The sequence below is a fragment of the Pinus tabuliformis genome, chromosome J (genome assembly GCF_031772625.1).
Source record: "Pinus tabuliformis cultivar Carrire ecotype Pingquan chromosome J, CPIR1, whole genome shotgun sequence".
Taxonomy (NCBI): domain Eukaryota; kingdom Viridiplantae; phylum Streptophyta; class Pinopsida; order Pinales; family Pinaceae; genus Pinus; species Pinus tabuliformis.
Genome location: NC_142295.1, coordinates 287108097 through 287252275, shown reverse-complemented (window position 1 = coordinate 287252275; position 144179 = coordinate 287108097). Strand labels below are relative to the sequence as shown.

The following is a 144179-nucleotide window of genomic DNA, read 5'->3' as shown; positions in this document are numbered from 1 at the left end:
GGAAAGCATTGGAATATTCAATACATATTATGCCATGGATAGCTTGATATTATGGAAATTTCCATAGAAATTTATGGTTCCTCCATTTGAAACCATCACTTGACACTCTAGTGTTAGATATAGGAAGCAAGTCAATTCCTTGGCTATCTTAGAATGAATAAAAATATGGGTACTACCAGAATCAATCAACACTATTACCTTTTTCTTCTTGATATTTCCTTCTATCTTGAGAGTTTGAGGAGTGGTAATTCTTGCCAGTGCATTAAAATATATGGTCATATTCATTTCTTCTTTCTTTGGGGTTGGTTCTTGGTGTATGTCCTCTTCTTTTTGATGTTTATTGTTCCTTTTCTTCCTCCTCTTCACAACCTATGTAAAATAATTTCTTCCTAGCACACTTATGACCTTTAGTGTATTTTCTATAACAACTGTAACAAAGCCCTTTTTCTCTTTTTTATTCCAATTGTTGTGGTGTCAGCCTTGTAGGTTGCTGAAGGCTAGGAGAAACAACACTTCCATATTTATAGTTGTGAATGGTAGGATTCCATGTTGCCATATTTTTGCTTTCAATTTTTCTTGCCAACCTGAATGCCTTCTCCAATGAATTAGGTTCCCAAAGGTGAACCTTATGTTGGATGTTATCCTTTAAAGTCCCTATGAAGACATGAATCCTATGCTACTCTAGAATATCATTTACCCTTATATTCAATTTTTGGAAGTCCTCAATGTGCTCCACCATTGAACCCTTTTGTTTGAGATTTATCAATTAGCTAAAGAAGGTGTTTCTCTCTGTATCCTCATAATGTGCTATCATTTCCTCCACCAAATTTAACGAAGTGACAATTTTCTTATGATAGCAAAGCCATCCATACCATACAAACTGATTAGGTTCTAAAATTTTCAATGCATACCTTTTGTGTGTTTTGCACATTATGGAGATTGAAATATTGCTCCATCTATAGTATCCATGTTACGGGATCCTTGCCATCAAACTTCCTCATATCAATCTTTGGAATGTGGCGGGTCTTCTATCCAACATTAGAGTCTATGAAATCATGATTAACATTTCTTTTGTTCTCATCATGAGTTTCCTCTACTACCTTTTCGACATTAGGAAGCATTTCTTGTAGCAACTTTGTCAAATCTTTCTTCAAATATTCCATGTTTCCTTTCAGTTTTTCTTTTATATCATCGATATTAGCTTCCATGCCATTCTTCAAACCATCCATATTAGCTTCTGTTACTTTTTGTGAGAGCGAAATTTGTTGTACTTGGTCTCGTAATTTTGATATGTCATGTTGCATTTGTTCCTCTTCTTCATGTGTCATAGTAGAGATTTCAAGTTGCTTACTAGGTGTTTCAATTTTATTTCTTTAGTGAATCAATTAATGATAATTATGCTTCACTATTCCCTTTGAATCACTTCAAACTATTTTTTCAAACACAACTTATGAAAATTTAAAAAACTACACCTTTTTTTTCACTTTGTAGGAGCTCGATATTGAATATGTTGTATCTCTGAAATTTCAGATCTCCAAGGTCTAAAATTTGGTCATGTGGTATCCCTGTAAGTCCAATTTCTAACCCACAAGTCAAACCAAGAGTGGAGGATTCAGGAGAGAGTTATGCCCAATCTCCCATGATGACTTGATTATAGACTGGTTCAGTAGAGTGAACTTGTACAGTGTGCCATGTGTCACTTTTTTTACCTTCGACCTTGAAATTTTTTCACGACAAACTACATTCTGTGAAATTTCAACCACTTTTTACATAATTCAAATATGATGCCTGAAACGAAAGTTATGATGATTTTCTCTAGGTCACCTGTTTGAGACGAAATTTTGGAGCCTGCAAAAACCCTAACTTCCCCAGATCATATCTCTGAACATATAGCAAACCAAGATCTGAAATTTTTACACGAATTTCACCAAGATTTCGGCTCCGTGTGGTAAAAATTTAAGCTACTAAAGCCTTCTTGCATAGAGAGGTGAAGCAAGAAAATCCATTGGGGTACTGTCCAGGCTCGCTGGTAGCAAAACAATGTTTGTGTTCCTGAAGTGACTCTATTGGGGTACTGTCCAAGCCTACTGGCACCAGAGAAACACTAGAGATTAAAAAAAAGACTCTAACAATTATTGTACTTGTGTATCTATATACTCCTCATCCCCAATTGAAACAATTTAGTTTGACTAGCTTGGTTAAGTGTGCCACAGATGAAGAGAATGGTAGGCACTATATTTTTAATGCAAGCTAAGTGAAGAAGCTACAGTGATCAATGAAATGAAGAATACTTCCTAAAGAGTTAGACCTGTTTTGCATGAGACAAGACCCATACAAAGAGATTGAGTTCTACCAGTGTGTCGTCACGTGTTGTAGCTGCTACAACCACCCTCCGAAAATTTTCCCATGCTTTGATTTTGGAGACTTCCTTTTGTCCACAGGAGCTTATCTTATACTGTAATCAAGTATTCATGGTATTTAAAGACTTTTTATGTTGTGCTTGTGACTCTTTTTTTTACCTTGATTTGAACTTTTGTAGCCACAAGAAACCTTTTGACTTGACCTTGCAGAATTGTTGGGCTTGCCTCTAGAAACTGCGAAATCTTGGAAGGCATGTCAGCCTTGCCTCTAGAAACTGTGTAATCCTTCTTCACGTCCTAGCCTTGAGCTTGAGAACTACACAGTTTTGGATGGCAAACCAACCTTGATGATGGAAACTGTGCAAATCATCCCTTGAGCTCCGAAACTGTGTAATTCACTGAGTCAAGTAGTTGCCCAGTCCTCGGGAATAGTGTAATCCTTCTTGGGAGTGTTCATGCAAAGTTTTCTGAAAAAGAAGAAAAGAAAAAATCATCCCTAGAAAGTAGGGATTCACTAATTAGTTTTCGAAGGCGGTACACTTACTATTTTAGAAGCTTTCCGCTAAGTGTTGCTTTTTCCTTGATTTTAAGAATGTGCATCATAAACCTCAATTAGTTTAGATCTATATAATTGATACCCCTAGAGATCATTTTTACGTTCAATCTTGGAGCTCTAGCATTCCCAAGGAGATCAAGGAGCCTTTGGCAGAGTTCACGATGCTTTTTTGGGTGAGTTTTTCTTTTGTCACCTTTTGTCACTTTTTTCGTCGCTTGGCTTCTGTGAGTGTTTTTTTTCTTTCTTAACTTCATGGTTTCTGGAATTTTAATGTATATTAGCTTGTTCAAGTGTTGATTCAGTCTTTCATTTGCCTTTCTCAAGTGTCGCATTAGTTTTCTTGTTTTTTCATGTTGGTGGTCATTATTGCATCAACTCTTCTTGCATGTTTGTTTTTCCTTTTGCATGTTGATATTCCACAATTATTTTTAATTGATTTATATATCCTTAGTCATATTTTCAATTTAACATGCACCATCACTCAGATCTGCTTGTTTCCCACAATCTCACCGGGCATATCTGCTCATCCCTTGCCCAATTTTCACCTTGTCTAGCTAGGCATTGCGCAAGTCTAAGACTTAAGCTATCCATTTCGCCTCTAATTTTGCACAATGTGTAGTATACGATGACCCAACTAAGTATTGCGAGTTCTATGGCTCAATATTTTCCCCTTGGCCACTGAGACTCTGCAATGTGCAGTCTCTCCCACAGTCTGCCCAGGATGGACTGTGCATTGCGCAATATCTAGCCTCAACCTACATCACTAGCTGTTGAGACTACACAATGTGAAGTCACCTCAGCCATTATCCCTCCCTTCACTTCCATAATTGTGAAATTTTGCTAGTCAATACATGTGGTTGTGCCTGATCTTGCTTTGTAAGTTGATTTGTTGAAGCTAATCTATTGTCAGCCATGAGTTTTTTTCCTCCCACAGGTATTGTAGGTGTTGAGAACTTCTCTTCATTAGTCATTATTATCATGTCATCCAAGATAACTACTTCAAAGGATACCATAGAGAGCAACATTGGGGAGGCAGTTGAGAGTGCGCTAATTTACTTTCCAGTATACTCAGGCACTCAACTATTTGTAAAGAAGGAACTAGATATCACATGGCAAAAGGTGAATGGAATTTTCTCAACAAGAGCCTTCAAAGTAGATTTGGAAGACCGAAAAGTGTATATTAATATCCAAAAGTCGGGGTTACACATGGTTGCATGCAGGTACCCAACATTTCCATGTGCAGATTTTATCAGCTGGAGACTGTCTCACACAAATCCAAAGACTATGACTCTTGGCAGTGTCAGTGGAAGGATGCTTGCTTCTTTTCTAGTAGCAGACTATCATCTCATGTACCACTTACTTGAGCCAGAATCACTCATGGATTCATACTTCTATGCGAAGATCAACCACTTGAGAACCAAGGAGATTGTTAAAGGCTAGGTGAAAGAGCCAACGAAGTTCCGACAGACACCCACCAACAAATACAAGATAAAATCTCTTAGGAGGGTCTATCCACTGTTGATCATCCTATGTTGTAGAATATATGGTCAACAAAGCACCGAGACCTTTTCGAAAGGGTGACATTTCTTATTAGACCAGGTTATGAATGAAGGTAAACCATTCAACTGGTCAAATTTGTTGGCTCAATAACTGCGGATCCATGTGTATAACCCCCTTAATCCTCCTAAGGGTGGACAAGATATATTTTATATGTCTGCATATCTACTGGATGCAATTTTCACTCACAATTCATTCCCTAGCATGAATTGGACTTGGACACCGCGGGAGCCTACCGTGTATGTTTATTGCAAGATTCTTTCAGAGTGCAACCACAAAGGAGTAATGGAGAAGCTAAGTGATCGCTTCCTCATTTCATTGTACAAGATTATCTTTGAGGAAGAGCGAGGAAGAGCCACCTTGCAAGTCACATGGGGCAATGGAAGCAATATCACAGATAGAAGATTGGTTTGCCTCACCAATTGGCACTATCCTTAAGTTATTCGGTAGACAAAAGTCTCCACATACTTTACGAGCTATATCACTGATAAGTTACGCATGTAAGAAGTTTCATATCATCTCTCCACAGGGTTGCTAGCATTGTTGCATAGGAAGAAGAAAGCACCTTGGCCAACTCTTCATATGCAGATCAGATTGTATGAGATCAATAATTTGAAAGTTGCAAATATCGAAGGGAAAGAAATAGAGAAATTTTCATTCGATACTCGAGACTTCAATCCATACGATCCAAGGAGTATTTGCAAATACCACTGTGCGAGGATCCATTTTCAGTGACTAAGCAGGAATTTTCACTAGTCGGAGGAGGATGGATGGAGGAATTATTACAATTCCTCCAAGTCCCACGAACCAATCAGTTTGATAGGAAATTCATAAGTTGCTCCGCAGTATGTAGGCACTCCAGAGGCATCACTAGTAGAAGTGCGCAACCCAGTGCGCGAGAAGGGAAATATGAAGGTTGTGCACAGTCTAGGGGGAGAATGAAGGCGCAAGATGAAAGCATATCCAACCATTATGAAAGTTGCTTTAGCAACAAAAAATAAGAGGAAACAGAAGGTGCAGGAAGCAGAGAGGAAGAAGAGGGAAGAATAGGTGCAGAAGATGAAAGAAGAATAAGAGAAGCAGAAGCAAGAAGAAGAAGAAAGGTGAAGAGAGGAGGCAATAGTGGAAGAAACAACACAGAGACAAGCTAAAGAGCTAGAATAGAACTAACAATAAGAGGAGGAGAACAAATAGATGTAGGAAAAAGAGCTCGCTCTGGAGACAGAAGAGCTTATTGAAATTCAAGACATCGAGGAACTAGAGCCGCAGAATCAAGATGTTTCCCTGATGCCAAGTACACAACATGTCACCATTCAATCTCTTCGTCCTCCAACAGAGCAAGATCCAAGTGAGGAAGAGGAAATTGTTCCTCTTGATGATGATCTAGGTTTGGATACATATAATCTATCATATGACAATCTACAAAAAAATATTGTATAAACCCGGAAGAGACATTTTACAGATGAACTTGCATCTTCTACATTTATTATTGAAAGGGTAATTATGGCAAACACCAAGAGGAATCCCAATGTCATTTCTGCAACCAACTTGGCCTTTTCAAGTTCCGCAATGTCAAACATTGAGTATTTTATGGCCGAGAACAAGAAATTGGCAAAGAAATTACAGACTGTTAGACAAGAGGTTGAACAACTCCGAGCAACGGCTCAAAACATAGCTTTTTCATAGGTCCACTTGGAGGAACTAAAGGCAGTGATACTTGGTGAAGTATCGATACTAGGAGAGACCGTGCAAAATCTTTAAGAGGAGCTTGTTACCATGCATAAGGAAATTTTCCACTTGCATGACTTGCAACAACAGTGTAAATATTTTGTCAAAACTCTCAGGAATGTGCAAACTACCATTGTTGTCGTGCATGAATGGTCAATGCGATAGAAAAGGGCACCACTTGAATTGGGAAAGAAGACAAAGCAAGAGGCAGAGCTGGATAAAGCAAAGATTCATATCCTCATCCATAATAACAAACAACTCACCTCGTTTATTGGTAACATTCAGGCCTCATATGCATAGTTATACAATAGCTTGGACTCCTTAGTGAAGGCCCACAGGATCCCATCAGTTGGTTCACTTACAGATATCAAGCGTGGGAACTAGGTCAAGTAGGAGATAGATGAATACTTGGAACAATTGAGACAACTAACCATCAAGAAAGATCTTGAAGTAAACAGACAAAATATGCACAAGTACATTGGTGGACCTATCCAAATCAACACAATGTCACTCCTACTCAAGAAGGAAATGAAAACTAGTTCCAAGTCAGTGTACCCAGAAGCCATGAAGGCTAGAGTTCGCTTCCATCCTAATGCCATAATACAATTTGGGGATATCATTGTGTAGTACAGAGCTTGACACCATTATGTGGTCGAGAAACATCAAGTGGAAGTTGTTGAGTTAGAGTTTCCTGAAACTCAAGAATGATATGTTTTGTCTTATTAGGTTGTCTGGTTGGCTCTATCCAATTTTGTCTTATGTGGGTACAAGTGTAAATTGCAATATTATTTTGTAATTTGTAAGTGGAATTCCAAGTGTCAATATTGGAATGTGAAGAGTCATGATGTAATGTAATGAGTCATTTTGTAAAGAAGTTGAAGATTCATGAGGGAAGTCCAAAAGTCACAAAGGGGAGTTGAAGAGTCACCCCGTCTTGTTATAAATACATCCTCATAACTCATGTAAAGGGATTTTGGGAGCTAAGATTTTGGCTAGGCTTAGGCTTAGAATAAGGAGTTTGGGAGTTTTTGAGAGCCTTGGCTTCTCCATAGCATAGAAGGAGTATATTTCTTTGGAGGATCAAGTGATGTTGACTTCACATTCCACTACCGGGGCTAGTGGTCCATCAATGGTGTATGTATGATTGGAACTTTCACTTAATAAAAGCTCAGAGCCGACACATTTTCATGCATATGTTGTGGATATAATAGGACTATTCTTGTTTTGTTTGCAATTTATGTTATTTAACTTATCCTCATGCTTATGTACTATTTCATTTTCATTGGTATGAATCTCATTGAATGCGTGTTATAGTTAATTCCATCACTATTAACTTGTGAACTATTTCACATATTAGCTTGTGATGTCATTTATGCTTGTATGTTCCTTTCAAGTTGCATATTATTACAGGCTTCTAAGGGGCTCCCTCATTTTCCCTTTCGTGTGTTAGAATCTGCATGCATCGCACTTTACTTTCCGGAGGGTCACACACTTGTTTTCACCAAGGTCACTATAGATCACTCTATGCATTATTGCAGCCAAGGCACATCCGATTAAAACCCACTGCATCGGAAACCGAGTCGTATTCCAGATGTGACTCCTACACCAAAGAATGTGAAGACTAATTAGAACTTCATATCGAGGAGATCCCATGAATGTTGGAGGGTCCAACACCATCAAGAAGTGAATTTTTTAATGTTTAAACATATCAAGAAGCTCAACATAAACCTTGGGAATATTTTTGTAAAAACAATTCGAACACCAAATCAAAAGACAAGAGTGATTATATGAGTAATAAGCATTGGAAAGTTTATTCCTTTAATATTGTTAATAAAAACCTACTTGATAGCCATGTCTAGGAAAATCTACGATCTTGGATATTGAATATCTTGTAACTATTATTTCCGTAGACATTTAATTGACCAAGCATTCAATAGCCAAGCATAAAGTATCCCATATAGACACTTGTTAGCTTTCGAAACATAGTACCCAATATTGTTGGAGACTAAACATAACACAAAGAAAGCAACTTACAAAGCGATGAAGTAAGGAAGGAAGAGCCTAGGAACTCAACAAGTTCAAATTCAATAAATGTCTTAGTGAGTTACACTTGAAGAAAGGCCCACTACGCTATTGAAATTATGAAGAAGCGCTATTTTACAAGAAATCGATGTTTTGGAGCTCAACCATGCTAGAAATTAAAATTTTGGTAACACACGACAATCCAAAACTTTATGAGAAATGATGTTAGAAGTTTTTTAAAGGCCAACTATTAAAATTCCTAATGTTGTCCCCCATTATCTTATAGGACTAGACTCTCATGGAAGAGGCATTTGAAAACTTTGGGAAGCCATTCCCAAAAAAAATTTGATAGAACACTCCCAACATGAAAAGGAAAGAAGTGACGTAGTGAGGGAGGAACTTGAGGTTACACTCAAAATTATTTTTAAATAATGTATACATATTTCTTCCTTAATATTGAATGTAGCAAATAACAAGATAGATGGAACTTTTGAGAAACTACCCATCGAGAACCAAAATGGTGTATATTATGTAGGATTCTAATGAGCACCTATACAAAAATCTAGGTAAGTGTGTGGATTTTGATGTCCAATCAACACACCACGTAATGAGTGTTTGTTGCATATAAAATAATCTCAAGAGTATAAATGGGTAGATATTTCACCATTTTTATCTTTTATGTTTGTATTTATGTTTATCCACTTATAGATTTAATGATTGAATTACCATTAAGTGATCGTAGGAAATTAATGGAGCACCCATCATAGAAGAAGAGAATTCTTCATGTGGGAAACAAGAGTGATCCGTTGTTTAAAGAAAGATAACTATAGTGACCCACATGAGTTTTGTTACCTAAAGCAACAATAACATATGTAGAAGAAGGGGGGAAATGCCATACTACATATACACATATGTCTTGGTAACATGTAGATATAATCATGTTTAGTAAAAAAATTCAAAAAGGGATGGGCTCCTTTACGTAAAAAGAACTCAAAGACTTAGTTCAACTATGGAATTTACATGAATGAGTCCATCCCTGATGTAAAAATAATTATTAACTTAGCACATCTAGTTGCATCATATATCATATAATAAATAAATTATAATAAGATCAACTAAGATTCAACTAGGATCTTAAATGATTGTATAAGTATTTCCAATCCAAAATATTTATAGGGAGTACCCACAAAAAGGAACCATCTAGATAACTAACCATAAATGGGACTAGATAAATTAGAAAATGGATTGATACAAATAATTGTGAATGGTATATTGCCAAATATCTAATAAAGGATTTTGTGCATTCTCAATAGAGCATGTAGAAATCTTATCCAAAACATATAGAATGAAGTATTTCAGTATATGTCATATCTTACAACATTTATCTCCTAAACAATTACAACAGAAAATGACAAATTGTGGTTTGGGCTAAAAAATTACCTAATAATCTCAATTCTCATATGGTAGTGTTCAAAGAAGGGAGCATGTGTATTCTTATATAGCTTGGATTCTAATGAATTGTTTTCACTTATTTTTCATTGATGTTGTGATAGCTCCTTTAGTCTAATACCCTCCTCTAGACATTGTAATATCAACGCAAATAAAAATGTACAAGGATGAGATGGGACACGAATTTCAGAGCTTGGGGAGGGAGATAGCTTGGGATCAACAGAAAATCAAGTTAATTACATGCAAGCATTCTCAAATGGATAGGTTAAGTGAATGAACAATAAGAACAAGGAAAACATACATACCTACATTTACAAGCAATAAAAAACAAGAAAATTAATACATGGCCATATTGTCGAGGAAAAACTCATGGCATAACGTATGTAAGGGTGAGTTGGCCACTCCCTGTGACAAGAAAATAATGGACAGAAAAAACAATCGACCGGACCATGGGAGACAGGGACGAAGGTGGCATGATCCCTTAACTATCATGGATATTCCACTGGACAGTTCGTCACAACAGATTTGATGATATTATATTAAAAATTATGAATTTCTACACTATTACAATTTTATTAAATTTCTAAATCTATAAATTTAACTGTAATTAGTGCATGCATGTAAATGAAAATTATGCATAAAAGTAGAGAATGTAAAAATAAGCTCACGCACACAAATAAGACACAAGATATGCTATGGGAAACCCTTTTGGGAGAAAACCTAGCTGGAAGGTGAGGTTGCTTTACTCTTTTTCTCCATCTGGAAAATAAGGTTGCAGGTACAAAGAAATAATGCATATGTCCCATGGGTTGCTACAATGCATAGATCCTCTCTATTTTCTCTACCTCCTATCTCTCCTAGATATATTTGTTTAGCTATGGAACAAAGTGCTCTTGAAAGAATGGAATTCCTCTTCCTCCTAGTGGCCCGGTTATAACACAACTTGATAGCCTACCAGTGGTTAATTTGACTACATCAACTCTTAATTAGAGTTACAATATAGACTCTTCTAGAGTATTTTACATCAAAATCACATGGCTATCATGTTTTGCATGAATAATGTGGGTGACGCAGCATGCTCCTGAATTATAGGTGTGAAAACAGGAAGGTCAACTTCTGAGTGGCATAACTTTTGCATACGGACTCTGATTGGCACACTTCTTGCCTCGTTGGAAAGATATATGTGTGTATAATAGATTTAAAAGGTTTTTCATCAAAGAAAAAAAGTTTTACACCCAAAAAATGTCGTTTGATTCCTCAAAACACTCCCGAAAGGTTTCAGACCTCATTTTTCCAAACTGGGTCCCGCCAGTAAAAACGGTCCTGTGAGTTGAATCCTCCACTTTTTCCACTCTGAATGCATCAATATGGATGAAAAACAATATAATTATCCAATATGGATCACACCTCCCCATTTTTGGAGGCCTGTGGTCCCCAAAAGCTTCTACTAAATGAGGTGAGGAATATTTTCCTCCACCTTCTCTCTGGTGTATCATTTACCTTTGCCTAGAAGTTGTCCCTTCAACCCAATCTACCAAAGGTCATGTTTCCCCTATCTTATAGTTATGTACCTCTTCTACAAAACTGTATCTTCTATGAACTCTACCTGAGCATCAGATGCCAAATCCTCCATCGAAGGTAGGGCATGTTCCTCTTCCTGATCTAGCGTGGAAGGTTCATAGAGTTTCAAATTCTCCACATTCATAGCTGAGTAAATGCACATATATGGTGGTAAAATAATTCGATAGGAATTATTACCCACCTTTTCTAGAATCTCAAAGGGATTGTATCTCAGAGCCTTGATTTTCTTACTAGGCCACTACAGCCTCTCCTTGTTCAACTGTAGCCATACTCTGTCTCCCACCTTGAGTGATTTCTCTGTTTTGTGTTGATCATGCCTGGCCTTATACTTCTCCTACGACCTTTCCAGTGTTTCTTGTACCTATATATGGATCTACCTTATCTTCTCTATAAATTTTCCATCCCTCAAAGTATCTCATGCAAGATCTTCCCTCACTCCTCCTTGATGTCAATATGCAATATCCAATGGTGAAGGTGGAAAATATCAAAAACAAGTTTCAAATGGGGACTTTCCTGTAGAAGTGTGGACTACACTATTGTAAGAATGTTGTAAATATTTCAAATTTTCATCGTAGGTCTTCGAATGCTTCTGGTTGTATCCCTTGAGAAGTTGTACCAAAGTCCTGTTTACTACTTCTATTTTCCCATCTATCTGTGGATGGAATGTTTTAGAACTCTTCAACTTTATGTCCATATTCTCCCACAATGTATTGCAAAATTCACTGAGAAATCTTGTATCCCTATCTAAAATGATGCTCCTTAGTATCCCAAAGTGCACCTAGACCTGTCCAAAGAACAAGTTTGTTGTTTCTTTCCTGCTGATGGTATTTTTACAGGGCATCAAAAAACACATCTTGGTGAACCTGTAAACTACCACAAACATGTAGTCTTGTCCCTTCCTGGTTGTTGGTAAACCTCCCACAAAGTCCATGGAAATTATTTCCCAAGGATGAGTAGGTACAAGTAAGGGATGATATATACCTAGTTTCTTGTTGCTATGCTTGCTAGTACAACAAATCATGCATCTTCTTATGAACCTATCTACTTGCTCTTTCATCTTTGGAGAATACACATACCTATGCAAGTTAGCCACGGTCTTCCCTAAACCAAAGTGCCCTGTAACCTTGGAGGTGTGATCCTCTTTAATCAGTTGCAATCGCTCACCTTTAGGAACACATAACTTATCCAGCCTGTAGAGTAAACCATACGGAAGATGGTAGTCAATGGTGTTGTCACCCTCGTGCACAATAATCTAACTTTGCAACTACTGATACACCTCCTTGAAGTCCTCATCTTCTAAATATGCCTTTATGTATGCATCATGGTTGAATGTGTCCATGTGCATAAGAGTCCCCAAAGTTGTGATCTTTGATCTGGGTGGACTTGAAAGCATGTCGTCCACTTGTTTGTGTTGTCCTTCTTATATTTGATCACCAAATGAAACTATTGTAAAAACCCCATCCACTTGTCATGCTTGGTCTATTGTAGCTTACTTTGGGCCTGCAAATATTATAATGATTGGTGATCTATGTGAATTACTATCTCCTTTACCATCAGATAATGTTTCCACTTCTTCACAACTTGAACCATGGAATAAATCTCCTTGCTATAGGTAGGGTAGTTAAGAAATTCACCATGAAATACTTCATAATGGTAGCATACATACCTTCCTTCCTACATCAAGACAACTCCCATATCATACCCACTCGTATTTGTCTCCACTTCAATGGGTTGCTGCAAGTTTGGTAATGCTAGAATTGGTGTTGGGCTCATCTTCTTCTTTAGCTACTTGAAAGCCTTCTGTTGAACTTTTCCCCACTAGAAAATCTTGCCACTTGTTGTTATGGCACAGAGCGGTGCTGCTACTGCTGAAAATGAGTCGGTGAATTTCCTCAAGTACTGTGCTACCCCAATGAAACTCCTTACCTTAGAAACACTAGTAGGCACTGACCATTTCATGATGGCCTCTATCTTGGAAGGATTTATATTCAAATCTCCTCCACTGATCACATACCCGAGATACACCAAAGATTGTTGAGCAAACTCACACTTCTTGATATTTTCTAGTAGTTAGTGCTTCTTAAATGTTTCCAGCACCTATGTTAAATGTGAAATATGCTCCTCCCAGGTAGCACTATATGCCTGTATATCATCAAAATAGTCAATAACAAATGAATCTATAAAAGGGCATAGTACATCATTCATTAATCTCATAAACATAGTTGGTGCATTACATAGGCCAAACAGAATAACTAACCACTCATACAAACCTTGCCTAGTTTTGAAGGCGTTCTTCCATGTATATTCTTCTTTGACTCAAACCTGGTGATATCCAAACTTCAAGTCTAGATTGGTGAAGTATTTTTCTTGTTGCAGATGATCCAACATATCATCTATTTTGGGTAGAGGGTACCAGTTCTTGAGCATGATTTTATTCAATGCACTGTAATCTATACACATCCACCAAGACCCGTCTTTATTTGGCACAATGATGATGGGTGACCCACGGTGATGTACTTGGTCGAATGACACCCTGTTCGAGCAACTTCTTCTATTGTTTCTTTACCTCACTTTCTTCTATAATAGATTGCCTGTACAACCCAGTATTTAGCATTGGGGAGTCCAGATATATATGAATCTCATTTTCCACTTCTCTCTTAGGTGGTAACCCTTTAGGATCTCGAAACACATCCCTGTATGCTAGTAACAACTCCTCTAATTGTTGTTTTTGTTTCTTAGTACACCCCTCCAGGGATGCCTTTCCTCTTATTAAATCCTCTCGAGATTGAATTTCTCTTAAAAATAATTAAACATACTTCTTGCTAGAACTGATCAATTTCTTGGCTTGGTTGGCACTTACCAATGAAATTTTCAACTTGCCTCTATGCATGTTGATGATGAATCATTTTCCATCCTTGATGAGACGGTATTGATTGGCTCTCCTCGTGAATATTGCATCTTGCATTTACATGTATGGACTCCCAAACACGACTCCACATACATTAAGGGGAACCACGTATAGGTCTACTTCATCAATATAATCATCACTGATAGCTAATCTAATTTTGCATTATTTTTTTACCTTCAGCTCTGCATCCTTATTTACCCATCCCGGTAGATATGGGTTTGGACGATCACAAACTTCCAACCTCAACTTCTTGAACAACTCTACTGCAATGAGATTCACCTTTGATCCCGAGTCAAACAAGGCATCAATATTTTCCTTCTTGAATTGTATCTTTATATGGAAGAGTTTTGTCATTTCTTTCTCTTCCTATTGTCGAAGGTAGCTCAGATTCACCTCCTTCTACACTGACATATAGATGATCTTCTCATCCACATCTAAGTTGTTTTCAACTTGCTTACTCGAATCCTTGGCCATGAGATTCTTTTTCTTATTATCTTTCTTCTTGTTCTTCGGGTTGAGCTCTGGATGCAACTTCCATCACTTCTCCTCTATATGGCCATCAATCTTGCAGTGGTTACTGTGATATTTACACTGGTGTGCTATGGCTACCATATTTTTATCTCTTCCCCCTTTTTGCTTCTTCTTCCCATCTAGAAGTGTCTTGTTACTCCTTCTTCTTCCCATCTTTAGAAACATCTTGTTACTACTTCTTCTTCAATCCACTTGATTGTGCTCTCTTCAGGCCTATGTTCTCCAGGTATTGTGCCTATACACAAGCCTCATCCACAGATTTGGGCTTGAACAACATCACTTGGTCACGCAGATGGCAGTGTAGACCCCCCCAAATACTTGAGGAGTACATCTGGGTTATTTGGAGAGATACCCAACATTATAGTCATCTTTCTGAATTTCGTGATGTACTCCTACATGCTTTGACCTAGCTTTTGCCTAAAATAATGCCACCGATCCATTGGTCCTCCACGTATCCTATGGGATAAAACTGACTTAATGAGGGTTTTGAAATCTTCCCACTTAGTCATTGGAGGTTCTCCTTCTAACCTCTTGGTTTCCGCGTGTCTCTCCCATCAAGTTAGTGCATGGCCCTCCAATTTTAGTCGCGCAAATGAGATTTTTTGTCCTTCTTCAATTTGATGGACACTGAAATAAAATTCTAATTGCTGAAACAAATGGTCTAGCTTTAGAGAACTGATCTCATCATGCTATGGCTTGACATCGACTTTTACTTCCATTTTAAAAGGGGATTGTGATTGGTTCATGACACTCGAACTGGGTTGAAAATTTTCGGGTTCTTTCTTCGACTGGTTCTCTATTTCTCCCAGATATTCTGATTTGTCCTCTGCATTCGAACCCCCATCTTCTCCAAATATTTTTAGCTTGTTATTCAATGGCAGCATGAGGAAATTTACATTGCAGTTGATATATGAAACTTGTTGTTCCAACCGCGTAAACCTCACCTCTGTTGGATCACAACGGTCGCTTACAGATTCGTAGCCCATGATTAGGGTTTTACGATTTTCGGCCCCACCAATCTAGATCCCTACAATCTCCACAAAATAACCAAAGGAACCTGGATTTGTTACCAATATGATTTGTAACCTTCCATGGATATTCCATTGGACATTTCGTCACAAAAGATATGATAATATTATATTGAAAATTCCGAATTTCTACACTATTAAAGTTTTATTAAATTTCTTGATCTATAAATTTAACTGTAATTAGTGCATCCATGTAATGGAAATTATGCAGAAAAGTAAAGAATGAAAAAATAATCTCACACACACATAAGACACAAAATATTCTCTGGGAAACCCTTTCAGGAAAAAACCCTACTGGAAGGTGAGTTCGCTTCTCTATCTTTCTCTATCTGGAAAATAAGGTTGCAGGTACAAAGAAGTAATGCTTGTGACATGTGTGCTGCTATAATGCACAAATTATATCTATGTGCTCTACCTCGTATCTCTCCTAGATATCTTTGCTCAGCTATGGAATAAAATTCTCTTGAAAGAATGGAATGACTCTTCCTCCTTGTGGCCTAGCTATAACACAACATAAAAACCTACTAGTGGTTAAGTTTGACTACATAAACTCTTAACTAGAATTACAATATAGACTCTTCTAGAGTATTTTACATTACAAACACATGGATAAACCCTTTTTCATGAATAATGGGGGCTGGCGTGACATCGTCTCGAATTATAGGTGTGAAAATAGGAAGGTCAACTTTTGAGTGGCATAAATTTTGTGTATAGTCTCTGATTGATGCGCTTCTTGCCCCTTTGGAAATATATTTGTGTGTAGAATATAATGAAAAAGTGCTGCACTAAATAAGAAAAATTTTGCCCCCAAAAAATATCATTTGATTCCTCAAAATGCTCCTAAAAGGTTTCAGACCCCGTTTTGCCAAACTGGGTCCCATTGGTAAAAATGGTCCTTTGAGTTGATTCCTCTAGTTTTTCCACTTTGAATGCATTAATATGGATGGAAAATAATATAATGATCCAATTTGGATCATGGCACTACTATGGACAAGGAAATTTTGGACTGACATGGAATAATAGATCGTGGAGACACCACATAGAAGAATAAGACCACAAAAGGATAATACGAGGAGTCTGTGAAGAAGTGAAGGGGGTCACAAGACATGACCAGGATATAAGAGGAGTTTGTGCAAAGGGGAACATAGATATTCTCTCTTCGAAAGTAACTATAGAAGAGATATTTAAGGGAGGCACAGGTAGAGATTCATCAAGTTCATGAGAATATCATTGATTCACAAAATTGAAGGCAAGGGTCAAGAACAAAAGTAATAACCCTCAAATGATGAGAGTAGTGTATATGAGCTATTGACGTGAACAACGATATGAAGATATTCCTCAGACAACTGAGAGCATAATTTTAGTGTTCTCTAGACTCTTGAATGGGATTAGAGGCACTGGGAATCAAGTGTTGGTTGTTGGGTGGAGAAGAAGAAATATCTGGATTCCTAGTGGTGACAAGTGAAAAATCCTTATAGCACTATCCCTTAAGCTTTGAAGTTTGGCTTGAGGGTGATAACTACAAGTAAATTTGGTTTTAGCTTGTCTATGGTTGGGAGGAAAATCAGAGTCCCCATCTTGGTTTCCAGATTCAACATTCGAAGATAAGTGTTCCTCTTACCTTGTATGCCATTGAATGCTATGATTTTTACTTGTTATTTAGATGTAAAGAAGTAGTGATACATGTTCCTATGTGGTGAATTTGAGGAGTATATAAGCTCTTATTTGTTGATGTAATAGTACTTTCAGGATCCTTTGCTTTGAAATATTTCTTGTGTGCTTATAATGTTGATACATGATCTTGTTAATAACAAAGATTGCTACTTCACAAGTATTTATCATGGTTAGATTTTGAATGAAACCAATGGTTGCAACATTGATGTCAAATATGCATGAACAATGTTTTTTTGTTGGACTCTTGATGGTTGTCAGAGAATGCAAGTCATGATGATTATTGGGCCTATAAGTGTTACACTATTACGTTCCTTATGTAATGAAATAATTGGTTGTAGATTCTGGTGTTGAAAATTTGATTATGGCAATAACTTAATACTGGTTGCACTTACATGAAAATAAGGAAATATCTGAATATGTTGGGAATACGAGTATATTCATATTTAAAGAGTAGTTGTGCATTGTAGTAAGAATTACTTAATAAACCTTGAATGTTTCACAACTTCTGACCTAAAGTTGTATATCAGCATATGTGGACTACAAATGTTTTTTTACCTGGGTGTTAGAAAAAAATGGTCCTTATATGTGTGTAAGGTAAAAAACCAAGCCCAAGAATGAAAATTACAAAGCCTATATAGTGGAGTAAATGTCCACAAATTTATATGTGAATAAATGAAATTTCAAATGTAGTTGTGCAAGCCACACATTATGACCATGCACATTTGGTAATGGATAGTAACACTGTAGTCCTTTATTTTTGTCTTAGTGTGTCTAGTTTTATTTTCACAATATTTGGTTTCCACGGAGTGCTTGCAGCTAGAAGATCATCAATTTTTCTAGTAGAACCTTCATTTGAGTGGACAATTCTTGAAATAGTCAGGTTGTTTAAACTTAAAACATTTTTAAATCTAAGACCTATAGGTTGTAATAATGGATGATATTGAATATGATGTAGGTGTACGTTCATGGACATTGTAGGATCTCAACCTGAGATTAAAAACTAAATCAATGGGTGATTTTGGCTATGAATCAATTTTCATTGATAATGTTGTTTTTCATCATGTGGTCATAGTATGAATTAATGAATGGTTTTTATTGTGGTGTATATGGTAGGAACAATAAATAAATTTATGTCATTAGAAATGGATATGGCATATATGCCATGCAATTGCATGTTGTCATTATTGGATCTTAGGTTGTGTATTTTAGTTTGAGGTATGCTTAAGGAGTTGCATGTGTATTGTCAAAATTCCAGCTAGATCAAGAAAGACCCTAGGTATCCTATTGATCCAGGTGGATGTTGGTGGCCACCCACCTATCCCACTTGGACCCCCATGACTATCTCTTTTAGTTTTTAAGTTTCCGTAATTGTAGCACAATTTACTATTTTTAGCAGTTTTCAGGTCCTGAACTTCCGAAGTCGTTTTGAGGCCCTAAACGATATTTTTTGGGAAATCTGGGAGTACCGTGGGTCCATGGATTGATGTTTTTCTTCCCAAAGTTGTAGTGCTCGGATAGATCTTTCTAACGAGCTATTGTACGCATCAAACGAAGATCGAGTGCCAAAGTTACGACCCCCGAAAGTTGATGTACCAACTTACCCAAAATAGGCCCACAATTTGGCGTTTCATCTTCTAGGGTTAGGTTTTGGGATGTTGAGGGTTTTCCATTGTTTCTCAACAATAAATAGGCCTTTGAGCCTCATTGTAACAGAATTCAGAGGGATGTAGCCGCCACATCTCTTCGTAGAGATAAGTTACCATCACCCTAGCTGGTTTATTTCCATTTCTGTTTGTAAGCATATTTCAGTATTTTACATTAATGAAATGAAGTATTATTTCCACTACATCTCTGTGTTTATGGTTATATCTATAATTTGTTGCGTTCCTATTTAAATCTGGATCAGTGGTATCAGAGCGGTCTAATTTTTCTCTGTTTTTCTTTGCATGTCCCCAACGAGGTCGGGATATAAGGAGTTAGGGCTTGAACTGGTCAAACCTTTGCAAGACCAGTCTTGCAAATCCCGATGGCCTCCCATGGCAGATGAAAAGAAAGATGAGGGGGTAGGAGATCCTATCAAAATATTGCTTGAAGAAGCCCTCGAGCGAAAAATGAACGCGATGATGGACAACTTTGCCCAGATCCTTCAGCGGCTACCCAGAGGTGACGCATCGGCTTCTAGCAGCTACTCTGGAAACGCCACGCCCTTTAAGGTACAAGTTAATTTTGAAATCCCCATAATTGAGGGTTAGATAGACGTATATGCCATAGATAAATGGTTAAATCTGCTAGAGGGTTATTTTTCTGTTCATGAATTTTCGAGTCGGGAAAATGTTGTTTTCCCTCTTCTCAAAGCAGCTCCCCGCGTCAAGGACTGGTGGGAAACCTATTGCGAGCAGAAGGATGAAAGTACAGACTCACTGTTCTCAGCCACACCCACTTGAAATTCCTTACGGGATTCCATCAAGGAGCAGTACTACCCTGCCAAAAGCTATGAGGACAAATACATAAAGTGGCCCATGTTGCGGCAGGGATGAGACCAAGATGTGCCAGAGTTCAAAAACATTTTTCATACCCTTCACACACAATTGGGTATCAAGGATTCTGAGCTACATTTCGTACTCAAATACTGTGACTGCCTACATAGATACATCTAGGAAGAGATGGAGTTCCTGAACATCTCCTCGCTCGGCACGGTGTACCGATACACTGTCAAAATCGAGCAAAAGTTCAAACAGAAGAAGAGAGACTTTGGATCTGCGAATCCGAAGACTAAAGTACAAAGCCAAGGCGAGGTGACCCAAGACAACCGTCAAAGCCACAAGAAAATAAAAACACCACGAAGTCGAAGAAGGACATAGGAAAGTGGTGTGAGTTCCATAAGAGCCCCACTCACAACACAAGTGTGTGTTAGACCAAGCAGTCGCTGGTGGCAGAGTTGAAGGCTTCAGAATTAGATGCATGTTCCGATCTTGAGTTAGAACCCGACAAGGGGAATGGAAAAGGGAAGTAGATCATTGATGTAGAGCCCAACGCCACTATTGCCACCACCAAGATCCATAATAATGAGTCCGAAGATCCAGAGGAGGGGGAGTGTCTTTTCCACTCACAGATGTGGGTGAAGGGTTCACCGCTGCAATTTATTGTTGACAGTGGGAGCCAAAAGAACCTCATTTCAGTAGAGGTTGTGAAGTGGTTGGGCCTACCAACTACACCACACCTGCAGCCATATAGTATCAGGTGGCTTCACCAAGGACAAGATCTCTGAGTTCGCCAGTAGTGCTGTCTTCCTTACAACATCAAACTCTTCACAAACAAGGTATTGTGTGATGTTACACCTTTGGATGTTTGTGATGTATTATTAGGCCAACCATACTTGTGGAGGCAACATGCTGTGTATGAGTCAAGGCCTTGTGCTGTCATTATTTCTTTGAATAATTCATTATATAGGATATCGGAGATAGCCCCACCTACTTCCACCTCTTTGATCACTGCTAAGAAAGGCAGCAAGCTCATCTCCCAAACTAGGAAATTCATTTTCTATCTGGTTTGCTCCCAAAGTAAGGGGAAGATCATCACCACATCCATGACCCCCATGAAGGGTTCCTCCATGTAGCAGCAGAAACAAAGGGATACGGTCATGACAGAACACAGGAATAACTTCTCCTCACCCACAAGGGTACCATACAAGCTTCAGGTGGGCAACAAAGTCTAGTTGCATCTGTAGAAAGAACACCTTACAAGAGCCCATCAAAAGCTCAGACCACTCTGACATGGTCCTTACACCAGGACCAAGGCTACGGGAAATAATGTTTTGGAGTATAGCATTCCCCCATTCCTTCGATTGCACTAAGTGTTCAATGTGTACTGCCCTCAACCATGCTTCCCACCATTACTGGACACCTCCGAGATTGCAGAACAACTCACGAGGGACCAAGTTCAGTAGATGGAGGAACTCAATGCAATGGGGACCATTTGTTGGGTCCCTATAATACTAGTGATTACCCCATTACTATTGTAGTTATACCCCTTATTTATATTGTTGTGCCCCTATTACCCCCATATTGTTATTTCTGTGCCCCATAGAATCCCTCTATTGTTATTTTTGTGGCTTTATATTATTATTGTTAGGTCGGCTGGATTATATTGTGACTCCTTAGACTCCTATATATAGAAAGGAGGTTTTGTCATTTGAATCATCCAAGAATTGTTCATTTATGTAATGTAAAGGAGGTTGCCCCCTCGAAGAGGCTGAAATCTAAGGCATTGATCTATCTTTTCTATCTTTTCTTGAGCTGTTTTCATAACATTTGGTATCAGAGCTACTCAAGCATTGAGGACAACACTTTTTTGAAGGAGAGGGGCATGTTGGGTCCCTATAATACTAGTGATTACCCCATTACTATTGTAGTTATGCCCCTTATTTATATTGTTGTGCCCCTATTACCCCCATATTGTTATTTCTGTGCACCATAGAATCCCTCTATTGTTATTTTTGTGGCTTTATATTATTATTGTTAGGTCGGCTGGATTATATTGTGACTCCTTAGACTCCTATATATAGAAAGGAGGTTTTGTCATTTGAATCATCCAAGAATTGTTCATTTATGTAATGTAAAGGAGGTTTCCCCCTCGAAGAGGCTGAAATCTCATGTCGCAAAATTTCAGAACTGAATGATCCGAAATTACAGAGATACATCAGATTCAATATCAGGCTTCTACAAAGTGAAAAAAGGTGTGTAGTTTTTTTTTTTAAATTTTTGCATAAGCTTGGTTTGAAGGAATTCAAAGGGCATAGTAAAGCATTATTATCGATAACTGATGCCCCGAGGAAAGAAAATGCAAACACCTAGTAAGGAACCTGAAAGCTCTAGCATGACTCATGAAGAAGAGGAAGAAATGCTACATGATATATCAAAATTACAAGAACAAGTGCAACTAATGTCACGCTCACAAAAGCTAACAGAAGCTAAGATAAATGGCGTGGAATCTAAGATAAAGGGCATGGAAGCTAAGATGGATGATTCGAACACAGATTTGAAGAGAGACATGGCAGATTTGAAGACAGACATGGACGAATTGAAGATAAATATGAATAAGTTGCTACAAGAAATGGGCACTAAGGATGAAAGGGTACTAAAGGAAACTCATGATGAGAATAAAAGAAATGTTAATCATGATTCCATAGATGCTAATGTTGGATCGAAGACTCACCATATTCCAAAAATCGATATGAGGAAGTTTGATGGCAAGGATCCTGCCACATGGATATTACAGATGGAGCAATTCTTCGATCTCAATAATGTGCAAAACACACAAAAGGTACGTATGGCAACTGTATATTTGGAACCAAATCAGTTTGTATGGTATCAATGGCTTTGCTCTCGTAAACAATTTATCACTTGGGCAATTTTTACGGAAGAATTGATAGCACATTATGAGGATACAAAAAGCAACACTTTTTTTAGCCAATTGATAAGTCTCAAACAAAAGGGTTCAGTAATGGAGCACATTGAGGAGTTCCAAAAATTGAACATAAGGGTAAAAGATATTCCAGAGGAGCATAGGATTGATGTGTTCATAGGGTCTTTAAAGGATAATATCCAACATGATGTTCGCCTTTGGGAACCTGATTCATTAGAGAAGGCATTCAGGTTAGCAAGAAAAATGGAAAGCAAAATTATGGCAACCAGGAAGCATACCACTCACAACTATAAAGATGGAAGTGTTGTTGCCCCTAGTCTTCCACAACCTATAAGGTTGACACCACAACAATTGGAAGAAAAAAGAGCAAAAGGGCTTTGTTACAGTTGTGATAGCAAATACACTAAAGGTCATAAGTGTGCTGAGAAGAAATTATTCTACATAGATTGTGAAGAGGAAGAAGAAAAGGAGCAAGAAAGGTCAAAAGAAGAGGATATACTCCAGGAACAAAGCCTAGATGAAGAACAAATAAATCCGACCATATCTTGTAATGCATTGGCGGGAATTACCACTCCTCAAACCATCAAGATAGAAGGACAAATCAAGAAGAAAAAGGTAATAGTGTTGATTGATTCAGGAAGCACCCACAATTTTATTCATTGTAGGGTAGCAAAAGAATTGAATTGCTTCCTATATCCAGCACCAGAGTGTCAAGTGATGATTGCAAATGGAGGAACAATAAATTGCTCTGGAAAGTGCCATAATATCAAGCTATCCATGGGAGAATATGTATTGACTAGCCCAATGCTTTCCATTCCAATGGGAGGTGCTGATGTTGTACTAGGAGTCCAATGGCTACAATCCTTGGGTACAATAGCTTTTAATTTTCAAGAACTTTTCATCAAATTTTCTACGGAAGGAAAGGAAGTTGAATTAAGGGGTATTGCAGGGAAACCAGGAAAGATAATCAGCTCTAATGGTATGACAAAGCTTCTAAAAAAGGAGCAAAGAGGTGTAATTGCACAATTATGTTCGCTAGATGTTTCCACATCGGAATCATCTATTTCTCCAGATCTCCAAAAAGTCCTGGACAATCATTCCAAGGTATTTGAGACTCCCAAAGGTCTCCCACCTATGCGTGATCATGATCATGCTATTCATCTGATTCCAGGAAGTGTTCCTCCAAACATCAGGCCGTACAGATATCCCTATGTCCAAAAAAGTGAAATTGAACGTATGGTTGCAGAAATGCTAGAGGCTGGTATAATTCAACCGAGTCAAAGTTCTTTCTCTGCTCCAGTAGTATTGGTGCACAAGAAGGATGGATCATGGCGCATGTGTCCGGATTATAGGGAGCTCAACAAGCTCACTATTAAAGATAAGTTCCCCATTCCTGTCATTGATGAATTACTGGATGAATTGCATGGATCAATTTACTTCACCAAGTTGGATCTTCGTTCAGGATATCATCAAATCAGAATGAAGATTGAAGACATTCCGAAAACAGCATTTAGAACTCATGAGGGTCATTATGAATTTTTGGTCATGCCTTTTGGCCTTACCAATGCACCTTCAACATTTCAAGGTTTGATGAATTCAATTTTCAAACCATTCCTTAGAAAATTTGTGTTAGTATTTTTTGATGATATACTAATCTACAACAAGTCTTGGAAGGATCATGTTGAACATGTTGACAGGGTGCTACAACTATTGGAGGAGAAACAATTATATGCAAAAAGATCCAAATGTTTCTTTGGAGTCCAGGAGGTGGAATATTTGGGTCATATTGTATCTCATGAAGGAGTTAAGGTAGACCCTAGCAAAATTAAAGCCATTAAGGAATGGAAAATCCCCACATCCATAAAGCATCTGCGAGGATTTCTTGGGTTGACAGGGTATTATCGCAAGTTTGTTAAGAATTATGGGAGAATAGCAGCACCTCTAACAACATTATTGAAGAAAGATGCATTTTCATGGACTCCGGAAGCAACAAAGGCCTTTGAACATCTTAAAGAGGCAATGTGCCAAGCACCGGTCTTAGCTACACCGGACTTCACAAAAACCTTTATTGTGGAATGTGATGCTTCAGGAAATGGAATTGGTGCTGTTCTAATGCAAGATGAAAGACCCATTGCTTTTGAAAGTCGTCCAATCAAGGGAAAGTTTTTAAGCAAAGCTATTTATGAGAAGGAAATGTTGGCAATACTCCATGCACTTAAGAAATGGCGACCCTACCTAATGGGAAGACACTTCAAGGTAAAAACGGATCATGATAGCCTTAAATACTTTTTAGAACAAAGATTATCCTCTGAAGAGCAACAAAAGTGGGTCACAAAGATGTTGGGTTATGACTTTGAAATCATCTACAAAAAAGGGAAGCAAAATGTGGTGGCAGATGCACTCTCAAGAAAGGATGAGGATGTGGAAGCATTGTTGTGCGCCATTTCTATTATCCAACCAGATTGGATAAATGAAGCAAGGGAGGAATGGAAGAATGACGAAGAAGTGTGGGCACTTATTCGAAAGCTACAACAAGATTCCAGTACGTCTGATACATTTAGCTGGAAAAATGATTCGTTATGGTACAAAGATCGCTTATACCTCTGTAAGAATTCCCAGCTAAAACAAAAGATTCTTATGGAATTGCACACTTCTCCCTTAGGAGGGCACTCAGGATTTTTAAAAACTTACCACAGGGTTAAGAAGGAATTTTTTTGGGATGGCCTTAAATCAGATATTCAAAAGTTTGTGGCGGAATGTTTGGTTTGCCAACAAAATAAAGTTGAAACAATTAAGACACCGGGTCTATTACAACCTTTATCCATTCCAAGCCAACGTTGGGAGGAGGTTTCAATGGATTTTATCACAGGTTTACCCAAGTCTGAGGGAAAGAGTGTCATCATGGTGGTAGTTGACAGACTTACCAAGTATGCACACTTTTGTGCATTATCACATCCATTTAAAGCCAGTACAGTTTCTACTGCATTTATGGAAACAATTCAAAAGCTACATGGAAACCCAAAGATTATTGTAAGTGACAGAGATCCCATTTTCACTGGAAATTTTTGGACAGAATTATTTTCTTGTCTTGGTACTCAGTTAGCTCATAGCTCATCTTATCATCCTCAATCTGATGGGAAAACTGAGATAGTAAACAAATGTTTGGAAGGATATCTTCGTTGCTTTGTATCTGATAAACAGACACAATGGGTCAAATGGTTGCCTCTGGCTGAATGGTGGTATAACACTTCCTTCCATACAGCAACAAAAATGACCCCATTTATGGCACTTTATGGGTATCAACCACCATCCATCACATCATATTTAAGAGAAAATTCTAAGGTTCAGGCAGTGGAACATCACATCGAACATCAACAACAAGTCCTCCAACTCTTAAAGGATAACCTCGTGTTGGCACAAAATAGAATGAAACAACAGGCAGATCAACATCGCAGTGAAAGAAGTTTTGATGTAGGTGATTGGGTATTCCTACGGCTACAACCATATAAGCAAATGTCCCTAAAGCAAGCTAAGAAGGATAATAAATTATCACCAAAGTATTATGGTCCGTACAAGGTGTTGCAAAAGATTGGTACTATGGCATACAAATTGGAGCTTTCCATGTTTCATGTTTAAAGAAGGTTATAGGCGACAAGCTCCCAGTTCAAACAATATTGCCAGAACTTGACGAGGAAGGAAAAATTATATTGGAACCGGAAGCAGTCACAGAAACAAGAACTCGACAGCTACGAAATCGATCAATTTCAGAGTATCTTATCAAGTGGAAGAACTTATCCGCTGAAGATTCCACATGGGAGGATGAGAATTTTATGCAGAAGTATCCAGAACTACTCAAGCATTGAGGACAACACTTTTTTGAAGGAGAGGGGCATGTTGGGTCCCTATAATACTAGTGATTACCCCATTACTATTGTAGTTATACCCCTTATTTATATTGTTGTGCCCCTATTACCCCCATATTGTTATTTCTGTGCCCCATAGAATCCCTCTATTGTTATTTTTGTGGCTTTATATTATTATTGTTAGGTCGGCTGGATTATATTGTGACTCCTTAGACTCCTATATATAGAAAGGAGGTTTTGTCATTTGAATCATCCAAGAATTGTTCATTTATGTAATGTAAAGGAGGTTGCCCCCTCGAAGAGGCTGAAATCTAAGGCGTTGATCTATCTTTTCTATCTTTTCTTGAGCTGGTTTCATAACACCATTGCTTCCTAATGGGGGGAGGAATGATCTAGGTGGATGTTGGTAGCCACCCACCTATCCCACTTGGACCCCCATGAATGTCTCTTTCAATTTTTCAGTTTCTGTAATTGTAGCACAATTTACTATTTTTAGCAGTTTTTCGGGTCCTGAACTTCCGGAGCCATTTTGAGGCCTAAACGAATTTTTTTGGGAAATCTGGGAGCAACATGGCCCCATGGACCAGTGACGTTCTTCCCAAAGTTGTAGTGCTCGGATAGATCTTTCTAACGAGCTATTGTACGCATCAAACGAAGATCAGGTGCCAAAGTTACGACCCCGGGAAGTTGATGTACCAACTTACCCTAAACGGGCCCACAATTTGGCGTTTCATCTTCCAGTGTTAGGTTTTGCGTTGTTAAGGGTTTTCCATTGTTTCTCAACAATAAATAGGCCTTCGAGCCTCATTGTACCAGAGTTTAGAGGGGTGTAGCTGCCACATCTCTTCTCAAAGATAAGTTACCATCGCCCTAGCTGGTTTATTTCCATTTCTGTTTGTAAGCATATTTCAGTATTTTACATTAATGAAATGAAGTATTATTTCCACTGCATCTCTGTGTTTATGGTTATCTTTGTAATTTGTTGCATTCCTTTTTAAATCTAGATTAGTGGTATCAGAGCGGTCTATTTTTCTCTGTTTTTCTTTGCATGTCCCCAATCAGGTCGGGATATAAGGAGTTAGGGCTTGAATTGGTCGAACCTTTGCAAGACCAACATCGTAAATCTTGACGGCCTCCCATGGCAGATGAAAATAAAGATGATGGGGTAGGAGATCCTATCAAAATCTTGCTCGAAGAAGCCCTCAAGTGACAAAGGAACGCGATGATGGACATCTTTGCCCAGATCCTTCAGCGGCTACCCAGAGGTGACACATCGGCTTCCAAAAGCTACTCTGTAAATTCCACGCCCTTTAAGGTACAAGTTAATTTTGAAATTCTCATATTCGGGGGTCAGATAGACGCAGATGCTGTATATAAATGGTTAAATCTGCTAGAGCGTTATTTTTCAATTCATGAATTTTTGAGTCGGGAAAATATTATTTTCACTCTTCTCAAAGCAGCCCCCCACATCAAGGACTGGTGGGAAACCTAATGCAAGCAGAAGGATGAAAGTATAAACTCATTGTTCTCAACCGCACCCATTTGGAATTCCTTCAGGGATGCCATCAAGGAGCAGTATTACCCTGTCAAAAGCTATGAGGACAAATACATAAAGTGGACAAGCTACAGTAGGGATGAGACCAAGATGTGCCGGAGTTCACAAACATTTTTCATACCCTTCGTACACAGTTGGGTATCAAGGATTCTGAGCTACATTTGGTACTCAAATACCGCGACTGCCTACATAGATACATCCAGGAAGAGATGGAGTTCTTGAACATCTCCTCACTCGGCACGGTGTACCGATATGCTATCAAAATCGAGCAAAAGTTCAAACAGAAGAAGAGAGACTTTGGATCTACAAATCCGAAGACCAAAGTACAAAGCCAAGGTGGGATGACCCAAGACAACCCGTCAAAGCCACAAGAAAAGAAAAATATCACGAAGTCGAAGAAGGACACAGGAAAGTGGTGTGAGTTCCATAAGATCCCCACTCACAACATAAGTGAGTATCGGACCAGGCAGTCGCTGGTGGCAGTGTTGAAGGCTTCAGAATCAGATGCATGTTCTGACCCTGAGTCAAAACCTAACAAGGGGAATGGCAAAGGGAAGAAGATCATTGATGTGGAGCCTGACACCACTGTTGCCACCGCCAAGATCCAGAAGAATGAGCCCGAAGATCCAGAGGAGGGGGAGCGTCTTTCCCACTCATAGATGTAGGTGAAGGGTTCGCCTCTGCAATTCATTGTTGATAGTGGGAGCCAAAAGAACCTCATTTCAGTAGAGGTCGTGAAGCGGTTGGGCCTACCGACTACACCACACCTGCAGCCGTACAGTATCGGGTGGCTTCACCAAGGACGAGATCTTCGAGTTTGCCAATAGTGCCACCTTCCTTACAACATCAAACCCTTCATAGACGAGGTATTGTGTGATGTTACACCTCTGGATGTTTGTGATGTATTATTAGGCCAACCATACTTGTGGAGGTGATATGTTGTGTATGAGTCAAGGCCTCGCGTTGTCATTATTTCTTTGAATAATTCATTATACAAGATACCGGAGGTAGCCCCACCTACCACCACGTCTTTGATCACTACCAAGAAAGTCAACTTGCTCATCTCCCATACTAGGAAATTCATTCTCTATCTGGTTCACTCGCAAAGTAAGGGGAAGATCGTCACCACATCCATGACCCTCGTGAAGGGTTCCTCCATCCAGCAGCAGCAAAGGGATATGGTCATGACAAAACACAAGAACAACTTATCCTCAACCACATGGGTACCACACAAGCTTCAGGTGGGCAACAAAGTCTGGTTGCATCTGCAAAAAGAACGCCTTACAAGAGCCCATCAGAAGCTCAGACCACTCCGACATGGTCCTTACACCAGTACCAAGGCTACAGGAAACAATGCTTTGGAGCAGAGCATTCCCCCATTCCTTCGATTTCACTGAGTTTTCAATGTGTACTGCCCACAACCATGCTTCCCCCCATTACTGGACACATCCGAGATTGCAGAACAGCTCACCAGGGACAAAGTTCAGCAGATGGAGGAACTCAATGCAATGGGGACCATTACTTCCCAAGGGGGGAGGAATGATCTAGTTGGATGTTGGTGGCCACCCATCTATCCCACTTGGACCCCCATGACTGTCTCTTTCAGTTTTTCAGTTTCCATAATTGTAGCACAATTTACTATTTTTAGCAATTTTCGGGTCCTGAACTTTCGGAGTCGTTTTGAGGCCCTAAATGACGTTTTTTGGAAGTATGGGAGCAACATGGGTCCATAGACCAATGTTTCTCTTCTTGAAGTTGTAGTGCTCGGATACATCTTTCTAACGAGCTATTGTATGCGTCAAATGAAGATCAGGTGCCAAAGTTACGACCCCAGGAAGTTGATGTACCAACTTACCCAAAACGGGCCCACAATTTGGTGTTTCATCTTCTAGGGTTAGGTTTTGGGATGTTAAGGGTTTTCCATTGTTTCTTAACAATAAATAGGCCTTCCAGCCTCATTGTAATAGAGTTCAAAGGGATGTAGCCACCACATCTCTTCTCAGAGATCAGCGACCATCACCCTAGTTGGTTTATTTCCATTTCTGTTTGTAAGCATATTTCAGTATTTTACATTAATGAAATGAAGTATTATTTCCACTGCATCTCTGTGTTTATGGTTATCTCTGTAATTTGTTGCGTTCCTGTTTAAATCCGGATCACCTATGACACTTTCTTGCCTTAAAGGTAAGGGGGATTTAGAGACATTATGGATATTCCATCATGTACCTACAAATTCATGATATAGTGCATGGAGTCACTAGTGAACTACTGCTGGATATGGAACATGGAAAATTGTAAATGGTATTGACCATGGGAGTGGTTCTCTTATAGGAGGTTTTTGATAGTTTAATCTTGTTCCTATTAGTGTGGGTTTGAGTCCATATTAAAATCTTATTTTTCATATGCATATGGTGCTTAAGTTACAAAAAACAGTCCCAGGGGAATTTTAGAGGTCTTTAAACCTGTTTCCCTACGAAAATTATAGGCCTAGTTGTGTGTATATCTATGTATTTATACCATGTTTCATTCAATAATTGGTAAAGAAAATAACTCAAAATTGTACAATATGTTGTTTAGATAATATAACTGTAGTGTTTCCTTCTTGTATCTGCATATTGGGCCCTTCAATCATGGTTGTTACAACTTCATATTGAAATTCCAAATTAGTGCCCCTAGAAAACATTTCTTTGTTTGGTAAAACTCTATGGATCAGGGAGAAATAGTAAAACTTTACGTTTAGGAATCAAGCAAGAAAATTTCAAGTTCAAGAGTTGTTTGTACAATATTCATATTACGGGTAGAAAAATGGGATTGAGAGAATATCAAGTTTGCTAAGAATGTTGAGTGTGTAATATCTTAGCACATAGATAATATTTCTAAATAAAATAAGATATAACTCAGTTAGAGGTATCACAATTTTAAGAATAAGGATTAACTGTAATCATGCAAATTACAGATCGGTCTTGAAGATAGATATTCCAAGCTTTGTAATAACTACTAAAATTTGTCATCCCAAGTACAACAATAGGTCTCAAAAATTTGTGCAAGTTATAGGGTTAAAGTGTGTGCATGGGTCTCATTATACCAGGGAAAATTTTAAGAACCCCCCCTAAATTTATAAATATAATAAATGGGCGAATCTCCATGGTATATAGGAAAAATGGAAGGCGATTTTATCAATAATATAATATGTATATATAATTTTTTGGCGAATCTCTCACCAGGCATGACGAATATTTTACTCAATTATAAAATCTTGTAAGATCTTGGCGAGTCTTTCACTAAATAATAAAACTTTGTAAAGTCCTAGTGAATCTTAGCATAGGCTACATGCTGGTTTAATTCCCCCATTTAAATAGGCTACATTCCAGGTGAATACCATGGGTCAATATCATGTGCCATTTTTATTTTTATTAATTCTAATATTAGGGTTAATAATGGTTCTTTGCATGGTATTAATAACAATCTAGTCCATGGTATTTGTCCCATAGTATTTTGGCCATAGGTTTCACCTAAATATAACCCATTTTTTGAGTGTTTGTAAATATAAGGTGACTTATGGAGTAAATATAAAAAAATGTTTTATTTGTTTACCATACCTCTCGTTTATTTATATTTTTATTAATTTACCATACCTCTTTTACAAATATGGTATTTGGCCCATAGGATTCACTTAAATAAAACCTCTTTCTTGAGCCTTCATAAATAGAACGAGGGTTATGGACTAAATATAAAAAGAGGTTTTATTTATTTACGATACGTCTAGTTTATTTATATTTTTATTTATTTACCATACCGTTTGAGTAAGTATAAAAAGACGTTTTATTTATTTACCATACCTCCACTTTACTTATATTTTTATTTGTTTACACCGTTACATGTATATAAGGTGACTTATGGAGTAAATATAAAAAAATGTTTTATTTATTTACCATACCTCTCATTTATTTATATTTTTATTAATTTACCATAGCTCTTTTATAAATATGGTATTTGGCCCATAGGATTCACTTAAATAAAACCTATTCTTGAAAATGGGCGAATGGATTCACTTAAATAAAACCTATTCTTGAAAATGGGCGAATGGAAGGTTGTAAGTCCTAATTTCAAGGGCTAAATTTACCTTTTTTACCCTCTCCCTTCAAATAAGGTGGGCTATTTGAGGTGATTTCTAAAAATGTACTATGATACAAAATATTCGCCCACTAAAAATTTAAAACCCCTTAATTTCGCCAAAGGGCGAACATTCGCCCCTAAAATTATCCTTGCATTATACAATATAAATATGCCTTGTAATTGTTAAATAATTCCCCATGAATGAGAATCATATGCAAGAAATTTGTAGTTTCTTGGACCATAGAAGAGGGTGTGCATTGTTGTACAATTACACCTCACCGCACTCAATTCTTATAAGTCTCTATACCATTATGGATTTTTGAAGTGAAAAATTTAAGCATCCCATTTGGTTGACCTATAGGATAACACAATAAGGTTTGACTTGCCTGGAAAAGGCATTCTTCATCATGTATTTAAGCCTAAGTAAGGTGGACCTTTGATGGTTTTAAAGTATTATTCATAACCCTTATTTTGGAACAGTCTGGAAGTGTCTATCCAAGTTGCATAATAAAGCTTGATAAAAAGGAAAATCCAACTCTGAGAACATAGGTTGAATATAGGTAATTTCACTTAATTAATCTTATATTCATGGCCAATAAATCATGAGAAAAGGGGACATAGTGGCCACGATAGGTATGGAAGTATCCTCATTCAAGGCCTACAAGTACAACTGTATATTTTTACTTAAGATGGAACATACATTTCAACGATGATGGGCATTGGCATCTAGGACATCCCTCGTGGAATATAGAATGTGTGCATGATTAAGGGCTCATAAATATTCCCTCCATCCTTATTATAGTCCAATTGCATCTGTACAGTCATATATATAAAATGCAACATGAAGTTTCAAGAGATGGTATTCTTGGATGGTATCAAGTTAAGGGAAGCCAATTGGTCAATCCAAGGAATCCTCAAAAAATTGCCTTGATAGGCCTAGTAAAGGAGAGACAATCATCAACTTCTTCCCTGTTTGAAGGCCCATAGTCCATACCATTGACCTATTCTATACCCGCAAAGGGTTGTTGAGGATGCCACAATAGTGAAGTGCCACACCAAGAATAAAATTTGTATAACTAAAATGATGAAGCCTCGTGGCTTGTCAATGTGAAAAGTGAATGCCAGTATACTATTAAATTCTAGTTTAAAAAAAATATATCAAAGTTTTTAGAATCCTATTCTCATAACTGTACTTTTGGAATAGAGTTAGCATAGTATCCACCCCTCCTTATTGGGATAAATAAAGGGGTGTGTTACAGTTGGTATTAGAGCAAGGCTTCGAACACTAGACCTTAGGGTTGAAATAAGCCTTTAGATTTGTATCTATGGAGTCTAGACTTATACTTAATGTCGACATTTTTAAGCTTGTCTCAAGAACATTATGACATGTCAATCAAGTCATTTCAATGTGATTGAAAAAATGATTGTTTTAACAATTGGCATCTCCAATATCCAAATCTACATACACATAGTGAACAATTTTCTCTTGACATTGTGAATTATATCCAAATCTCCAATTAACCATACATAGTTGAACTTGCATATAAACCCTTAAGAAAGGTAGTAATCTCCTCCCACCTTGACCCAAGTTGGATCAATTCATGCCTGCAATACTAAGGTTCTGGACTCTATACAAAAGGATGTTATTGTTGGATTCTTTAACAACATATTTTTTAAAGGAAAAATTCCTTGGGATATTCCTTCCATTTATAGGGATGAAGGGATCTAAGGAAAATTCTTTACTAAGTATTTGATTTTGCGACCTCCAATGACATCTGAGGACGATGAGAGAGGTATTGGGTTCTCTAGAAGGGGTTATGGCATATCTAAACTTGCATGAAAAAAGAAAGCATCCAATTTATTTGTAGCAACACCTATATTATCATAGACAGGTGATAAATATATCGAACATGCGTGAGCAAGACAAGGTAAAAACTGATATTATCACTTCAATCGCTTTTAAACTAACATTTATGTGTGTGTGTGTGTGAGACAACAAACAAGACAATACAAGATAATAAAAGATGAGAAATATTGGTGGCAGTAGGGATTTCCCTGAACTCTCATCTTATTTGATATGAATTGATGTATGCTATGTCCAAGAATACATGGGTAGCAGATTGACAACCAATAACATTGATTTGAGTCCATGGAATAATGAAATTAACATGGAACAAAGGAGGTTTCCATGACCTTGACCCTATTTAGATATGCAAGTGTATGCTATATTCGTGATCATGCTAATGAATTCCATTGTGACTAATGGAATTTGTCAAGAGTCATTCTTGTGGCATAATGACTGCCTTAATTTATTTAACACAAATGTGAATATAATTGACTAACTGAATATATGAAAATCCATGTTTAAGACTAACAGGTTCTAGCTAGAGGCGCTTCTTAGGGAAGAAGGATGGTTTAAATTTATGCAATGTGTGTGTGAATGTCTTGTTGGGATAACATAATGTAGTTATCCAATGAAGGCTCCCGGTTGTGGGAGGGATATTATTGGGAAATAGGTAGCCTGGTTGGATTATGATTTAATATCTTTTGATTACAACTTTCATATTGTGCGTATGTTTACACCATGAGAAGGAAATGTTGAAGATCGAGACATTTATTCTATTAGCTCTATATTGGATCCTTGGTTAAGGGATGAGACACAACACATATAGGTAGGCCACCAAGGATTTGGGGCTATTAGAGCTTGGGAGTTGAGATGATGGGGAAGCCATGTGATGTGTAGATTGTGCCATGTGTATCTATGTGTGTTGTTGTGTTGTGTGTATTATGTATATGTATGTGTGTTGTATTGTACATTTGTGTATATGTGCATGTGTTGTGTAATTATTTTGGGACATGCATGTATGGAACTATTTGGACTCATGTATTTTGTAATGTGGAAGCTATGATGATAACAAATTTGTGATGGTAAATATTGTTCTATCGGAAAAAACTACCAAGATTGGTAGTGGCCACACTTGTAGGGAAGCGAGTGAGAGGGGGACCTTGATTAATTTACATATATATACACCATTGGGTGCTTGCCAAGGTTTGGCAATTGATCCAATGTGTGAAAGTCGAAGAGAAGAAAAGAGAAGAGAAGGCACTGAGTGCTTGGTAATATTGGAAACCAACCCCAAGTGTGTATGAGAAGAGAGAAGGCCCCTAGAAGAAAGGATCAATTTAAAGATAAGTATCAATATTTCATTTGATTACTTGATTTTTTAAAATTATGAACATGATTTTGTTTGATTTATGATGATATTTTGGCTATGAACTAATGAGGTATAATTGAATTTATTGCAATTATTTTATGATGATTCTCATGAAATTTTGTATCCCATAATGTAGAAAAGCATGGAAACTACCCGATTTGGGTGAATAGACTTGGCTATAAGGAAAGTGGCAATAGCATAATAAATCAAATTAATCAACAATACACTGGCTAAAGGGTAAAAAATGAGGCCATTGTGGAACAACGATACCCAATGATGTCCACTAATTTCCATGAAACATGCTATGAGTGATATGGAAATGTTGAGGCAAGGATGTGCCTTAGTTTTGAGACCCTTGTGATGTGAGTAAACTTTTCCAAGGAGTGGATCACCTGATGGATTGAGAAGTAGAGAAGGGGATTACAAAACTTCTAAGGTGAGTGATTACATGAAAGAGGGGAACCAGATCACCTAAGGGACTGGGAAGCAGAGAAGGGGGCATTGGAAAATAAATTGGTTTTAAAGGGTCATAAGCATGGTTGATTGGAATCATAACACGTTGGGGGTGTTATGGGAAGAAATGAACCGAGAACTATTTGTTGAAAGAACAAGGAGCACAAAGGACAATGCCATTGTATGTTGGAGGAAGACAACACCCTAGAAAGAAGTAAAGTTAGCAAGTTGATGTTGTGAGACAAAGGCACCAAGAAGCCGCAAAAGAGCCACAGAAAGTGGTTGATCAAATGGAAATTGTTAATCTTATTTGGTTGTAGAGAAAGCAATTGTGTATGTGAATTGTAGTTGTAAACTGAGCTATAATTACAAATCTCCAAATAATTTTGTGTTTTAAGAATGTTTAGGATTAGAACACCGAGGATGATTTTCCTCCAAGGCGAATGGGTTTGTGACATCTCCTTTAGTCTAATCCCCTCCTCTAGACATTGCAATATTGATGTAAATAAAAATATACAAGGTTGAGATGGGACAAAAATTTTAGAGCTTGGGGATGGAGATAGCTTGAGATCAATATAAAATTAGGTTGATTAGGTGGCAACCATGGGAGGTTGTGATGCATGCTCAATGGGACAGTTTAGGTAAACTAACTAGCAAGAACAATGACATTAGACATACCTCCTTGTAAAAATTTACAAGAAATAAAATACAAGAAAATTAATACATGGCCACATTATTGAGGAGAAAGTCATGGCTAAGCATATGTAGGGGTGAGATGGCCATTCGTTATAACAAGAAAATAACAAATAGAAAAAAATTGACCAGAACATGAGAGATAAGGATGTAGGTGGCACTAGTTTACTGAAAAAATAAAGTTTGGAATGACATGGAATAACATATCGTGGAGACACCACAAAAAATAATAATAACATGAAAGGATAATGTGAGGAGGAGGAGTCTACACAAAAGGGAAGGTGGTCATAGGACGAGACTAGGATATAAGAGGAGTCTACAAAAGATCTATTGAGTGAGGTATGCATAGAGATTCCTCGGGTTCAAGAGAATATCATTGATTGACCAAAAGTGAAGGAAATGGTTAAGAACAGAGGAAGTAATAACCTTCAAAGCCTGAGAGTGGTGTAGATGAGTTGTTGAAGTGAACGACAATAGGAATATCTCCCGTATTCAACGAAGAGTAGAATTTCAACAATATTTAGATTCCTAGTTGGGAGTAGAGGCACTGGCATCATGTTAGTTGTTGGGTGGAGATGAAGAAATCTTTGGATTCCTAGTGATGATAAGTGAAAAATCCTTTGAGCACTATCACTCAAGCTCAGAAGTTTGGATCTAGGGTGACAACTGCAAATAAACTTGGCTGCAACTTGTATATTATTGGGAGGAAAGTCAGAGTCCCCATCTGAGTTGCCAGATTCATCATTAGAAGATAAGTGTTCCTCTTACCTTGTACACCAATGAATGTTGTGATTTTTGTTTGTCATTTGGATGCAAATTCTAGAGATGATACAGGTTCTAGCATGGTCAAATTGAGGTGTATATTAGATCTTATTTGTTGATGCAATAGTACATTCAATTTTTTTTGAAGTAATATCGTGCTTGTGTGCCTATGAGGGTGATACATGCTCTCGCTAATAATGAGGAAAGCTACTTCATAAGTATTTATCATGGTTAGATTTTGAATGAAACCAATGCTTGCAACGTTGAAGTCAAATATGTATGAACAATGCTTATTTCTTGGACTCTTGATGCTTGTTAAAGAATGAGAGTCATGATGATTATTAGGCCTACAAGTGGTGCACTATTACATTCCTTATGCAATGAAATAATTGGTTATAGATTCTCATGCTGAAAAATTGACTATGGTCATAGCTTAATACTGACTGTGCTTACATGACAATGAGGCAACATCCAAAGATCTTGGGAATATGAGTATATTCATATTGAAAGGGAAGTTGTGCATTGTAGTGAGAATTACCTAATAACCCTTGAGTGTTTCACAGCCTATGACCTAAAGTTGTATATCAGCATATGTGGACTGCAAATGTTTTGTAACCTGGGTGTTAAGAAGAAATGAACCTCATATGTGTGTACTGGGTGAAAAAAAAACTCTAGACATAAAAATTACAATGCCTATATTATGGATTTCACCATCATAATGCTAGGTTTTCAAATCCTGTACTGTGGATTTAATGCCCATGAATATATATGTGAATAATTTAAATTTCAATTGTAGTTGTGCATGCCACACAATGTGACAATCCACATCTCATAAGGGATAATAACCTTGAGCCAACATTGTAGTCCTCCACTTTTGTCTCAATGTGTCTAGTTTTATTTCATAATATTTGGCTTCCACAGAGTGCTTGTAGCTAGAAGATCATCGATTTTACTAGGAGAAACCTTCATTTGAGTGGAAAATCCTTGAAATAGTCAAGTTGTTTAAACTTAAAACATTTTGAAATGTAAGTCCTCTAGGCTATAATAATGGATAAGCTTGACTATTATGTAGGTGTAGGTTCATGGAAATTGTAGGATCTTAGCTTGAGATTAGAGATTAAATCAGTGGGTGATTTTGGTTGCGAATCAATTTTAATCAATAATGTTTCTTATCATCATGTGGTCATAGTATGAATTAATGAACGATTTTGACTATGATGTATATTGTAGGAACACTAAATATGGCAATACATTTAGGGCATTAGATAATAGAAATGGATATGGCATAGATGCCATGCAACTACATGCATAATTGGACTCTTAGGCTGTCTATTTTAGTTTGAGGCATGATTAAGGAGTTGCATTTATAATGTCAAAATTCCAGCTAGATTAGGAAAGATCCTAGGTATCTTGTGACACTTTCTTACCTTAAAGGTAAGGGGGATTTATGTTGGATATGTGTTATATTCTTTCCAGGTATTTGAGTGGCACTATTGATTATCATTTTCATGGTTTTTAGGTATTTGTGTGGCACTAGTGATTATGGTTTTCATGGTTTTCAGGTATTTTCATGGCACTAGTGATTATGGTTTGTGCTACTAAGGAAGACTAGGATTGGAAAAAGTTTTGAAAATTCATGGCTTTGTTGATGAAAACTGGGCTAGACATTTGGATCAATGAATATATACAAGTGGATATGTTTTTAACCTATTTGGAGGAGCAGTCAGTTGGATGAGTAAGAGGCAGTCTGTAGTGGCACTTTCAACTATAGAGGTTGAATACATGGCAGCCACTCATGCAAGCAAGGAAGCAGTTTGGTTGCAAATATTGTGTTCAAGTATGGGGTTGGTACAACAAGCTATAAGGATAGACTGTGATAGACAAAGTGAAATTTTCTAGGCTAGGAACCTTGCTCATCATTCGAAGACAAAGCACATTGATGTTCAATATCATTTTGTGAGGGATATGGTTGAGGACAAAAAGGTGTTGTTGGTAAAGGTGGACACTTTGAAGAATGTTGTAGATGCATTGACGAAGTCTATGAGCACTAAGAATTTTTGTTGGTGTAGAGAAAAAATGGGCATTGCAAGGCTAGACCAATGACAAAGCTCTTTCGTGAACCCCTGTGTGGAAAGAAAATAAAAAGTGGTAGAATGTTGGGTATCCGTTATATTATTTCCACGACTAGAAGTAGACGTTGTACGTTGTGTCAAGCGCATCAGGAGGGTCATAGGGGGAGTGATAGCCCCCCATCAAGGAGTTTGCAGAGGGGTGATTTCCCCCTGCATAGTGTCCGACGCAATGACGCATGAATTTTATTTTATGCAGGCCCAAGGATTGGGGGTAGACCCAAATATGGTGGGCAGACCTACCCATGGTTTTGTGCATGGGTTTTTCACATGGTTTTGGGCATGATGGTTTTTTTTCCATGTTATTTTGTAGATCCGGTCAAGGGAACTATGATTATGTTCTAATCTAGGGTTAATGGATTTAATAGGGTTTATGAATGCTTAGACATGTATATATATGTATTGTAACATTGAAAGGAATGTAATGAAAAATCAATCTGATAGTCCCAGTTTTGGGATCTAGGGGAAATATGTGTGTATATTTATTTTATGTTCTCACCATTGTTTATTTTTCTATTTCAAGAATTGTTTTGCAGGTAATTTCTATGCAGGGTTAAAACCCACTATTTAGAGGCATTTCATATATTCCATCATGTGCCTTCAAAATCATGATATAGTGCATGGAGTCACAAATGAAATACCGTTTGATATGTAACAAGGATAATAGTAAATGTTATTGGCCATGGGAGTGGTCCTCTTATAGGACGTTTGTGACACTCTAATCTTGTTCCTAATGGTGTGGGTTTGAATCCATATTCAAATCTTAGTTGTCACATGCATTTGGTGCTTAAGTGACATCTTTAGCACACATTGACTGAAAATAGTCCCAGTGGTATTTTATAGGCCTGTAAACATGTTTCCCTATGAAAATTAAAGGCTTAGTTGCGTGTAAATCCCTATCTTTGTACCATGTTTCATTCAATAATTGGTAAAGGAAACAACTCAAAAGTGTACAATATTTTATTCAGATAATAGAATTGTAGTGTTTCCTTTTTGTATATCTATATTGGGCCCTTCAGATATGGTTGTTACATCCTCATATTGTCATTGCAATCTAGTTCCCATGGAAAACATTTTGTTGCAGGGTAAAACTCTATGGATTGGGAAGAAATAATAAAACTTTATTTTTTGGAATCAAGTAGGAATATTTCAAGATCAACAAGTGTTTGTACAATGTTCATATTACGAGAAGAAAAATGGGATTGAGAGAAGATCATGTTTGCTAAGAATGTTGAGTGTGTAATACCTTAGTGTAGATATAATCTTACTAAATAAAATAAGATATAACTTAGGTCAAAGGTATCACAATTCTAAGAATAAGGATTAACTACAATCATGAAAATTAGAGATCAACCTTGAACAAAGAGCATGGGGATATTCCAAGCCATTGTAATAGCTACTAGAATTTTTCATCCCAAGTACAACAATGGGGCTCAGAACTCTGTGCAAGTTATAAGTGTGAAGTGTGTGTGTGGGTCTCATTATACCATGTAAATTTTCCATGTAATTGTTAAAGAATTCCCCTTGAATGAGAATCATATGTAGGAAACTTGTAGTTTCTTGGACCCTACAAGAGGGTGTGCATTGTTGGACAATTACACCTCACCATACTCAACTATTACGAGTCTTTGTACCATTATGGAGTCTCAAAGAGCGGAATTTAAGCATCTCATTTGGTTGACATATAGGCTAACATAATAAGGTTTTAATTGCCTAGATAAGGCATTCTTCATCATGCATTTGAGCCTGAGTAATGTTGACCCTGGATGGTTTAAACATGGAATTCATAACACCTGTTTTGGAAGAGTCTGGCAGTGTCTATCCAGGTTGCCTATTCAAGCTTGATAAAGAGGCAAATCCAACTCTCATAAATTTTCTTTGAATATAGGTAATTTTAGTTAATTGGTCTTATATTCATGGTCAATAGGCCATGAGAAAAGGGACATAGTGACCATGGTAGGTATGGAAGTGTCCTTATTCAAGGACTACAAGTACAATTGTATTTTTGTACTAAAGTAGGAAGGTGCCTTCCAATGACGATGGCCATTGGCACCTAGGACATCCCTCATGGAGTACATAGTGTGTGCAGGATGAAGGGCTCGTAAATATTTTATTAAACTTGCAACAAGCCAAATGCATAGGTACAATCATATATATATAATTCAACATGAAATTGCAAGAGATGGTATTCTTGGATGGTAACATGTTAAAGGTATTCAACTGGTATGCCCAAGGAATCCTCAAAAACTTGCCTTACCAGGCCCAGTAAAGGAGAGTTAGTCAGCAACTTATCCCTTTTTTGAAGGCATGTGGTCTATACTGCATACCTATTCTATACCCACAAAGGGATGTTGAGGATGCCATAACATTGAAGTGGAATGGCAAGAAGAAAATTTGTATAACTAAAATGATGAAACCCCATGACTTTTTAGTGTGAAAATCGAATGCCAGTATGTTGTTAAATCATAGTTTTTAGTATACCATTCTCATAATTTTACTTTGGGAATCATGTTAGCATAGTAACCACCTCTCTTTATTGGGATAAATAGAGGGGTGTGTTATAAATGCCAGATAAGGGAATGCATATAATCCTTCCATTTTGGGGAGTTTATGGAAAAAAAACATGATATTATTTATATTTCAATAGAATATATAGTAGTAGCTCTCAGATTTAAGGTGTTAGATATAGTATTAGTGCTCAAATTCAAGGTGTTTGGTACTCCAATACCTAGGTCGTTCCCTTTTTTAGGGATTGGTTTTAAGGGTATATTTCTCTTTCATTGTATTTTTTATAGTTTTTTATTCCTTGACCATACTCTAGTGGTATGGAAGAGATATGGTTGCTTTAATATAAATATGTCTAATTTATTTCCTTACTATGTAAAAAATATAGTTTCCTTGAGAGAAATATTTCTATAAGTAATTGTAGTAATTGAAAAATACATTGGCGGAAAGAGAGAGACTACTCTCATGAAATCACAATGGTTACACTTATAGAGAAAGATTCAACGTTGGAATGCTCAAATGATATATAGATATCATTTTAGTGTGATGATTGTATTTCGACTATTCACCCATATGATAGACACCCTTTAGAAGATCAAGCCCTAAATTCATATGAAGAAGTTTCCACTTTTGGAAAGGAATATCAATTCAAGTACCAAATAGAAATTAATGTGCTTCACTATTAGTTTAAAGGTAGTGCAAAAACCTCTTAGGCAAGAATTACAAGATGCTATAACAACCCTAACTTATTTGATTTATTCAATGAATGCAATAATGGAATATAGGTGATATCAAAAGAAGTGATTACTAAAATATATCCAAACCTTGATTAAGAATCAACGTACTTTTTAAGACATGAGTATAATCAACAACTATGTCATTCCAAAAAATACTTGCCATCTTTAATGATATTAACATCATGAACTTAGATCCTTTATTGGCTTCTTCTCGCACAAGGAAGAAAAAACCGATCAATGGTGAAGAAGTGGTGCAAAGTCGACTTGAATTTGCAATAAAGATATGGTAAGCAAAACGAATGAACCTACAAGGATCAATAATGAATGAAAAAAATGTTATAAAAAAAAAAAAAATTGACTAAATTAATACGCTATAAAAATATCATGTTATTGAATATATATTTCTTAAAAAAATAATAAAAAATTTAGTTGAAAATATTAATTATAAATTAATAAATAATTATAAATGAATAATAATAAAAATCAATAAGAAGAAACATACCAAACATTCCTATAAACTTAAATAATCCAAACACAGAGTGATAGATAGGTCAAGGAATTGAAAGAGTCAAGTGAAAATAGTGAGAAAGGAGAATGTCTCTCTATATAATGAATACTTATTTTATTAAGAAATCAAAGTAGTTGTGCAGCTAGTCAATTCCTTAAACTTAATCTATTACCATAAATTGAGAATGTATCCCTCTATAATGAATATTTATTTTATCATGAAATAAAATTAGTTGTGCAACTCGTTAATTCCTTAAACTTAATCTATTACCATAAATTGAGAATATATCCTTATATAATGAATATTTATTTTATCAAGAAATCAAAGTAGTTATGCAACTAATCAATTCCTTAATCTTAATCTATTACCATAAATTAATGCAGAGACAAATCAATAAATAATAAATTATTTAAAAATAAAAATTGCAAAAAATGGAAAGAAAGAAAGGGACAAACCCTTGTCTTAGCTAAAATATCTTCACATACATTTCATTATTTTGTATCTATTGGGTCGAGAACTCTCCTACTAATTATGATAGTGTCACATACCCTAGTAAACAATTTTTTGTTATACCATTGAATATTCTACCGTGTTATTAGAACATAACTAAACCATATATTTTATATGTTTTTGTTTTGTTTACCATGTGATTAATGTTATTGTCAGTATATCCATTTAAACATAATGAAGTCTCGGATAATATGCTCTCAACATTATTAAATTTGGTATTTGGAAAGAAATGTTTGGTTATAATATAGGTCTCTATGTGACATCCAAAATTTATTAACACTGGATTGTATGATTTTATGATTCTGTTTAATCATGTCATGGCTTAAAATTCAAAGTAGAATCCCTTGGTTAACTTAGTTATGTAGTGTAAATAAATGTCAGTGTTCAAAATGTTTGGAAACCAATTTTATTTCCTACCATCTAGTGTTTCTGGCTCTCGGGATCTGGAGTAGATCTATGGTTCTCAACATTTGGCTTCCAAATCAATGACATAGAATGGTTAGGGGAAGTTAGAGCGTAACTAACCTCCTCCCCTAGAGTCATGCAAGGCTTATTTTCCTCTATCCTTCTGGCCTTGACTCTACTCTGCAATTTCGCTAGGGTTTTGTAGTTTTGAGAGAAGCTCTTCCTCCTTACGCCTACTCACTTGGTTACAAGGAAAATTTCATCTTCTGGAAGCCAAGGGGTTTACAGGTTCTTTGGTTAAATACTCATTTTGATGGTTGTCAGGACTAAATTTGTCAAAGCCATGACTCTTCTTCCAAGGTAAATTTTTCAAAGGCTCATTTCATTCATTCATTCGTGCTAACAATTCCTTTCTATACATTTAATAAATCCATTTCAGTATCGGGATCCTTGTAGGATACCATTGGAGTTATTCTGCTGCAACATATATGGTATAGGACAAGGTCATCTTACAAGTGGGTTATATTCCTCTTCAGTGAGCCTCTAATTTTTTTTCTTCACATCCTAGCTAGGTTGTTAACACTGGCAGATTCTGTTAGGGTAGTGATCCAAAATGGATCCAGTTTTGCCTCCAAATCAAAGTCTTCAAATGCATATGAAAGTAGAATCAAGTTGAAGTGCTCGTTGATATGATTCCAACGGTGTGAATGGCGTGTAAATCCGAGTCCAGATGAAGAAGTTAGAGCCAGTTAAAGTTTTGGGAAAATTAGGGCAATAGTTAAAAAAAGTCAAAGGTCAACAGTCAACGGTCAATGCCTACGTCAGCAAGGACATGTGTCAACCCAGGAATGAGCCACGGGTCTTGGATGATGTTAACAGAGGAGGCAACATAGCAGATTGTGATTGGTTGATATGGGCCAATCCGAGGCTGACACGTGGCAGCCCGGATTTTGCCTAATGTTACCTAATTTCCAAAATTTTGGGGATCAGGGAGGATCGAACCCCTGACCTCCCGGAATGACTGATTTTTCACCAGAGGACTGCACCAGAAGGGCTATGGTGGATCTTGTTAACGGAGATGATAATATTATATTTATGGTGTTGCGGGTTTGTTACCGGAAAAAAAGGGCCGACGACCGGGGTCAACCCACGGCCGCCAGACCCTTTAATTTGTTTCAAAGTATTATCCCACATTCACCATAAGACAGAGCTATATATGGTATATAATACCATATGTTCAATGTATAAACCAATGGAGCGGAAATATATATGGCCGAACCATAGTTTATGTGTGTCAATCCATATCAAAATGCCAGAGTGTCGGGTGGGGGTTTCGACCCGCTGACCTCCAACCTTATATACCAATGCCTTCATACCTTCGGGCTAACCAAAATACCATGTGTTCGGGCTTGAAACAGAGTTGAACCAAATTTTTATTAAACTGTTGCAGGTTTCGAGCCAATCAAACCACGAGCATGTAGACCGAGGCTGTTTTTGTCAGTAAAAAGTGGTTTTGCAGAAGGTAGAGGTGGTTTTGCACATTCCAGGGGGTCTGGAGGTCACAGTGGCCAAATATGGTCAAGTTTATACTCGTTTGACTCGAAATTTCGAGCTGAACGCAATGGTGAGGTCCATTTTCTCATTTGAGCTACTGTTTTTGAGCTCATACCTATAAAAGCATTTTGAAGACAAAATAAAGCGGTCAGCACTGGAAGCTAAAGGACCAGGAGACGTAGCCAGGAAGTCTGGTGAACTCCTTTATTAAATTTTGTTGTGTTGATGTGATTGAATGTGTTTTCAATTTTCTTATGTGTTTATGTTATTTGCAATCTTTTTGATCCATTTCACTAAGTAACATAAGCAACTTCACATAAAGTCTATAATACCTTTTTCATTAACGGATCAAGTGGTATCAGAGCTCAAGGTTTTTAAGGTCTGACAAGATTGTGTGAAGATTTGAATGCTTACTAGGTTAAGGCTTGGACGAGGTGAAGGTGAACTTGTTGAGGCAAATCCAGAGATTGGAAGGGTCTTTTCACAAAGAAGGATGGCAGATGAAACCCCACTTGGGTCAGAATCTCAATTCCTGGATAGTTTCATGACGATACGTGCAATGGTGGAAGAGATGTATCGCGAGTTTAAGAAGAAAAAAGATGAAGGCACTTCATCACCTAAAGACCAAGAAGATAAGGGAAAGGGAGAAATGCTTCCTCCACCATCTCCTCCATCATCACCATCATTGTCATCATCATCCTCTTCTTCTCATAAATCTAGTCCTTCTAAGAAGAAAAAGAAGAAATCCTCTTTGATCAAATTAGATGTAAAATTTGATTTGCCAATTTATGATGGAGAACTTAATGCTGAAAAGCTTGATAATTGGATAAGACAAATTGAAGTGTATTGCAGGGTGCAGAAAGTTGTTTCAGAAAGGAAGAAGATCCAGCTTGCTAGCCTTCGACTTGGAGGAACCACACTTGTATGGTGGGAAGGCAAGACACAAGCAAATCTAAAAAATCATGGTAAAATCATTTCGACTTGGAATGAATTTGTTTCTGCCATTAAAAATAAATTTTATCCTTTGGATTATATGCAACAAGAAATGATGAGTTGGCAAACACTATGTCAATTAAAAGGTCAAAGTGTTTAAAGTTATACTCAGGAATTCCGTAAGAGAGCTTTAACATTAGGCATATCATTGGACTCACCAGAGACATTGTTGAAATACATAGGTGGTCTTCATAGTTATTTGAGGCATGCCATACTTATGTTTAATCCAACTAGATTAGATGATGTATCGGTCCAAGCAACTCATCTAGAAGCTATGGGCAAAAATGTAACCCAAGATGTTGGGAAATCATCCAAACCTATTGAAAGCAAGAATAAAGACAAGAAGAAACTTAAATGGAAGGAGAAGAAAACAAACACTGTGAAGAAAGATAAACCTTCATGCACTCATTGTAAGAAGGAAGGACACGATGAGGCACACTGCTGGTCATTTCATCTAGAATTGAAGCCTAAGAATTTTGGGAGTAAAGAGCGGAAGAATGTTGTTGCTATTCAAAAGGACTTGGGATCAGATTCAGGTGACGAGACAACGGTTATAGCTACAAGTATAAAAGGTAAAGATTCTAAAGCATCTACAAGTACTTCTTCGCATTCTGTTGATAATGATAATGATGAGAGGAAAAGAAATGAGCTATTTCACATTAGAGTCATTTCCAAGCATACTAAAATTGATACTTTATTTGATAGTGGGTCACAAGTTAATTTGATTTTTGAAGCAATTGTAAAGAAGTTGGGTCTAGAAACAAAACCTCATAAAAAGCCATATCCATTACATTGGGTGTGTGATAAAACTAAGCTACAAGTTACAAAACAATGTAAACTTCATTTTGCTATTAGGTCAAACTTTGTAGATGAGGTTGAGTTAGACATAGTCCCATTGGACATATGTGGAATTGTATTAGGAAGTCCATACTTGTACGATAGAAATGCTATCTTCTATCGCACTAAAAATAAGTATCAACTCACTAAGGATGGAATTGAATATATTGTAAGGGCTCATAAACTCAAAGATAACTTCTCTCTCATAAATTCAGGACAGATGAAAAGAATTGTAAATTCAAGTAAGCAATTTCTACTTATGATTGTAAAAGCAAACGATATTGATAAATCCGATGCTTTCCAAGGCTGTAATCCTAAACAGAAAGCAGATCTAGTTAAAGTTGTTTCTGATTATGATATTCTGTTTCAAGAGCCTAAAGGGCTTCCACCAAAGCGAGAGATAGAACATGATATTCATTTGCAGCAAGATGCTTCACTACCTAACATTGGAATATACAGGTTATCAGCTCTAGAGAATGCAGAGATAAAGAAGCAAGTACAAGGGTTTCTCGATCAAGGGTTTATTCGACCAAGCACATCACCGTGCGGATCACCTATTGTGTTAGTGTGAAAGAAAGATGATTCATGGAGAATGTGCATTGATTTTAGAGCATTAAATAAAATCACAATAAAGAATCGTTATCCTCTTCCTCATATTGATGATTTGTTAGATCAGTTAAAAGATGTAGTTTACTTCTCTAAATTGGACTTGTGAAGTGGCTACCATTAGATCAGAGTTGCAGAACAAGATGTATGGAAGACTACTTTTTAAACAAAGCAAGGACTCTATGAATGGATGGTTATTCCTTTTGGCTTAACTAACGCTCCAGCTACATTCATGCGAGTCGTGAATGATGTATTCAGACCATTCATTGATGATTTTGTAATAGTCTATTTAGATGATATTCTTTTTTTCAGCAGAACATGGGATGAACATGTAAAGCAAGTAAAGCAGGTTTTAGATGTTTTGAAAAGAGAAAATATCTATGTAAAACTGTCAAAATGTGAATTTGGCAGAACATCTTTGAATTATTTGGGTTATATTGTAGGGGGTGGTGAATTGAAGAAAGATCCCTCTAAGATCGAAGTCATTGTAAATTGGCCTAAGCCCAATATTTCTACAGAAGTTAGAAGTTTCTTAGGGGAAGCACAATATTGGAGAAAGTTTATTGCTATCTTTTCTTTGATTGCAACTCCTTTACATGCTTTGACAAGTGTGAAACAGGTGTTTTAGTGGGGAGGAAAACAACAGAAAGCCTTCAACACATTGAAAGAAAGGATCAGGACAACGTCAGTACTAGCACTACTAGATCTTCAACATCCATTTGAGATCGAGATAGATGCAAGTGAATATGCCATGGGGGCAGTGTTGATGTAGCACAAAAAGCCTATATGCTTTGATTATGAGACATTCACATCAGCAGTAGTTAACTATCGTACATATGATAAAGAATTGTATGCATTAGCTCAGAGTGTTAAAAAGTGGAAACATTACATAATGGGTAAAGAAACAATCATACACACAGATCATCAACCACTTCAATATTTACACTCACAAACTAAATTGCAACAATCAAAACACTATCGGTGGATGGGTTTTCTACAACAATTTCATCTTGTTATCAAATATAAGAAGGGCATACATAATAAGGTTGCATACATGTTATCAAGACCAATTATAGATGCATTCACAATACTTAAGCATAATTCAGTGATTCATGAAAGTTACATTGAACAATATTCTCAAGATATAGATTTTAAGGATGTATATGCAACTTTAAGTCATGGCAAGCAGGAAGAAGAATTGGATTATTTCATAAAGGACAAACTCTTGTATCATTTGGGAAATTTATGCATTCCACAAAATAAAAGAGTTAATATAATTCGAGAAGCACATACTTCTCTCATATCAGGTCATTTTGGTGTAAGTAAAACAGTTGCACAATTACAAAGATTTTGCTATTGGCCATGAATGAATGAGACAGTTTCTAGATATATCAAAGGATGTACTATGTGTGCTACAAGCAAGCCAAGTAATAGAAAATTAGGCTTGTATACTTCACTTCCAATTCCTTCTTGTCCATGGGAAAGTGTTTCCATGGATTTTGTTGGGGATTGCCAAAGTCTAGAAAGGGGCATGATTATTTGTATGTAGTTGTGGATAGGTTCAGTAAGATGTGTATTTTGACACCATGTAATAAACAGGTCACAGCTGAACAAATTGCAAAGTTGTTCTTTCAAGATGTATGGGTTTATTTTGGGTTACCCACTTCTATTGTATCCGACTGAGATTCTCGATTTGTCGTGAAATTTTGGTCAAGTTTATGGGAGTTAATGGACAAAAAGTTAAAGAAGAGCATGAAATTTCATCCGCAAATAGATGGTCAGATAGAAGTGGTCAACAAGATAGTGATACAGTTGCTTCGAGGATATTGCAGCAAGCATCCCAAACTTTAGGATGAGCATTTGTGTTATGTGCAATATGCTTGCAACCATGAAAAACATTCTTCTACTCAGAGATCTCCTTTTGAGACTTGTTTTGGTTTTATACCAAAGTATCCCTTGGATTTTGTCTTTGGTAAAGACATAGCAGTTGATGGACACAGTGATGTGGATAAAGCAACTAATTTCATTGAACAAATCCAGGAAATTCACCAGGCAGTATAGGAACAGCTGGAAAGAAGCCAAGCAAAGTATAAGGTGTGGCATGATAAGCATCAAGTCGAGCATAGTTTTCAAGTTGGTGATCAAGTCTGGTTGTACATTAGCAAAGAAAGACTACAAGGGGAAGGTAAGAAGTTGAAACCAATTAGATATGGTCCTTTCAAAATACTTGACAAAATTGGTGAAAATGCTTTCCGCCTAGATCTACCAGCTTATATGCAGATCTATTCTATCGTAAATGTTGAAAACTTGTGATTGTATGAGCCTTCATTGATTGAATATCTCGAAGAGCAAGGTCAGTTACCTTCCATTAAAGATCTTTTGCCCGAGTATCTCAATGAGCTATAGGAGGATACAGTTCTTGACAGGAGGATAAGGACTTCACGATGAGGAAATGTTGAGTATCTTCGAGTGGGACTCAAAGGTACAAATCCAAGTAAATCACGATGGATAGAGATTGGAAAAGTGAAGGAACTTTATCCTCACTTACTAGACAGCTAAAACCAACTTTTGGTGGTCCAAAAGCTTCTAATGGGGAGGAGTGATCCAAAATGGATCTAGTTTTGCTTCCATATAAAAGTCTTCAAATGCAGATGAAAGTAGGATCAAGTCGAAGTTCTCATCAATACGATTCCAACAGTGTGAACGACGCGTAAATCCGAGTTCGGATGAAGAAGTTAGAGCCAGTCAAATTTTTGGGAAAATTAGGGCAAAAGTTAAACAAAGTCAAAGGTCAACAGTCAATGGTCAATGGTCAACGGTCAACCAGGTCATTAGAAAGGACATGTGTCAACCCGAGAATGAGCCACGGGCCCTAGATGATGTCAGCAGAGGAGGTGACGTGGTAGATTGTGATTGGTTGATATGGGCCAATCCGGGGTTGACACGTGGCAGCTCGGATTTTGCCCAATATTACCTAATTTCCAAAATTTTGGGGATCAGGGAGGATCAAACCCCTAACCTCCCAGAATGACTGAGTTGTCGCTAGAGGGCCACATCGGGCAGGCTACGATGGATCTTGTTAACGAAGATGATAATACTATATTTATGGTGTTGCAGGTTTGTTGCTGGAAAAAAGGGTCGATGGCTGGGGTTAACCCCAGGGTTGCCAGACCCTTTAATTTATTTCAAAGTATTATCCCACATTCACCACAAGAGAGAGTTATATATGATATATAATACCATATGTTCAATGTATAAACCAACAAAGCGGAAATATATATGGCCAACCATAGTTTATGTGTGTCAATCCATATCAAAATGTGGGAGTGTCGAGTGGGGGTTTCGACCCGTCAACCTCCAATCTTATATACCAACGCCTTCATACCTTCGAGCTAACTAACATACCATGTGTTTGGGCTTGAAATAGAGCCGAACCAAATTTTTATTAAACGATTGCAAGTGCCGAACCAGTCAAACCACCAGTGCGCAGACCGAGGCAGTTTTTGTCAACAAAAAGTGGTTTTGCAGAAGTTAGAGGTGGTTTTGCACATTCCAAGGGGTCTGGAGGTCACAATGGCCAAATATGGTTAAGTTTATACTTGTTTGACTCGAAGTTTTGAGTTGAATGCAATGGTGAGGTCCATTTTCTCATTTGAGCTACTATTTTTGAGCTCATACCTGTAAAAGCATTTGAAGAGAAAATAAAATGGTCAGCACTAGAAGCTAAAGGACCAGGAGATGTAGCCAAGAAGTCTGGTTAACTCCTTTATTAAATTTTTTGTGTTGATGTGATTGAATGTGTTTTCAATTTGCTTATGTGTTTATGTTATTTGCAATCTCTTCGATCCACTGCACTAAGTAACATGAGCAACTTCACCTAAAGTCTATAATACCTTTTTCATTAACGGATCAGTCTTTACTAGAGTTCCTTAAACACAATAACTTATTCATGTATCTCCCTTACAATTCTTTCTTATAATTTGTTTTCTCTTTCCTTTATCCTCAAGGTATATTCTAATTTCTCATGTACTAGATTGTGTACAAATTCCCACTGTAGATCAACAGATTATGCAATAGACTAAAGCAAAATACAAGATCTACTTCTACAACAAACTTTGCGGAAGCTTAATCAAATTGAGCAAGATCAATGAGAACACATATAGCTGAGAATGAGAAATCAATCACACATAACATAGAAGAAATAATCCGGGGAAAGCCTCAGCCTAAAACCCCAATCTCTGTATTATCATACAAGTGGAAATGTTGTTCAAGTTACAGAAAGAATAAGCTCTCAAGCTATCCTGCTCTCTTTGTAATCAAACAATACTGCTCATAGACAGTCAAAGGTTCTCACAACCTTCTCCTCTACCCTCCAAGCCTCCTACTTCCTTGTGCAGTTTTCGTAGGGTCCAGTGCTTCCCTTTGTGTGAATTCCCACCTCACACTACTCACTTGGCTTAGAAATAACTGCACAAACCTGAAGGAGATAATTCCTTTTGCATGGATGAGTTTCCATTATAGGAAAAATTCATCCAACTGATAGTACACTGTCCCTCCTCTGATCTCAACTGGGTCTCTGACAGAACTGACATGCATGAGTTATTTATGAGAGAATATTCAGTTATCTAGAGAGTAGCAGTTACATGCATGCAAGCATTAACTAATTGAACTCACAATTAATTCAAAAAATTGTTTAAATTAATCTAACTGGACTTAACTCATATAACTGAGCTAACTAATTACAACTCACTCTTATCTCTTTAACTAATGGATAAATCCCTTAATCAAAGGAATCACTGTTGCATGTCCTCACATAGACTTCATGTTTATTTTTCCTTAACTAATTAACTCAAGATGAATTAATTAATTATCTTACAAATAGCTGCTAAGATCAAATTCGAATTTTAATTCTCAATTTAGTTTAGGGACTAACTAAAATTTGAATCCATCCCGAAATGCTATTTGTAGCAATGTTATTTTTAGCACTTCTATTTTTCATTCCTTGTTGCTATGTCCAACACTGGTACCCAAACTGCTATTTATAGTAGTGCTATTTTTAGCACTTCTATTTTTACCATTTCTTGTTGCTATTTTCAACAGATTGTTTTGTAGGTAAAGACTTCTGGGGCTCATAGCATTCTGTCTCCCTCTCATGGTTCTCTTCTCAGAATCCACTAGTAGAAATTTTTTCTTCCATCAATCTTCCCAAGTGTGGTTTTGTACCCTTTCTCTATGGTTGTGATTACAAAAGAACTATATGCAAGGGGATCCTTGATGGGACATATGTTCTTAAGTTTTTTTGTTATTTTGAAATCCTTTATTTAAACAGATATTGGGGTCATGACAGTACTCTTATTTCCATTATAGAGCTCTATCGACTGACATTTATGGTTATACTGAATGTTGTAGTTTTAAGGGTGACTGTTGATATGACTGCTATGTTTTCCGCTCTTGAGGGAAAACCCTCATTCGCTTATGAAAATTGTGTATTCTATCCTAGTTCTATTTTTCATATAGCTTATATGGCCCATAGGCTGTGTCCCGTTTAACAAACATATTTACTTGCAATGTTATTACGTTGGTTCAATTTCAGGTGGTACATGTATACATATGTTCATGGTCCTTTGTGCAAGCATCGAAGACTCTTATGGATATGTTTTCTTTTATTTTATTAATAGAATGATGGTTCTTTGCCCAAGATGCTTTTTGGATTGATAACTCAGTAGGATTATATTTTACTGGTCTTTTACATAGTTTCCTACCTGAAGAATTGCCGCCTTAATGGTAATAAACACCCTTGTGTGCTACTTTAGATTTTTTGGTTTAATAGATTATGGTTCTCTATTTTCTTTCTCATGTGGAATGTTTAATTGTTCAATTTTTTATTACGTAACTTATTTGAATTAATCTTTCTCATTTGGTTGGCATATTTAGGCACAATGTTTGTAGTCCACAATTCTTGTTTTCTGTTGTTAATTTCTCTATATCCCAAGGAGTCTATGGGACTATCCTTGGGTTGTTGGTAGCCTGAATCAACCCAGGGACTAACCCAAGCCTCCTTAGCTACATCAATTTTTTCATTCATATAGTTAATGATATTAATACTCCTTCTTGAGAGTCTTTATCAAACATTGTTACTGCATTCCAGAAATTCTATACTCGATGAATACAAAGATATTTTACCCTACTTTTCAATGCATAGTTCCTTCTTGAAACAACATACTAGAAAATCAAACATACATCATAATCTGTAACCTCTACAAAAAAAAATACAACTTTACTTTTGAAAAAAAATCAATAATTGTTAAATAAAATATGTTTGGTCAATACTTATCTGTTCCCTATTATAGTCAGCCACAAAACTACAGGGAAAAGAAAGTTCCTCCCAACCTATGAGACCCAGTAACATGGTTGGTACTCTCCCTGAGCCAATTTCATATTCAGAACAATCTCAAATTTAGAACCTTGATAGTTTTACACCAATACCACCTGGCCCCAACCACCTTCAGCCTAGGGTTTCTCAGATAGAGTTCCAATTTCCAACCAACTCAAGAAATTTGTGCCTAGAAACATCTTGCCTCCCTCTACAACATCCTGTCAGAGGTTCAATCATATTGCAGCCTCTCTCTATTAGGTTTCCTCAGGTCCCTCATACCCTATTGGTTTCATTTTCCCTTCTGAGAAGTTTTTGTCTCAAGGGAGAGAGTTTGGGAAGAAAAATACCTCTTTCCATAACTGTCTTGAAATGTTTATGAATATAAAATTCACTTTTACATTAGTTTCCCTGTAACTTTATACCTGACCCCTTTTTTTTTTAATTCCTTTTTGATTAAATTTAAGCATTCACATTCATAATCCATTCAATTAGACCTTTCAATCATAATCCACGATTTGTCAAGCAAACAGTAGAACAAATTAATTGAAGGTTATCATAATTACTGAGAGGTATTACAAGTAGAAATGTTGTAATGTTTAACATTTTGAACCTTAAAAAAAAACGTTTAACATTTTGATTGGGTCAAAATTAAATAGCATTAAATTAAAAAAATAAAAATAAAAAACATAAAACTCTCAAACCTAATATAGTAGAGATGTTATGTTTTCATGTTTAACATTTTTATTTGGTCATAATAAATTAAAAAAAAATAGAAATCATAAAATTAATAATTATTACTATACAAATTTATTATATCTTCCAAATTATACCATTAAAAAAATTAAATTTTGGGTCGAGAGGCCTTCTATAGCACTGTATATGAGTGAGATGTTGTCACCTAATGTTAATTATTATTATTTTTAAAATATATGTTAGCTAATTAATGAAAAATAAAGAATACTATTGAATAAGTTTCTTAATTAAACATTTTAACTTAAAGCACATATATATAATAATATTGCTAATCACAAAAGGAAATTAAGTGTGGACAAATCCAGAAAACAAAAAGAGTATAAGGCTTGTTTAGTGAGTTGTTGAAAACTTTAGTTCGCTACTAAAAACTTTAGTTAAGGTATGTTTCATCTTCAAAAAAATTTAAGCTATATAATCTATAACCTATAGTAATGAAATGAGATTATTTAGGTGTATATTTAGCTTTTCTTCACATTGGGACGCCAAACTCAACATAGTGTATGTAATACCTCTAGGAGAAAAGTAAATATTTAATTTACTTTTACCTCATTGACTTGGTAAACCATGGGCCATGTGGAAAAACCTAGTGGGAAATTAAATGTTTAAAGTTATTATAATTTTATTTAAAATCAGTAATGGAAAGCCATGGGATTTATGGGGAAAGGACACTAAATGATAAGTTTTCACTTACCATATAGTTAGAGGATAGTTGCTCCCTTTCCATAGAGATAAATCATGTTAGTTTGGAAAAGAAACCAAGAGGGTATGAGAGGAACCCGAGGCAACAAAGAAGGGAGAGAAGAAGATTAATCCCTTGAACAACATGTTGTTAAGGGATGGCAGGGCACTATCATTTAGGGTATTCTTGAGGTGGTTGGAGCCTGTAGAATCCCTTAGTAAGACTTGTTGATTTTGTGAGTTCATGAGCTGGATTGGTATAGTATTGTTGCCTTTGGACATTCCATGCTTGGTCATTGTCAAGCGATTGTTCTAGAAGTAGAAAACTAGTTTGGGGGGAGAACTACTAGTTGTTTTCCTCATTGCTTGGGGGGGAGATGTATTCTCCTGTGTAAATTCCCTAGTAGCCTTGTTAAAGTTCATTTTGTCGCATCCAATCAAATAGCCTAAAAACCCAGATCGAACAATATCCTTAACACTTTGTCATTATCCCTTTGTAAATCCCTAAGCATCATCCCTCCAAAAAGTCTGAGTTTCTAGGTCAATCAACTCAAAAAAAATTTTTTTTAGCTCAAATGCACCTTGTGCTTCTGTCCACCTGTAATGGTTGCAAGATGCATAACTGAGCACTTGCACTGGCCAATGCAGGTTGCTCTACATTACAGGTGCGACGGTTCTATAATTTCATGAAAAAAAAAAAAAAAAATATTTACAAAACTTCTCCTTCTAGAATATTCTAAGGTGGTTTTAACCATTTACCAAGTATAGATATCTCAAATTCCTAGTTTAGAGGTCTTATTTCCATTTTAATCTACAAATTCACTCCCTCCCATAGAGTCTAGGATGGCTTTTGGAGATTACTAGTGCATTCATGTTGCTACTTTGAGGTTAAGGAATCATCCTCCATTAATGCATTCGGGTAATGTTTGAAGGTATGCTTTATGGCAAGGAAGGACAAGACAATTTGGGAAACATCTACAAAGTCAAGAATCTATAAATGGTTGTAACTATATCCTTCATTTATTGATACAAAAAGCATTATGTTTCCATGTAATTGTGTCATGTTGATGCTTATGTATTTCAATACCATTTGAATCATTGATTAGAGACACTAGTTTATGCTATGTGGATATTGTAGTTCTATTCCTGGTTTTAGTCATTTTGTAGGTTCCATTTATAGCACCTGGAGCTAGAGTTGGAGATTACAAGCAAGGAGAATATGTGGACTTAATATAGATTCCAAGTAGGTGCCTTTTCCTTATTACAATCTCTATAAGGAAGACATAAATATTTTTACTCCTTGTTGTACCCTCCTCTTCTTTCCTCTTACTCTTCATATTGCAAAGAGGTTAAGGTGCAAATCATAGTAGAGTTTGGAGCCATTTTCAGAGTAGTAGATGAGCTCAAATACCACATCGAACCCACTCAATCAGAAAGTTCCCTAGAAGATCATTCCAATGGTATAAAGAAGTCTACAAATTACCTCCTGGAGCAAAAGATAGGGGCAGTCAAAGTTGGTCCCATAAAAGTCAAAATCCCGGAGACCTCGCAACCTCGAAATCCCGTAACTCATGAGAAAATCAATTTCAAAAGGGCTTTGGGGAATATGGAACTAGGGGACCACCAATCCATCAATGATCAGGGTTGAAGCCTTCTACTGATGGAACCCTATAACAAAATTTGGAGGCTTGAAACCCAAAATCCCAAGACCCTGTAACCTTTTGTTAAATCAATTTTCGAAGGCACTAGGATTGATCCATTTACAGAGAAATTTCTTGCACAATAAAGGATCAAGGACCCTTTTCTCTCTCCTTCGACTAGACAGGTGGTAACATCTCATTAGGAAAAGGTGACATCATCAACCATCCACTGGGAGCTAGACACGTGACAAGCAGTTTTGAAGTTTTGAGTTAACCAAAGGGCCAAAATATGGATGACACTTGGACCGATCATAGGTCAACACGTGGCATGGTTAACATCAACATGATGTCATCCTAACAATATACTCTAGAGGGTTGCAACCTCGTAACAATTTCCAATTACATTTCAAAGGGAGTCTGGCTTCTAGGGACCAGGAGACTAGAGCACCAGGGCATTTGGTTTCCATCTCAGCAACTAGGAAGTCTTAGGAAGTACCATTTCCAATGTACAGGAGCCTCCAAGTGGTAGTGGGCCTCCCCTCACATTCCAAATGAGGGGAGGCCCACCAATCCTTTGGATTTTGTGGGTTTTGGTGGAGGATTGTGCTATTTTTCTATTTTTCTATTTATAGCCATTCATAAAAACAAATTCCTATTTAACCTCTAAGGTTTTGTTGTAAAACGGGTAAGTAAGCAAGCACTTTACTTTCTAGGTACGCAGGTTCTTACCTTCCATTTTTAAAATCCAATTCTTTCACAACAAAAATAAAAACAATCACTTGAAACACTCTCCCCAGTAATGGCGCCAAAATGTTGGCTCACTAAGATGCCTTTTTACAGGCAGTCTCAATCCCTATATTAGTTGTCAACCCGAGGCAAGTCTTTTTATCTCAAGAGTGTCAGCACAGTATATGCAGTGAATCTAGAGGTTACCTAATGATGAATCATCGTAATCGCTAATGACTAATTCTTCAATTCAATTCACACAATTTTGGAAAGAACTATCTATGGAAGAAATACTCTTAACGCATTTTGCAATTCTATGCAACTTGTTTTGAAATCAATTGAAACTAAATGCAAATAAAAATTACACTTGGAATTGTTCAAATAGACTTAAGGCTAACTTACTCAATCAAGAAAAGAAACTATAACTTATTGAACAACACTATTAATCTATAGTAACCCAAATCAACTTGCAATTCCCAACTGAACAACAACAGTAATTGAATAGAAATCGGTAATTGAACAGCAAATAGCGATAAAGGATTCCTAAATAAAAAACGATCTATATTGAAATATGTAGAAGTTAATTAGTCTTATCTTCAAGATCTATGATAACATCATTTCAAATGAACAACAATCTACTATTAACACCAATTCACTCATTCCAATCAAAGTGCTACTTAAGTATGTCACATGGGTTCACTCTAAATCTAATTGAAAAGTAATATGAATCAATATCACAAATCTTTATGATAAATGAAATAATCAATGACTGAATATTAAATCAATAGCAACAATATGAAAACTATAGCACAAGGGAGTAGTAGAACTTCTCGTGACTAGGCCCAAAGTTGCCAGAAGCCTCTGCTTAATAAAAACTCAGAATATGAAGATGTATCAAACACAGCCTTCTTTCATTAATGCAAGTAACAACTTACAAAGTCATTGAGATAACAATGTATATGTTTTCAAAAAGAATAATTACAGATTATCAAAGTTTGAACTGTATCTAATTGCCTTTCGGCCCTATATATAACATAAAAGAGTAACTAGATAAAAGCGAATCCTCAGGATGAGGGGATCCTAAGGATTTCGCAATACATAATCTGCTCATGTGATAAAATAGCATTGTTCATGTAGGTTTTAACCCTGTACAGAAATTCCCTGCATACGAATTCTGAAACACAGAAAATAAACAATGTGAGAGCATAACACATAAAACACATATACACAGAGAATTTCCCCTGGATCCCAAAATTGGGACTACCAACTTGATTTTTCATTATGTTCCTTTCAATGTTATAATACATATTTATACATGCCGAAGCATACAATACCATGGACTGAAAACCATTGCATCCAAAACCATGGACCGAAAACCATCGTGTCCAAACACATGTGTGAAAATCATGCACAAAACCATAGGTGGGTCCGCCCAACCTAACATAGTTTCCAAAACCAATATTTTCTAGGGCATTGCCCCAAACCCCATAGATTGGGGTTACTTGCACCCCTCAAACCCCTTGTGACCCCCCAGTTAACTATGTGGGATAGTCATGAAAGGAATATAACACAACCCAACATTCTCCCACTTGTTGTTTTCTTTCCATAGGGGGCCACAAGAGAGCTTAGTCATTTATCCAGCCCTGCAACGCCCATTGTTTCTCTACACCAAGAGAACTTCTCAAAACTCACAAATTTTTTCAATGCATCTGCAGTATTCTTCAAAGTGTCCACCTTTACTGGCAACACCTTTTCTTCTATCATATCCCTCACAAAGTGATACTGAACATCAATGTGCTTTGTCTTTGTATGATATGCAGGGTTCTTTGCCAAGAAAATTTCACTTTGGTTGTGACAGTCTATCCTTATAGCTCCTTGTACTAACTCCATACTTGAACACAATCTCTGCAACCAAACTGCTTCCTTGCTTACATGAGTGGTTGCCATGTACTCTGCCTCTGTAGTTGATAGTGACATGACAGATTGTTTCTTACTCATCCAATTGACTGCACCTCCAAATAGGTTAAACACATACCCACTTGTAGATCTTCTCTGATCTAGATCTCCAGCCCAGTCTGCATCAACAAAGACACGAATATCCAACACTTTGTCCAATCCTAGTCTTCCTTGGTAGCACAAATCATAATCACTAGTTCCACGCAAATACCTAAAAACCTGCCTCACTGCTATCCAATGCTCCTTTCCTAGTTTTGACATAAACCTGCTCAATACTCCCACTACATGTGCAATGTCTAGTCTAGTACATACCATTGCATACATCAGGCTATCGACTGCACTTGCATATGGAACACGGGACATGTCCTCTTCCTCTTCTTGTGTCTTGGGACACTATTCAGCAGATAACTTCACACCTACAGGAATAGGAACCTTCGCCGGTTTACTATCCTGCATATTAAACCTCTGCAATATTGTCTCGACATACTTCCTCCGGTTTAACCAGAGCTTCCTCTTTGCCTGATCTCTTTTAATTTCCATGCCCAAAATATAGTTTGCAGCACCAAGGTCTTTCATGTTGAATTTGGAGGACAATTGGGTCTTCAAATCCTTGATAATTTCTTTGTCATTTCCAACCAACAACATATCATCCACATACAAGACCAGATAAATAACACGGTCACCAATTAATTTAAAATACACACAGTGATCTACTTTGCTTCTGGTGAAGCCAAGTCCCCGTACAAATGTATCAAATTTTTGATACCGCATCCTTGGTGATTGTTTTAACCCATACAGATACTTCTTTAACTTGCATACCAATTCTTTCTTACCCTTCACCGCAAAGCCTTCAAGTTGCTTCATGTAGACCTCCTCTTCCAGATCCTTGTGAAGAAATGTTGTCTTCACATCCATCTGTTCTACCTCAAAATCAAAAGCAGCAACAACAGATAAAAGTAATCTAATAGAAGCTACCTTGGCAACAGCAGAAAAAATATCACCAAAATCAATTCCCAGCACCTGGGAATAACCTTTTGCTACCAACCGAGCTATGTATTTCTCCACCTTTCCTTCTGCATTTGTCTTCTTCTTGAACACCCATTTGCTATCAATGGGTTTCCTTCCAGCCGGCAACTCCACCAGATCCCAAGCCTCATTTTTGTGCAAAGATGCCATTTCATCAACCATGGCCTCTTTCCAGAGTTTTCCATCCTCTAAATCTACTGCTTCCTTCACAGTTCTGGGATCATCATCAATAATAAATAAAGCAAAATTTGAACAGAAAGCAAATGGACTATACCTTTCTGGTTGCCTTCTTTCTCAAACTGATCTTCTCACACCCAAAGTTTGTGGCTCTTCATCTTCTGATTCCTCCTCTGTTGTAGAATCTGATTCTTCCTCCTTTAGCTCAAACTCTATCTTCTCAGGTTCCTTTAGTTGGACTTCATATTTAATAACATCTTTCACCTCTCTGAACACCACATCTCGGCTGTACACAACCTTCCTTGTTATTGGGTTCCAAAGCTTATAACCCTTTAAACCATCCTTATACCCAATAAAGATGCACTTTTCAGATTTACTATCCAACTTGGTTCATTTCTCCTTTGGAACATGTACATATGCATCACATCCAAATACCCGCAGATGTGAAAGAGAGGGTTTCTTACCAGTCCATACCTCTTGTGGAGTTTTATCTTCTAATGCTGATGAAAGTGATCTATTGACTAGGTAACATGTTGTCTCCACCACCTCTGCCCAAAATTCTTGTCCTAACCCGACACCACTGTGCATGCTTCTTGCCCTTTCCATCAACGTCTTGTTTATTCTTTCTGCAACTCCATTTTGCTGAGGTGTATATGGAGTAGTCTTCTATCGTGCTATACCACACTTCTTACAGATTTCTTCAAATTCCTTACTGCAAAACTCTCCACCGTTATCTATCCTTAGCACCTTAATCTTCTTCTCTATCTGGTTTTCCACCAGAGCCTTGAATTCTTTAAACCTGTCAAAGACTTCAAATTTCTTCTTAAGGAAATATATCCATGTATTCCTTGAGAATTCATCTATAAATGATACATAGTACATAGAATTACCCAGTGATGGAACCTTCATAGGTCCAAACACATCACTATCACTAGTGATTGTGCAAGCCTTACCTTTAAGAGTTGTGCAATTCCTATGTAAGCTCGCATTGAAAGAAGCACACTTGTGAATTCTTTGAGAACTGAGCATGCATAAGAAGTGACTTTGCACTCATAATCCGAGGTAACATCAACCAACCATCAAGCAAATATGAACTATTAAGGAACAATATCTCTTAGTATCACAAGTAGGCTCCAAAATTCAAGTGTAAGCAAAATTTTGGAGGGTGTTTGTCGCAACGACAACAGGTCCAACTCCTTGTATATTGCATCTTTCATAATTTATTTGTGATATAAAGATTTAAGGGTTGAACCGAGGGTCTCGCCAATCTCCCCTCCCCTTTATACATATTTCACACTTGTCTCATGGTTACATTGTGATGTTCTATATTTATGACATTCTTATGTAGCATGTGTTCATGGTTATGTGTGGATGTTCATTGATGGTTTTGGCATACTTGTGTTAAAGAATGAATGTTAATTTTGTTGATATAATAAGTCTCACACGTGAATAAGAAATATAATTTCTAGAGGGATATTCCAAAAGTAAATTAATCGTAAGTTAGTCACAGTGATTGTGATGAACCTAGTTAGTGTTGCATGTCCAAACGACTTGATTCACCTTAACTTGAGCAAATGCTCTAGGTGCATGACAATATCCCATAATTTTTTATTTGATATAACCAAATGATTTGCATTTATTATCTATCCTCATAATCTCATATTATTTGGTACATGGGTTTTTTATTAATAAAGTTTGACTTGTTTTATAATAATTTTATTATTATTACAATAAATGAATATTTTATTTTAACAAAGTGTTATTTTGGTTATACCATAAAGTTTTTTTTTTTTATAAGCCTTCCCTAATAAATATCCTATTATTTTAATCAAAATTTATTATAATAAATAAATATTTTATTATTATAATCAAACTTTATTATAATAAATAAATATTTTAGTATAAACCATATAATAGTTTATAATAAAGTTAAACTATTATAATAAAATAGTTTAATAGTTGGCTATAATAGTCCCAACCATTATAGGACTATTATGGTGTTCTTATTAGTTGGTTATAATAATAAAATATATTATTATAACCAACTATTATAAACCATATAATAGTCCTAGCCAATAGTCATAGCTAGTCAATGCAAGAAGCTCTTCTCAGTTCCAGAAAGAAGCTTTACTCATTGGATGCTATGCATAGTGCATTAATCTCTTATCGGTTCTAAGTAGTATATGTCGATAGTTGGTAGTCTTCGCCATGAGGTCAACGATATCCAGGTATCGGCCCCAGGGAGGAGGTGGTCATTGAAACCTGGTAAGCCAATAATCAATCATTGTTGATAGACGTCGATCCAGGTGTGTGTCCATACATTCTTTATACACGCTGCTGGTAGTCATGCTAAGCGGCGATCCAGGTGGTGCACTCAATCCAAGAGCCGATCCAAGAGGTGGTTATGCCACAGACAATGTTGCTATTATGTATGTAATTATTGCTATAAAGAATGACAAACGATTTGTACGGGTGGGCCCTGGGTCTGATCGGGGCAGAATGGTAGGTGGTGATGGATGGAAAGATAAGATTCACTGACATATGTTTGGGATAGACTTATAACCTGGTCTGAACTAAAAGAGATACTTGTATTAATTACTTGTCACCTATTAAGGTAATCGTGATCCCTTTTATCTAGATCCCAAGTATCATTCTTTCGTCAAAGAGGGGGTCAATGATTCGGGCATGAGCAGGACATTGGGCCTACCAGTTAATCACGTTGTATGAGGAGTAGGGTAGAGGGACTGTTCAGACCAGTGGGACAAGCCACCATCATCCTATAATAGTTGGGATTATTATAGCTAACTATTAAACTATTTTATTATAATAGTTTAACTTTATTATAAACTATGATATGGTTTATAATAGTTGGTTATAATAAAATATTTATTTATTATAATAAAGTTTGATTAAAATAATAGAATATTTATTATGGAAAGCTTATAAAAAAGCAAACTTTATGGTATAACAAAAATAATACTTTGTTAAAATAAAATATTCATTTATTGTAATAATAAAATAAAAATTATAATAATAAAAAAAATATTATAAAAAATGTCAAACTTTATTTAAAAAACAACCCATGTACCAAATAATATGATATTATGAGGATAGATAATAAATGAAAATAATTTGGTTATATCAAATAAAAACTTATGGGATATTTTCATGCAACTAGAGCGTATTATGAGGATAGATAATAAATGAAAATAATTTGGTTATATCAAATAAAAACTTATGGGATATTTTCATGCAACTAGAGCATTCACTCAAGTTAAGGCGAATCAAGTCCTTTGGACATGCAACACTGACTAGGTTCATCACAATCACTGTGACTAGCTTACGATTAATTTACTTTTGGAATATCCCTCTAGAAATTATATTTCTTATTCACGTGTGAGACTTATTATGTCAACAAAATTAGCATTCATTCTTTAACACAAGTATAATGCCAAAACCATCAATGAATATCCACACATAATCATGAACACATGCTACATAAGAATGTCATAAATATAGAACATCACAATGTAACCATGAGACACGTGTGAAATATGTATAAAGGGGAGGGGAGATTGGCGAGACCTTTGGTTCAACCCTTAAATCTTTATATCACAAATACATTATAAAAGCTGCAATATACAAGGAGTTGGACCTGTTGTCGTTGCAACAAACACCCTCCAAAATTTTGCTTACACTTGACTTTTGGAGCCTACTTGTGATCCTAGGATATATTGTTCCTTAATAGTTCATATTTGCTTCATGGTCGGTCGATGTTACCTCGGATTATGAGTGCAAAGTCACTTCTTATGCATGCTCAGTTCTCGAAGAATTCACAAGTGTGCTTCTTTCAATGCGAGCTTACATAGGAATTGCACAACTCTTAAAGGTAAGGCTTGCACAATCACTAGTGATAGTGACTGTGCAATATATAAGCACAGTGTACTGCACACCATATGTCAACAGTTAATGCATACACTTCATTGGTAGTCTCCCTCACCTTGATTGCAATTGAACTTCTATTTTGGTAAGTTTTCTCAATTGTCATTCTAGCACACCTTTGTTTTCACAAGTGTTGCTTTCACATTCACTACTTTTATTTTGGCTTGCTTTCACTTTAATAAGTGTCATTTTCATGTTAAATTAGCTCTAGCTTGTGTCTCTTTTACTAAGCTCCCTAATCACTTTAATGTTGTTTTTTTACCTTGTATATTTTTCCACATAAAGCCAACTTAAAAACATAAAATGACTTTAATAATAAATATTTTATTATAATAATCAATATTTTATCATTATAATCAAACTTTATTAATTAATTATCCCGTATTATATAATTTAGATAACAAATAATATTAATTATTTAATTATTATTATTTAATTAATATTAAATAATATTAATTTTTTCTTTTTAAATTGCATTCATCATTTTTTTTTAAAGGGAATTTTGATGATTTTGTGTACACTAATAGTTAAAAAAAAAATTGCAATTCGAGTGCCTCAAGAGGGGTTAAGTTGTCTTAAGCTAAGATTTCAAAAATAGCTTTACTTTATCTTTAAAAAAAAATTGCTCTTAGTAGAGTGACTCTTTGATTTAGATATTGATTTTTATGAGTTGTTTAGTCATGATATTTGGTTTTAATTCCATGATTGAAAAATGATTAGAATTCAAAAATTTTCCATGGTAATGGTTTTGGTCCAAAAGATCATATTAACTTCCATAAAGCTCTAACTCTCGTACTATAATTGAGATAACAAATAATATTAATTAATGGAATAATTAATATTATTTTGATTATTATATATTAGTTAGTTAATATATAACCATAAATAAAATATTGTTATTAATAGTTGGTTATATTTTATTATAACCAACTATTATAAACCATATAATAGTCCTATAATATTTGGGACTATTATAGCCAACTATTAAACTATTTTATTATAATAGTTTAACTTTATTATAAACTATTATATGGTTTATAATAGTTGGTTACAATAAAATATTTATTTATTATAATAAATAAAGATTCATTTATGAGAATATTGAAGGTAGGTCACAATTCAAAAATTCTAATCATTTGAGAGATGGACATAGTCCTACCATTGAATTAAATTTCATGTAACACTTTCTTCGACCATCATTTATTCAAGGGGAGAAAAACCACCCATTTTTGTTGTGTCACTTCTCATTCTCTTATAGTCCCAACTATTATAAACCATATAATAGTCCTATAATAGTTGGGACTATTATAGCCAACTATTAAACTATTTTATTATAATAGTTTAATTTTATTATAAACTATTATATGGTTTATAATAGTCGGTTATAATAAAATATTTATTTATTATAATAGTTGGGACTATAAATGATGGTCAAAGAAAATGTTACATGAGATTTAATTCAATGGTAGGACTATGTCCCTCTGTCAAATGATTATAATTTTTGAATTGTGACCTGCCTTCCATATTCTCGTAAATAAATATTTTATTATAGCCAACTGTTATAAACCATATAATAGTTTATAATAAAGTTAAACTATTATAATAAATAGTTTAAAAAATGGCTATAATAGTCTCAACTATTATTATATTATTTTCATCAAAATTTATTATAATAAATAAATATTGTATTATTATAATAAAACTTTAACCATTAAAACTTTATTATGAATAGTTAATTAACATTTTAACCATTCACAATATAAAACACATAACAAGATATTAGACATCAAACATAAACACAAAACAATGAAAACATTCAACAAAGAAAACACAATTATTTTTTGTGAAAACCCTTGAGGGGAGAAACCCACCCAGTGCCCATTCTCATTCTCTTATAGTCTCAACTATTATAATAAATAGATATTTTATTATAACCAACTATTATAAACTATATAATACTTGGGACAATTATAGCCAACAATTAAACTATTTTATTATAATAGTTTAACTTTATTATAAACTATTATATGATTTATAATAGTTAGTTATAATAAAATATTTATTTATTATAATAAATAAATATTTATTTATGAGATTATTGGAGGCAAGTCAGAATTCGAAAATTCTAATCATTTGACAGAAGAAAATAGTCTTACTATTGAATTAAATATCATGTAACATTTTCTTACTTCGACAAAAATATTCAAAATAATTTATTGAACTTTATAGCTACATAACGTTCATGAGTAGCATGCATAATCATAGGACTTTAAAGAGGAAATAAGTGCATTACAAAAAGGCACTACTCCTCATCTATTGATGAAAAATTGCATTTAATAATATAAGATGGACAACTCTTTTTTAAACCACTAAATAAAAATTAAAATATTCTTTTAGCATATTCACATCAAATTTTACTTAAATTTATATAATCTTTATTAAAATACATTATAATAATAATAATAATATTTTATTATTTTATTATAATAAATAAATATTTTGTTATTATAATCAAACTTTATTATAATAAATAAATATTTTATTATAACTAATTATTATAAACTATATAATATATAATAGTTTATAATAAAGTTAAATTATTATAATAAAATAGTTTAATGGTTTGCTATAATAGTCCCAACCGTTATAGGATTCAGTTATAGGATTAATATGGTGTTATTATTAGTTGGTTATAATAATAAAATATAATAAATAAATATTTTATTATAATCAATTATTATAAACCATAGTTTATAATAAAGTTAAACTATTATAATAAAATAGTTAATAGTAAGGACCTATAGTTAACTATTATTAACTATAATAATAAATATTTTACTATAATCAAATATTATAGGGTTTTAGAATTTAAATTGTTTTTGGGGTTAAATAATATTTTTTAATAAATTTACATGTATATAATTTTCTTATAGGAAGATTATTCCAAAAATTTCAATAGCAAACATATTAATCAAAAACCAATAATTATTCAAATAACCAGAGCTATTGAAGGTCTCTTAGGTTGGTGAACTTTGAATGGTAAGTTTTTCATAGGTATGAAAGAATTTCAATTTATTTCATTTTTTCTTCTAGCCATTGGCTACTTTTTTCTTTTCTTTTTAATTTGGGAAGGTGGTTTTTTTTTCACTATGATGTTAGAAGTATTTTTTGTTCGAGAGATGATGATGGAGGTAGAGAAAATATTTAGGGTCTTATCTCTGTGTGGATTTTTGAAGGGCGATGTTAATCGCCATGATATCATGTCTCTCCATGGAGGTGGGCTCTGGTCAGATGGTGATCCTTTCCTTTTCTTGATCACAAGATGTTGGAGATATTAGGATTATTCCAATGGTTTTTCAATAAACAATTGTAGAAGCTTGCAAATGATCATTGGGGTGGAATTTTGGCTTGTTTCTGAACACTTGCGGATAACTACATAGTAACAAATAAATAATTGTTCTCAGCCTCATGCTTTATGAAATATGGCATCGACGAGGATCATTTACCTTAGGACTTTATGTAAGTAGTCAGCATTCTATACTTGGGGTCTATAGCAAAAAAAATGGGCCCATATCGCCTTTCCCTTATAGACCTAAAGGACATCATTTTGTTGTTCTCTATGTGTAATATTACGATTCATTTGAGGGTAGGTGGTTTTCAAAGAAAGGTTTATTTCAAGGATATGTCCTTTTAAAGGAAAACCATTAGCCAAATATCCCATATTAGAGATTATCTAAATAAATACTCATATTAGAAGGCCCCTATGCCTCTCACACACAAATCCAACCAAAAGAGAGGTAGAATAAGAGAAATTCCAGATATGTCAAAAATATTTGTGGGAAGTCCTTCATTTTCTAGATCTAGGATTTGAATCTAGTGGAACATATGAAGCAAAGAATTGAAAACAATCTGGGTATACCTACAATTTTCCAAATTTTGTTGTATAAGGGGAAATTGCTATAAGATCCCTTTAAGATAAAATAATATGGTATTGCAATGAACTCCACCATTATTAAATCTGAAGCTGAAGGGTGGATCAAGTATTAGAAAACCCAATGGACCTACCTCATTCAAGGATGCAGTGAAAGGGAAGGTCGTGGCTCTTGTTGACCAGATCCAAAATTTGTCAAGACCTTACATAGTCGAACAAGCGGGAAAAAGTTCCAGTAATGGATGTCAAACCCCCAAAGTTTAAATCATTTTTCATTGATCTAAAATATGCGACATTAATATGCAGATTTAATCGCTTCTGGCCAAGAACTGAAGATTTACATTAGTGGGTATATTCTTCTTGGACACCCAATTGTGAACTTTATTTATGTTCCAAAGCTTTCTTCATAGTTTAATTTTAACAACAGGAAGATAGGGAGCAAGTCCTAAATGATGGGTCATTATTTTGGGGACAGTTGACCTTTTTATTACCCCGTGGTTCCTAGAATTTGATGCTATAAGTGTGGTGGTCACTACAATGTCGGTATGGGTGATATTACTAAATATCCCTCTCCCTTTTTGGTATCATCAAGTCTTGGAACTTATTGGGAATACTCTTGGAAAATTCAGAAAAATGGACATTGATAGAACATAAAAAAGTCTCTTTACATTTTCCATAATTTGTGCAGAGATAGACCTTCATAAAAGACTACCTTATCATATCCACCTAAAACATGAAAACTTTTAATATACCTAGGTTTTAGATTATGAGAATATGACATTTAGATGTTGAATCTTCTTTCAAACAGGACACCAGCAGAACACATGCCCATAGATAAAACAGATCCCAAAAAAGAAAAAGAGGCAAGCTCGTTGGCCAAAGGGATGGAAGGTACTTGACAACTCTAAGGATGAAGAAGAAGATACCATGGAAAATACTCCAAATATGGATGCTCAGGCACAACATGGAAACCAAGAAGATGAATGGGCTGGGGAATAGTCAAATTTCGTGACTCATATCTAGAAGGGAACATACTCAACAAAAAACAAAGCACTAGGGTAACAGAAAGAGGAAACACTCATTCACAAGGGATCGGGGGGTATAAAGAGAACCCTTGTATTTGAGGGTTCATATTCAAATAAATAATTCCATTCATAGGAAGCTGGAAATCAATTGGAAATAGTAACAACCAATCATAATCATGGGTTTGGAAAAAAGGGGAAGTTAAGTGATTATTAACACACTTATCCCCCAAAAAAATTATGTATTTTTTTATATTTTTTTTCTTTTTTGTGCACCAACCAAAAGGTTGACATGATAGAATGCCTAATGGCATATGAAAAATGTAATTTGTTTCATTGTTTATAGGTTGAATAAAACTACAAATTTATCTTTATAGTAAGAAGTCGTTTTTATTCTTGAGTTAGTAGGTACTAACTATCTTCCACATAAGAGAAAGATGGTTGATGTTTTTAAGAGTAAAAACCTATTGGTTAATGGTGAACAAAAGAAACTTATTGATGCTAAAAACTTGGCTATATGGGAAGAACAAGGTAAACATGAAAGAGGTCTCATTGGGAAACTATCTCATACAATCTACATGACCATATAACAGTTAAAGATAACCCAACTGAGGTGTGGAAAACTTTAGCCACTATGTATGACAAGAATAATTATGTTACTAACCATTCTCTAGAGATAAAGGCTATTATTTTTCTTCATCAAGAAGTAATTACCTTGTAGTTTATTATTGATTAGTTGCAAGCAGAGCAAGAAATATTGAAAAAATCAATATCAAACTTTGAAGGAAGATCATGACTCCTTGTTGATACAACTGATTGAAAAGGATGAAACTATTCAAAACCTAAATGACTATAAACTTAACTTTGAGTTGGAAGTCATTTGTATGTAGAATATTGATGAAAATGAGATCTTGGGGTAAGCCCAAAATCCCTTTTCATGTAGAAATCTCGAACCTGGGCCTGTGGGTTATGGCCCACAAGTCCTGACGGAAGCGTTCTAAATAACTTTAAACCTTTTAATTTATTAACGTGGGTCTTCATTAAATTGAGCATCCCTTAATCATCGTCGCAAGCATGCAATATAAGTCTAGAATGGTAATAGCAATATATGGATTTTAAAATAATATGGGCGCCGCTATAGACATCAGCGGCCCACATACCCCAACTCCGATCTGATGCAGATATGAAACCTCTCCAATCCGATCCAACACTGATGTAATTCTCCAGACCCGATTCACATCAAAACTGATTTGATTGCATCCGTTTCTATTGTAATATGGGAGTCTCTCCGGTTCCGATGCGATGAGATATTTCCTTTATTGCCATTTAAAACATAGGATTGAATGCCTTCTAAAACAACGATTCTATACAGATAACTACACCCCGATCTGGTTGTTCTGATCGTTCACACATTTCTCTAATCAGCGATCTCACTCCATATAACTCTGATTCAAAGAAAAACTCCATCGCTCAACCATAATACAATACGCAACCATATGTGGATTTAAAATAAATGCCACCACCTTTGACTAACGGTTCCGCTGGTCACTTCTCAACGCTGTTCAACGACTGCTGACTCGATGGGTTAATCACAAACTTTATAATGAACACAGCTTCCGTCTTTATACTTAAACGCAGCTCCAGTTTATTCCTTGATAGGCGTAAGGTCCATTTCAACAACGCCTTTATCAGTTTGACATCGAATTTTTACAATTCGATACCCATTTCTTCCCTGTGCTGCACGCTGTCTTCAACAAACAGTCACATATAACAGAGATCGAAAACCCTTTCAAGCAATGGTTAACACGCTCGATCAACATATATAACAGTTACACAATATATAGATCGCTATTGACCCTGGAATGATCGATGTCGATTGACAAGCTCACAACACATGCATATACAAATAACACTCGAACATACTTTTATAACTTATATAAACAGTTACAAAATTAAGGCCTTTCAGCCTTAGAAACGAGCTCACGCTCGGCTACATCTTGCTCACTCACAATTGCCTATCTATTATTCTATCACTCTAGATATTTTTCACGCTCTCGATCTCTGTCTTATATACATAAGAAGCGTTAGAAAGGAGGGATCGATCAGATCCTTTCCTTATTTTCCTCCAATCGAAAGCTCTCCAAAAAGCGTGCATGGTTGTTAACAATAGGAAGTCTATCGAGACATATCTGCTTTAAATCCACTTTAAATCTGTTTTTCTGCTTTAAAACATACTTTCCTCTGTTTTTCTCCCATGGCCCACGTTCGCTTGCTTTGGATTCCTCCCTTTGTACAAGGGTGCTGGATGCTCCTGCATCAAATATTGAGACAAAGACTAACAATGTTGAGTAGCCATACTCATCTACTGATGATATTGTTTGTATTCTAGTTGATTATAAGATCGAAAATGTTGATGTTTTTGTTTCATCACATGGTTTATTGGCAACTACTCATGTTGTTTCTCCCAACTTCGAAAAGAACACTACAAGTATTAGGTCTTGACTATCGAGCAAGATGATACATTCTTGAGGTGGACTTGAGAAGCATGGACATGGCACTACTAATCATATTTCGATTGAGATACACACATCTAGAATAGGTCTTGGATATAATGCTACTAATCCTGCCTCATTGCCTACATCTAGTCATGAGGAATCCCAACAGGTGTAGGAGGAGTTCAAAATAGGTTGTCGGAAAAACTACCTTGCATTGACTGTGTTGAGTACACTAATGAGATGATTGACAATGTCATTCTAGACTTCATCAGAAGTATTGCTAATGAACAAGGTTATTCTACTCATGTTCAGTAAATCAAAACATCCCACATCTCTGCCATATCATCATCCTCATAAGAATTGGAGGAATTTATTGAGGAATCAAAACTCTTGCAAACATGGAAGCTATGCTTTCAAATGTTTGTGGTGAAGACATGAAACATCAAACCATGGACCAATATCGACTATCAGAGTAGATTGTGGTTGATGTGATGAATGCTCATAGAGTTTGTTTCATAGATGCTTGTAGACTTCATGTCATTATGTGTCATCCATTTTTATTGGGAGATATAGTTATGCATATTCTTTTGTTTGATCAAAATTGATTATAACATTGTTTATAATTCCTCAAGAGTATTACTTGTTGCTAGTGATAGTGTTCAAACTTCTTCAAGGGTATTTCTTGTTGCTAGTGACAATGTTTATACTTCTTCAAGAGAGCTTTTATTTAGGCTTCCTTATAACCGTTACCTTGTTACTAGTGACAGTGCTCATACATCCTCAAAAGTGTTTCTTAGAATTCTTCTTCACCACATCCATGATGGAGGCAAAGTTTGTTTGATTCTCAAGTTGTTGTGAATGTGGGAATTTGTTCAAAATTCTTCAAAAGTGTCTGATGACAGTGTTCAACAAATATCTTCCCCACATCCATGACAAAGACAAATTTTGTGCAACTTTGAAAGTCGTTGGGAATGCGGGAAGTGTTCATCAAGGTGTAGTGTTGATGTAATTCCATCTTACTCCATAAATGTTCCATCTCACTAGTCAATCATTAAGGGGGAGTGTTGGAATGTGTCCATTTCGAAAGTAACAATGTTTAGGTTATGTCAGAAGAAAATCTAATTTTATGTAAAAGGGGTATATCCCACTATCATCATGGAGTAAAATACTCTTGTAATAATCTACTATATAAATAAGTGAAGTTATAATACCCCACATGTATTATTGGGATGTAATTCCTCAATTTATCTTGGTATATAATATAGGTTAGATAGTCCCATGAAAAACATAATTGAATATGATAGTCTTATCATTGTAAAGTGGTAAAAAATTTGTGATGTTGATCTTTGTAAGATTGAATATTTTTTAAGATAGTAAAGACACTATTACCTTCCCATGGATGGTTCCCCAATTGAGGCTTTACCATGTAAATACGGTGTGTCCTTTCCTTTTGTCTACTTTCTGTTATTTATTAAGTGTTTTTATTATGCATATGAGGGTACATTAGTATAGTTTTGTTATGTTCTATATTGTTATATGATTCTACATATTTCAATATTCTAACACCCATTTTATCGCCTCCTTTTTCCTTTTGATAGCCAAAGGTCTCAATAGGCTTATTACAAATGCCAAATCTTGGAATCATTTTAGTGGTATATCTATCACTCAAACTTGCTCCTTATCCAATCTCCTCTTTATTGATGACATCCTTATACTCTCAAAATGAGATCTAGATCATATTCACACCCTAAAGGGAATCCTATATATTTTATCCTCAGCCACATACATGATCATAAATCTCAACAAATGCTCCTTGTATGAAAATGTCTTATCAGCGAATGAAAAATATAGCATTCTAAGGAGCTTGGTTACTCATCGAGAAAGGATTGGAGTGGAATTGAAATATTTTAGTTTCTACTTGAAGCCAAAAAAGTATATAATTATACTAAAGTTAATTTGATGTGGCTTCTGGGAAAAGTTAAGAATAAAAGTAGATCTTGATGCAACAAATGGATTTCTCGAGTAGATCGATTGGTATTCTACAAAGTTGTTATCGAAGAAATTCTTGTCTATAGAGCCTCTTTATCATGGATTCCACTTGGAATCCTTCATAAAATAAAATAACTCTCCTTTCACTTATAAGGAGATGGAAAATATGAAAGAAAAAAAAAATCACACTAACAATCTGGTCTTTGATTACTTTTCCAAAATATCTTGGAGGATAGGGCTTAAAAAATATTCAAGGGTTTTTAAAAGCGTTGGCAGCCAAAACTGTATGGAAGCTTATCCAAGGCTCTGACCTTTAGTCGTAGATCATGATTCACAAGTATATTTCTCTATTTTTAATCCTAGATTGGATTAGATCCTGGGTCAAATATTTAAAAAATGGCTTTGTTATATATAAAGCAATGGTTCGCACCTTTCCAGTTATTGGAAATGATCTCAGATTGAAATTAGGTAATGGTTCAAACATTTTCATTGGAAAATACCCTTGGATAGGAAGTTAGAATAACCATTTATTGTCATATCTTCTAATTCAAAAACTCAATGACGAAGGTTACAATGTTGAAATGTGTAGCTTTGGAGGTACTCCCACAACTCTTGGGGTATTGGGTTTGTGAGGTGTTGACCCACAAAAATGAAGCTTTGTGGTAAATGTACCCAAGTGGTGGGATTTGTACCCAAAGTTGTGCACAAAGACCCAAGTGGTGGGATTTGTACCCAAAGTTTTGGGTAAAGACCCAAGTGGAAAATTAATTGTTTAATCATTGTTTGATAGAGGGGCACACTTGAAAGGCTAACGGGGGCCTAGGGCTTCAATGGAGTGTCAAAAGAAAAATGAAAGGAATTTTATTTCTTAAGATAGTGTGGTTTCTCTCTGTAGGCTCATGTCAAATTCACCTACAATACATAACCCTAGGAGTTTAATGTGTACCACTAAGACCACTATAAGTAGAAAGTATTTTAAGCTCATTTGATCCATCCACAAGAGAATTTCATCAAGAGAAGACTTCCCAAGAAGACCACAGACCTCAAAGGTACCAATTTATCCAGGAGAGAAGAGCGAGTTTGGATTTTTGTCTTATGTTCTAGCAGGTTGAGTTTGAGGAGGATTGTTCATCAGTATTATGTGCATAAGTATGTACTTAATTCTATGATGACTTATGTGACCAGGACGAGTTGAGAATCAGGTGCTAAAGAGAGGGTCAAGACCCTTTTTAAGGCTAGAATAAGAGGCCAAGTTAAGGTTGAGTTCTCTTAAGGAGCAATGAGGTGATTATAATGGCTAGAAGGTGAGTTATCACATATTCGGAGGAACTATTTTGTGATAGAGGTAACAGAAAGAGGTAAAAACTGTAGTGGCCATAAAGGACTGTGTATAGGCTAAGAAATTTCAGTTAAAGTATTTTCCAGAACTGAGGAGCTTTGGAAGCTATGGCAAGTTTCTAAAGAGGTATGTTTGTGGTCTTGTGTTTGATGAAATTGCTAAGGTTGGAAGGTATCTTCAAAAGGTGTTGAAAAATAGTTGTTTGGTTCCCAAGTACTATGTTATTGAAGATGCAACATCATTGTTAGGTGGAAGTATCTTATATTGCCTAAGTACGATCACTCATGAGGTGTTGAATCATAGTTGTGAGGGTTTCCAAGTAACCCCTAAGTATTATCATCTTGGTGGAGCAAGATGGATGTTGTGAGGGAATTTTATGTAAGCCCTAAGTTCAGGGATCTTAGAGTAGCAAGGATTGATAGAGAGCAAAATTTGAAGACCCAAAGAGAAGGAATTCTTGTAGCAGTAAGAGAGTTGCTAGAGGGAAAATTGTGAAGACCTATGTTCAATCTTCTTGGAGTAGAAAGAGGATTGATAGAAGCAATTTGATAAGTTGAAGATGCAATCCATTCTAGAGAAACAAAAGAACTTGTGAGAAATAGTAGAGGTGGAAAAGGACCTACTAGGTGTTCAAGGTACATGGACTAAAATGGTTGTGGAAGCATTACATCAACAAGCAATTCAAGTGTGTCTTGTTCAAGGGTAGATTGAGTGTCATAAGGTGTTGACATCAAGCCCTAGTTTTCCTTGTATTAAGGCTAATTTTAAGGGCCATGATCCCTATTATGGGAGCCCTATGTTTTTTTGTATTGAAGTTGTAATATAACAATTTTTAGGTTTGCAAAAATTTATTGTGTACTACATTGATTCACCGTTGTACATTTTATGTTATGCAAAGTGCTTGTGTTGTGGCATTTTAGTGTGTTTATGATCATGTTTTAGAAATAAAATACATTCTGAAGTGCCAAGGAAAAATCAACATGGTATCAAAGCTACTTTTAAGGGATAATTGAATTAGAGTGTGCACAACGTACAACTTAAGAGGGATTTGGTTTCCTTGTTATTGAAGGACTAGTTGCATGGAGAAGTTGGCCACTGATATTAGGTGTGAGGACATGTTGGATGGGTTGTCTAACTATAGTCCTTGGAAGGAAAGGAACGGGATGGTTTTGTTGGTGAAAAAGATCTGGGAGTTTACTGACAAGGGGATTAAGAAGCCAATTTACCCTAAGGAGTTGGAAGTGTATGAAGAGTTGGATATGAAGGCTAAGCTAATCATCCTAGATGGTTTCAAAGATCACTTTACACCTCATTTGAATGGGAAGAACACTTCCCATGGGATGTGGAAAGCTCTTCAGGATTTGTTCTAGAACAAGAATGAGAATAGACTACTGGTATTGAGATATAAGTTGAAAACAAAAATATGTTGAATGATGATGGTGTGGCTCTATATCTAACAAGTATTACTCAAGTTCAAGATGAAATTTCTACCATAAGAGATAAATTTCCAGATTTTGAGCTAGTGAGGACAAATTTGAAGGGATTTACTGAGGAATGGAAGTTGTTTATCAAATGGAACATCACTTGGGATAAGCTGACATGTTGGAATAGGTTATGGGATGACTTCATCCAAGAAGAACTATGGGATGATGATCTTCACAAGGAGAAGAATTCTACTTAAGATAATGTGGCTCTTATAGGGATGATGAAGGGAAAGGAAAACAGCCTTAAGAAAGCTGAGATGTTATACATGTGGTGAATATGGTAATTATGTGAGTAAGTGTCCATCGAAGAAGAAGGTAGAAAATGAGAAGAAGAAGGGGAAGGAAGTAGATAGGGCTACTACATCCTCTTTGGATGACTTCTAAAGGAGTTTTGAGGGGGAATTTTCTCTAGTTTCTCATTTATTTGAGGGTTCCATCGATGGGACTGCATGGCACATGGATAGTGGAGCATCAAATCATATGACAGGTTCGTGTGAATTTTTTGAGACTCTAACTGAATGGGTCTCGAAGTTACACACTGAGGTTGGCGACAAGAGTCAAAAAGTTGTCAAAGGGTTAGGTGTTGTTCCATTCAGGATGGATTCAAGTGGGATGTTATGAGTTTAATATATATTATAGGTACCAAAACTCAGATACAACATGTTGTTTTTCTTAGTGATCGAGGCAAAGGAATTTGAGATTATTTTCTAGTATGGGAAAGTGAAACTCGGGCCCAGAGGCTTTAACTCCATTGGAGCTATCATTGGAGTTAAAGAGCATGGTCTATATCAGATGATGGGAAAGCCTATATATTAGGGGAAGAAGTGAGTTCCTAAGACTCAGAAGGAGTCAAGTTTGAGCATGAGTATGCAAGTTCAAAGGGAGAATCTGTGACCCAAGAAGAGTGCATGGTCAGTTGGAAGTAAAGGGACTTCTATAGTTTGTAAGAAGGAATTATGGAATGGCCTGAAGGGATTTCGAGAGAAGAAGAAGTGGGAAGTCTCTGGTGGTAGGGACACTAATGAGGGTAGTGTGGTTCATTCTACAAGGTATGTTGTAGTGTTGAACACCAAAGATTAGGCTAGTGTCATTGACAATAACAAGATACTTTTGAGTGGTGGAAGTACCTCCCACACTAAGAGGGAGTGTTGAAAGGTGTAGCTTGGGAGGTCCTCCCATAACCCCTGGGGTACTAGGTTTGTGAGGAGATGACCCACGAAAATGAAGCTTCATCGGAAATGTACCCAAGTGTTGGGCTTTGTACCCAAAGTTGTGGGCAAAGACCCAAGTGGAAAATTAATTTTTTAAACATTGTTTGCAAGAGGGGCACCCTTAAAGGGCTAAGGAGCACCTGTGGCTTCAATGGAGTGGAAAAGACAAATGAAAGGAATTTCATTTCTTAAGATAGTGGGGTTTTTATGTGTAGGCTCAAGTTGGCTTGACCTACAAGACATGACTCTTGGGGTTTAATGTGCACCCCTAATATCACTATAAATAGAAAGGAGTCAAATCTCGTTTAATCCATCAACAAAATCATTTCATCAAGAGGAGACTTCATAAGGATACCACATACCTTGAAGGTACCGAGTTAACAAGGAGAGAAGAGTGACTAGTTTCTTGTCTTATGTTTAGGCTAGCCATGTTTGAGGAGGACTATTCATGGGTATTCTGGCTATAAGAGTATACTTAGGTTTATGATGACTTATATGACCATGCCAAGGTATGAATTGAGGGTGCTAAAGAGAGGGTTGAGGCTTTTGTAAAGGTTAGAATACAAGGCATAGTTAAGGTTGAGCTCTCTCAAGGAGTAGCGAGGTGATTACAATCGTTGGAAAGTGAGTTATCACAGCATCGAAGGACTTGTTTTATGACTAAGGTAACAGTAGGTGGCTTGAACTATAGTGGCCATAAAGAATTTTTTCTAGGCTGAGAAATTTCAGTCATGGTCTTGCCCAGAACTAAGGATCTTTGGAAGTTATGACAAGTTTCTAAAGCAGTATGTTTGTGGTCTTGGGTTTGATGAAATTGCTAAGGTTGGAAGGTTTGTTCATAAGGTATTGAACATTAGTTGTTTTTTGCCCAAGTACTATGATGTTAAAGGTGAAACACCATTGTTAGGTGGTAGTCTCTTATATGCCCTAAGTATTATCACTCATGAGGTGTTGAGTCATAGTTGTGAGGGCTGATAAGTAAGCCCAAAGTACTGTCATCTTGGTGGAGCAAGAAGGACGTTGTGAGTGAATCTTATGTAAGCCCTAAGTTCAAGCATCTTAGAGTAGCAGGGACTGATAAAGGCAAGAATTTGAAGACCCTAAGAGAAAACATTCTTGGAGTAGAAAGAGGGGTTCTACAGGCTAGATTCTGAAGATCTATGTTCATTCTTCTTGGAGCAGAAAGAGGATTGATAAAGAAAATTTGATAAGCTAAAGATGCAAGCCATTTTGGAGTGGCAGTAGAACTTGCAAGAAAAATAGAGGTGGAAAAGGACCTGCCATATGTTCAAGGAATGTGAACTGTATAGGATGTGTAAGCACTACATAAGCAAGTAACGCAAGTCAATCTTGTTCAAGGGTAGATTGAGTGTCATAAGGTGTTGACATCAAGCCCTAGTTTTCCTTATATCATGGCTAATTGTAAGGGTTGTGATCCCTAGTATGGGAACCATATGTGTGTTGTATTAAAGTTGTAATATAACAAGTTTTGGGTTTGCAAAAAATTATTGTGTACTACATTGATTCACTGTTGTGCATTTTCCATTGTGCAAAGTTCTTGTGTTGTGGAATTTTAGTGTGATTGTGATAATGTTTTAGACATAAACCTGATTCTGAAGTACCAAGGAAAAATCAATTCACTATACTCTAAATTAAGTTTTTGTTAGAGACTATCTTCAAGGGAAAAATGAGTGGCTCTCCTCAATTTCATCAAACTTGGATGGTGATCTTGTTGAAGAATGGGAACATTATTTCAGATCACTAAAGCAAACATTAGTAAACATCTCTTTGTTTGAAGATCTTCTCATCTGGTCTCATAGTCCCTTTAGAGCCTTTTTTTTCTTTTTTCTTTTCAGATAAAAGAAAACACTACCTTTTATATCATAAATTAGAGTACAAGATATCTGCGTATTTTTCAGTTGTAGTTGTGTTCCACAGATTTTACATCTGAATACAGTGGCCCTTATTCCAGAGAGATAGTCCCTTTAGAAACTACTCTTACAAATTTGGTTATATGTTTCTGACACAAAACTCTTGTCCTTTGGAGCCTCCTTGGTGGGTGAAAAGTTTATGGAAATTAAATACACCCCCCCCCCCCCAAACACACAGTCCCCCACCTAAAATAAAACTTTTATGTGGCTACTTATTTGGAAAAGGGCTCCAACCTCAAACATTCTTCAAAAAATATATTTCCATGGTCCTTGTAGATGCCCCTTGCCTCTAAAACTATTGCTTATTTATTCATAAAATGTCCCTTTGCTTAGTTGGCTTGGAATGGAATTCAAGCATGGGAAGGCCCCTCTTATACTTGGCAAGGAGCTACCATAGATGAATTCTTAAAATCTTGGCTAGTGGAAAGTCAAAAAACATGACACGGAGCTCTTCCTTTAGTAGTGGCTTAGGGAATATAGTTAGAAAGAAATCGTTCCATTTTTAAAAATCAAGGGCATTCCAACATTAAATTTTTTCTTCATAGTCCAACTCTAAAAAAATCCATGTCTTCCAACCTTTAATCGATTTTTTCTATCTCCAGCAATAAATTAAAATTCAGAAAAGCACTCCATGGGATTTCCTTAATGGTATAAGAAAATTATCTCCCTCAATGGGGGAGGGAGAAATTATCCTATTGAATGAATCTCATTTCTTAAAATTCTCCTACAATATTGGCTTGGAAATTATCCTATTGAATCAATTCATATTAATGGCGACTGACAAATGGTTATAAACTAGATGAAGGATGAAACGAGTATGAGATCTTCGACCTCTATATCAGCAAATCATGAACAAAATCACTTTTTTTCTCTCACATTTCCTTTGATCGCATCTACAGGTCAATAAACTCCAAAGCTTATGCTCTTTCAAAATCGGGATTGGAAATGGACCAAGGCCTATGGAAAATCAAAAAATGTAAACAAGGCTAATGATGTGAATATTTTTTTGACCCTTGGAAATGATTAGAATCACTCACAATTTTTTTTTTTTTTGAGATGGTATATTTTGTAAATATAATATTATACTAGAGGCATGCTTGTTCCATAATAAACATCTACAACAATTTGTTAGAGAACATATATAAGACAGTTATGAGACAACAAAAAATTCATAATACTTAGCATAACTTCCAATAGTTGATTTTTTTAGATAGAATTCTGAAAATGTAATGTAAATCTTCATATTTTTTTGAAACTAGGAAAGCCACAAAAATGCTTAGGGCATAAGCAAACGTAATCGTATTTTCTTATAGATAAAAGTGTTATATATATATATATATATATATATATATATATATATATATATATATATATATATATATATATATATATATATATATATATATATATATATGACATCTACCATTTAGATATTTCATGTGTTTTTAATAAAATCTAGAGAAACTTTCCCTACATACCCAAATTTTGTCATTTTTTACATATTTCTCAATGTATTTTGTAATATTTTAAAACCATATTCACTTCACACTAAACTTCAAACAAAACTTCAAACAATGTGTATTTTTTAACTGTGTTACACCTCTAATCATCACTAAGTTTCCTTTTACTTTATTACACCCTTAACACTTTTAAACTCTTAACCTCAACCATTAATAGTTGGAATTTAAACTTAGACTCAGAACCTTGATCATTAACACTCCACTCTTAAAACTAAAACTCTTAATATCAACCACACTTAAAAAAGAAATTTTAATCTTAACTACTAACACTTAATATTAAACTACTAGCAATCCTTCCCCTTAAACCTTTAATTTATAACCTTTTGTTTACATCATCTTATCCAAAAATCATAATATCAGACCATTACGATTAATCATAATACGTAATATTTAATTTTTTATTTTAATAGTTAAACTATAAACATTTATTCTTAATTTTCAAATACTAGCCTATATCCATCTTAACTCTAGATCTACAAAGCGTCGAGAGAGATTAAATCTCTTTTCACTCTACAAGAGGTTTGCATCTCATGAGATGTGATCCCTCTTGGCCTTTGGTAGATCTAGAGTTAAGATGGATCTAGGCTTGTTTAATTGTTAATTATAATTAATTATAATTTAAAGTAATTATTTTATTTTATTTTATTTTATGTAATTTGACCGTGTCAAAATGTTTTATTGATAATTATAATTATAATTATTTATTTATTATTATTTTTTTATGTAATTTGACAAATTCAAAATATTTGACACGACAAGACATTACAACATCTCTACCATACTTATCTAGAGAGAACCTCTTGACACAATTAACTCTAAATATTTAACTTGTGTTAATGTTTTTCTTCCTGCGAAAAGAAAACAGTACTTTCATTCATAATTGAAAATAAAATACATTTTGTATATACACACTAAACATGTGCATTCATCAAGAATATGCCCAGTTCCTTGTGTGGCAAAATTTACATTTTCATATGCTTAAAAGAATTTAGAAAGAGCAGTAAAAAATTCCCAAGTAAGAGGAGCTAATTACTAAAAAAAATGATAAATAGAAATATTATACAAGGGGGAAGATCACCTAATGTAGAATTCACTTCTTTTCCCCTTCTTTCCTTTCTTTTTCTCAACCTATTGTCATTCCCTAGCTTTGAGCTCCATTGGAATTGGAGCCATGTCTCTCTTGAACGTCTTTGTAGGATGCTCTTTGTTTGAATCTGAGCTTTTTGATACATGGACACGTTTTGTGCCCACGATGTCATTCTCTTTATATATCATATTTATCTGATGATCATGCTCTTGAATAGCTACTAAAACTGACCCATCCTCATTCAGTGAGTTTTATTTTCCGCTTGATCCTGAGTACCCCCATCTTCTTTTGTTGCATTCTTCATGTTTTCTTCTTCTTCTGCTTCAAAGATATGAGGGTGAGTAAATTTCCATCCTTTTGGCTTCTGTGACTTTTTCATTTTAGAGTTAATTTTTGCTTGAGGGCATGCATTCTATAAATGTATTATTTGAAAACAATGACAACATCGAAATGTGGTATTCTCATACTCCAATACTTGGGACCACTAAGTTTTTTTATGTTTCAATATAATATGATCTGGTAAGCCTTTGCTAAGGTCTACCTCCACACAGATTCTAGCAAAGGTAAAAATACCTTTCTTAGTTCTTTCATGGTCCCTCTTTTTGAACTTACCCAAAGAATTCTCAATTCCCTCTAAGACTTGATGGTGTCAAAAAGGAAGAGGGAGGTTTGGAAGTCTCACCCAAACCGATAAGGTTGTGACTATAATATTTGTTGCATCAAAATCAGGAAACCATGGAGTAGTAAAGAGCTTGACTTTACCCCAAAACCATGACCCTTCATTAAAAGAAAAATCCAAATCTTTCCATGTTTCAAAATATACTATGAAGAATCCTTTGGAGCATTAGTAAATATCATAGTTTGGTGTCCAAGAGAAAAAACCCATTGATGTAAGGCTTTTGATTTGGGTCATAAGCCATTAAACCTACAAATGACTGCCTTGGATTGAAGAGTTGTGAATAGTGAGTTTACTTCAAAAAGGTTCACTTCCATGGCAGGTGGTTGCTCCAATTGATCTATAATGTAGGGAACTAGATTTCTTTGAATTTGAAGATTGGGTTTCCATAATTTTATCCACACTGTTCATTTTTAATTGATGACATCTTTGAAAGAAGAAGGTGGACCACTTGGATTTTGGGTCCTAAAGCACTAGTTCTTGGGGTTCCTCCTCTCAACCTTGAGGATATAATTAAGGTTGAGTTCCTTTTGATTTGTAGTCTTGGATCTGTGATGTATCTTGGATTAGCACCTTCCCTTCATATTGAAGACATTGGAAAATAGCAGGTAAACCCCATTTATCTTCAAGAGTCAGCATTAAAAAATAGATAGAAGTAGAGCTTCTAGTCCAAAAGCAAAGCTTCTCGTCCAGAAGTGGAGCTTCTAGTCCAGAAGCAGAGCTTCTAGTTGAGAAGAGACGTAATTTCCCACTCAAATTTTTTATTTAATTTGGAAAATTTTCTCCTCCAATGCATCCCGAGGCACAACCTATGTAGACCCCAAAGGGAGAATTAGTATATTTGTGGCTTCAACAAGCTTTTGGGCATTCAATATGAAACCATTGATGGCTCCATCATCCAAGAGACAGAGTACATATTATAAATCATAATAGAGAGGAGACAGTGTTCATAAAAAAACCTTTATGTGCGCATCCATTGCATTATACTCTGACTGAGCAAAACCATGACCTTGCAATCAACACATACACGCTTGAAGAGACTTTGAATCCCACTGCAATAGAGGAGGTTCCAATCCTCCATAAACTAGTCCAATAGCTTCCTTTTGTCTACTCCATAAACGAAACAAGAGATCGACTCTTTGTTGTGCAACCTAGTCTCAGAAGAAGAAGCAATCACTGCTAAGCAATGATGACCGAGCAACCATCACACAGTAAGCAAACACTAAAAACCCAAATACAATCCCTTTTTCTCTAAATCAAATTTTTAATAACTTGTTCAAATTAGATATCTGATATTTTAACTTCCATTAATACTTAACCCACAATTCTTAACATTTAACTATAAATTTATTTTAATAAATCATACTTAAATGTAAACCCTTCCTCCAAATCTTTTAAATAAAACTCTTTCCCTTGAAATGCAACCTTTAACTCTCTTTCTTTTCCTTTCATGTTTTACCTAATAAAATGTTGACGCCAAAGCTAACATATCTAAGCTCCCTTATAATAGGTTGACCTTAAAGCTAACCCATCAAATTCCCCTTTGATTTGTCACTCTAACCCATCGAATTCCCCTTTGATGTGTCACTAATTTGAGCATATTGTTTCAAAGCTCCAATTGACACGTGTGTATTCTCCTCAACACATCAGAATTGTGGTTTTCTCGCAATTTTTAAAAACAATAACGTATTTTCATTGTGGATGTGTTAGTAAATTGAAATGAATGTTGAAAGAAAATACTAAATAGTGTCATTATGAAATTGAAATTGCTCATACAATGTGATTTTTTTTCCCTTTTAAGTATTTATTTCGGCTGGGCCTGGAGTATGCCCTAAAACTGCTTCTGCTTGGCTAAGAGCTCGTCTTCCTCGGACGTAAGGAAACAGGTTAACGGCCCAAGACCCAGAGGCATCTGGCAGGAGTGAAAGCCTGCTCCCTTACGGACCACCAGCGGGTTATTTCAGGTGGCGTGGTTTTCCTTGATAACAGTGATGTGTCAACTGACATTTGCGGATAACAGCCAGAGATGGCTGTCCTCACTGTTGGTTTGACAAACTGAGTTTGATAGGTTTTTCCACCTTTTGAAAAAAAAAAAAAAAAAAAAAGTATTTATTTCGGCTTAAATTATAGGTGGTAGCTCCATCATTCATTTTTTTCCTTTTGATTTTGATTTAACTAAGTGGTCGAATTTTATATATATATATATATATATATATATATATATATATATATATAGTTTTGTAATTTATATAATTTAAATGTTTTAGAGATTATAATTTGAATTATATAATTCTAATTATTTTAAAAAAATTAAGATATTGAATTTGTTTATATAATAAAAAACTCATTACAATCTCTACCAAAATTATATAGTAAAATTCTAACCAAAAATACTAAAACTTAAAAAAAATTAAAATTGTAAATCTTTTAAATAAAAGAGTAATCATATTTCCTTTTATAATAAGTTATAGGTATAACTTTGTACAACAAGTAGAAAAGGAATTCTTCTTTCTCTTTATAATAAGTTTATATATAATTTTTTTTTACAAAGTAATGGCTTGCCTTTCTGAGAAAAAAGCACTCATTGAAATGTATAATTGAAAAATATATGTACAATAGTGTGAGAATAGGAGCATCGAGGATGAAAACCACTTCCTCTTAGAGTGCCCTGCGTACAACCACATTAGATCTCAGTTTCACAATCTTTGTTACAATACTGGCCTTGCTAGCCTTTTACAATGTCAAAATTATAGTGACCTCGGGAGGCTTCTCTCCAAGCTTTTTGAGCATAGGAATAAAATCTTAAATCAAAATAAATAATTTGTTTATTTAGGTCTGATAGATCATTGTTTGGTCTTAGTGGACGTTAACCACCACCATCATCATCATCATCATTAAAACTATTAAAATTATATTAATAATTTTTAAATATTAGTTTAAATTTTAAAAAAAATTGTTATTAAAAATGATTTATATTAAATATTTATTTATTTATAAATAATTGTTATTTATATGATGTTATAAGTCATTTTATAATAATTATATATTAATAATAGATTGATATTTTATTTATATTAATATTTATTTTTTAAATTACAAGTTTTTTTGGTTGGTTAAATTTTTTATTGTCTCAAAGTTATTGTCATATAAAAATTAAAGATAATTGTTTGGTTTATTTATCATTGTGGTCTGCAACAAAGGAAATTAAATTGGTGATGGTGAGGGTTGTTGTTTGTCATTTAAAATCATCAAAATTCTTTAATAAGTTTATATCTAACTCACTAACAAAGACAACAACAAAATTGCAATATATCATTTGTCAGTTACTGCTAGCAATAGATTTATTAGCAAGAAACTAATTTACTAAAACCAAAGCATAATCCAAAAGGACTGGATGATAATCAATTATCAAATGATGTTACTAGGGTCGAATCCTGGGCACTTGTGCTTGCTGGTGTTGGAGGTTTGAGACCACATTGTAGGTGACCTTCAATATGTGTTATGTGAGTGTTGAGGCTAACCAAGCAGGAGCACTGATGATGTTGGACTCTTTGGATTTCATTGAGGCATGCAATGATTTCATTGTGATCCTCGTGCTTTTCCTAGAGCACCTTTTCTAGGAGCATCTCCATTTGGCAATGGAGAGTGATAAAATTGAGATATTAACTACGTCATCCCTTGGTGTGGCTAGGGTTCAGAACCCGTTTGTGATTCAGATTTATGAAGAAACAAAATAAAATATAGATAATGAACAAAAACACGAAGATGCAGCAAAAACAAAACTTCAATTCATTAATAACAAAGTACTGAAAATTGTTACATGTAGAATGGAAATAAACTAACTCAGCTGATGGTAGCTTATCTCTAGGAAGAGATGTGGCGGCTACATGATTTCTAGACTATGTTACAATGAGGCTCGGAGGCCTTTTTATCATTAAGAAATAATGAGAAACCCTAAACATCCCCAAACCTAACCCTAGGAGATGAAGCACCAAAATATTGTGGGCCTTGTTGGGGGTTAGTTAGAATGTCAACTTCCTGGAGTCGTAACTTTGGCATACAATATTCATTTATCATAATACCTCATTTTGAAAATCTCCAAGAGGAGGCCGGAAAAAATATAGTAGATTTGTCTCGCAATTTTCTAATCTCTCTGATTTCCCAAAAAACGTCATTTTCAAAATAGCTTTAGAAGTTTAGGACCCGCAAAACAGCCAAAAATAGTAATTTGTGCTACAATTAAGGAAATTTAAAGAAAAACAGTGGTCCAAGTGGAATAGGGGGGTGACCAAAAATATCCACCTGGATCACTCCTCCCCCCTTAGGAAGAAATGGTCTCCATTGCGTTGAGTGTCTCCATGATATGGGTAAACTTCTGCTAAACTTGGTCCTTGGGGAGCCACTTGCCTTGGTGCAAGAGTTGGCCAGCTTTAACAACACAATACAATTGGATTTGTTGTTGGTAAGTGGTCTTGATGTTGAGAAATGGCAACAAGAAATTCCAATTTAATTTGTCCTTGAATTAAACCGTGAATTAAATTTGAATTATATTCTCATAGCAACTTAAAATAGTTAAATTAAGATTATTAAACTTACTTAAATTAGGAAATTCGAGTTGGAAGTCTTTTGGAAGTCGTGTATATGTTCTCCCTACTTTGTAGGAGTCCAGTATGAGTTAATTGTGAGTTGTAAAATAGAAGACTCAATTTCATGAGTCAGTTCAGTTAAATTAGTTCTCAAACTGATTGAGAGAACTAATAGTGAGTTAACAGTCAGTGGTGACACTAATGAACTCCACTAGTGCTACTCTAGTTAACTGAATATTTACTCATCAGAAACTCATGCATGTCGATTCTGAGAAAGACCTAGTTGAGACTAGAGTGTAGGGACAATGTACTATTTGTTTTATATTTTTCTGAGTTGCACTAATAATGCATGCAATCAAGAACTGATCCTTAAGGGATTTCGTTATTTTTAGAGGCTTTATTTCCCTTTAAATACAAGCTATCCTTCATAGGAATTACACATTGGAATAAAGACTTGGAGAGCTTGTGAATTGGTTAAGCTTTGGCCTCGAGCCTTCTTATGAGTTGGAGATTGAATTTGCTGAGTGTTGGGATTGTTCTTGAGAGAACAAGCATTGTAATTTCATCTTTATTTTCTGGATTAATACAAAAAAAATAGTGGGGTTTTGAGTTGTGGCTTTCCCCGGGTATTTATTGTGTTATGTGCCTTTGATTCTCTTTCTCTATTGATTATTGTTTGCTCGATGTTTATGGTCTTCTGCTGTAAAGAGTAGAAGTAGATTCTTGCCTCTTGCTTTAGCAAATTGCATTAGCTTGTGAATCTACAGGTTTTTCTACACTTGATCTGTGTGTTCGTAATCTGATTAGCTGTGGCCTATTCCATGCAGTTTGTGTTGAGCTCTATTTATTTTATTTGTTCTGCAATGTCTGATGTGTCCATGAATGGTGGAGAGTATGGTCGAAGGTGGTCCACATTGAACACTAGGTGCAGGCCAAGGAATGGAGGAATGTTGAGCTCGAAAGCATTGTCACCCACAACCTTGGTAATGGTGTAAGGCTCGTATCAGAGTGGTCAGATCTTCCGATGGGCTTTGACAAGATTTTATTTTTGCAAATGCAGCCAAACTTTGTCGCCCATCTGAAACTTATGTGGCACTCAATGTTGATCATATTGTTTCTTGTACTTGGCATTGGACTTCTCCAAGATGTCATGAAACTATTGACCAATGTGTTGGATGCATTCAATAAACCTAGTTTCTTTACTAGCCTCGGACTGTACATGTGTGGATTATGTCTATGTAGTCACATGAGGCATGGCAACATCAATCAAACACAATGGTTGAAATCCCAGGCCCACTTGAAAGGGACTGCGACTAGTCGAACTATGGAGAGATTTGTTATAGTTGTGTTGCACATAGGGAAGGATCTCACCCCAGGTTTGTGGATGCTTGGAGTTGTACATGTGGAGTATATGCACTATCATCTTGTTGACAACCTCTATCTGGCCATCAATCTTGGAATGGAATGTAGTCGACTCAGTGAGCTTCGTGTCCAATAGTGTCCAAAGCATGGAAAATTTTAGGGGCGAATTTTTGCCCTTGGGCTAAATTAAGGGGTTTTATATTTTTATTGGGCGAATATTTTGTATCATATTAGTACATTGTTACAAATTGTCTCAAATTTATTTTATAAAAAAAAAATAGGTATGGAGGTTAGCCCACCTTATTTTAAGGGAGAGGGTAAAAAAAAGTAAATTTAGCCCTTGAAATTAGGAGTTACAATCTTCCATTTGCCCTCATTTTCAAGAAAATGTATTTATGATAGTTATAAATAAAAATATAAATACAGTGGAGGTATGGTAAATAAATAAAAGCTCTTTTTATACTTACTCCACAAGGATGGTAAATAAACAAAAATACAAATAAACTAGAGGTATGGTAAATTAATAAAAATATAAATAAACGAGAGGTATGGTAAATAAATAAAACATTTTTTATATTTACTCCATATGTCACCTTATATTTATGAACACGCAAGCGTGTAAATAAATAAAAATATAAATAAAGTGGAGGTATGGTAAATAAATAAACTATAGGTATGGTAAATAAATAAAACTTCTTTCTATATTTAGTCCATAACCCTCTTTCTATTTAAGAAGGCTCAAAAAAGAGGTTTTATTTAATTGAATTCTATGGGCCAAATACCATATTTATAAAAAAAGGTATGGTAAATTAATAAAAATATAAATAAACGAGAGGTATGGTAAATAAATAAAACATTTTTTATATTTACTCCATAAGCCACCTTATATTTATGAAAACTCAAAAAATGTGTTATATTTAGGTGAAGCCTATGGGCCAAATACCATGGGCCAAATTATTATTAATACCATGCAAAAAAACATTATTAACCCTAATATTAGTATTAATAAAAATAAATATGGCACATGGTATTGACCCATGGTATTCACATGGAATGTAGCCTATTTAAAGGTGGGAATTAAACTATCATAGATCCATCTTTACTCTGGATCAAATATTGTGATATGCAAACTAACATAGAGTGAAAAAATATTTGATCCCTCTCGGGGCTTGGTAGATCAAGAGTAAAAATGGATCTTGTAATTTAATGTCACCTAAACATTTTAACTTGGTTAAAATAAAAAAATAAAAATAAAAATAAAATATTAATTTTATAAATTTTTATAAATTACTAATAGTAGTTTTTAAGCTCGAGGTTTATGATAACCCATGGTATTGACCCATGGTAATACCATGGTATTCATGTGAGCATAGACTATCTAAAGGGGAAATTCTATCAGCTTAGATCCATCTTAGTTTCGGGTCTACTAAGTGCTGGGAGGGATCAATAGATTTCATCCCTCTAAGAGCGGTAGATGTGGAGTTAAGATGGATATAGGTTGGTTTTTATGATAATTAAGATATTAAATAGACTTAGGAAATTATATTGTAAAAAAAATCTTAAGGTGAATGGTTAAAGCTACATTTAGTCACTTCACAAAATTTAGTAAAAAATACTGATATCTCCATTAATATTGGATTTTCTGATTTAACAAAAAAAATTCAAAACAATGAAATCTTAACTCTTTCCGCATCACCCTCGCAGAAGAGAGATAGTCGCTGCCTAGAGTTCCCACCATTTTTCAAACATTCTCAATATGATATCTTCATGAAAAAGTTAACGTACTGATCTTGGATTAGTTGTTTGAAAAATATGCTGGTTTATACAACCTTTCATCTTCTCTACTATTCTTAGTTTGTCATAATGATCTGTAGGGGTTGGGTCACTGCACCATATTGTCCTAAAAGGTGGAGATTGTGCACCAAAAAGGAAATTAATCCACATGTTACAATGCTGTTAAAAATGGTAAGAAGGTAGTGAATTATGCTAATAAGAAATTTAGATTGGGAGAGATGTAATTAAATTTTATTATTTAATTGAAGATTTCCAATTAAAATAATAATAAATCTACATTTATATATTTATATATTGATGGGAAGGCTTCTAACAACGGTCACTTCTTTCCACTAGATCCCCTTCAAGCCTTTGGGATACCCACTACTTCATTATATTATATAATTGGGGATTGCTACTTGTTGGCATGTTGGGGTAAACAAACTTGATGTGTTTTTTATTTTAATCTCGCTGGAGTCTATGGAATAAGAAAGAAATTTGATAGCTTGGCAAAAGTGGTAGCTTGACAAAAGTGGTAGAGAAAACATTAATCTCTCCTACCATAACAAACATGGCCACTAAAACTTGCAACATTGTTTGTAGGAAGTGAAAATTATGTTTCTTTTTTCCAAACATGTATGTTAGTATATTACAGTTTAATGAATATGTTTTATTCTTATCATATATGGTTTCATACTTTAACAAAACATTCCCCAAGACTTCGCAATGTTTTATTATTCAGTGAAAGATTTTCCAAGATCTTACAAGATTTTATAATTCAGTGAAAGATTCACTATAACTTTACAAGATAACATAATCTGGTGAGAGATTCACCAAAAATATATATATATACATATTATATTAGTGATAAAATCGCCTCCCATTTTTCCTATGTATCATGGGGATTCGCCCATTTATTATACATATAAATTTAGGGTGGTTCTTAAAATTTTCCCTGGTCCAAAGGTTCGACTAGAATGTGCTTAGGAAATTGCTATCCCGATCTGATATAATGGTTTGTGGGATTCCAAAATGTACCCATACTTGTTCAAAGAAGAGTTTGGCAGTGTCCTTTGCTATGATACTCTTCTTGTAGGCCGTCAATATAGGCATCTTAGGAAATTTGTCCACGACCACAAATACACAGTCATTTCCATCCTTGGTAGAAGAAAAGCCAGAAATATAGTCCATGGAGATAGATTCCTAGGGTTGGATAGGAGTAGGCAGAGGAGTGTACAAGCCTTGCTTCTTGATGGTTGGTTTGGCGATGGCATTGGCAGTGTAGGATCTAATATATTTCCCAACAACCTGTCGGATTTTTGGACAATAAAAATAATCTATAGCACGACCACAGTTTTATCCACAACAAAGTGTCTTGCGACCTGACTGTAATTCTCCTCCCAAATCAACTTGGCACACTCTGCTTCAAGGAACATAAAGGTGGCATAGGTAACATAATAATGCATCCTAAAGGTGGAAGTTTGGAACTTTCTTGCCATCCACTAGCATCTAGTATGCGATGGTGAATTTTGGATCATTCTTGTACAGTTGTGGCCATCCATAGGTCTCATCGCCACAAGATTTGAGAACAATAGTCAGTGCTGCAATTGGGGTCTGACTAAGGTAATTTGCGATGTGATTGGTGCTTCCCTTTTTATATTTAATGTTCAAGTGAAATTGTTGCAGATATGTATACCAATTATGATGGTGATCGTTTGCAACTTCCCTTGTGTCTATATAAACTAAAGAGGTCAGCGATCTGTGTGGATGACCATCTCCTTCCCCATAATGTAATGCTTCCATTGTCAGCAAGCCTGCACAATAGAACACACATGTTTATCATAGGTGGGGTACTTCTTAATTGTATCTAAAAGTGTTTCACTATGATAGTTCACTAGATGCTCGTGTTGGGTGAGGACTACACCAATAACATAGTTGGAGGCATTTGTATCAATTTTAAAGGGATGTTGCAGATCTAGCAATGTGAGTACAGGTGCAGAGCAGAGATAATTCTTCAACTCAATGAACACCTTCTATTGGGACTCAAACTAGGAAAATTTTTCTTTTGATCCGCCCTTGGTAATATGACCCAAAGGCCAAGTGATATGGGAGAATCCCAACACGAACCTCTGATAAAAATTGGCATGGCCCAAAGAGCTGCGAAGCTTTATTAGAGCGATCAGGGCTAGCCAATCCTGAATGGCTTGCATCTTAGCAAGATCCACCTGCATGCCTTGCTCATCTATGACATAACCTAGATATTGGACCTGGCTCATGCCAAAGGTGCATTTCTCCAAGTTGGCATAGTTTGTGCTACCGCATGGTTTGAAGGACTTGTTGAATGTGTTTCAAGTGCTCTTCCCAACTCTTGTTGAAGATGAGGATGTCATCCATTAGCCTCATAAAAGTAGCAGGGGAATTTTTCAACCCGAAAGGCATGAGCAACCATTCAAAAAGTCCTTCTTTAGATTTGAAGGTGGTCTTTGATGCATCTGTGAGCTCTATTGGAGCCTGGTGATAGTCAAACTTCAAATCGATATTGTTGAAATACTTGGCCCCCTTGAGTTGGTATAGAAGGTCATCAATTCATGGGATTAGATACATGTTCCTAAAAGTGATTTTATCTAGTGCTTGATAATCAATGAAGAGCCTCCAATTCCCATCCTTCTTCTCTACAAGTACAATCGGGCTCCCAAAATCTAAGGAACTTGGTAGGGTGTTCCATTTTTTAAGCAACTCCTGGATCTATTGTTTGATCTCTTCATTTTCCATAATGGAATGGTTATATATCGGCCCATTTGGTAGAGGTTCTTTGGGAGTCAAATCGATCGAATGATTGACCTGACATTGCAAGGGTACCCGTGTGGGTGAGGAGAAGATGTACTTGTATTCTTCCACGACCTTACCCACCTGCTTCTGTTGTGTGGTAGAACCTTTTGCAAGGGCCACGGATGATTCCACAATCTTCCCCTTACTTTGAGAATGAATAAAAAAATAAAACAAATTTCCCGATATGGGAGATGATCTTACTGCATTTCTTAGCAAATATCAAAGATATGGCAGTAGGCAGGGGCTACCTTCAGTATTTTGTATAACTTGCTGTCCAAATTAATAATAATAGTGTGAGACACTGACTCATACACAACATGACACTTCCACAAGTACATTTGGCTTAATAACACATCACAAACTTCAAGAGGAGCAACATCACACAATACTTCATCCATGAAGGTCTTAATGTTGTAGGGAAAATGACACTATTTGTTGGCACAGAGATCTATTTCTTGGTGAAGCCACCTGATGGTGTACAACTACGGGTGTGTTGTGGTTGGTAGGATGAACTGCTTCACAACCTTTTCTGAAATGAGATTCTTTTGGCTCTCATTGTTGACATTGAACTGCAACAAATACCCCTTCACCCACATCTACGAGTGGAAGAGACACTCCCCTTCCTCTAGATCTTCGGGCTCAATATTTTGGATCTTGGCGGTGGTAACAGTGGCGCTAGGCTTTACATTAATAATCTATTGCCCTTTGTCATTCCCATTGTTGGGTTCTAGCTTAGAGTTAGAACATGCATCTAACTCTGAAGCCTTCAGCTCAACCACTAGTGATTTCTTGGCTTGACACTCACTTGTGTTGTGAGTGGGACTCTTATGGAGCTCACACCACTTTTTCGTGTCCTTCTTTGTCAAGTCGTGGTGTTGTTGTTTACTTCCAGCTTCAACGGGTTGTCCTAGGTCACCCCCCCTGTCTTTTCCTTTGTTTTGTGGTTTTGGGGTGCTCTTGCCTTGATTTTGATTTGTAGATCCAAAGTCACACTTCTTTTGTTTAAAATTTTGTTCAATCTTGGCAGCCTATTGTTATGCTGCACCAAGTGAGGAGATGTCCAAGAACTTTATTTTTTCTTGAATGTATTTTTGCAGGCAATCATGGTACTTTAGCACCATATGCCACTCAAAGTCTTTGATACCCAACTTTGTGCGTAGATTATCAAAAAAATTTGTGAGCTCATGCACATATTGGTACCTTTGTTGTCATAAAGTGGTCTACTATATGTACTAGTTCTCATAGCTCCCCACAAGGTAATATTGTTCCTTAACGACATCTCAGAAAGTGCTCCAAGAGGGGGCGACTGTAAATAGAGAGGGTTCCTTGGCCCTTTTCTCACATTAATTTTCCCACTATTCCTTGACATGGGGAGCGGCCTTAAGTAGTAAAAAAGTAATCTTCTCCCTATCAAAGAAACTATGGACCGAAAATTAAACTACCAATATATTCAACCATTTATCTACAACATTTGCATCTATTTTACCTTCGAATATAGGAATATCAAAGTTTACTTATACCCTGAAGGGGGTGACAACTCTGAAGTCACTGTTGGATGAAGATGCATCATCTGTGGGCATCCGCCGAAGGATCTGGGAAAAATTTTCCATCATTGCATTCCTCTGTCGCTCGAGGGCTTCTTTAAGAAATATTTTGAAAGGATCCCATGCTCCCTTGTCTTTCTTTTCTTTTTCCATGGGAGGTTGTCGAAGTTGGCGAGGCTAGTGTTGCAAAGGTTCAACTAGTTCAATCCCTAACTCCTTATACCCCGACCTCGTTAGGACATGCACAAAAAATAGAGAAAGAGAAAATCACTCTAATACCATTGATCCATATTTACAAAGGAACGAAATGAAATACAGATATGAACAGAAACACAAAGATGTAGCAAAAACAAAACTTCAATTCATTAATAACAAAGTAATGAAATTTGTTACATGAAGAATGGAAATAAACTAGCTCAGGCGATGGTAGCTTATCTCTAAGAAGAGATATGGTGGATACATGCTTTCTAAACTGTGTTACAATGAGGCTCAAATGCCTTTTTATCATTAAGAAAAAATGGTAAATCTTAAACATCCAAAAACCTATCCCTAGGAAATGAAGCACAAAATGCTTGTGGGCCCCATTGGGGTTATGATACGGACTTATGCAAGAACACAACAAAATACAGAAATATCGATATACACATAGATGCAATAGAAATAAAACTTCATTTCGTTAATATCAAAGAACTGAAATATGCTTACATACAGAAATAAAAATAAACTAGCTCAGGCGATGGTAGCTTATCTTTGAGAAGATATTTGGTGGCTACATGCCTCTAAACTCTGTTACAATGAGTCTCAAGGGCCTATTTATTATTGAACAACAAGGGAAAACCCTAAACAACCAAAACCCTAACCCCAGGAGATGGAACACCAAGGGTTTGTGGGCCCTTTGGGGTTAGTTGGGAAACCAACTTCCCGAGGTCGTAACTTGGTCATATTATCTCCATTTGGAACATAAAATACCTTGTTGGAAATATCTATCTGAATACTATGGCTATGGGCTGACTGCAGACCTCAAAAAAACATCATTTAGGGGGTCAAAATTTCTCTGGAAGTTCAAGACCCAAAAAACTACTAAAAATAGTAAATGCTGCAATAAACAAGGAAACAGATGAAATCGACTAGAGGTATAGGTGGAATAAGCGAGTGGCCACCAATATCCACCTGGATTAGTCCTCCCTCCTTAGGAATCAATGGTACCCATTGCGTGTAGAGCCTACATGAGGTGAGGAAATTTCTATTGAACCTGGTCCCTGGTGAACCACTTGCCCTGGTGAAGGAGTTAGCCTGCTTTGACAACTCGATATAGCTGGATCCACTATTGGTGAGTGTTATTTATTTGCATGTCCATGATCTGATCAGTTGTGGCATGTTCCATGCAGTCAGGGTTTAGCTCTGTTGGTGTGAGTTGTTCTGTAATGTTGGATGTGTCCAACAAAGGTGGGAAGTATGGCTGAAGGTGGTCTACTTTGAACACTAGGTGAAGACCATGGAATGTTGGAATATTGAGCTCGAAAGAATTTTCCCCTACAACCTTGGTGATGGTGTATGGCCCATATCGGAGCAAGCGAATCTTGCTGTGTGGTTAAGCGAACACTCCTTCTTCAAATGTAGGCAAACTTTTTCGCCTAGCTAGAACTTGTTCGACATTCGATGTTGATCATGGCATTTCTTGTACTTAACAGTGTCTCTATCCAATATATCATGAACTTGCTAGCAGATGTGTTTAATGCACTCAATGAAGTTGTTAGCCCTTTTGGCTTCAAACTGGACGTGAGCCAAATCTTCTTGAGTAACTATAAATGGTATGGCCATGTTAATGGGACATAATGGCTAAAATCCCAGCCCTACCTGAAAGGGGTTGTGGCCCGTTGAGCTATGGAGAGCTTTGTTATAGCTGTGCTAGACATAGGGGAGGTTTTCATCACATGTGTGTGGATGCTTTGAGTTGTAAATGCACAGAATGTGTATGATCATCTTGTTGATGACCTCTGTTTGGCCGTCAGTTTGGGGGTGGAAAGTCGTGGACTTAGTAAGTTTGGTATCCAACATCGACCAGAGACTTCACCAAAATTCACTTAGGAATCTGTCTGATCTAAGCTAATGGACTGTGGGATCCCAAAGTGTACCCACACTCACTCAAAGAATAGCTTAGCACTGGCCTCTACTATAATAATCTTTTTGCAAGCCATCATAATGACCATCTTAGAGAATCTGTCGACGACCATGAAAACATAGCCATTGTCGTGCTTATTAAAAGGAAGACTCGATATGTAATCCATGGAGATGGATTCCTAAGGTCGACTAGGAGTAGAAAGAGGAGTATATAGGCCTTGCTTCTTGATGGTTGGTTTGGAAATGACACAGGCGGTATAGGATCTAATGTACTTCCCAACATCTTGATGTAGGTTTGGCCAATAAAAATACTTTTGCAATACTACCACTATTTTCTCTACTCCGAAATTTCCAGTGACCCGACTGTAGTGTGCCTCCCAAACAATCTTGGCACACTCATTTTAAGGAACACATATGTGTCCCAAGTGGCATAACAATGCATCCTGGAGGTGAAAATTTGGAACTTCCTTACCTTCCAGTAGTGTTTGCTATGTGCTAACAAATTTTGGATCACTCTTGTAAAGATGCGGCCACCCTGAAGTCTTGTGCCCATAGGAGTCGAGCACAGTGATCAGCGCCATGACTAGTGGTCAGTTGAGGTAGTCTACAACACTATTGGTGTTGCCCTTCTTGTATTTGATTTTCAAATGGAACTGTTACAGGTATGTGGACTATTTCTAATGGCGATGGTTTTACAACTTCCCTTGTGCCTGTATGAACTTCAGGGGTCAGTGGTATATGTGGATGATTGTTTCCTTCCCCATAATGTAACACTTCCATCCACGATAATCCTGCACAATGGAATACATTTCTTTATTATAAGTGGGATACTTTCAAACTGTGTTTGAAAGTGTCACACTGTGGTAAGTCATTGGATGCCTCTGCTAAGTAAGAACTACACCAATAGCATAGTCAGAGGCAAATGTATCAATCTCAAATGGTTGTTGTGGATCTGGTAATGTGAGAATTGGTTCCGAGCAGAGGTGATGCTTCAACTCAGCAAATAGCTTCTGTTGGGTTTCAGACCAAAAAAACTTTTCTTTTGCTCTGCCCTTTGTGACTTGACTTAAAGGCCAAGTGATATGAGAGAACCCCAACACAAACCTACTGTAGAAATTGGCAAGACCTGGAAAGATACAGAGCTTTGTTAGAGTGGTTGAGGCTGGCCAATCCCAAATGACTTGTATCTTGGTTGGGTCCACATGCACACCCTGCTCATCAATGATGTACCCCAAGTATTGAGCCTATGTCATGCAAAAATTTCATTTCTCCAAATTTGCACATAACTTGTGTTGCTGCAGGGTTTGAAGGACCTGTCGAATGTGATGGAGGTGCTCTTCCCAACTATGGCTGAAGATCAAGATGTCATAAAAATACACCACCACGAATGCATTGGTGAAGGGTCGCAAGATGTCTTCTGTCAATCTCATGAAGGTTGTGGGGGCATTCGTCAACCTGAAAGGCATGACCAACCATTTGAAAAGGCCCTCCTTGGATTTGAAGGTAGTCTTCCACACATCAGAGCATTCGATAGGCACCTAGTGATAACTAAACTTCAAGTCAACCTTACTGAAATATTTGGCCCCCTTAAGTTGGTCCACAAGGTCATCAATCTGTGGGATTGGGTACCTATTCCAGACAGTGATCTTGTTCAACATCCGATAGTCAATACAAATTTTCCAGGTCTCGTCCTTCTTCTATACCAATAAAATCGGGCTCCCGCAGGGTCATGAGCTTGGCCTAATGTGCCCTTTCTACAGCAAATCTTGAATCTGCCTCTTGATCGCATCATTCTCAAGAATAGAGTGTTGATAGATTGGTCCATTAGGTAGTGGCACGCCCGAGGTAAGATCGATAGAGTGCTTGACCTGATAGTGCAGAGCCTACCCATGTAGGTGAGGCGAAAATGTCCTTGTAGTCCTCCATGACCTTGTCCATTTGCTGCTGCTGTGCGCAGGAGCCCTGTCTGGAAGTCGTGGCCACAATCTTCTTCTTTCCCTAAGGGCAAATCATAAGGAAAAAAAAAATTCATAGTCTGGGAAATGATCTTACTGCATTACTTTGTAGTGATCAAAGAGATGGTGGTAGGTAGGGCTACCTCCAATATCTTGTACAAATTATTTCCTAAAGTAATAATCACATAGCAAGGTCTAGACTCATATAAAGCATGTCGCTTCCATAATTATGGTTTCCCTAATAATACATCAGAAAATTCAAGAGGAGCAACATCACACAATACCTCATCCATGAAGGGCTTGATGTTGTAGGGAAGGTGGCACTGCTAGATGATGTGAAGATCTCATCCTCGGTGAAGCCATCCGATGGTGTATGACTACGGATGTGCTAAAGTCGGTAGACCCAACCACTTCACAACCTCTACTGAAATGAGGTTCTTTTGGCTCCTGCTATCGATAATGAATTGCAACGGAGAACCCTTCAGCTACATATGTGAGTTGAAGAGGTGTTCCCCGTCCTCTGGATCTTCAGCCTCATTCTTCTGGATCTTGGTGGTGGCACTGGGCTCCGCGTCAATGATCTTCTTCCCTTTGTCATTCCCCTTGTTGGGTTCTGACTCAAATTTAGAACATGCATCTAATTCGGAAGCCTTCAGCTCGGACACCAATGACTACTTGGCCCGACACTCACTTGTGTTGTGAGTGGAGCTCTTATGGAACTTACACCATTTTATCGTGTCCTTCTTTATCTTCGGGGTATTGTTCTTTTCTTGTGACTTCGACGGGTTTTCCTGGGTTGCCCCACCTTGGATTTGTCCATTGCTTGGTGTTTTAGGGGCACCTTTTCCTTGCTTTGGATTCACAGATCCAAAGTCCTGCTTCTTCTATTTAAACTTCTACTCAATCTTGGCAGCGTATCGCTACGCTCTGTTGAGTGAGGAGATGTCCAGGAACTCCATCTTGTCCTTAAGGTGCTTGTGTAGACAACTGCGGTACTTGAGTACCAAATGATGCTCATAGTCCTTGATACCTAGCTTCATGTGAAGGGTATGGAAAACATTTGTGACCTCCGACACATCTTGGTCCCTTCCCTGCCGTAGCGTGGTCCACTTTATGTATTTATCTTCATAGCTTCTGATAGGGTAATATTGTTCCTTGATGGTGTCTCGAAAAGAATTTCATGTGGGTGTGGTTGAAAACAGTGGGGATTCACTCTCATCCTTTTATTCACAATAGGTTTCCCACTAGTCCTTGACGTGTGGGGTGGCTTTGAGAAGTGCAAAAGTAATATTTTCTTGATTGGAAAAGTCGTGAACTGAAAAATATCCTTCCAACATATTTAACCATTTATCTACGGCGTCTGCATCTATTTGACTCTCAAATATGGGAATGTCAAATTTAACTTGTACCTTAAATGGAGTGGCACCTCCATTGTGGCTATTGGATGAAGATGCGTCATCTGTGGGTAGCCATTGAATGATCTGGGAAAAGTTATCCATCATCACGTTCCTCTGTCGCTTGAGGGCTTCCTCGAGAAATATTTTGAAAGGATCTACTGCCCCCTCATCTTTTTTTCTTCCGTCATAGGAAGTCGTTGGGGTTTGTGAGGCTGGTCTTGCAAAGGTTCGAGCCCTAACTCCTTATACCCTGACCTCGTTGGGGACATGCAAACAAAAAACAGAGAAAGAGCAGACCACTCTGATACCACTGGTCCGTACTTACGAAAGAATGCAACAAAATATAGAAATATCCATATACACAGAGATGTAGCAGAAATAGAACTTCGTTTCATTAATATCAAAGAATTGAAATATGCTTACATAAAGAAATAAAAATAAACTAGCTCGAGAAATGGTATCTTATCTCTGAGAAGAGATTTTGTGGCTACATGCCTCTAAACTGTGTTACAATGAGGCTCAAGAGCCTATTTATTATTGAACAACAAGGGAGAACCATAAACAACCAAAACCCTAACTCCAAGAGATGGAACACCAAGAGTTTGTGGGCCCCATTGGGGTTAGTTGGGCAGCCAACATCCTGAGGTCGTGACTTGGTCATATTATCTTCGTTTGACGCATACAATACCTTGTTGGAAATATCTCTCCGAGTACTACAGGATTTGTGATAGACCCTTGCTTATGGCTTTGGGCCTGTCGCAAACCTCAAAAAAACACCGTTTAGGAGGTCAAAACTGCTCCGGAAGTTCAGGACCCGAAAAATGGCTAAAAATAGTAAATGCTGCAATAAACAATGAAACTGATGAAACTGATTGGAGGTCTAGGTGGAATAAGAAGGTGGCCACCAATATCCACCTATATTAGGTTAGTTGGAACATCAACTTCCTTGGGTCGTAATTTTGGCACATGATCTCTGTTTGGCTATCATAATACCTCATTTCAAAAACGTCCAAGAGGAGGAAAAAAATAAAAATGTGTACTAGACTTGCACTTTTCTAGTCTCTCTGTTTTCTAAAAAATGTCATTTAGGCCCTCAAAACAACTTTAGAAGTTTAGGACGCAAAAAATTGCCAAAAATAGTAAGTTGTGCTACAATTAAGGAATCTGAAAGAAAAAACGGTGGTCCAAATGGAATAGGCGAGTGGCCACTAATATCCACCTGGATCAATTTGGTTACTTTTATTTGAATCTTAGAATCAAAATAGGCTTGGCTATCATTAGTGTTAAGGCTTCTAACTGTTAGGTTTCCTCCTGAATTTTAGGTGGAGTGGATGAGTGAAAGATAACCACTATTTGCCCGAGGTTAACCCGAAGGGCCACAACCTCTAAACCCCTAGTAAGATTGCATGCATTGGCAGGCCATAATGCTGAAAGGAGAGAAAGGAACTAGGATAGAGAACCCCCAAAGGAGGCATAAACCCATGAAACAAATGAAATACAACTAGAAAAACATTGTAAAGATCTTCACTCCTTGCTTCTAGGTTGGCTAGGGGATGGGTTGAGTTAACAATGAAAAAGAGGGTGTTTGCAGAGGGTACCTTCGGGTAGGGGAAACAAACCAAATAACACAAGACTCTCCAATGGAATTCAACACCACAAAGATGCCCTAAAAATCATGGACATAACTCCACCATGCAAATAAAAGCAAGTTGAATAATTTGCTAAGACTTGACATAGGAGAAATGATAGATGCATTGGTGGCCCACTAGACATTGGAATGATACAATTGACACACTTCTCTCCTCTGCATGTTGTGAATTCCAAAACTAGCCACCATTATGACTACTTCCCAATTCCAAACTCGAAACGTTGTCGCGGGAGGTGTGCAACGATGCTCTAACTTAGGAAGGCTATGACCACCATAAGACAACATGTCTAAAAATCCAATGCCGTGGGGGAAATATCCCACCTATAGTTGGGAAGCACCACTATAACAATAGAAAATCACAGAGCAATGACAGGAGATACGAGAGCATCCTATGGAAATGGAAGCTAACATCTTCATGTAGGGAAATGTGAAGTCAATTGACACATGTGAGTGCATGGAGCAAGATAGCCACGACATCCGCCTCTTTAATGCAAGGAAAGGTGGCAAGGTGGTGAGTTCCCATTGGTGATAAATCATAAATTAATATTAATATTGAGTATTTGCTTTGAATAATTTTTTATAGTTTATAAATCATTACCCTCAACAATTTTTTTAATAATTTTGTAATTATTTTTTATGACAGAGGTATTTAAGTTAATGTCATAAGATCCTCCCTCGCATCAATCATATTATAATCCTTATTTAAAATTGTAATTGTTATTGATGTGATATTATATATTATTTTATTATAGTAACATATTCTTATTTTAGTATTTCATTTCTATCTTCCTGTATTAAATAATTATTTCATACTAATATTTTCCTTCATCGTAACGAATTTAAAAAACTTCAGATTTTTTATTATAACTTCAATTGAATAATAATAATTTTAACTACTTTATTTTCAAATACTTCCACATTTTCTCTCAATAATCTTTATTGAATAATAAAAATACATTATTTCTCACCTACCAAATTAATCAATTAATAATATAATAAAAATAACTTACCAAATGAATCAATTAATAATATAATAAAAATATGGTGAATCTCATAATCATATACTCTCTATATTTAAAGTTTTCATTATAATGGAAACTTTCTAATTTTAGAACTTCTACTATATATAATTATCTATCTATTTATTTATAAAATGTATAAATACATCCCCGGCTGCGGGTGTTAATTAGCGCAATGAATGAGGAGGCGGCCTTATTAAATGGCAAGTGGCCGCTCGCTCCAGCCAAATGGACCGAAGCCTCGAGAAGCCATCACCTCGGTCCGGCCAACAGTTATGCGAGCATTAATGGTAGGGGGAGAACAGCTGGTTGCAGAGGTATATTGGTCGTTCGCCTTGGTTTGTAGATGAGAGGTGTTCCGTTGGAAGGTGCGGGAAGCGCCATTGCCTGTTGGAAGCTCTGTATGGTCTCAATTGTGAATGGTGCGTTCGGCTCTTGGATGACTGCACCGTGGGTGCATGAGCCAAGACTCAGACCTCGGCCCTCGGCTACGGAGGCCCTGGTCTCAACCCTGGATTGTCAGAGAATTTACGGCTCTATGCTATGGTTCAGTGTATTGAGTGTCATTCTGCTCTTTTTAAGCAAAGTCTCTGAGCGCCTTCGACCTCCAGAAGCTCTGAGTGTCGCGGTGTTTCGGTTCCTCTGCGCCCTTGTTAGAGATTTGGCCCTTCGGCGCTTTGGTCATACCTGGTTCTGGTCTGCTCAGCTCTTTGGGAGCAATTTACCCCGTGCAGCTCCTGAAAAGGCTCGGCTTTCGACCTGTGTGGTAAGCATTGCTATTCGAATTCGTGTTCCATTACCTGTTATTCATCTGTTGTATAAGTTGTTGCACGGGTTTAGAATCCTCGGTGGCGCAAAGCACTCGCGGCCTCTGGGCAGAATTGGTTATTTGTTGATTACAGGATGTCGCGTGAGAGGTTACGTGGCGCTTGCAGGCGGGGAGGTTCAAGAGGCGGTGCCAGAGGTCGGGCTTCATCGCCACGTTCCTCGGCATCCTTCGACTCCCCGTCGGAGGAGATTAGCTCACCAGGAGCTCGAAGAGGGCGCGGAAGAGGCAGAGGGCGGGGAAGAGCCGCGGTGTGTCCGTTTGGTTCGCACCCATCAACCCGCTTCAGGTTCCCGTGTGCTCTGGACAACGCAATCTACTATGTTTCAGTGCGCATTGAAAAATGCGACCATGCAGATAGACCAGAAGCCCCAGCAGAGCCTCGGCCACCCTCGCCTGTTCAGGGTCCGCGATTACAGCCTGCGGAAGCCTCGGGTGCGGTGGCGGGGAATAGAGCGGGAACAAGCGAGCCTGCGAAGGACGACGCGCCATACACAGACTCGAGTGCTTTAGACCCATATGCCTGTACAGTGGTGGAGGAGCAACCAGATCCATATGCCTGTCCAGTGGTGGAGAAGCAACCATCCACCTCCGTGGATGCCTAGGCACGTTGCATGGTCGTTCTGTGTGTTATGGAAACACTTTGTTCAGTGTCAGGATGTCGAAGTAGCAGCTACAGTAAATAATGGGAGTCAGTCTGTGATAGTTTTCGGGTCGCACCACTCAGTTTTTTGTATGTAGATTATAATGTCTGTGTCTGTCATGTCGGGTTTTTTGAATGTGGGATTTGCAAGGTCTGTAAACTCCTCCCTCGCCTCGGCAGGGAGTGGAAGTATAGCACCTAGGTCCAGTTCTCTGTTGGTTCTAGCTTGGGGTCAGCGGACAGTTTCATAGTCCCTCTTTTTCTCCGGCTCAGTTTCAGTCTCAGAATGTCAAACTGTTCATGTAGCCAACTCTTTGTTGTGGTTGTAACTCTCTCTGTAATCTTTTTTGTACTATAATAGAATTAGCATGATTTACAAAAAAAAAAATGTATAAATACATTAAGTTTTTTTTATAATTTATAATTTATATTTTAGGAATATTATTAGCAAGTGAATAAATTTTCATAATTTTGAAGAGTTTTGCTAATTATATTAAATGATATTTATAAAAGTGAAAAATAAAATTAAAATAACAAAAATATATTTCATAACATTTATATCTAACTAAAAATTTTATATAAAACACTTATCCCTAAATTCTTATAAATCATGAGCATTTAATTGTAAAGTTTTTTCCATAATCAAACTCATTTAACTTACTATCCCATACAAAACCTTGATAAGTATCTGTATTATAAACTATTTAGATAAAATTCCATACTTTACGAACTCCTTGAATACTGAATACGAATACTGAAAAAATAAAATAAATCTATTAAAATTATGATTTAATGATTATAAATATATATTATTAATATTTTAAATTATATTATATTAAATAAAATTAACTTATATAAATTTTAATTTTTAATATTTAAAAATGAATTAATTTTATTATAATTATGATTTGAATGTTTTTTCTAATAATTAGTTTAATTAATAAATGGGATAGCTCATTATCACTATAACTGTTGGTGCACTATTTTTACTTCTAACCTAAATACTAATTAATCAAGACTGAAAAAAAAAATTCATAATATTTTACATAACACATTACATACTTTGCAAAATAAAAAAATCTAAATTCAATTATAATTTAAATATTATCATAAAATATTATTGATAATTTTAATTAAATTATTATTAATGGAGTTGTTTTTAGTGCGAATTTTTGGATTTTCGGTTTCGGAATCTGGTGGAAAAATTTGAGGTGAAACCTTGAATTGTGTTATTTACACTAGTTTTTGACTATATATATGGATTCAGTGCCTTGAAAAATCCTTAAGGCATTTGGATTGTACTGGGGTTACCCATCAAATTTGTGATTTCAATAAATTCTTGTTAGGTTTTAGAAAAATTAGACAAGAAAAACCCAACAAAAAAATTTCCAAAAAATCTCCAAAAACAACTCGATTGTTAATTCATATAAATTTCAATTTAACCTAAATACTAATTAAACTTCTTATGCAATAATACAATAATAATAAAGTGGAAAATAAATGAAGTTGTTTGATGACTTTTATTACTTAATATTAACTAAAATAGAAAAAGGGGAGTAAGTTTGTTATTTTTCCTCGAAAGTTGGTTTAGACCATTCCTATGTAGCCAGTGGTAAAGAGAAAAGCTGTAAGTGGGTCTTGCAGTCGCTCCCAATATGGTTAGAAGTTGTTGCAGAGGACACTTTGTTGCCATTTTGGGACTTCTTTTAATATCTGCAATAAAGTAGGGAAATTTTTCCAATCGATAATTTTTCAAATTCAATTTTGCATCGATGTTACTTCTGGTATGGGTGTGGTTATCTTGCAAGCTAAATATTAGCAAATTTATTAAAATTAATAGGAAAGGGTTTATTATTATTTTTTTAAAGTTAAATATATGTGAAATTAAATAAAAGTATATAAATTATAATAATAATAATTGATTTAATATCAGGTTTTAATAATTAGGTCAGAGGAGTTTACTAGTTTAAGTGTATTGTTAAAGTATTTTTTCATATTAAAATCATTAATTCAAAACTAATAATTCCACTGCAAAGAAATTCCAAAATCCAAATCCCAACGAAAAGAATAGATAATCTTTTATAATAAAAAATGTTTACAACATGATAAATAATACCACTTTTCATTTTATAATGTAAAGATAAAGATCGGTGAACATGCCTTAAAGTTAAATGCCATCTGTGCTCTACCAAGGAGTAGATTTCTGAGAAGGTAAAAGTATCACATGCAAACTTTAGTTAATCAATATATATTATCAATCATAAACATGCAAACTTTAGTTAATCATATATCAATCATAAACATGCAAACTTTATATATATATCAAAACATTAATTTATTAGTAAAGCTTCATAACTTTAAGACTCATTCAACAATTTTTATGATTATATTACACAAGAGTTAGTGAAATAAATTCTTGAAATAATCAAAATATTTTAAATAAATATTCCAAAAAAGCTAGTTAATATTAAATTTAATTTATTTTCATAATAATGATAAATGTTGGAAATTTATATATTCAAATTTTAATAGTCTTTTCATTTTATTTAATTTTATAATATTTTTTTTAATTTTTAATAATCAATATTAAAATATTTGAAATTTAATTTAATTTTTTATCAATTTTAAAATTTAATTGGAAATTAAATAATATTTTATTACTAGTATTTTATCACATATAAACTTAAATTTTTAATGAAAATTTTTAATTATCAATAACTATTAAGTAAATGATGGAGATTTACTCTTCATGAAATATTTTAGAATATTTTTATTAGTATTTACAATTTAAAAGTTCAGATTTATCTCCAAAACAATGATGTTTTTTTTGCTCTTTTAAATAATTTGATCAATTAAAATTGTCATCTGATGTGAGTTATGGTTTTTAGAATATTTTTATTAGTATTCATAATTTAAAAGTTCAGATTTATCTCCAAAATAGTTATGTTTTTTTTTTCTCTTTTAAATAAATTGATCAATTAAAAAAATGTCATCTAATGTGAGTATATGGTTTTTAGAACATGTGGTCTTGATAAATCATGATATTGGAGCAAAGCCTATGTATTTTTATTAAGAATCTTCATAGTGAAATGAGTAGACCTCCATGATTAAAAATCTTGTTCCATGTTTTTTTAAATGTACATATGTTTAAATTTATATTAATTGTTTACCATTAATAATAAAAATAATAATTTAAAATAAAGTAACCCTTAAAAAAAATTAAAATAAAGTTAATCCATTCTCACTTCCATATCTAACTTTTTTTTTAAATAAATAGTTGGAAAATCTATCATAACTCAGTTGTCAAGTCAATAGTGGGGACAAGTGTCACTAGTGCGGGAATGTTTCATCACTCTTATTCAAGGAAATCACGACATCTTGAATTACGTCGCTAGTAGTCCATAATGGAGCCCACTCATTACACCACTATTATTGATTGAGTGGGCATGTGTTTCCTCCTAAGAAGTCACAGGTTCAAAACCCTAGGGGGTGGAGTATGTATGACTTCGTAGACTTAGCAGTTAAATTGTTGCCCAGAGGTGGGTCCCTATTTCCTTAATCTAAGGAAACCAAGCTCTGATACGAACAAAAAGAATGCCGTAGTCTAACAATTATAAAGTTATGGAAATTCCGGCCATATTTTGAAAAAATCCAGTAGGGGTTTTTGTAAATCCAAGTAAAAGATGTCAAAATTCATAATTTTAGGTGCTCTAAAAGTTTTTGATGGTGCTGAATCCATTTCCACCATCAAAAACATGATTCAAACACTGCCTGTACAAGATTTTTTTGAATATTTTTTACCCTGATTCTGGCCACTTTTGACAGTCGAGGCAATTTCTCCACCTTGTAAAGAACTCCAAAAACAATACCTAACTATTTTTTGTACCCAAATCAAAGTATTTTTTTTTGTAGGGAAGAAGGTGGACCACTTGGATTTTGGGTCCTGAAGCACTAGTTCTTGGGGTTCCTCCTCTCAACCTTGAGGATATAATTAAGGTTGAGTTCCTTTTGATTTGTAGTCTTGGATTTGTGATGTATCTTGGACTAGCACCTTCCCTTCATATTGAAGACATTGGAAAATAGCAGGTAAACCCCATTTATCTTCAAGAGTTAGCATTAAAAAATAGACAGAAGTAGAGCTTCTAGTCCAGAAGAAGAGCTTCTAGTTGAGAAGAGACATAATTTCCCACTCAAATTTTTTATTTAATTTGGAAAATTTTCTCCTCCAATGCATCCCGAGGCACAACCTATGTAGACCCCAAAAGGAGAATTAGGTATATTTGTGGCTTCAACAAGCTTTTGGGCATTCAATATGAAACCATCGATGGCTCCATCATCCAAGAGATAGAGTACATATTATAAATCATAATAGAGGGGAGAGAGTGCTCGTAAAAAAACCTTTATGTGCACACCCATTGCATTATACTTCGACTGAGCAAAACCATGACCTTGCAATCAACACATACATGCTTGAAGAGACTTTGAATCCTACTGCAATAGAGGAGGTTCCAATCCTCCATAAACTAGTCCAATAGCTTCCTTCTGTCTACTCCATAAACAAAGCAAGAGATCGACTCTTTGTTGTGCAACCTAGTCTCGGAAGAAGAAGCAATCCCCGCCAAGCAATGACGACCGAGCAACCATCACACAGTGAGCAAACACTAAAAACCCAAATACAATCCATTTTTGTCTAAATCAAATTTTTAATAACTTATTCAAATTAGATATCTGATATTTTAACTTCCATTAATACTTAACCCACCATTCCTAACATTTAACTATAAATTTATTTTAATAAATCATACTTAAATGTAAACCCTTAGTCTAAATCTTTTAAATAAAACTCTTTCCCTTGAAATGCAACCTTTAGCTCTCTTTCTTTTCCTTTCATGTTTTACCTAATAAAATGTTGACACCAAAGCTAACATATCTAAGCTCCCTTATAATAGGTTGACCTTAAAGCTAACCCATCAAATTCCCCTTTGATTTGTCACTCTAACCCATCGAATTCCCCTTTGAAGTGTCACTGATTTGAGCATATTGTTTCAAAGCTCAAATTGATACATGTATGTATTCTCCTCAACACATCAGAATTGTGGTTTTCTCGCAACTTTTAAAAACAATAACGTACATTTGTATTGTCAGTTTCATTATGGATGTGTTAGTAAATTGAAATGAATGTTGACAGAAAATAGCAGTGTGTCATTATGAAATTGAAATTGCTCATACAATGCGATTTTTTTTTCCCTTTTAAGTATTTATTTCGGCTTAAATTATAGGTGGTAGCTCCATCGTTCATTTTTTTTCGTTTGATTTTGATTTAACTGAGTGGTTGAATTTTATATATATATATATATATATATATATATATATATATATGAGTTTTGTAATTTATATAATTTAAATGTTTTAGAGATTATAATTTGAATTATATAATTTATATTATTTAAAAAAAATTAAGATGTAAAAAAAAACTTATTATGATTTTTATTAAATTTATATAATTAAAATATAAGTAGGTAACATCATTATTCATTATTTTTATGATTTAAGTAAATAGTTAAATAATTATAATAATTATTATTATTATATATATAATATTTAATAAATATTTATTAAAATTACGAATTTGATAATTTAAGTAATTTAGAAATTTTAATGTGAGTTATATAATTTATATAATTCTAATTATTTAAAAGAAATTAAGATATTGAATTTGTTTATATAATAAAAAACTCATTACAATCTCTACTAAAATTATATAGTAAAATTCTAACCAAAAATACTAAAACTTAAAAAAAAAATTAAAATTGTAAATCTTTTAAATAAAAGAGTAATCATATTTCCTTTTATAATAAGTTATAGATATAACTTTGTACAACAAGTAGAAAAGGAATTCTTCTTTCTCTTTATAATAAGTTTATATATAATTTTTTTTTACAAAGTAATGGCTTGCCCTTTTGAGAAAAAAGCACTCGTTGAAATGTATAATTGAAAAATAGATGTACAATAGTGTTATTTAAAACTATTAAAATTATTAATATTTTTAAATATTAATTTAAATTTTAAAAAAAAATTGTTATTAAAAATGATTTATATTAAATATTTATTTATTTATAAATATTTTAAATATTAATTTAAATTTAAAAAAAAAAATATGTTATTAAAAATGATTTATATTAAATATTTATTTATTTATAAATAATTGTTATTTATATGATGTTATAAGTCATTTTATAATAATTATATATTAATAATAGGTTGATATTTTATTTATATTAATATTTATTTTTTAAATTACAAGTTTTTTTGGTTGGTTAAATTTTTTATTGTCTCAAAGTTATTGTCATATAAAAAGTAAAGATAATTGTTTGGTTTATTTATCGTTGTGGTCTGCAACAAAGGAAATTAAATTGGTGATGGTGAGGGTTGTTGTTTGTCATTTAAAACCATCAAAATTCTTTAATAAGTTTACATCTAACTTACTAACAAAGACAACAACAAAATTGCAATATGTCATTTGTCAGTTACTGCTAGCAATAGATTTATTAGCAAGAAACTAATTTACTAAAACCAAAGCATAATCCAAAAGGACTGGATGAGAATCAATTATCAAAGGATGTTACTAGGGTCGGATCCTGGGCACTTGTGCCTGCTGGTGCTGGAGGTTTGAGACCACATTGTAGGTGACCTTCAATATGTGTTATGCGAGTGTTGAGGCTAACCAAGCAGGAGCACTGATGATGTTGGACTCTTTGGATTTCATTGAGGCATGCAATGATTTCATTGTGATCCTCGTGCTTTTCCTAGAGCACCTTTTCTAGGAGCATCTCCATTTGGCAATGGAGGGTGATAAAATTGAGATATTAGCTGCGTCATCCCTTGATGTGGCTAGGGTTCAGAACCCGTTTGTGATTCAGATTTATGAAGAAACAAAATAAAATATAGATAATGAACAAAAACATAAAGATGCAGCAAAAACAAAACTTCAATTCATTAATAACAAAGCACTGAAAATTGTTACATGCAGAATGGAAATAAACTAACTCAAGCGATGGTAGCTTATCTCTAGGAAGAGATGTGGTGGCTACATGATTTCTAAACTATGTTACAATGAGGCTCGGAGGCCTTTCTATCATTAAGAAATAATGAGAAACCCTAAACATCCACAAACCTAACCTTAGGAGATGAAGCACCAAAATCTTGTGGGCCTTGTTGGGGGTTAGTTAGAATGTCAACTTCCTGGAGTCGTAACTTTGGCATACAATATTCATTTATCATAATACCTCATTTTGAAAATCTCCAAGAGGAGGCCGGAAAAAATATAGTAGATTTGTCTCGCTATTTTCTAATCTCTCTATTTTCCCAAAAAACGTCATTTTCAAAACAGCTCTAGAAGTTTAGGACCCGCAAAACAACCAAAAATAGTAATTTGTGCTACAATTAAGGAAATTTAAAGAAAAACAGTGGTCGAAGTGGAATAGGGGGGTGACCAAAAATATCCACCTAGATGCCTCCTCCCCCCTTAGTGAGAAATGGTCTCCATTGCGTTGAGTGTCTCCATGATATGGGTAAACTTCTGCTAAACTTGGTCCTTGGGGAGCCACTTGTCTTGGTGCAAGAGTTGGTTAGCTTTGACAACACAATACAATTGGATTTGTTGTTGGTAAGTGATCTTGATGTTGAGAAATGGCAACAAGAAATTCCAATTTAATTTGTCCTTGAATTAAACTATGAATTAAATTCGAATTTTATTCTCATAGCAACTTAAAATAGTTAAATTAAGATTATTAAACTTACTTAAATTAGGAAATTCGAGTTGGAAGTCTTTTGGAAGTCATGTATATGTTCTCCCTACTTTTTAGGAGTCCAGTATGAGTTAATTGTGAGTTTTAAAATAGAAGACTTAGTTTCATGAGTCAGTTCAGTTAAATTAGTTCTCAAACTAATTGAGAGAACTAATATTGAGTTAACAGTCATTGGTGACACTAATGAACTCCACTAGTGCTACTCTAGTTAACTGAATATTTACTCATCAGAAACTCATGCATGTCGATTCTGAGAAAAACCTAGTTGAGACTAGAGAGTAGGGACAGTGTACTATTTGTTTTATATTTTTCTGAGTTGCACTAATAATGCATGCAATCAGGAATTGATCCTTAAGGGATTGTGTTATTTTTAGAGGCTTTATTTCCCTTTAAATACAAGCTATCCTTCATAGGAATTACACATTGGAATAAAGACTTGGAGAGCTTGTGAATTGGCTAAGCTTTGGCCTTGAGCCTTCTTATGAGTTGGAGATTGAATTTGCTGAGTGTTGGGATTGTTCTTGAGAGAACAAGCATTGTAATTTCATATTTATTTTCTGGATTGATATAAAACAGATAGTGGGGTTTTGAGTTGTGGCTTTCCCCGGGTATTTATTGTGTTATGTGACTTTGATTCTCTTTCTCTATTGATTATTGTTTGCTCGATGTTTATGGTCTTCCGCTGTAAAGAGTAGAAGTAGATTCTTGCCTCTTGCTTTAAAAAATTGCATTAGCTTGTGAATCTACATGTTTTTCTACACTTGATCTGTGTGTTCGTAATCTGATTAGTTGTGGCCTATTCCATGCAGTTCGTGTTGACCTCTATTTATGTTATTTGTTCTGCAATGTCTGATGTGTCCATGAATGGTGAAGAGTATGGTCAAATGTGGTCCACATTGAACACTAGGTGCAGGCCAAGGAATGGAGGAATGTTGAGCTCGAAAGCATTGTCACCCACAACCTTGGTAATGGTGTAAGGCTCGTATCAGAGTGGTCAGATCTTCCGATGGGCTTTGACAAGATTTTATTTTTGCAAATGCAAACCAAACTTTGTCGCCCACCTAAAACTTATGTGGCACTCAGTGTTGATCATATTGTTTCTTGTACTTGGCATTGGACTTCTCCAAGATGTCATGAAACTATTAACCAATGTGTTGGATGCATTCAATAAACCTAGTTTCTTTACTAGCCTCGGATTGTACATGTGTGGATTATGTCTATGTAGTCACATGAGGCATGGCAACATCAATCAAACACAATGGGTGAAATCCCAGGCCCACTTGAAAGGGACTGTGACTAGTCAAGCTATGGAGAGCTTTGTTATATTTGTGTTGCACATAGGGAAGGATCTCACCCCAGGTTTGTGGATGCTTGGAGTTGTACATGTGGAGTATATGCACTATCATCTTGTTGACAACCTCTATCTGGCCATCAATCTTGGAATGGAATGTAGTCGACTCGGTGAGCTTCGTGTCCAATAGTGTCCAAAGCATGGAAAATTTTAGGGGCGAATTTTCGCCCTTGGGCTAAATTAAGGGGTTTTATATTTTTATTGGGCGAATATTTTGTATCATAGTACATTGTTACAAATTGCCTCAAATTTATTTTATAAAAAAAGATAGGTATGGAGGTTAGCCCACCTTATTTTAAGGGAGAGGGTAAAAAAAGTAAATTTAGCCCTTGAAATTAGGAGTTACAATCTTCCAATCGCCCTCATTTTCAAGAAAATGTATTTATGATAGTTATAAATAAAAATATAAATATAGTGGAGGTATGGTAAATAAATAAAAGCTCTTTTTATACTTACTCCATAGGGATGGTAAATAAATAAAAATACAAATAAACTAGAGGTATGGTAAATAAATAAAACCTCTTTTTATATTTAGTCCATAACCCTCTTTCTATTTAAGAAGGATAAAAAATGAGGTTTCATTTAAGTGAATCCTATGGGCCAAATACCATATTTATAAAATAAGTATGGTAAATTAATAAAAATATAAATAAGCGAGAGGTATGGTAAATAAATAAAACATTTTTTATATTTACTCCATATGTAACCTTATATTTATAAACACGCAAGCGTGTAAATAAATAAAAATATAAATAAAGTGGAGGTATGGTAAATAAATAAAACCTCTTTTTATACTTCAAAGGTATGGTAAATAAATAAAAATATAAATAAACTATAGGTATGGTAAATAAATAAAACCTCTTTCTATATTTAGTCCATAACCCTCTTTCTATTTAAGAAGGCTCAAAAAAGAGGTTTTATTTAAATTGAATCCTATGGTCCAAATACCATATTTATAAAAAAGGTATGGTAAATTAATAAAAATATAAATAAAAGAGGTATGGTAAATAAATAAAACATTTTTTATATTTACTCCATAAGCCACCTTATATTTACGAACACTAAAAAAATGTGTTATATTTAGGTGAAGCCTATGGGCCAAATACAATGGGCCAAATTATTATTAATACCATGTAAAAAAACATTATTAACCCTAATATTAGTATTAACAAAAATAAATATGGCACATGGTATTGACCCATGGTATTCACATGGAATGAAACCTATTTAAAGGTGGGAATTAAACTAGCATAGATCCATCTTTACTCTGGATAAAATATTGTGATATGCAAACTAACATAGAGTGAAAAAATATTCGATCCCTCTCGAGGCTTGGTAGATCAAGAGTAAAAATGGATCTTGTAATTTAATGTCACCTAAACATTTTAACTTCGTTAAAATAAAAAAATAAAATATTAATTTTATTAATTTTTATAAATTACTAATAGTAGTTTTTAAGCTCTAGGTTTATGATAACCCATGGTATTGACCCATGGTAATACCATGGTATTCATGTGAGCATAGACTGTCTAAAGGGAAAATTCTATTAGCTTAGATCCATCTTAATTTCGGGTCTACCAAGTGCTGGGAGGGATAAATAGATTTCATCCCTCTAAGAGCGGTAGATGTGGAGTTAAGATGGATATAGGTTGGTTTTTATGATAATGAAGATATTAAATAGATTTAGGAAATTATATTGTAAAAAAAAATCTTAAGGTGAATGGTTAAAGCTACATTTAGTCACTTCACAAAATTTAGTAAAAAATACGGATATCTCCATTAATATTGGTTTTTATGATTTAACAAAAAAAATTCAAAACAATGAAATCTTAACTCTTTCCACATCACCCTCGCAGAAGAGAGATAGTCGCTGCCTAGATTTCCCACCATTTTTCAAACATTCTCAATATGATATCTTCATGAAAAAGTTAACGTACTGATCTCGGATTAGTTGTTTGAAAAATGCGCTGGTTTATACAACCTTTCATCTTCTCTACTATTCTTAGTTTGTCATAATGATCTTTAGGGGTTGGGTAACTGCACCATATTGTCCTAAAAGGCAAGATTGTGCACCAAAAAGGAAATTAATCCACATGTTACAACGCTGCTAAAAATGGTAAGAAGGTAGTGAATTATGATAATAAGAAATTTAGATTGGGAGAGATGTAATTAAATTTTATTAATTAATTGAAGATTTCCAATTAAAATAATAAATCTACATTTATATATTTATATATTGATGGGAAGGCTTCTGACAATGGTCACTTCTTTCCATTAGATCCCCTTCAGGCCTTTGGGATACCCACTACTTCGTTATATTATATAATTGGGGCTTGCTACTTGTTGGCGTGTTGGGGTAAACAAACTTGATGTTTTTTTTTTTTTTTTTTTTTTTTTTTTTAATATCTCGCTAGAGTCTATGGAATAAGAAAGAAATTTGATAGCTTGGCAAAAGTGGTAGCTTGACAATAGTGGTAGAGAAAACATTAATGTCTCCTACCATGACAAACATGGCCACTAAAACTTGCAACATTGTTTGTAGGAAGTGAAAATTATGTTTCTTTTTTCCAAACATGTATGTTAGTATATTACAGTTTAATGAATATGTTTTATTATTATCATATATGGTTTCATACTTTAACAAAACATTCGCCAAGACTTCACAATGTTTTATTATTCAGTGAAAGATTTTCCAAGATCTTACAAGATTTTATAATTCAGTGAAAGATTCGCTATGACTTTACAAGATAACATAATCTGGTGAGAGATTCAGCATATATATATATATATATATATATATATATATATATATATATATATATATATAGAGAGAGAGAGAGAGAGAGAGAGAGAGAGAGAGAGAGAGAGATATTATATTAGTGATAAAATCACCTCCCATTTTTCCTATGTATCATGGGGATTTGCCCATTTATTATACATATAAATTTAGGGTGGTTCTTAAAATTTTCCCTGGTCCAAAGGTTCGACTAGAATGTGCTTAGGAAATTGCTATCCCGATCTGATATAATGGTTTGTGGGATCCCAAAATGTACCCATACTTGTTCAAAGAAGAGTTTGGCAGTGTCCTTTGCTATGATACTCTTCTTGTAGGCCGTCAATATAGGCATCTTAGGAAATTTGTCCACGACCACAAATACACAGTCATTACCATGCTTGGTAGAAGAAAGGCCAGAAATATAGTTCATGGAGATAGATTCCTAGGGTTGGATAGGACTAGGCAGACTAGTGTACAAGCCTTGCTTCTTGACGGTTGGTTTGGCGATGGCATTGGCAATGTAGGATCTAATATATTTCCCAACAACTTGTCGGATTTTTGGACAGTAAAAATAATCTATAGCACAACCACAGTTTTATCCACAACAAAGTGTCTTGTGACCTGACTGTAGTGCTCCTCCCAAATCAACTTGGCACACTCTGCGTCAAGGAACATAAAGGTGTAACAAGTAACATAATAATTCATCCTAGAGGTGGAAGTTTGGAACTTTCTTGCCATCCACTAGCATTTGCTATGCGGTGGTGAATTTTGGATCATTCTTGTACAGTTGTGGCCATCCATAGGTCTCATCGCCACAAGATTTGAGAACAGTAGTCAGTGCTGCAACTGGGGTCCGACTGAGGTAATTTGCAACATGATTAGTGCTTCCCTTTTTATATTTAATGTTCAAGTGAAATTGTTGCAGATATGTATACCAATTATGATGGTGATCGTTTGCAACTTCCCTTGTGTCTATTTAAACTAAAGAGGTTGGCAATCTGTATGGATGACCATCTCCTTCCCCAGAATGTAATGCTTCCATTGTCGGCAATCTTGCACAATAGAACACACATATTTATCATAGGTGGGGTACTTCTTAATTGTATCTGAAAGTTTCTCACTATGATAGGCCACTAGATTCTCGTGTTGGGTGAGGACTACACCAATAACATAGTTGGAGGCATTTGTATCAATTTTAAAGGGATGTTGCAAATCTGAAATGTGAGTATAGGTGTAGAGCAGAGATAATGCTTCAACTCAATGAACACCTTCTATTGGGACTCAAACCAGGAAAATTTTTCTATTGATCCGCCCTTAGTAATATGACCGAAAGGCCAAGTGATATGGGAGAATCCCAACATGAACCTCTGATAAAAATTGGCATGGCCCAAAGAGCTGCGAAGCTTTATTAGAGCGATCAGGGCTAGCCAATCCTGAATGGCTTGCATCTTAGGAAGATCCACCTGCATGCCTTGCTCATCTATGACGTAACCTAGATATTAGACCTGGCTCATGCCAAAGGTGCATTTCTCCAAGTTGGCATAGTTTGTGCTACCGCATGGTTTGAAGGACTTGTTGAATGTGTTTCAAGTGCTCTTCCCAACTCTTGTTGAAGATGAGGATGTCATCCATTAGCCTCATAAAAGTAGCAGGGGAATTTGTCAACCCGAAAGGCATGACCAACCATTCAAAAAGGCCTTCTTTAGATTTGAAGGCGGTCTTTGATGCATCTGTGGGCTCTATTGGAGCCTGGTGATAGTCAAACTTCAAATCGATATTGTTGAAATACTTGGCCCCCTTGAGTTGGTCTAGTAGGTCATCAATTCATGGGATTAGATACATGTTCCTAAAAGTGATTTTATCTAGTGCTCGATAATCAATGAAGAGCCTCTAGTTCCCATCCTTCTTCTGTACAAGTACAATTGGGCTCCCAAAATGTAAGGAACTTGGTAGGGTGTTCCATTTTTTAAGCAACTCCTGGATCTTGTAGAAATTTTGAATAATTTAACACATATTCAACAGAGATTATCCTGATCATGTACTATTGCGGAATACATACACAATACATAAGCTCCTCTACGTTGATCATCAATCTAGTAGCATCAATAACAATAAAACATCAAGAGCATTCACACATTAACACAGTATGTAACCCGGGGAAAGCATCTCGCTAAAAACCCCAACTATCTATATATTAATGATTGAGACCATGTAACATTACAAAGTACAATTCTTATCACAAGCAATCCAGTACCAGCTCCACCTGTTACACACAATACAGCTAAGATCTGATCTCCAAATCTATTCCACTTCTTGCCTGCCTCCACTGCTCAATACCTGCTCAAGAATGAATGAGAATGGTTTACCAAACTCATATTTCACCTCCAAAGAATCACTCACACTGTGTTAGACGTGAGAAGGGGCTATAATACTAGGCAAATACATGAGCAAATTCATTGGCATACTCAATCCCTTGATTGTGCAAATCCTCATGCACAACTATAGTCACAACTAATAGCAATCTGATCCTCTAACACTTGTCCCTGTTGAACTGAACATGCACTGACATGCAACTGAGTTAACTGATGTATTCTATAGTTGCATTATGAGTTAATAATTAGTTTAACAACTCATCATTAGTCTATTTGCAGTTAGACTAATTACAACTAGTTTAACCAAGTCAAACTGAACACAACTCCATCAACTCTACAATCAACTCCACCAAACTCAACTGATTGAGTTCTAACTGAAGTCATGCATGCAACAACTCAACTGACTCATAAGAAAAGCATACTTCCTTCTGACAGCTGCATGGGCCACATCTGTAGCTCAAACTGAAGTGCTCCAAGAGAATAAGATCAAGTTTATAGTCCAAATATTATTATGAGACAATAATATTTAACTTTTCTATTTTGGACAGCCAGTCTAAAAATAGACTTTTATCACTCCTACTGTGATCACTCCTGCTGTGGTCACTCCTACTGTGATCACTCCTGCTGTGGTCACTCCTGCTGTGATCATCCCTGCTGTGGTCACTCCTGCTGTGATCATCCCTGCTGGGATCCAAAAATAGAACTTGCGCCATAATTTGCCTGCGGGCCCACTTAGTGAAGGTGACTCTTTTCACTAAGCTCCATCATCTTGTTGCAATCTCAACACTCCCTCTCGACAAGATATGGATTATTAGCAACCCCTATCCTGCCTCGGTGGTATTCGAATTTTCTCCTAGTGAGAGCCTTCGTCAAAATATCAGCATCCTGATCCTCCGTTGGAATATATGAAAGCAACATGATCCTCCGCTACACACAATCTCTGATATGATGGTACCTGATGTCCTTGCTGCCATATACTCGGCCTCTTGAGCTCCCTGCCCAATCTGCATCCTCCTGTCTGTACCAAGATCCATATCCCGATGTGCCTCTCAAGTAGCGCAATACATGCTTGCCCGCCTTCCAGAAGAGCTTGGTAGGCTTAACCATAGCTTGTGAAAGCTGGTTAACTGCATAGCATATATCAGGTCGTGTATTGACCAAATACATCAGCGACCCCACCAATTGTCGATAAACAGTGGCATCCACTTCTTCTCCCGAAGTGGCATCCTCCTTCCTCCAACCTCCAGGAAGAGGAGTATCAACAGGCTTGCAGCCATGCATGTTGAACTTCTCCAGTATCTCCCAAGCATACTTGCCCTGAGAAACAAACAGTCCACCACTGCGCTGCCATATTTCCAATCCAAGGAAATAGTGAAGGAGGCCCAAGTCCTTCATCTCAAACTCTGTAGCAAGATCCTTCTTGCATGACAGTATCAACAGCTCATCACCCGTTAGAATCAAATCATCAACATACAGTAAAATGATAAGGAACTTACCCTCCACCACAATCTGGTATAGGTTAGGATCCGCCTCACTCTTGGAGAATCCAAGTCCTATGAAATAGTTATCTATCCGTGTGTACCAAGCACGTGGTGCTTGCTTCAACCCATATAGCGCTCTCTTGAGCCTGCACACATGCGACTCGCTGTTGAAGACCTCAAAGCCTTTGGGCTGCTCAATGTAGACCTCCTCCTCAATGACTCCGTTGAGGAACGCAGTCTTCACATCCATCTGATGAATGTGCCATCCCATCTGCGCTGAGAGAGCAAGAATCGTCCGTATGGAAGAATACCTTGCGATAGGTGCAAAGGTCTCCTCATAATCGATCCCCTCTATCTGTGAAAAGCCTCGGGCAAAAAATCTTGCCTTGTACTTCTCTACACTCCCGTCAGCTGCCTGCTTAACTTTGTAGATCCATCTCGAACCCACCACTGATTTCCCTTCCGGTCTAGGAACAATCTCCCATGCACTGTTTCTGACAATAGAATCATACTCTTCCACCATGGCGTCTACCCATGCGGGATCCTCCACAGCTTCCTCGAAAGAGGATGGCTCAGTCACAACACACTTGCTCATAAGAGCCATGTATCCAGTGTACCGATCAGGTGACTGTCTATGCCTGCGTTGGGCTGTAGGTGGTCCTACAACTTTCTCTGCATCTTGAGCCAGTCGCTCAGCTTTTGTCAAGCGCTTTCGCCCTCTGATGGTTGGCGCTGCATGAGTGGTCTCTTCCACTCCATGAACCTCGTCCTGTGGTTGATCCACATCCTGAAGCTCATCCTTAGGAACTAATAGCTCCTCATCTGCATGCAAGTGTAGCTCCCTCTCAAGTGAACACTTCATGGCTTTCTCCTCCTGAAATTTTATATCCCGTCGCACAACAATTTTACCACTGTCTGGAAAATACACACGATAGTTGTGGGGCATATCAGTGTACCCCACAAATATCCCAACCTCTGCGGTCGGCTCCAACTTCTTCCTGGCATCCTTCATCACATGCATGTAAACGTTAGCACCAAAAATCCTCAAATGAGAAAGATCGGGCTTCTTACCAGAATAAGCCTCCTTGGGTGTACTCATGCCAAGTTTCCTATGAGGACAACGGTTCTGCACATAAACTACTGTATTGCATGCTTCCGCCCACAAGTGAAGGGGTAGGCCCTGATCATGCAACATTGCCCGTGCAACACCCACAATCGTTCTGTTCTTCTGCTCAGCTACCCCATTCTGCTGTGGGTTATGGGGAGCTATGAGCTCTCTACGAATCCCTTCTGCCTTGCAGAAATCCTTGAACTCGTCCGAGATGTATTCACCACCATTATCGCTCCTAAGAGCCTTCACCTTCTTCCCCGACTCCTTCTCAATCAGTGCTTTGAATTCACAGAACTTTGAATATGTCTCGCTCTTCTTCTGCATGAAGAAGATGCAGCACTTACGAGAGAAATCATCAACAAAAATCACATAATACCTGTGTTTTGCTGTCGAAGCAACTGAGAAAGGTCCACACACGTCTGTGTGAATTCTCTCAAGCATCGTCGTGGCGCGACTATTGTTCTCGTGAAATGTGGCTTTCACAAACTTCCCCAAAGTACACCCCTTGCACTGATCTGACTGCGCAAGTGTGCCTTTAGGAAGCCCTGTAGTGATCTGCTGCAGTATCTTCAAGGCTCCATGGTGAAGCTGACCCAATCTCCTGTGCCACAACTCGCCATCATCCCGGCTCACCAATCCTTCTGCCTTGCCTGCCATTGCTGCGCATCCATCTACATGCAACTGATAAAGGTTCCTCACTCGAACCCCTATCTTCCGGGTCTCACCAGTTGTCTTGTTGCGCAGGAAAGCCTTTCCCTTGCTGAAAACAACATCATACCCCTTGTCTTCTAACATCGCCACTGAGATAAGATTCTTCTTCAATCCTAGAACATGCATGACTTCCTTCAATACGAAGGGTTTACCAGACTCCCTCTCAAAGGAAATGGTACCGATACCGGTCGCACTGTATCTACCATCATCGCCCATCTCGATGTGCACTCCAAGATCTTTGTCCTCCAGATCAGAGAACAAATCTCTATCTCCCGTCATGTGAAACGACGCACCACTGTCCAAGAACCACACTGATCCCATCACACTTGAAACCAAGCATGCGATAAATGAAAAATCAAGCTCAAACTGCGAGGCTAGAGCCTCTCCTGCTGCCGATCCAGTAGCCTGCTTGTTCTTCTTCTTCTGCGGACAATTAGTGGCATAGTGTCTGTGCTGGTGATAGTGAAAACACTTCACCTTGGACATATCCTACTTCTTGCCTTTCGCACCGGACTGAGAAGATTTCTTGCTCTTCCCTTTCTTTGCTTTGGTAGCCAAAGCACAATTCTCTTCATCAGATACCTTTGATGAAGATCCATTCTCACCTTTATTGTTTCTGAGTTTATCCTTGAGCACCAGGTCGCTCTTGCTTTGGAATAACATTTGCAATCTGTTGAAAGACATTTCAATAACACTGCTGCAAATTCGAATTCCACCAGCAACCAACTCAACCGCTCCCGATCTAGAATTTGTGAGAACACAATATTTCTCGTATAGAGATTGACTGTATGGGCATTCACCAGATATCTCACCTTCCAAAGGAAGGATGAATCCAGAGGCTACCTGGCCCGATTACAGACTCTGCCTGAAGAAATAGAATGTAAACACTTCCTGAATAGTAGATCTGATGATCAACAGCTCTGATACCATGTAGAAATTTTTCTAAAAAATCAGCTCGCTCTGATACCATGTAGAAATTTTGAATAATTTAACACATATTCAACAGAGATTATCCTGACCATGTACTATTGTAGAATACATACACAATACATAAGCTCCTCTACGTTGATCATCAATATAGCAGCATCAATAACAATAAAACATCAAGAGCATTCACACATTAACACGGTATGTAACCCGGGGAAAGCATCTCGCTAAAAACCCCAACTATCTGTATATTAATGATTGAGACCATGTAACATTACAAAGTACAATGCTTATCATAAGCAATCCAGTACCAGCTCCACCTGTTACACACAATATAGCTAAGATCTGATCTCCAAATCTATTCCACTGCTTGCCTGCCTCCACTGCTCAATACCTGCTCAAGAATGAATGAGAATGGTTTACCAAACTCGTATTTCACCTCCAAAGAATCACTCACACTATGTTAGACGTGAGCAGAGGCTATAATACTAGGCAAATACATGAGCAAACTCATTGGCATACTCAATCCCTTGATTGTGCAAATCCTCATGCACAACTATAGTCACAACTGATAGCAATCTGATCCTCTAACACCTGTCCCTGTTGAACTGAACATGCACTGACATGCAACTGAGTTAACTGATGTATTCTATAGTTGCATTATGAGTTAATAATTAGTTTAACAACTCATCATTAGTCTATTTGCAGTTAGACTAATTACAACTAGTTTAACCAAGTCAAACTGAACACAACTCCATCAACTCTACAATCAACTCCACCAAACTCAACTGATTGAGTTCTAACTGAAGTCATGCATGCAACAACTCAACTGACTCATAAGAAAAGCGTACTTACTTCTGACAGCTGCATGGGCCACATCTATAGCTCAAACTGAAGTGCTCCAAGAGAAAAAGATCAAGTTTCACTCCTACTGTGGTCACTCCTACTATGATCACTCCTGCTGTGGTCACTCCTACTGTGATCATCCCTGCTGTGGTCACTCCTGCTGTGATCATCCCTGCTGGGATCCAAAAATAGACCTTGCGCCATAATTTTCCTGTGGGCCCACTTAATGAAGGCGACTCTTTTCACTAAGCTCCATCATCTTGTTGCAATCTCAACAGATCTGCTGTTTGATCTCTTCATTTTCCATAATGGAGTGGTTATATATCGGCCCATTTGGTAGAGGTGCTTTGGGAGTCAAATCGATCGAATGATTGACCTTACATTGCAAGGGTACCCGTGTGGGTGAGGAGAAGATGTACTTGTATTCTTCCACGACCTTACCCACCTGCTTCTGTTGTGTGGTGGAACCTTTTGCAAGCGCCATGGATGATTCCACGATCTTCCCCTTACTTTGAGAATGAATAAAAAAACAAAACAAATTTCCTGATATGGGAGATGATCTTATTGCATTTATTAGCAAATATCAAAGAGATGGCGATAGGCAGGGGCTACCTTCGGTATTTTGTATAACTTATTGTCCAAATTAATAATAATAGTGTGAGACATCGACTCATACACAACATGACACTTCCACAAGTACGTTTGGCTTAATAACACATCACAAATTTCAAGAGGAGAAACATCACACAATACCTCATCCGTGAAGGTCTTAATGTTGTAGGGAAGATGACACTATTGGTTGACACAGAGATCTATTCCTTGGTGAAGCCACCTGATGGTGTACAACTACGGGTGTGGTGTGGTTGGTAGGACGAACTGCTTCACAACCTTTTCTGAAATGAGATTCTTTTGGCTCTCATTGTTGACATTGAACTGCAACAGATACCCCTTCACCCACATCTACGAGTGGAAGAGACACTTCCCTTCCTCTAGATCTTCGGGCTTAATATTTTGGATCTTGGCGGTGGTAACAGTGGCGTTAGGCTTTACATCAATAATCTGTTGCCCTTTTTCATTCCCATTGTTGGGTTCTAGCTTAGAGTTAGAACATGCATCTAACTCTAAAGCCTTCAGCTCAGCCACTAGTGATTTCTTGGCTTGACACTCACTTGTGTTGTGAGTGGGACTCTTATGGAGCTCACACCACTTTTTCATGTCCTTCTTTGTCTTCGTGGTGTTGTCGTTTACTTCCAGCTTCGACGGGTTGTCCTAGGTCACCCCGCCTTGTCTTTTCCTTTGTTTTGTGGTTTTGGGGCGCTCTTGCCTTGATTTTGATTTGTAGATCCAAAGTCACACTTCTTTTGTTTAAAATTTTGTTCAATCTTGGCAGCATATTTTTATGCTGCACCAAGTGAGGAGATGTCCAGGAACTTTATTTTTTCTTGAATGTATTTTTGCAGGCAATCGTGGTACTTTAGCACCATATGTCACTCAAAGTCTTTGATACCCAACTTTGTGTGTAGATTATCAAAAATATTTGTGAGCTCATGCACATATTGGTACCTTTGTTGTCATAGAGTGGTCTACTATATGTACTAGTTCTCATAGCTCCCCACGAGGTAATATTGTTCCTTAAGGACATCTCAAAAAGTGTTCCAAGAGGGGCCGACTGTAAATAGAGAGGGTTCCTTGGCCCTTTTCTCACATTAATTTTCCCACTATTCCTTGACATGGGGAGCAGCCTTAAGTAGTAAAAAAGTAATCTTCTCCTTATCAAAGAAACTATGGACCGAAAAGTAAACTACCAATTTTTTCAACCATTTATCTACAACATTTGCATCTATTTTACCTTCGAATATAGGGATATCAAAGTTTACTTATACCCTGAAGGGGGTGACACCTCCGAAGTCACTGTTGGATGAAGATGCATCATCTGTGGGCATCCGCCGAAGGATCTGGGAAAATTTTTCCATCATTGCATTCCTTTGTCGCTCGAGGACTTCTTTAAGAAATATTTTGAAAGGATCCCATGCTCCCTTGTTTTTCTTTTCTTTTTCCATGGGAGGTTGTCAAAGTTGGCAAGGCTAGTGTTGCAAAGGTTCAACTAGTTCAATCTGTAACTCCTTATACCCCGACCTCGTTAGGGACATGCACAAAAAACAGAGAAAGAGAAAATCGCTCTGATACCATTGATCCATATTTACAAAGGAATGAAATGAAATATAGATATGAACAGAAACACAAAGATGTAGCAAAAACAAAACTTCAATTCATTAATAACAAAGTAATGAAATTTTTTACATGAAGAATGGAAATAAACTAGCTCAGACGATGGTAGCTTATCTTTGAGAAGAGATGTGGCGGCTACATGCTTTCTAAACTGTGTTACAATGAGGCTCAAATGCCCTTTTTTCATTAAGAAAAAATGGTAAATCTTAAACATCCAAAAACCTATCCCTAGGAAATGAAGCAAAAAATGCTTGTGGGCCCCATTGGGGTTATGATCCGGACTTATGCAAGAACACAACAAAATACAGAAATACTGATATACACAGAGATGCAACAGAAATAAAACTTCATTTCATTAATATCAAAGAACTGAAATATGCTTACATACAGAAATAAAAATAAGCTAGCGCAGGCGATGGTAGCTTATCTTTGAGAAGAGATGTGGTGGCTACATGCCTCTAAACTATGTTACAATGAGTCTTAAGGGCCTATTTATTATTGAACAACAAGGGAAAACCCTAAACAACCAAAACCCTAACCCTAGGAGATGGAATACCAAGAGTTTGTGGGCCCGTTGGGGTTAGTTGGGAAACCAACTTCCCGAGGTCGTAACTTGGTCATATTATCTCCATTTGGCACATACAATACCTTTTTGGAAATATCTATCTGAATACTACCGCTATGGGCTGACTGTAGACCTCAAAAAAGCATCATTTAGGGGGTCAAAATTTCTCTGGAAGTTCAGGACCCAAAAAATTGCTAAAAATAGTAAATGCTACAATAAACAAGGAAACATATGAAATCGACTAGAGGTATAGGTGGAATAAGCGAGTGGCCACCAATATCCACCTAGATTAGTCCTCCCTCCTTAGGAATCAATGGTACCCATTGCGTGTAACGCCTACATGAGGTGAGGAAATTTCTGTTGAACCTAGTCCCTAGTGAACCACTTGCCCTGGTGAAGGAGTTAGCCTGCTTTGACAACTCGATATAGTTGGATCCACTATTGGTGAGTGTTATTTATTTGCATGTCCATGATCTGATCAGTTGTGGCATGTTCCATGCAGTCAGGGTTTAGCTCTGTTGGTGTGAGTTGTTCTGCAATGTTGGATGTGTCCAACAAAGGTGGGAAGTATGGTTGAAGGTGGTCTACATTGAACACTAGGTGAAGACCATGGAATGCTAGAATATTGAGCTCGAAAGAATTTTCCCCTACAACCTTGGTGATGGTGTATGGCCCATATCGAAGCAAGCGAATCTTGCTGTGTGGTTAAGTGAACACTCCTTCTTCAAATGTAGGCAAACTTTTTTGCCTAGCTAGAACTTGTTCGACATTCGATGTTGATCATGGCATTGCTTGTACTTAACAGTGTCTCTATCCAATATATCATGAACTTGCTAGCGGATGTGTTTAATGCACTCAATGAAGTTGTTAGCCCTATTGGCTTCAAATTGGATGTGAGCCAAATCTTCTTGAGTAACTATAAATGGTATGGCCACGTTAATGGGACATAATGGCTCAAATCCCAGCCCTACCTGAAAGGGGTTGTGGCCCATTGAGCTATGGAGAGATTTGTGATAGCTGTGCTAGACATAGGGGAGGCTTTCATCCCATGTGTGTGGATGCTTTGAGTTGTAAATGCACAGAATGTGTATGATCATCTTGTTGATGACCTCTGTTTGGCCGTCAGTTTGGGGGTGGAAAGTCGTGGACTTAGTAAGTTTGGTATCCAATATCAACCAGAGACTTCACCAAAATTCACTCAGGAATCTGTCTGATCTGAGATAAAGGACTGTGGGATCCCAAAGTGTACTCAAAGAAGAGCTTAGCAATGGCCTCTACTATAATACTCTTTTTGCAGGCCATCATAATGACCACCTTAGAGAATCTGTCGACGACCACGAAAATGTAGCCATTGTCGTGCTTATTAAAAGGAAGACTCGATATGTAATCCATGGAGATGGATTCCTAAGGTCGACTAGGAGTAGAAAGAGGAGTATATAGGCCTTGCTTCTTGATGGTTGGTTTGGAAATGACACAGGCGGTATAAGATCTAATGTACTTCCCAACATCTTGATGTAGGTTTGGCCAATAAAAATACTTTTGCAATACTGCCACTATTTTCTCTACTCCGAAATTTCCAGTGACCCGATTGTAGTGCGCCTCCCAAACAATCTTGGCACACTCGTTTGAAGGAACACATATGTGTCCCAAGTGGCACAACAATGCATCCTGGAGGTGAAAATTTGGAACTTCCTTACCTTCTAGTAGTGTTTGGTATGTGCTAACAAATTCTGGATCGCTCTTGTAAAGATGCGGCCACCCCGAAGTCTTGTGCCCATAGGAGTCGAGCACAGTGATCAGTGCCATGACTGGTGGTCAGTTGAGGCAGTCTACAACACTATTGGTGTTGCCCTTCTTGTATTTGATTTTCAAATGGAACTGTTACAGGTATGTGGACTATTTCTAATGGCGATCGTTCTACAACTTCACTTGTGCCTGCATGAACTACAGGGGTCAGTGGTCTATGTGGATGACTATTTCCTTCCCCATAATGTAATGCTTCCATCGACGATAATCCTGCACAATGGAATACATTTCTTTGTTATAAGTGGGATACTTTCAAACTATGTTTGAAAGTGTCTCACCGTGGTAAGTCACTGGATGCCTCTGCTGAGTAAGAACTGCACCAATAGCATAGTCAGAGGAAGATGTCTCAATCTTAAATGGTTGTTGCGGATCTGGTAATGTGAGTATTAGTTCCGAGCAGAGGTGATGCTTCAACTCAGCAAATAGCTTCTGTTGGGTTTCAGACCAAAAAAACTTTTCTTTTGCTCCGCCCTTTGTGACTTGACTTAAAGGCCAAGTGATATGAGAGAACCCCAACACAAACCTGTTGTAGAAATTTGCAAGACCTGGAAAGATACAGAGCTTTGTTAGAGTGGTTGAGGCTGGACAATCCCAAATGACTTGTATCTTGGTTGGGTCCACATGCACACCCTGCTCATCAATGATGTACCCCAAGTATTGAGCCTATGTCATGCCAAAATTTCATTTCTCCAAATTTGCACATAACTTGTGTTGTTGCAGGGTTTGAAGGACCTGTCGAATGTGATGGAGGTGCTCTTCCCAACTATGGCTGAAGATCAAGATGCCATAAAAATACACCACCACGAATGCATTGGTGAAGGGTCGCAAGATATCTTCTGTCAAACTCATGAAGGTTGCGGGGGCATTCATCAACCTGAAAGGCATGACCAACCATTCGAAAAGGCCCTCCTTGGATTTGAAGGAAGTCTTCCACACATCAGAGCATTCGATAGGCACCTAGTGATAACTAAACTTCAAGTCAACCTTACTGAAATATTTGGACCCCTTAAGTTGGTCCAGAAGGTCATCAATCTGTGGGATTGGGTACCTATTCCAGACAGTGATCTTGTTCAACATCCGATAGTCAATACAAAGTTTCCAGGTCTCGTCCTTCTTCTATACCAATAAAATCGGGCTCCCGCAAGGTCATGAGCTTGGCATTATGTGCCCTTTCTGCAGCAAATCCTGAATCTGCCTCTTGATCGCATCATTCTCAAGAATAGAGTGTTGATAGATTGGTCCATTAGGTAGTGGCACGCCCGAGGTCAGATCGATAGAGTGCTTGACCTGATAGTGCAGAGCCTACCCATGTAGGTGAGCCAAAAATGTCCTTGTAGTCCTCCATGACCTTGTCCATTTGCTGCTACTGTGCGCAGGAGCCCTGTCTAGAAGTCGTGGCCACAACCTTCTTCTTTCCCTGAGGGAAAATCACAAGGAAAAAAAATTCCTACTCTAGGAAATGATCTTACTGCATTACTTTGTAGTGATCAAAGAGATGGTGGTAGGTAGGGCTACCTCCGATATCTTGTACAAATTATTTCCTAAAGTAATAATCACATAGCAAGGTCTAGACTCATATAAAGCATGTCACTTCCATAATTATGGTTTCCCTAATAATACATCAAAAAATTCAAGAGGAGCAACATCACACAATACCTCATCCATGAAGGGCTTGATGTTGTAGGGAAGGTGGCACTGCTAGATGACGTGAAGATCTCATCCTTGGTTGAGCCATCCGATGGTGTATGACTACAGATGTGCTAAAGTCAGTAGACCCGACCACTTCACAACCTCTACTGAAATGAGGTTCTTTTGGCTCCTGCTATTGATAATGAACTGCAATGGAGAACCCTTCACCCACATATGTGAGTCGAAGAGGTGTTCCCCATCCTCTGGATCTTCAGCCTCATTCTTCTGGATCTTGGTGGTGGCACTGGGCTTCGCGTCAATGATCTACTTCCCTTTGTCATTCCCCTTGTCGGGTTCTGACTCAGATTCAGAACATGCATCTGATTCGGAAGCCTTCAGCTCGGACACCAATGACTGCTTGGCCCGACACTCACTTGTGTTGTGAGTGGAGCTCTTATGGAACTTTCACCATTTTATCGTGTCCTTCTTTGTCTTCGGGGTATTGTTCTTTTCTTGCAACTTCGACGGGTTTTCCTGGGTCGCCCCACCTTGGATTTGTCCATTTCTCGGTGTTTTAGGGGCGCCTTTTCCTTGCTTTGGATTCATAGATCCAAAGGCCTGCTTCTTCTATTTAAACTTCTACTCAATCTTGACAACGTATCGCTATGCTGTGTTGAGCGAGGAGATGTCCAGGAACTCCATCTCAGATTAAGGTGCTTGTGTAGACAACTACGGTACTTGAGTACCAAATGATGCTCATAGTCCTTGATACCTAGCTTCATGTGAAGGGTATGGAAAACATTTGTGACCTCCGACACATCTTGGTCCCTTCCCTGTCGTAGCGTGGTCCACTTTATGTATTTATCTTTCATAGCTTCTGACAGGGTAATATTGTTCCTTGATGGTGTCTCGAAAAGAACTCCATGTGGGTGTGGTTGAAAACAGTGAGGATTCCCTCTCGTCCTTTTATTTACAATAGGTTTCCCACTAGTCCTTGACGTGTGGGGTGGCTTTGAGAAGGGCAAAAGTAATATTTTCTCGATTGGAAAAGTCGTGAACTGAAAAATATCCTTCCAACATATTTAACCATTTATCTACGGCATCTGCATCTATTTGACCCTCAAATATGGGAATGTCAAATTTAACTTGTACCTTAAATGGAGTGGTGCCTCCATAGTGGCTATTGGATGAAGATTCGTCGTCTGTGGGTAGTCGTCGAATGATCTGGGAAAAGTTATCCATCATCACGTTCCTCTATCGCTTGAGGGCTTCCTCGAGAAATATTTTGAAAGGATCTACTACCCACTCGTCTTTTTTTCTTCCGTCATAGGAAGTCATCGAGGTTTGTGAGGCTGGTTTTGCAAAGGTTCAACCAGTTCGAGCCCTAACTCCTTATACCCTGACCTCGTTGGGGACATGCAAAGAAAAACAGAGAAAGAGCAGACCACTCTGATACCACTGATCCGAACTTACGAAAGAATGCAACAAAATATAGAAATATCCATATACACAGAGATGTAGTAGAAAGAGAACTCTGTTTCATTAATATCAAAGAATTGAAATATGCTTACATAAAGAAATAAAAATAAACTAGCTCGGGAAATGGTATCTTATCTCTGAGAAGAGATTTTGTGGCTACATGCCTCTAAACTGTGTTACAATGAGGCTCAAGAGCCTATTTATTATTGAACAACAAGGGAGAACCATAAACAACCAAAACCCTAACCCCAAGAGATGGAACACCAAGAGTTTGTGGGCCCCATTGGGGTTAGTTGGGCAGCCAACATCCTGAGGTCGTGACTTGGTCATATTATCTCCGTTTGACGCATACAATACCTTGTTGGAAATATCTCTCTGAGTACTACAGGATTTGTGATAGACCCTTGCCTATGGCTTTGGGCTTGTTGTAAACCTCAAAAAAACACTGTTTAGGGGGTCAAAACTGCTCCGGAAGTTCAGGACTCGAAAAATGGCTAAAAATAGTAAATACTGCAATAAACAATGAAATAGATGAAACTGATTGGAGGTCTAGGTGGAATAAGAAGGTGACCACCAATATCCACCTATATTAGGTTAGTTGGAACATCAGCTTCCTTGGGTCATAATTTTGGCACACGATCTCCGTTTGGCTATCATAATACCTCATTTCAAAAATCTCCAAGAGGAGGCAAAAAATAGAAATGTGTACTAGACTTGCACTTTTCTAGTCTCTCTGTTTTCTAAAAAATGTCATTTAGGCCCTCAAAACAACTTTAGAAGTTTAGGACCCAAAAAATTGCCAAAAATAGTAAGTTGTGCTACAATTAAGGAATTTGAAAGAAAAAACGGTGGTCCAAATGGAATAGGCGAGTGGCCACTAATATCCACCTGGATCAATTTGGTTACTTTTATTTGAATCTTAGAATCAAAATAGGCTTGGCTATCATTAGTGTTAAGGCTTCTAACTGTTAGGTTTCCTCCTGAATTTTAGGTGGAGTGGATGAGTGAAAGATAACCACTATTTGCCCAAGGTCAACCTGAAGGGCCACAACCTCTAAACCCCTAGTAAGATTGCATGCATTGGCAGGCCATAATGCTGAAAGGAGAGAAAGGAACTAGGATAGAGAACCCCCAAAGGAGGCATAAACCCATGAAACAAATGAAATACAACTAGAAAAACATTGTAAAGATCTTCACTCCTTGCTTCTAGGTTGGCTAGGGGATGGGTTGAGTTAACAATGACAAAGAGGGTGTTTGCAGAGGGTACCTTCGGGTAGGGGAAACAAACCAAATAACACAAGACTCTCCAATGAAATTCGACACCACAGAGATGCCCTGAAAATCATGGACATAACTCCACCATGCAAATAAAAGCAAGTTGAATAATTTGCTAAGACTTGACATAGGAGGAATCACAGATGCATTGGTGGCCCACTAGACATTGGAATGATACAATTGACACACTTCTCTCCTCTGCACATTGTGAATTCCAAAACTAGCCACCATTATGACAACTTCCCAATTCCAAACTCGAAATGTTGTTGCGGGAGGTGTGCAACAATGCTCTAAATTAGGAAGGCTATGACCACCATAAGACAACATGTCTAAAAGTCCAATGTCGTGGGGGAAATATCCCACCTATAGTTGGGAAACACCACTATAACAATAGAAAATCACAGAGCAATGACAGGAGAGATGAGAGCATCCTATGGAAATGGAAGCTAACATCTTCATGTAGGGAAATGTGAAGTCAATTGACACATGTGAGTGCATGGAGCGAGACAGCCATGCCATCCGCCTCTTTAATGCAAGGAGAGGTGGCAAGGTGGTGAGTTCCCATTGGGGATAAACCATAAATTAATATTAATATTGAGTATTTGCTTTGAATAATTTTTTATAGATTATAAATCATTACCCTCAACAATTTTTTCAATAATTTTGTAATTATTTTTTATGACAGAGGTCTTTAAGTTAATGTCATAAGATCCTCCCTCGCATCAATCATATTATAATCCTTATTTAAAATTGTAATTGTTATTGATGTGATATTATATATTATCTTATTATAGTAACATATTCTTATTTTAGTATTTCATTTCTATCTTCCTGTATTAAATAATTATTTCATACTAATATTTTCTTTCTTCATCATAACGAATTTAAAAAACTTCAAATTTTTTATTATAACTTCAATTAAATAATAATAATTTTAACTACTTTATTTTCACATACTTCCACATTTTCTCTCAATAATCTTTACTCAATAATACAAATACATTATTTCTCACCTACCAAATTAATAATTAATAATATAATAAAAATAACTTACCAAATGAATCAATTAATAATATAATAAAAATATAGTGAATATCATAATCATATACTCTTTATATTTAAAGTTTTCATTATAATGGAAACTTTCTAATTTTAGAACTTCTACTATATATAATTATCTATCTATTTATTTATAAAATGTATGAATACATTAAGTTTTTTTTATAATTTATAATTTATATTTTAAGAATATTATTAAATGATGTTTGCTAATTATATTAAATGATGTTTATAAAAGTGAATAATAAAATTGAAAGTAACAAAAATATATTTCATAACATTTATATCTACCTAAAGATTTTATATAAAACACTTATCCCTAAATTCTTATAAATCATGAACATTTAATTGTAAAGTTTTTTCCATAATCAAACTCATTTAACTTACTATCCCATACAAAACCTTGATAAGTATCTGTATTATAAACTATTTAGATAAAATTCCATGCCTTACGAACCCCTTGAATACTGAATACGAATACTGAAAAAATAAAATAAATCTATTAAAATTATGGTTTAATGATTATAAATATATATTATTAATATTTTAAATTATATTATATTAAATAAAATATACTTAAACGTATATAAATTTTAATTTTTAATATTTAAAAATAAATTAATTTTATTATAATTATGATTTGAATGTTTTTTTAATAATTAGTTTAATTAATAAATGGGATAGCTCATTATCACTATAAGGGTTGGTGCACTATTTTTACTTCTGACATAAATACCAATTAATCAAGAATGAAACAAAAAAATTCATAATATTTTACATAACACATTACATGCTTTGCAAAATAAAAAAATCTAAATTCAATTATAATTTAAATATTATCGTAAAATATTATTGATAATTTTAATTAAATTATTATTAATGGAGTTGTTTTTAGTGTGAATTTTTGAATTTTGAGCTTCGGAATCTGGTGGAAAAATTTGAGGTGAAACCTTGAATTGTGTTATTTACACTAGTTTTTGATTGTATATATGGATTCAGTACCCTGAAAAACCCTTAAGGCATTTGGATTGTACTTGGGTTACCCATCAAATTTGTGATTTCAATAAATTCTTGTTAAAAGAAAAACCCAACAAAATAATTTCCAAAAAATCTCACTAAAAACAACTTGATTGTTGATTCATATAAATTTCAATTTAAACTAAATACTAATTAAACTTCTTATCAATAATACAATAATAAAAACTTCTCATGCAATAATACAATAATAATAAAGTGGAAAATAAATGAAGTTGTTTGATGACTTTTATTACTTAATATTAACTAAAATAGAAAAAGGGGAGTAAGTTTGTTATTTTTCCTCGAAAGTTGGTTTAGACCATTCCTATGTAGCCAGTGGTAAAGAGAAAAGCTGTTAAGTGGGTCTTGCAGTCGCTCCCAATATGGTTAGAAGTTGTTGCAGAGGACACTTTGTTGCCATTTTGGGACTTCTTTTAATATCTGCAATAAAGTAGGGAAATTTTTCCAATCGATAATTTTTCAAATTCAATTTTGCATCGATGTTACTTCTGGTATGGGTGTGGTTATCTTGCAAGGTAAATATTAGCAAATTTATTAAAATTAATAAGAAAGGGTTTATTATTATTTTTTTAAAATTTAAATATATGTGAAATTAAATAAAAGTATATAAATTATAATAATAATTGATTTAATATCTGGTTTTAATAATTAGGTTAGAGGAGTTTACTAGTTTTAAGTGTATTGTTAAAGTATTTTTTAATATTAAAATCATTAATTCAAAACTAATAATTCCACTGCAAAGAAATTCCAAAATCCAAATCCAAAGGAAAAAAAATATAATCTTTTATAATAAAAAAGGTTTACAATATGATAAATAATACCACTTTTCATTTTATAGTGTAAAGATAAAGATCAGTGAACATGCCTTAAAGTTAAATGCCATCTGTGCTCTTACCAAGGAATAGATTTCTGAGAAGGTAAAACTATCATATGCAAACTTTAGTTAATCAAAATATATTATCAATCATAAACATGCAAACTATATATATATATATATATCAAAATATTAATTTATTAGTAAAGCTTCATAACTTTAAGACTCATTCAACAATTTTTATGATTATATTACACAAGAGTTAGTGAAATAAATTCTTGAAATAATCAAAATATTTTAAATAAATATTCCAAGAAAGCTAACTAATATTAAATTTAATTTATTTTCATAATAATGATAAATGTTGGAAATTTATATATTCAAATTTTACTAGTCTTTTCATTTTATTTAATTTTATAATATATTTTATTTAATTTTTAATAATCAATATTACAGATATTTGACATTTAATTTAATTTTTTATCCATTTTAAAATTTAATTGGAAATTAAATAATATTTTATTACTAGTATTTTATTACATATAAACTTAAATTTTTAATGAGAATTTTTAATTATCAATAACTATTAAGTAGATGATGGAGATTTACTCTTCATGAAATATTTTAGAATATTTTTATTAGTATTCACAATTTAAAAGTTCAGATTTATCTCCAAAACAATGATGTTATTTTTGCTCTTTTAAATAATTTGATCAATTAAAAAAATTTCATCTGATGTGAGTTATGGTTTTTAGAATATTTTTATTAGTATTCACAATTTAAAAGTTCAGATTTATCTCCAAAATAGTCATGTTTTTTTGCTCTCTTAAATAAATTGATCAATTAAAAAATGTCATCTAATGTGAGTTATGGTTTTTAGAACATGTGGTCTTCATAAATCATGATATTGGAGCAAAGCCTATGTACTTTTATTAAGAATCTTCATAGTGAAATGAGTAGACCTCCATGATTAAAAATCATGTTCCATGTTTTTTTAAATGTATATATGTTTAAATTTATATTAATTGTTTACCATTAATAATAAAAATAATAATTTAAAATAAAGTTATTAACCCTTAAGAAAATTAAAATAAAGTTAATCCATTTTCACCTCCATATCTAACTTTTTTTTTTAAATAAATAGTTGAAAAATCTATCATAACTCAATTGTCAAGTCAATAGTAGGGACAAGTGTCACTAGTGCGGGAATGTTTCATCACTCTTATTCAAGGAAAAAAACGACATCTTGAATTATGTCGCTAGTAGTCCATAATGGAGCCTACTCATTACACCACTATTATTGATTGAGTGGGCATGTGTTTCCTCCTAAGAAGTCACAGGTTCAAAACCCTAGGGGGTGGAGTATGTATGACTTCGTAGACTTAGCAGTTAAATTGTTGCCTAGAGGTAGGTCCCTTGTCCCACAAACAAGGAGGTCTCATACACCAATGGTGTCTGGCTTGACCGTGACCTTAAAATTAGATAATATGATAATAATAATAATAATGGGCAAGTTTTCATTCTTAAAGAGATAATACAAGTCTTGAGACTTTAACCTATTTCCTTAATCTAAGGAAACCAAGCTGAGCAAAAAGAATGGCGTAGTCTAACAATTATAAAGTTATGGAAATTCCAGCCATATTTTGAAAAAACCTGGTAGGGGTTTTTGTAAATCCAAGTAAAATATGTCAAAATTTATAATTTTAGGTGCTCTTAAAGTTTTTGATGGTGCTGAATCCATTTCCACCATCAAAAACATGATTCAAACACTGCTTGTACAAGATTTTTTTGAATATTTTTTACCCTGATTCTGGCCACTTTTAAGAATCAAGGCCTTGTAAACAACTCCAAAAACAATACCTAACTAATTTAAAAAAATAAAATCATTCCCATAAAAGAATATATTATTTTCACAATATGGAATGTCAAGCAAGAAATATATTTTTATATATAAATAAGTTGGGTTCACGTGTTAAATTAAATTCAGCGAGCAGTTGGACTTTGAATACAGCACGTTACGCCACATTGCGTGCCGGCTATGCTTTGGACTCTGTTGTCCCTCCACTTTCACGTGATTTAAAACAATGCGATCATCACATCGGCGAACGGGAAGCATTAAAGGAGGGGGCGCAAACCCGTGGGTCTACTGTTGAACTGACCCAGCTATTATTAAACTCCTGTTCCACATTCATGTGTTTCTCGGCCATTAATACCGACTCTCTTGCATTCTGCAACCTCTTCATTCGGGGCAGAGCAACAGCCAACAGCACTGGACACGATGGATAAGGATAGTTTATCAGAAATAGATAAAGGAAAGCAACCAGTGGAGGAAACTAGTTTCTCAGAAATCGATAAAGGAAAGCGGCTCCTGGAAGAAACGTCGGCAGAAGAAGAAAGTACCAGCAGAGGTATAGTTCGATCCCATCAATGGAGTCTGAAAAAAAAACACCGCGCGCCGAAAGCTGCTTAACTCGTAGTTGATTTGTCGGCATGTATTTCGGTTAAAAATCCGGATTTGCTTTTCTGTTCCGTAATTTCCTCCACCCCACCTTATTTGGTTCGATCGGATGAAGAACTCGAGAGGCTAACTAGTGTTTTCGATATTCACAGGCATGGCAGATTTACCCTGGTTCGATCAACGCCCTGTGAATGATAAAAGGGTCCCTGATCAGTTGGACGATGCAGATTCTTCTATTTCTTTCATGGGATTGCTGAGGCCTAAATTGGTAGGTTTCATTAGGATGAGTTTTTTTTTTTCAGATTTTTTGGTGTTATGTTTCGAACCATAAAATGTGATTCATTCTTTTGTTTGGAAGATGAAAGAACTTGATGGTTCAGACTAAACAAAACCATCAAATTATGATTTTAGTGTCGATATTTGGAACCATAGTATGATTCATTCTTTGTGTTTTGAGGATGAACCACACTTATGGTTCACTGGTTCAGGGTGAACCATAAGTTGTGATTTTAGTATAGACATTTGGAATCATCAAATGTGATTCATTCTTTTGTCCTGAAGGTGAACCACACTTGATGGTTCAGGGTGAACCATCAAGTTGTGATTTTAGTATAGACATTTGGAATCATCAAATGTGATTCATTCTTTTGTCCTGAAGATGAACCACACTTGATAGTTCAGAGTGAACCATCAAGTTGTGATTTTAGTGTGGACATTTGAAATCATCAAATGTGATTCATTCTTTTGTCTTAAAGATGAACCACTGTCGACATTTGGAATCATCAAACGTGATTCATTCTTTTGTCTTAAAGATAACCACACTTGATGGTTCAGAGTGAACCATCAAATTGTGATTTTAGTGTTGATATTTGTAACTATCAAGTATGATTAATTATTTTTATCCTCTGGTTATGAGTTTTAGTATGACCTTTATTTTTATCCTCTGATTATGAGTTTTAGTATGACCTTTGAAGGTTCAAAGTCTAAAAAATGAACCACATTTGATGGTTTCTGAAGCAAATTTTTTCCTCTCAATATATTTTGACATTTGCTCTGTTTTTGCAGGAAGTCCGGAGCCCATTCCATGCTTCAAAACTGACAGAAAAGAGTGAAAATATTGGAAAATCATCCCTGACTAGTTTGGCCAGTGATAAACGAGTTATCTGTCAACTGCCCAATTTAGATCTTTCTCTGTTGCCTCCTCGAGTGCCCATGGGGTCCTTCCCTATTCATCACAGAGGGGTACCCGCTGCATGGCCACAGCAGTACTTCCCAGTTTTATCGTCCCCAAATCCTAATCTTTTTAGGTATGGCCTTTGTTTTTTATGGTATTGATTCATGAACTTGTGGGTATAATGTAATTTTTTGGGTTCTAAATTGCAGTTGTTTGCATTTTTGTGTTCCATTAGGTCTCCCACGCCGGGCTCTGAGCAGCAGCCTTGTGAGCTCCTCACAATTTTCTACGCGGGGAAAGTGAACGTCTACAATGTCCCGGCAGATAAGGTGCTATATTGTTCAGATTTTTCCCTTTTTTCTTTTTGGGAAGTTGCCGACTTTGGTGATAAGTTCCATTATTTTTACAGAAGGTTACATGCAATCTCATTTACCTCTTATTTTGGCTGAGGTTACATAGAACTGGTAAAAAAAACAAAAGGAGCATCTTTGAAATACTTGAGGCTTCAAGGCTTTTGTCAAAATGCACAAAACACAGATCTTTGTCTATGTCCTTTTGTTGGGTTTGGTGGGGTATGCTATCTCATTCTTTGATGGGTTTGGTGGAATTTATCAGTTGAAAAACTGCAATATATTTGACAGGTTAGGTAGGATTTGTCTGGAAAATATAATAATTTGATTTTAGTATGATTGATAGTTATATTTCATTTTCGTAGAGTTTTAATATCATCTAATATTTTTTTTTTTACATAATAAAATAGTTTTTTTTATATAATAGAATAGGTTGGGTGGGATTTTTCAGAATAATATAATAAGGTTCGGGTACCATTAATTTCAGTATGATTAATAGTTATATTTTACAATCCTTGAAAAAAAATATAGTTGTATTTTACGAATTTTAGCATTGAGAATTTTTATTAAAAGGTTTTAATAATATAAATAATCTTTTTATCGAATTAGATTTTCACAGTTAATTGTCATCCTTCAAATTTTCTGAAATTAAATTATGTATAAATGTTTATAACGTTTCCAAATTTTAAACATACAGTTTAACTTGAAAAAAATCAACCAATTTAAAAAGGGTATATATCATTGGATTGCAATTTTTTTTGGGTTAATATATAAAAATATAATTAATTTTTTGTGATAGTTGATAGGTTGAGTGAATTGTATCTTTTTAATAATAATTATGCCAATTAAATCATTGTGTATATGTGGGTCTTTTGTCTTATAAACAAGAGGTCTTATACACTAATTTGGTGTCCACCTTACTTTTTGGTAGTTGGTAGGTTGAGTGAGTTGTATCTCCTTAATATTAATTACGTCAATCAAATCATTGAGTAGAGGTGGGTCTTTTGTCTCATAAACAAGGGGTTTCATGCATCAATTTGGTGTCCAGCATAGTTGTGACTTTAATATTGGATAATAATAATAATAATTACGCCAATTATATTCAATATAATCAGTAAACACCAAGTACCTTAATAGAGTCAACAACATTTTCAATATAATTAGTAAACATCAACTACATTCAATGTTGTCATTTACAGGAAATATACGGGAAATAAGTCAGTGACATTTTCAATATAATTAGTAAACACCAACCACATTCAGTGTTGTCATCTTGTAAATGAAATATACATGAAATAGAGTCAATGACATTTTAATATAATTAATAAACACCAACCACATTCAATGTTGTCATCTTGTAAGTGAAATATACAAGAAATAGAGTCAGTAACATTTTCAATATAATTAGTAAACACCAACTGCATTCAATATTGTCATCTTGTAAATTTAAACATAAAATATTAGTTTAACATATATTAATATAGTTATTATTGACTATTTTAATAACAGATTTTAAAATATTTTGGAAATATGGTCAAATGAACTAAACAAAAGTGAAATTAGAGTCACATGGTTACTTTTGTCAATTTTTCAAAATATATATATATATTTTTTAAATGATTAATATTCTTAAAAAAAAATTATATATATTTAAATTTGATCATAATTTTTCAAATTTTCAAAATATTCCAAAATTTACCATTAGAAACTTATATAACACAAATTTACAGAATATTCCGAAAATTTACAAGATTTTCTAATTAATGTTATCCTTTTGTAATGGTTTTTATTACAAACAGAGAATGTGGAATCTGAAGATTTTGGGTGTTCTTCAATAGATTGAGATCTTGTTGTGTGGTGGGGCTGTGCAGGCAAAGGATATAATGGAGGTGGCGAGCAGAACAAGTGTTTGCGCGGAAAAGCCAATGTTGGGACTCCGTTATCCTCTGCCCCATCAACGCCATTCATCTCTCCTCCTCCTCGGTCGGAAAGTCCGGTCACTCCATTCCCGCCGAATTTAGCTGAACCCTTCGTCACCCGCGCCCAATCCGCGCAGACAATAAATACCGGTAAGCCATTTATTTAGCAAAATACTGAATACCAAGAAATCTAATCTGGTTACGATTAGCAAAATTTGAGTTCTGTTTGCAATGGGTGTTTGCAGCGGCTCTTCCAATCAGCAGAAAGTTTTCGATACAGCGATTTCTAGAGAAAAGGAACGACAGGCTCTATGGAAGAGCACCTTACGCTCCCCCTCCGCAAAACTAATCGATGAATGTAACGGGGACTCGAAAACTTTAAGTAAAGTCTGTACATTTTTGTATGGGATCTTCCTGAATTTGTTAGCAAAAAAATCAGGAATTCAAACCAGGCAGCTGTTGGTTTAGAAGTGGCCGAACACTCAATCTGTAACTTCTTTGAAAACTGCCAAACACAATTATCTGTACACATGGAAAGATTTTCGAAAATAGAAATCACTTATATCAAACTCGCAAAAGTTGTTTTTAGTGTTTGGTGGCTTTGAAGATCTGATGAAAATGTTTTGTTTTTTAATATTTCTTTCTGCAATGAGATCTGAGTGGGTATCTCAGGTATTAAAGATCCTTTTTACGGAAATGAAATCCTGCCAGTTCATAGTGGGAAGGAAATTTTCGTGTCAGTGTGTTTAATTTTTTTTTTCAAAAGAAAAAGCGTAATATATTCATATAAGAAGATTACATAGAGCAAATGCAAGAAGCATATGAAGAAACATTCATATAAGAAGATTACATATAGCAAATGCATGACGCATATGCAGAAACGTGAACCGAACCACAAGCAAATCTGCTAAAACAGATTCCAAATAAGGCCCCGAAAGGCCAATATTGCCCAGATAAAGCAACCCATCTATAAGGTGCAGAAGAGGCACCAAAAAACCAAGCAGACAAGCATCTGAAGAAAGAGCAACAAGATCTGACCGCCCAATATGGAAGGAAAGGCACAAAATGAGGAAGAGAGCA

At 36.0% G+C, this 144179-nt stretch overlaps 1 protein-coding gene across 1 annotated transcript; it reads left to right on the top strand.

The window, feature by feature from the left end:
* Window positions 1–139326: 139326 nt before the first annotated feature.
* On the top strand, window positions 139327–143668 carry LOC149226908 (uncharacterized). Its single transcript, XM_089380348.1, has 6 exons — window positions 139327–139606; window positions 139809–139924; window positions 140722–140963; window positions 141066–141214; window positions 143052–143249; window positions 143345–143668. The coding sequence occupies exons 1-6, from the start codon at window positions 139477–139479 to the stop codon at window positions 143446–143448; spliced, it is 939 nt and encodes a 312-aa protein (XP_089236474.1). The 5' UTR covers window positions 139327–139476; the 3' UTR covers window positions 143449–143668.
* Window positions 143669–144179: the final 511 nt, after the last annotated feature.

Bases quoted from the DNA above. Each gene is read 5' to 3' on its own strand.
- LOC149226908 (XM_089380348.1), top strand. From the start codon at position 139,477: ATGGATAAGGATAGTTTATCAGAAATAGATAAAGGAAAGCAACCAGTG. The intron at 139,607-139,808 runs GTATAGTTCGAT...CGATATTCACAG, and splicing joins AGAAGAAAGTACCAGCAGAG to GCATGGCAGATTTACCCTGG. The intron at 143,250-143,344 runs GTAAGCCATTTA...GGGTGTTTGCAG, and splicing joins CGCGCAGACAATAAATACCG to CGGCTCTTCCAATCAGCAGA.